General features: G+C 37.7%; 1 protein-coding gene across 1 annotated transcript; it reads right to left on the bottom strand.

Moving 5' to 3' along the window:
* Positions 1-24957: 24957 nt before the first annotated feature.
* On the bottom strand, positions 24958-96969 carry LOC122811967 (vitelline membrane outer layer protein 1-like). The gene is made up of 3 exons (XM_044084166.1): positions 96719-96969; positions 49527-49624; positions 24958-25720 (listed from the first exon to the last, which is right to left on the bottom strand). Exons 1-3 carry the CDS (start codon positions 96881-96883, stop codon positions 25423-25425), a joined length of 561 nt encoding a protein of 186 aa, XP_043940101.1. The 5' UTR covers positions 96884-96969; the 3' UTR covers positions 24958-25422.
* Positions 96970-144179: the final 47210 nt, after the last annotated feature.

Genomic DNA, 144179 nt, shown 5'->3' with positions numbered 1-144179 from the left:
GTTGGGTTGTTCTCTAACAAACTTTTCAACCTATGGGAATTCTTAAAAAACACTGTTAATTTGTCCTTAGATATTTTTTCCATTCTGTATCCAATATTTTCCTAATCAAATTAGAACTTGCATTGTATTCAATAACCAAAACATTGCCAAATAAATTCTGATTTGTCAGTTGTCCCTCACTTTCATTCTGAAGGCTATTTAACAACATTGGTTTGAATTTATCTACCCTCCTTTCACATACTTCCTTCTCCACCTGGTCAATAAGCCAATCTAGGTAGTCTCTGGCTTTAAAAAATTGCCTTACTAAAACCATTTCTTCCAAGAACTTGTCATTGTTAGATGGCATCCTACTTAATCTGATATATTGCCCCATAACTATATTTCTTTTGTAATACATGTGGTATGCACTATTAAAGTGCAAGTAGGAATTTGAAAAGGTACTTTTTCTAAAAATCTTTGAATTAAATTAATTGTTTTCCTTGTACATTTCAACATCTAAATACTGAAACAATGAGTGAGAAGGTCATGGAAAAAACAATCAGTATAAACAAAATGAAAACTCCAGCAAAGCTAGAACTTTCACTGAGTGACCTCCCAAACCTCTTGTATCAGATGCACATGGGATATATGCAAATGATCCTTATGAACATCAGGTGTTTCAGCTAATTGGCGATTCTGAATGCCCATGACTTTTTTCAGCGTTTTACTGGACAATTTCAGGCCAATACAGCCAAACCCAACTAGCTGTGGATATGCATATTTTGGCCTTGTTATGACCTCATCAGCACAGCACAAGCAAAGCGTTTGACTAAGCATTAGAAACACATGGCTGTTCTACCCAGCTGATGTCCATTATCATTAGGGTCACTGCATAAATATCCCAAATGACAAACTAAAACAATAAGTAAGGAGGTCACTGAAAAAACAGTCAGTAAAAACAAAATGAAAACTCCGTCAAAGCTAGAACTTCCACTGAGTCACCTCCCAAACCTCTTGTATCAGAGACACATGGGATATATGCAAATGATCCTTATGAACATCAGGTGTTTCAGCTAATTGGCAATTCTTAATGCCCATGACTTGTTTTGTTGTTTTACTGGAGAATTTCAGGCCAATACAGCCAAACCCCACTAGCTGTGGATATGCATATTTCTGCCTTGTTATGACCTTGTAGAGGAGGATGTGATCAAAGTTTTGCTGATCTTAATTTAAACACAGGGGCTATTGAAATGTAGTCATTTAACCCAGGAAATCTATTGACCTGAAGGATGATGTGCCACCATAGCTCCCTGTATTCTATTCTCTCCTCCCATAAACCACTCCTTCCGTCCATCTTAACACTTTCAACAACAAAAAACTTATAATGGGCTTGACTATATTTCTGTTTATGCTTGTATAGAGCATTAGTGTCCTTTTTAATCTGAACCTCATAAAGATGTTCATATATCCTTCTTCTGAGTTTATGCTCAGTCTTACCGACATAAAATGCCTGGCCTTCCTGACCCATAGCTAAATACACTAGCCCACTGGACTCACAGTTATTGTATTCCTTGCCCATTATCTTCATGTTCCTACTTTCCAAATAAATACTCTCATTCTTTACAATACAAGGTCTTTCCACTGGTTGGTTTTTCCTCTTTTAAATAGTTTAATGTCAAGATCTTTTCTGTTGAGTTCTGGGGAAGGGGGTAAATGTATTGTTTCATTACATGCATATCTCACTCTGCCTTACTGCTAACTGGTGCACTGTTGAAATAATTTGTTTATTGTGTGCAATTGCCCTTTAAAACTAAAGTGTCACCTAGAATATAATCTGTTATCCCTTGCCACCTCGGGGTGTTGGGCCTAAAGAAGGGGTGTCACCAGAGTCAGGTAGGAAGGAACCCGTATCTACTTCAGCTATACCTGTGGGTACACTACATAAGTAGGTATTCTGTTGTGTCAAGAAATGAAATCAACATTGTCTATAGAAGGATAGATATGGCATTGGAGGACCTCCTAGTAGAAGGTTTAATTGACCAAAAAACTTTAAACTATTTAAAAGTGGAAAAAACAAAGATTCCCACAATGTTTGGGATCCCTAAAATACACAAAACTGGGATGACCCACCACATAGGCCTATAGTTTTGGCAGAAGTTTCGAAAACTCTGCCTTTAGCAAAATATGTGGATAACAAATTGAAAGGTCTGTGGAGAAAAAGAAATAACATTTTGAGGGACTCATGGGATTTCCTAAAATGTTTAAACAATGGTTTGTTTAGTGAAGACATCTCCTTTCTCACTATAGATGCAGTGGACCTTTTTTCTAGTATACCCCATCAAGAGGGACTTGCTTTGCTAGAGGAAATAATTTACAAGGATACCTCCCTTTCACATGATGAATGTACAGTGGTCATGCAGTTAACAGACCTTGTATTGAAATAGAATTTCATCTATTTAAAGGGTGAAATGGTTCACCAGATGAAAGGGGTGGCAATGGGGGCAGCATGTGCTCGCACTTATGCCAACCTTGTTTTGGCAAGATGGGAGGAGAAATTAGTTTTAAATTCTTTATGCTGTGAAAATTGAACCTTATATAAAAGGTTTTTAGATGACATATGTATTTTATGGGTTGGGCCTGGTGAAAAAATTAAGGATTTTATAGTTTTTTTAAACAGTACAATGGACTTTTTAGAATTCACATATAGGGTTAGTCAAGAAAAATTGCAGTATTTATATGTCGAAATTTACAACAAAAAGAATGAATTTCATTCAAGGATTTTTAGAAAATGTACCTTTTCAAATTCCTACTTGCACTTTAATAGTGCGCACCCCATGTATTACAAAAGGAATATTGTTAAGGGGCAATACATCAGATTAAGTAGGATGACATCTAACAATGACAAGTTCTTGGAAGAAATGGTTTTATTAAGGCAATTTTTTAAAGCCAGAGACTACCTAGATTGGCTTATTGACCAGGTGGAGAAGGAAGTATGTGAAGTGAGGGTAGATAAATTCAAACCAATTTTAGGAATTAGCCTTCAGAATGCCTATAGTTTTGGCAGAAGACAACGGACAAATCAGAATTTATTTGGCAATGTTTTGGTTATTGAATACAATGCAAGTTCTAATCTGATTAGGAAAATATTGGATACAGAATGGAAAAAATATCTAAGGACAAATTAACAGTGTTTTTTAAGAATTCCCATAGCTTGAAAAGTTTGTTAGAGAACAACCCAACTCAGAGCAAGGCAACAAAGAGATTGGGTACATTCTAATGTGAGCACTGTGCTCAGTGTAGTTACGTTGTAAACAATGAGAGTATTTATTTGGAAAGTAGGAACATGAAGATAATGGGCAAGGAATACAATAACTGTCAGTCCAGTGGGCTAGTGTATTTAGCTATGGGTCAGGAAGGCCAGGCATTTTATGTCGGTAAGACTGAGCATAAACACAGAAGAAAGATTTATGGACATCTTTATGAGATTCAGATTAAAAAGGACACTAATGCTCTATACAAGCATAAACAGAAATGTAGTCAAGCCCATTATAAGTTTTTTGTTGTTGAAAGTGTTAAGATGGATGGAAGGGGTGGTTTATGGGAGGAGAGAATAGAATTCAGGGAGCTATAGTGGCACATCACCCTTCAGACCAATACATTTCCTGGGTTAAATGACCACATTTCAATAGTCCCTGTGTTTAAACTAAGATCAGCAAAACTTTGTTCACATCCTCTACATGTTAAAAAACACAATCAGAACACCCTCCAAACAACTGATATAGTTGTGTATGTATTTTTCAATTTTTACATAATATTAAAATGTTCACAGTTATAAGTTTTTATAGTTCATTTTCTATTATAAGAAGCAGTTTGTACATTAATTTACTTGAAAAGACTTTTAGTAAAGTTGGTTTTAGGGATGCATTTTTATGAAAGGTCACTGGATGGAGCTCTTTGCTCAGTTCTTTCTTTTGAAGGTTTTATCCCAAGGTTTTAATAACATTCTCTAATACTTTTTAACAATAGTTTTTGAGGAAGTATATTTGTGTTTTTAATACAAAGTTTTCTTTGGTGATATTGTTTAAGCATTTATGAATGTTTTTACTTATTTATGTGTCATATTAATGTAACATGGGATTTTCAAAATTTCATAGGATAATTAATTAAGTGGATTAACTGGGAAAGGATATTAATGCATAGCTTTTTTTCAGTCTGCATCTGAGCAAGTGAGTTGAAACAAAAACGTACTTTGCAGTGTAATATGAAGGCATTAATGAATGGTTTTATTTTCGTGGAATAAAATTTGTTGAAGACAACATCTGTGTGGTCTCCATTCCATTCCGTGGGTACCTTTTATGTTTATTTGTTAATTCATGCTATACTTACATATGGTAGTGTAGAAAATATGTAGCATGAAGTAAAATGCACTCTGGTAAAACAACAGCTTTTGGAAACAAGTTTTTTTTTTTTATAGGTTCATAGGTAGGTACTAGGCTATTGGCCCTAGGGCCTATATAAGCCTAGCCAAAGGTACTCTGGCTTTTGCCACCCAAGAAAATTATTTTCCTGTGCCACTGTCGAGCAGAGCCACAGAAATGATCCCCAGGGTGAATTTCCTATCTCCCATCCAATAATCAAGATTTTTCTTGAACAGTGCTAATGAGGAGCTTTGTTTGATATAGATAGGTAGTTTGTTCCAGAGTATGGGAAGTCTCTGGGACAGGAATCTATCCCTCCAGCATGTTCTGTTTATTCTGGTGATGAGGTTTAGGTCCCTAGAGCATGTAGCTCGTAGGGATTGGGATTTCTTTAAGTGGAGCATGTCTAAAAGCTCTGGGTTTCACATAGATTTGTGTGTTAGGCAGAGATCGCCTCTGAGTAGGCAATATGCAACGGAATAAAGCTGCAGTTTTTTGAGACGATCTGCATAGGGCATCTCTTTGAGGCCGGTAATCCTCTTTGTGAGGTATTTCTGTGGCATTTCCAGTTGTTGTAGATGTCTTGTGAGGTACATACCAAAAGGGGCATTGTACTCTATAATGGGTCTAATGAGTGATGAGTAGAGGGGAACAATGACCTCTTTTTTCCTGGATGAGAAACCTTTTGTGATGAGGTGTGCCACATAGAAGGATTTCCTGACTACTGTGGTGATGTGATTATCAAAGGAGAGACTACTGTCCACCTGTGTCCCAAGGTCTCTTATCACACTTTTGGTGTTAAGTAGACTACCACCTATGTGGTAGCTCATGGGTACTGAGTTTTTACCAAAAGGAATGACAATGCACTTTTTGGCATTGAGCTTGAGGCCATGGCTTTGACACCAGGTATCTGTCTCAGCAAGGCCCTTTTGTAGGATGTCCACATCTTTTGGAGTTTTAATTATGACTCCTAGTTTGCAGTCATCTGTGAACTTCGTTAGCCAAAGACCTTGTGTGTTGGCCTGTACTTCAGAGAAGTAGACACCAAACAGGAGAGGACCCAGGACTGAACCCTGTGGTACTCCACTTGTCACTGGTCTGAAGCTGGATTTGGAGTCTGCTATTTTCACAGTATGGGTTCTGTCAGTGAGCCAGTTGGCATCCCATCTTGTGACATGGGGATTTATACCTAGTTTAGTGAGTTTATCTATAATTCCAGAGAGGGGGATGGTGTCAAAAGCCTTGGCGAGATCTAGATAGGCTGTGTGAACCACCTTACCCTCATCTATGGCTTTAGTGACTGCTTCAAAGAAGTCTATCAGGTTTAGGAGACATGATCTACCTTTTACAAACCCGAAATGGGTGGGGTCCTGAGTTTGGAGATTACCAATGTCATTTTTTATAAGTTCCATGATGATATGCTCCATAGCCTTGCAGACCAGGCTCGTTAGGCTAATGGGGCAGTAGTTTCTGGGGTCTGTGGTGGCTCCCCCTTTGTGGAGTGGGATATCTGTCACTGTGCGCCATTCAGTGGGCACATAGCCTGAGGTAAGGCTATGACTGAACATGTTACTTAGGTGGGGTGCCAGTTCGTTCTGTAGTTCATGTAGAACACAGCCTGGGATGTCGTCAGGTCCCATGGATGCTGTGTTCTTGGCTTTGGATAGTGTGTTTTTTACCTGTGCAGCCATGATTACAGGAACTTTGCATTCTTCTGGTATAGAGATGGGCCCTTTAGGGGATGACAGAGGGGTAAAGTTAGCACTGAACCTATCTGCCAGGATGTTGGCAATATCCGTTGGTTCTGTATATTTAGTGCCATTGTACTGTAACTCAGAGCAGATCTGAGTGTTGCCATTGAGATTCTTGACATAGCTATAGAATGCTTTGTGGTTGTCTTTAGAGTCAGTGGCAATTTTGTTTTCATAACTAGCTTTGGAGGATTTTATGAGGGATCTAAGCTTCTTACTGAAGATGACCAGGGAGTTTCTCCAATCATGGGATTTTACTCTTTCTTTGCAACAGTTTCTTTCTTCTGTTGTAGAGTTTGTTTATGGCAGGGGACCACCAGATTGGCTTCCTTTTTTTGGAGGATAGCATCTTGGTTCTGTTAGGGATTGCACGATCCATGCAGTCATGTAAGTGCTTATAATGTGCATTTGTGTAGGATTCAGCAGTCATACCTCTATTGTCCGTCAGCATGGGTATCGTGAAGTTTGCCACTTCTGTCTTAAGAAGCATGAAGTTGGCTTTGGAGACATTTTTTACTGTGGTTTCCCTAATGGGGTGTGGGGGAGGGATGTGGATGTCTAGGGTGATTAGCTTATGGTTGGATCTGACCAACGAGGAATTGTGTGGAGCACCGGTTGCCCATGTTGGTAATAATCAGGTCTAGGATATTGCTGCCCTGGTGGGGGGTGTGGATAAGTTGATCCATGGCATTGGAATTTATGAATTCCAGAAAATGTTGAGCTGAATATTAAGATAATCTGTCTGGTCAGGCTCATCAGATTGTAGTACGTTTCATCCAAATTTGCTGCCATTGTGCATGATGATTACCTGATGTGGAGTTACACAGACTGGAATATTCATTCCTGTAGCCATTTTCTGTTTACCCACTTATTCCAACTGCATGGCTGTGAGGAAGCTGGATCCTAATCCAGTACTCAGTTGTCAAAGGCATTGCAGAATATACACACAACAGAATTAATCAGGAAGCGCACACACATACGCACACACACACACACATACACACACACACACACACACACACACACACACACACACACACACACACACACACACATGGACAAGTTAGGAAGTGGGAGGAATCCAGAGCACCACGCAAAGTCTTACATGGACACAGGAAGGATGTGCATACTCCAGAAACAAGGCAACCTTCCTAAGAATCAAAATGGAAAACAAATGCTGTGGAGAAGAAATACTATATTGAGATAATGAGCTTGGCCAAGACAAGCTGCAGAGTTTGAAATGAGAAGCCACAAATGGCAGCACTCCCTAAATAAAGTCACCCAGTCATTGAACTAGCTTATTTTAGTGTGTGTACCCATTTCCTAACACACTGCAACCATAACTTTCAACCTCCATGTGCAAGACATGGGGATAAAGACTCAAAATCAGGGACAAATTTTAAATATTGCTCTTATAAACTTAGAGATTTGTTAGATTAACAGGTTTTGCATTAGCACACATTTTCTGAAGGATATGAAGTCTGAAAGTTAAATATATGTAATTATTTAGTGACTTCAATCCTCAAATATTTGCCAGAAAACCACAAATCCTTTGAGGAATAGACCAAAATATAATGCAAGAATCTGAATAGTCTGTGAAAATCTGAACAATTAAGAGGTATATTTATGATGTAGTTAATTCTTTTCCATGTACATGTTTTATTTTACTTCATTATATGATCATAGGATCATAGGAAGTTACAAGGCTAATGGCCCTAGGGCCCTTACAAGCCTAACCAAGTTTTACCCTTATTTCCACAATCAGTACCTATTGCCTATGTCCAAGAGGGACACATGGAACCCCTGGGAGGAATTTACGGTTACTCATCCAATCGTCCAGATTGTTTCTGAAGAGGGGCAATGAGGTGCTCTGTCTGACATGAAGTAGAAGTCTGTTCTGAAAGTGTGGTAACCCCTGGGCACATATCTGTCCCTCCAGCAGGTTCTATTAATGTCACATACCATGTTAAGGTCTTCAGAATGAGTAACCCATGTACCATTTGACTTCTGGATATGTAGCATTTCCAATAAAGCATGGTCAGAGATTGCATTGTATGCAAGGCAGAGATCACCTCTGAGTAGTCTGCATGAAGCAGAATAAACTGACATTGATTTCAGATGATCTGCATAGGACAGACACTGAAGATCTTGAATTTTCCTTGTGAGAAACCTTTGTGGTCTCTCCAATTGCTGCAGGTGCTTGGAAAGGTACATACTAAAAGGGGTGTTTATTCAATTATTGGACTGATGAGGGAAGAGTACAGGAAGGTTATAACTTCTTTTTTTCTGGAAGCAAAGCCCTTATTTATGAGATGAGCAATATAGAATGCCCTTTTTACCACTGTGAAGACGTGGTGGTCAAAGGTAAGGTTGCTCTCACCCTGTGTGCCCAGGTCTCTCACCACTGAGTGCATACTTAAAGTGTTGATTTTGATGTGGTAGTTAGCAGAAACATTGCTGTTACCAAAAGAGATGATAATTCATTTTCTTGCCTTAAGTTTAAGGCCATAACTTTAGCACCAATCATTTGTTTATGTAAGACCCGCTTGTAGGATGTTACTATTACTTAGAGATCCTATGACTGCTCCCATTTTACAGTCATCAGCAAACTTTGTCAGCCACAGACCTTTAGTTTTTGCTTGTACTTTGGAGAAATAGACTCCAAACAGTAGCGGTCCCAGGACTGATCCCTGTGGAGCACAACTGTTTAACAAGTCTGCTGGTGGAGGTGGATTCCCCTAATTTGACTATATGGGTTCTATCAGTAAGCAATTTAGTGACCCATCTAACAATATAAGGGTTGATACCTAGCTGGGTGTGTTTGTCAATAATGCCTGTGTAGGGGATAGTGTCAGATGCCATCTTGGTGGACAACTACCATTAGCAGACTTTACAAAAGAAGAAAAAATTGCTGTCTAAGAGTAAGACGTGTGAACCCTAAACTGGAAATACTCCCTCCTCAGCTTAAACAAGTGAATAAGACTTCTTGTGAAGTCCTCCAAAGCAAGCTATGAATCCAAATTAGCTTCCTCAAATAAGGACAACTATAAGTCGTTCGTTAGTTACATCTGTAACCTAAAAGGAAAGGCTCAGATTTGTGCCGACCCGGTAGTTAATGATACCACATATACTGAGCCTGTGAGCGTAGCTAACCTGTTGGCAGACAGGGTCTGTAAAAACTTCACTTCCCTGTCCCCACCACACATACTCCATAACATCCCTACCACTTGTTTGCTACCTTGTATCTCTAAAGAGGAGATCATAAACACCCTCTCTAAGGCCAAAAACACAGCATCTATGGGACTTGATAACATCCCAGGGTCTGCTCTACATGGGCTCCAACAAGAATTAGCAACATAATTGGGTACTCTTTTCAATCAATCTTAGACTATGATTGAAAAGAGTACCCAATGGTGTTGCTAATTCTTGTTGGATGGGCCTTTCCTTTTAGGTTACGGATGTAACTAAATAACGCCTTAGAGGTTATAATCTGTTTTGGAGAAGTTTTTAGTTTAGTTGTTGCTGGGTCAGGTGTGATAGTTACTTTGAATGAGGTATATTTGTGGTCAGATCTCACCAGGAGATACCTCACAATGGGGGTACTACAATGGTCCCCTATATTGGTAAGCACCAGATCCAGCATGTTGGCACCCCTTGTGGGGGTGTCAACCAGCTGGTCTAGGGCACTGGAGTTAAGAAAGTCAAGGAACCTTTGGGCAAGTGAGTTTGAACACAAATAATTTACCCATTTAATGGATGGGTAGTTAAAGTCACCCAAACCATGGTGTTCGCAAGAGCATCCTTAGGTCAACTGGTGCTCTAGGCAAAAGGGCTTCACGGTGCCCCCACCACACCACCTGGTAACCCCATTCTGGTCGACCTATACCAAATAAATACTGAAAAAGCACCCATGCTAGAGTAGCGCCCTAGTTAGCCTATGCCTAAGGCCGGCTATGGGTGTTCGAATGCATCTTGATAGACTCAAGTAGATACAAATAGGCAGAGTGTGTGCCCTGATTCATGGAGAGGGTCCTGTAGCTGGCAATGACTTCAATAGGTGTCTTACCAACAGTTAATTGCAAATGAAGTATCTCCATTGAATCATACTGTTTAATCAATCTGGAGGTGTATTTATCTCTAATAGATATTGATACACTACCTGCTTTAGTTTTCATGCCTTCAGTTTGTGGTCTGAACGCGTGGAAGGAGGTGTAATCCAGTATGGCAGGGGTGCTCTCCACAGCCTTGAACCAGGTCTCTGTGCCTGCATAAATGTCTGCATCTTCCAAGGTGATTGCTGCTTCCAGTGAGTCCAGTTTCATGTTAAGACTTTTAGCATTTAGCAGCATAATCTTGAAGTTGTTTTTAGATGGAGTTTTTATGTCAGGAAATTTGTCCTTGAGACACTGCCTAAAAAGGCACTATGGGGGTGGCAAGAGCCTTAGCCAGTAGCCAAAATCACAGGGGGTGACAGATGAAGACCATCTCTAGCAAAGCATCCAAGTCTGTCGATCATGTCATCCCAGGCTGACAGATACTGTATATCCTTGGAATGACACCAGAAACTAAGCCAATTATTGAAGTAAATCATTTTCTGTTTGTATTGAGGCATCATCCTAGGTGAAGGTAAAATGCTGCTTAAGGCTAGGGATATACTTGCCTGAGGCACATAGTCCTAGAGCTCAATCATGTCTCTCTTCATATAGTCCAGAGAGGTACCTCTCAAGTAGTTCGCACCAACATGGGCTATGACAGAGTCATAACAGTGCCTGTTGTTGAGAGACTTGAGTGCATGTGTGATATGGCATATCCTGGCACCTGACAGACAACTGATAGTGACCTTTCCCTTATCCAGCCTGGTGAGACAGACATCTGTGTGTCCCACGATGGAATCACCTATGACTAATATGCTTGGTTTTGTGTTTTGCCTTAAGGGTGAGACACTGGTGTGTGAGGTATTATGTGTACTGTGTTCTGCAGTGGAAGTATTATGTGTATCATGCTTGCGTTAGTGTTTGGGAAGTCTCTGGTGTTTAGGTATGTTTCTGGTGAGGACCTCTACATATGTAGGTATGTGTGATGTGGGTTTGGGTGGAGTAGGAGGTGAGGTGTGCATGCTGACAACCCACTAATTGCCATATATACTGACTGTTGTGTGAGAGGGCATGGATTCAAGCTTCTTAATATAGTTGCATGTCTCACATGTTGAGTCTGTGTGGACTAGGAGTAGAGGGTTGTTGGTGAACATGAGGTAGTTGCTACACTGCCTCAGGATGTCCATGTTGATCAAGCTGGCTGGAGAAACTGTGGGAAATTGTCTGTCCATAGTGTTAGGTAAATTTATATTGTCAGTAAAAGAGTCTGAACTTAGGAATGGCTAGTGGGTGAGAAGTGTTTTGGTACCTCTGAGGCTAGGCTTAGTGTTCCACCTGACAGTAGAGCAAGGCTGAAAAAAACCTCTAGAGGACCACAAGCAAAGTGCTAAGGTAAAATTCAACAAGCAAAACGTTTGCATCTATAGCCACCAATAGTAACCGTAGCTATGCAGCAGTGCACTATGGTGCACTACATGCAAACAAGTGCAAATGTGGAGCTTAAATAAAACAATAAATAACCCTTTTAACTCAAGCTAACCAATAAGGATGCTCTCTCTGAGCTCTAGTCCAATCACCCTCTATTAGATGGGACCCAGACAGCACTCTCCTACTACAAGGGTGCAGAAGGGCATTTACCAACAAAGATGGCTTGAATTTGATGCTCAGAAGTTACAAAATAGACCCAAAAACAGCAAACCTGAAACTGGGCTATGCCACAGGTGAACTGGTACAGTATACAGTAAAATATGGCAAAAAAACAGTTCAGACAACTCAGCCAGACAGTAGAATATAAATACAAATTAAAGTACAATATAAGAGCAAAAACAGGCACTTACAGTTAGTTAGAATCAATAGGTGCCTCAGATCCTTCAGTATCTCAGTGAAGAGCTGGTTTTAGTGCTCAAGTTATACCAAACAGTCTAGATTCAGCAAGTCTGAATCTAGCCTATGCTATAATATGCAGAAGTACTAAAAATTCAAAGTGCATAAAATCATAGTTACAACAGAAAAAAACAGTTTAAATAAAGCAGTAATTCACCAGCAATTCCCAGCTTAGAAGGGTGTAGGCCACACTCTCCTTCCACAAGAGTCTAGACCACAAACCTTCCTAATGTAAAACAACTAGTTTTGGAACCCAATTGCTTAAGCCAGAGCTAAGACACTTCAGAATAACAAGCACAATAGGCCTTCAACCAGAAATTTTCAGCTTAGAGGGGTGTAGGCTATCTAATCCTGCCAGAAGAGTTTAGACCATGAATCCTCCTAATGTAAAGTAACTGGTTTGGAACACAAGTGCTTAAACCAGAATAAAGGCACTTAGATTACCAGGCACAATAAGCCTTCACCCAGCAGTTCCCAGCTCAGAAGAGCAGAGTTTACCCCCTCCTCCCACAAGAGTGCAGAGCACAAACCTTTTTAATGTAAAATAACTGGCCTGAAGCCCAAGTCCTTAAACCAAAACTGAGAGACTTAGAGTAACAATTACAATTTAGTCAGGCTAATAACAAGCAGTAATAAATACAGCAGAATAAAGCAGAATAAATGCAATTGAACACTTTTAAGAACAAGCAGCAAAAGCAAAATAAAGTAATAAAGTAGGAAGAGACACAAATACAGTGAAGGCAGCTGAATAAAGTGTATTTTTTTAGTTAAGTAGAAAGTGAGGAAACAGAAGATAATTCATTGTTAAGAAACTAAGGGGGTGGGCCTACGCAAATGATATCACAGTACTCAATAGAATGAACTGATTCAATGGGACTTGTAGGAGTGTCTAATATCAAATTTATAGTAAAGGCAGGCAATGCAAAAGTCACCAAGTTTTAAGAATACAACAACAGTTGAGCAGGTGGGTGGGAAAAATAAAATGGAGACAGAATCAGAACAGAAAAGGATTTCTGCAGTATCAAGAATACTTGGAAATAAGTTCAATAACCCTGACATATGTTCACAAAACACAACTTTTGCAAAATACTGTTAAGACAACAACAACCTAAGAGCAGTACAGTAGCAAGCAGATGGAATTTATTTAACAAGTGCACTGATAAATTCAACCAAATAAATAAATACAGCACAGGATTGTTAAATATCACTGAAACAGAGCAAGTGCAAACATATATATTTATATCAGCTTTGTATTTCTAGATAGTCTTAGAAGCAGTCCAAATCTTTTAGCCTGCCACAGGTGAACAGCCAGGCACAAAAGAGACTTTATTAGCTAATACATCTACTACCAAGCTCTTTTCAGGCATACCTGTTGCTTGCAGCTTTGGTCACCTACCTTTTCCCTACTCTAATGTTAGAATGTCTATAGAGTTAAATGACAAAAGAGTGTACTGTATTAGTGCTTTTTACAATACACACAGAGAACATTTTTAACTATCTATCAAAAGGTGATTTGTCAAGAGTACTATGCAGTCAAATTTATTGCCTTGACAATTTGTCATTATCCTAAAAGCATGAACAGGTAATGTCCTCTACAAGATGTTCCTTAGTAAAACCCTTAAGCATTTTTGCAGTTCTGATTTCAGTAGGAAGCAGACTAATATTGTTGCTCGCAGGACCAAATTTCATAAATGCCCGCTTCCCTATTTCTATGTTGAAGCATGGTCTAACCAAAGTGATATCATCTTCCTGATTACGTCTGAGACCATACTGAGAGATCTGTCATGGATTTTTCTACTATTACATCATGAGTTAAACCAGGGATTACAGACACAGGATATAGCAGTTTTCTAAAAACTATCTACATTTCCACACGTTTATGACAGTACTCTTTTCTTCCCGCATACTGGCCCTACTTTCAGGTTGTTACTCATCTTATGCTTACACACCAGAGGATGTTTGATGAGGGGAATTCATACATCCAGAATCCAGCACAAGGAGAAATCATATTTCCAGAATCCAGCATGCTTTGAACCTTCCAATCTTCTAAAAATGCAGTGCACTTCACTAGCTTAGATGTAGCACAGTTACACTAAGATGAATTAATTATAGTGGATGTAGTTTTAGCACACAGCATAGAAACTACTTAACCTAAAAGAAGAGTTTCAGTGTCCACATTTCTGCCAGTGTTATGTTCAGTGCTAGTAGCACAGAACCTAGCAATGTAACCCCTACTCCCATATTTGTAACAAATAAAGACATTATATGCTACTTTTTGCTTACATGAATGATATTATATTTCTTGTTGCATTTTAGCCTTAGAAACATATAGTTCAGTTTTAAACATTGTATCATTAACTAATATGTCTAAAAGTATAGGCTTAACAGAGTTTTGGGGATCATTTTATAGAACTCATTGTCTTATATTACTAGAGAAAGCTTTTTTAAATCTCTCTACTGCTAAAATTTCTTGCACTTTTACTTTACTATTGATGCCAGGTTCAAGCCAAAAATTGAAACTATTTTTTTAAATTATGGATGTGTAAGTTTATTGGTTTGTTCACATTACAAGTTTAGTTATATAATTTTATTGCTTGTACTTCACGAGTTATACCAGTTCTGCTGAAATATTCTTTCTTAGGTTTCTTAAGTTTATCATAGTTCATGCAATTAGTTTCTTCCATATATTTTTTCAGTCTTTTCCCTGTCAGAGAATTCCCTTCTTTGAAACAGGTTTCCAATCATGTGAAGCAGAGCCATTCCATAACCTATTCAAGTGTAATTTGGACCTGTAGATGGGAAATTGGAATTTCACCCTAGTCTGACATTTATGTCTCTGATGGATAGAGGCAACCATTAAATCATGCCCTAATTAACATACACCCCTTAAAACAATCTCTAGGGCAAAATAGCCTCTGAGATACATTTGGGTTGCATTGCTAGGCTTATAAAGGCCCCACTAGTTTTAGCCTAGTATATACCTATGAACCTATAAGATTTTTTCCCTCTCCATTTGAGTCCAGTTCTCCATAATAGCATAGTGGTTGAGCACCACCAAATATGACTCCAGGTCATCAGGCCTGGTTATTTTCATAGGCAGGACAATCCTGTGATTGGCAGCTACACAAATAAACACAAATGGTTGTTGCTGCTACAATTACACCAGCCTTTGGTTAGTTCCCACTTGTGATTTCATAGTTCTGTTAAATAATTCCTCCATGGTTCTGCTCACAAGGTAACCATGCCAAGAATACAACTGCTGCAGTGCTATAAGTTTAGTATCTCCAATGTGGTTTGCACTTAGAGGCAGGAGTACTGTGAGGATATGAAAAGTAATAAGTATTTGGCCACATGTGCACATACCACCAGTGTAAGTCCAAACAGACACTGGAAGAAGGGCATACATAAATATACAAGTCAAAAACTAAAGTCACAATGATAGCTTGCTGTGCTTTGCAAACCCAAATAAAAATAAACTACAAATTAGGTCACTTTCACCCAATATTCACAATTCACACAAACCATCCAGAATATAAGTTGTTTAAAACAAAAGTCCAATGTTGTAGACCTCTTCCAGCTCTGCTTTCAGGTTTGTAAGCAAATATTTACAAATTCCACAAGTTATCACCAGCCATGCTGTCTCACTCCATGCTTACAAGGGTCTTCAGTCACAATGATCCACCAACAACTAATTTAGGCAACTTTCTTATTTTATACCCTCAATTGTCAGTTAGAATGTTGTTAGCTAGCTCTCTATTGTGAGAATATTCCCATGCTGTATACTATAGCACACTGAATGTACCTTACACCTTATAAAGGAACATTACACATTTTCCTACACATTTGCAGCCAACGTTTAGCAATGTATATATACACTCACACACACACACACACACACACACACACACACACACACACACACACACACACACACACACACACACACACACACACACACACATGTTCAATCACATATGTATTTATATATCTATCTTTATCTATCTATAGACAGATAGATATAGAGATATATAGGGTTTACTGTCAAAAGCTTGAAAGGCACCTCACTGTTTGGTCATTACACTGACCCACAATGTCAGAAACAACATTTTCAGATTGACATGTCGAAAATCCTTTCTCCAACATCCGCAGCTGACATTATTCAACAGAACGGAAGGTGAAGTCAGACACGCAAGATATGCAGCTCAACGTGCCATGAATATTTCACCTCACAACCTTATGTTTTTACTATTTTGCAGGGGAAGGCCCCCACGCATCCCCACACCCCCTGCAAATTATATATACGAACTCCGAGATCACACTACAGTGAGAAAATGGGTAAATCCCCTGGTCCTCACTGTACCGTGATCACCAGTCACAATGCCAAACCCATAATAATGAATCACACTTTGCATTCATTATTATGGGTTTGCAGTATTCAGGTTCAGCATTGCGCATCTTTGAAACTGTACTTTCTATCAACCAACATTCAATGAAGTGCCTTTCAAGCTTTTGATAGTAAACCAATATATATATATATATATATATATATATATATATATATATATATATATATATACTGGCTATTTGCTGTATCAGAAATGCTATTTTGAAGCACTTTATATACACCACATATTATGCTAAGCATTTGATGGTGTATATAGACATTATATTAAAAAGAGAAAAAATTAGAATACCATTGTTTAATGTGAATAACCTGCATATGCTTGTTGAAAAAGGGTTGGAATCCCACAATGTCAAAGACATTTGCCACTCACAGAGAGGGGTTTTGAGGCTAAAAGTGGACTCTGACCAGAAGAAGTTATTGAAAATGCCATTGTAAACTGTGTGGATCTACTCAATGAGTACCAGAAGCTTGTCTGTGAATTTAGTAAAGGAATACCAGGAGTCTTATTTTAGTTGTACTTGGGCATTGCAACACACCTTAACCAGATTTGCAATACTATGTCTGTAAATTGTAATGAGTATTTTGTGTTATTGAGAGGCTGGAAAAGTCAATAACATGTTAAGCAAAAATGTGCTGTTTTCCCTTTATGTTCAAATGAACGTTGTGTTGACTTTTTCATTGTAACTTAACTATACTTAAACTGAAAAAACTGTGTCCAAAAGATATGTGTGTGTGTGTGTGTGTGTGTGTGTGTGTGTGTGTGTGTGTGTGTGTGTGTGTGTGTGTGTGTGTGTGTGTGTGTGTTTGAGCATATATATATATATATATATATATATATATATATATATATATATATATGTATATGGTTCCCCTGCATATAATCGAATTACAAGAAGCTCGAAATGCACTAGCCCGAAATAACAATCTTGAAACAAAAAAATCATGAAATTGCAAAAGCCTGACAGATAAAACCACGAAAATGACCATAACCACATAAAAAGTTCAAAAAAACTGAAAACACACTTTATTATATTAAACTTAAATGTCACACGAAATCTATAGAACGTAACTCAACAGATCCACACGGAGTGCCAATAAGATCCACTTGAAATCAAAGAAGTGCCAATAAAATCTGCTGCAGATGAAACATAAATTATCATTCCCCAAAGTCCACCATACTGTAAAGGAACAGTGTTTTGACTGACTTTAATCCTCCTTGCCGTATATGCATGAATCTCAAACACAAATAGCGTATCTCACAACTTCAGTAATCTTGCAATTGCCATCAGGAAATCCAAATCAGAGTACGTAGACCTATTTTGCAAAACATTCTCAAACTTCACATATCTACTAATTACCTTTCGTTTTTTTTAGTGAAGGAGGTGCACCACAGCTCATTCATCTTCTGAGCTCGTCTACCCTGTCTTGCTCTCTAGATAATACACTCATGAGTACTGACAGGTCTGTTGGTCTATGCCCTATCAAAGACTTCAGTCTATGGTGCCACTCCTTAATGCTATCTTGCGTGCGAGGTAAAAATAACGTATTCAGTTCATCCACGTTCCAAAAATGAATGGGAAACAGCGGTGGAAATGTTGAAAATCTAGATGTCCTAGTGCAGAACTTTCTAACCTTCCCTAATATATACCAGTCGCAAAAATATTTCAACAAGTCTTTACCATCAGTTGGAAAAATGGCTTTTAGTTGTTCAAAAGCACTACTAACATTACATTCACTCTGCACGTTGCATTTCACAACAGTTCTCATACACCATACACTTTCTATCTTTCAGATTTCGTGCTTATGGGCTTTCGGGTTTCCGGTGTTTCAACTTTATAGTCTCGAGTAGTTGCATTTCGAGGTTTTACGTCTTTGATCATATGAAGGGGAACATATATAAATATATATATATATATATATATATATATATATATATATATATATATATATATATATATATATATATATATATATATATATATATATATATAAAATATATATATATATATATATATATATATATATGTACACACACACACACACACACACACACACACACACACAAGTTAAAGTTGTGATTGTGTGATACCTTAAATCTCCTGTGGTGAAGGCTCATTGGATATATGCAAATGAACATTAAGGACATCAAATTGTTCAGCTAGACAGCTTCTGAATGTCCATGATTGTTTTTCTTTTTAAGTCTTTATGATTACATTCAGGCAATAAAGCCATCTGTATGTACTTTTTACCCTTTGTTTTATATATATGGAGTCTGTATGTTCTCCCATATCTGTGAGAGCTGTTTTCAGTATCACTGGGCTACTTCTCAGTTTTAAAAAATTGACTGTGTAGGGATATTGTCCAAATTTTTATTATTTACCCTTTTGGACTCAGTTGTGACAAAAATGCCTATTTAACATATAAATGCATGAATACATAGAAATATAGCAGTATTGGCATTTTTAATACCCAGTCCATATATCAAGTTACCTTAAAATATGTACTATATTTAGTGTTAGAGGTACTAAATAGATTTATAGACTATGGACTCAAAGATATTTGCAAGGCCACCAAATATTATGACCGTTTTTGTCTTGCTGGTACCCTTCTTCAGGCAGCACCTCCTTTCTCCAGGATTTCTGCCAGTCAATCTTAGAGTAAATGTGTGGATACCAGTCTAATCATCTAGTTTATGTCTAAAGGAAGATAATGAGCTGCAGTGCTTAACAACATGCGTGGAATGTTTATTCCAGAGGTTTGGGAGTTGAAATTAACTAAAGTAAAATGTTTTTCTTCAATCATTTGTTTTAACTTTGATGGTAAAGGGCCACTGGATGGCATGAATTGTTTTATATTAAATATGTAACAGTGATTTCAAAAGCTTATATAATGGGAATGAAAATATAAAATGAACTCAACACAAAAACACTCCAACCAAAAAAAAAAACACAAAGCCAGCAAAAGTAAAGGAACCAGACAGCCAAAATAATTCCAAACAACTTTAATGAAATTGAATGCTTTTACCTAGTCAATACAAGGTTTCTTCAGTTAAAATAACAATGGTGCAACTCCATTTAAATAACCCTCCCTGTCAATGGCATAACAGCAGCTACCAATCAAGTAGAACACATCACATCATGAATATTTAAATAAACATGAAGCTAAAATTAAATACCTGCAAAAATACTAAAAGTCTGGATGAAGAAAAGACAGAGTAAACTATTTAAAATACACTTGCACAAAATTTTAAACTGCATAAAAAGAGATTTGCTCACTTAATCCAGGTTTTAAAGTGGCATTTAATCTTAACTGCCAAAGAACTTCTTTTAAGATCACCTCCCCTCTTATTATATGATATCCTGTCCACCACAAAAAAATGATTTTTTTTAAATTGAATGCATGACAAGGGCATTAGTTGACCTTTTGTTTTTAGGTGTTTACCAATTCATTCTTTGAAGCATCTATTAGTTTTACCTATGTAGAATGCCAGACATGTCATATGGGATGCTAAATATATACCCATTCTACTATTACAATCAATCCGTCCCAGACAAGCAATCCCCCTATCATACTGTGTTACTGTAATGTATGGCCCATCACTGATAAACTTGCAGAACTTGCAAGCCCCACATTTACTTATTCGAGTTCTACACTAAGCTGGCAGAAACTTTTGACTTGATTCCAACAACCCTTTAATATTTTGCCCCTTCCATATACCACCTGAGGGGGGTCCCCTTAAATGAGCTTTAACTTCAGAGGTGAAAATAATATTCCAAGTAGTCTTAAGAATTTTTATTAAGGTCAGTGTGTCTTGGTTATAAGGAATAACCATTGCACCCATTTTCTCATTGGTTACTGCAGGTCTAGTTTGTGGAGAAACTGTGTTCACATTTTCTACTATTTTTATCATAATGGGCTGAAATCTGGTCTTTCTAGCCTCAACATTTTTGTTTGTAATTTTGTTTAAAAAATTCAAGGGATAGTGTCTTTCATTAAACATTTTTATTAAAATATCTATCTGCTTCATAAATAATAAATCATTGCTAATGATCCTGGACAACCAGACCATTTGTCCTTTTACTCTCCCTCTCTTTTGAAATATAGCGTGATTATTTTCAAAATGTAGAAAATAATTAGAATATGTCTTCATTTGTAAATAGTAGAACCCAAACAAAAATTAATTAAATCCTTGTATAAACAAATTTCTAAGTATTCAGTCTGATGCCAGTCTATTTTATAGGCAAATTTCAAAACTGTGGTGGAATTGTTCAAATAGGTGATAAAATCAGTTACCAAATTCTTATCACCTTTCCGTAAAACAAGGATATCATTGAGGAATTTATAATATGCCACCATGTGTCCAGCAAAATGGGAACTCAACACACAGTTCTTCCTAACATTGGGCTAACACTAAATTGGCAAATATAGGTGCACATTTAGCACCCATTGCCACACCAGGTCTGCCAAAAAAAGCTCAACATCAAAGAACAACAAATTGTTGACCAATACTATTGCCATTAAATTAACAAGCAAATTGATTCTATTATAGAAGAAATAACAATATAGAAGAAATAAACCTCTCCACTGAATAAAGGAACCAACGTGAAGAAAAAGTATATAATGAAACAAACAATGAAACACGGTAGTTCCACACAGCAACACAATTTAATAAAAATCAAATAAAAATCAAATAAAACAACTGGTAAGCACTTTCACAGATTAACACTGCTTCATCAGACCATGAACTACCATCAGAACTATCATGTTTCATCGTTTGTTTCATTAAATTGATTCTATTGTTTACTATAAAACAGCTTAAAAATGGCTCAAATACTATAAAACACCTTAAAATGGCTCAGATTATTATAAAACAGCTTATTATTTTCTTTATTTGAATCTATTGTTTGTTAAATTCTTATCGCTATATACTCTCTGAACAATTCTAATCCTGAATAATGTGATATAACTGAAAAAAAATTCTCAGTGTCAATGGTTATAAACCATAAGTTCTCGTCATAATCTAACTGTCGTATATGATCCAAAAGGTGGCATGAATCACAAATGATATGGCCTTTGATTTGTAAAATGTGTTTACAATGATTATCTATAAATGCAGCATTAGCTTTTGTCTTTGATCCACGAGCCACCACTATGGGTCTCATAGGTGGGTCTAAAACATTTTTGTGAATCTTGGGAATTCCGAACATCATGGAAATGAGGGGCTTTTCCACATATAAATATTCATATTCTGATTGTGAAATAATATTGTCACACAACCCTTCAAATAAGAAACAATCAAGCTTTCTCATAACCAATATTCCTTTTATTTTTAGATGTCTTGTCGGAAGTGTTATAATCATTAAGAATGTCAAACATTTTAGAAACATAATCTATTTGGTTCATAATAACAACCCCCACCCCACCCTTATTTGGTTTCATAGTTCTAGGGGGTTTATTTTTTTATCAAATCTTGGAAAACCACTCTCTCCCATTTGTTTAAATTGTCCAAATAATAGCTTTTCTTGATACAGTTCTGAAAACTGTGTTCACAAATTTGCTGGAACACAGAAACCTTAGGGTGGGAAGGGAGAATAAAAGCACTATTTTTCTTAATTGCACTTTTATGTTGTAATCATTCCTTATCACCAAAAAACAGTCTAATATTTAACTGCCTCAAACACAACTGTAAGTTAACCAGCACTTAGCAATGTCCAACTGTCCAATTTAAAAGAGGGGACAAATGTAAACCCCTTCCTTAACAAAGAATAATGTTCAGCAACCAGTGAAATGTCACTAAAATTATACATGTTAAAGCCAAAATGTCCAGATTTCAAATCAAACACTCCGACTAAATTTGTCAATTGTCCCAGTTCCTCCTTTCGTGTCTGCCTTTCCTCCCAGGTCTCCCCATGTGTTGCACCTGATGTTGAAGCCCTTGGTTCTGCTCCCTGCATTCAGCTAACTCTCCAAATGCCTCAACGGTGGGTACTCTAAAAAAAATCATCATTAATAACATGTAGTTCATCTCCATTATTTTCAGTATCAACCCCTACGGCTTCATATCCACTCTAGCATAAAGTCACAGTTAACAGTTCCTGCCCTAAAACCATTAGGCAGGGGATAAACATGTTTCTAAAAGTACTCTTTTGTATCTCTAGCCAATTTACATGACTTCCTCTCTTGATTGTGTTTTACTACAATTTTTAAATCATGAAACACTTTGTTATACGTAAACTGGTGAGAACTAAAAGTTAAATCATTAACAATACTGTCATTTAAAACTTTAATTTGAGTATCTAGTTTAAAAAAACGTACTGGCATTCTCATGAATAATAATTCTTAAAAGATCCAGACCAGCTTTATCAAACAGTTCCAATAATTCCCGATGCATCGGTGAACCCAGTTCAGTTTCCATACACTGTGATAATGAATGTGAAGTTTTGATGTGTATATCTGATAATTTACTAGATTTACACGTTTGGAAACCCCTGCTAACTTGTTAGCATAGTGTCACGTTTTATTGTTAAGAAAGCCTTGAGCATATTTCACTTCAGAGACAGAAAACAAGGATACAAACCTGGTTGAAATGTTGGAATTATGAGGCCACAGATTGAGAACCTTAGTTTTCTAGAGGGTAAAACTGCAGTATGTCCAGCGGTCAGTGTTTGGAAAACTCCTTCTTAACAGCCACAGAAGTTATATGGCAGAAAAACTTAGTGGAAGATTTGCATGTGTAAATATCCACAACAGTGTAGTCATTCCAGAGGAAGTAGAAGGTATAAGAAGAGACAAGCTCATTCTGTGGATTTTTTATATTGTATGCAAAGTCTTTGTTTCTATAGGAAATCATGCAGAAATACTGCAGGTAATCCACCAAAATCCACAGATAGGGTAACCCAGGAGACAGGGAAATTGCTGGTGCTGTCTGTCTTGGACACATATTTCAGAATGATAGTCACTTATTGCCACTTTAGATACACATTGCAAGAAGGCAGAAACCATAGGGAAGGCACCTTCAGGCTTAAAAGGAAGAAGAATTTCCAACAGAATAAAAACTGTACTGTTATTACTATACAGATAATACTCTTCTATTGAATGCTATATAAAGCCCTTGATCCATGGGGAGAGAGTTTCATAATATTTGTACAGGATAATGGTGATTGTCACTGTATATTCACTGACATATATATGCCCTCTTTATGTAAGCACAGGACTGTGGGGTTTGGTATATACCAGGAACTGTGGCATACATACACATTAAAGAGTCAAGAATCTCTGTATATACAGTAAGACTAAGAATTTCAGTATGTGTATAGACACGGGTGCGCACACACACACACACACACACACACACACACACACACACACACACACACACACACACACACACACACACACACACACACACACACACACACACATATGTATCTACTTCAGTAGATCAAATTAACATAAAATCAAAATGCATAACATCAAGATGAGAACATCAAAAAGGCAAAACAGCAAATGGTCACAAATTTGAAATGTACATCATCAAAACACACACATATGATACATCATGTTCTCACATCTACAAGTAATCAACACAAATAGAAATCTGTCCCTTTAAACTGCACTGCCATGTACATGAATATCTGTGCCATACATGAACCACGTCTCAACTTACAAAACGTTCAACAGAACAAAATAAGTGATATTCCACTTACCTTCACAGCCTTATTTTATGTTTTTGTGGGGGGGGCAAGCCCCCCTGCACCCCCCACACCCCCTGCAAATTATATATACCAACTCCGAGATCGCAGAACAGTAGGGAAAAGGGTGAGTTTCTCAATCCTCACTGTACCATGAGCTCCATTTAAAAGATATGAAGTTTAAAAAAAAATTATCTGCAACATCTGCAGCTGTTTTTTTAATGTTGCACGTTTCATGTGACTGTTCACTGTTTTGCCTTTTCAATGTTCTTGTCTCACTGTTATGCATTTCAGTCTTATGCTAATTCAATATATATATATATATATATATATATATATATATATATATATATATATATATATAAGGAAAACAACAACACTAAAATGGTACTGTAGTGCAAGAAAGTATTTTCAGAGAACATGTACATGAACCAAAAAAGATACAGTGATGCATGATGAAGGAAATATATGTGGAATATGTGGGGCATTCCCCTGCTAAATGTTTTACAGATATCTGGATTATATATTTTTTCCAAATGTAATTAGTTTAGAGTGTAGTACATTGGTACAAGATGAAAGCCATTAAGGGGGGCATACTTCTGATAGAGAAGGAAAACAGTCAGTAGGCAGGATGAATTATGTAGGATTTACACAGAATACCAGCACACTCTCCTTTCTTTGTTACTGTAATTCTAAAAGACAGGCTGTGATACCACAAGCAAACACAGAAGAAAATGTGTTCCATGGACTTTATTATCTGATACAGTTTTATTCATTCATTCTCTGTTTTTTAATATGAATGTTGATAATATGAGGCTATTGTGTTCTAGTCCTCAGAAGGCTGTTCTCCCCTTTACAGATCGTTACCTCTTTCATGACATCACTTGTTTTCTACAGCAATGTTTTCAGTGCCACTAAGAAAATTCTGGCACATGTAGGCAGGGGAAAGTCAGCTCTTCTAAGGTATATATTATACAATTCTCTGATTAATTATGAAACAGACCACCAAACAAAATGTACAATCTAGACCACATCATTATTAATTAATATGGCTTTTCAAAGATGTCTTACAAATATGAAATATTGTGCAAATGACTTAGTACTACATTTACTGTATAATTTATTAGCAGATGAAACAGAATATTGCTACAGAGCAAAAGAAGAATCATTTTTGAGTCCTGGCCAACCCAGAGTTATGGACTAACGTTTACAGCAGAGAAATTGTACATCATTCAAGGCAGTGTCATCCAAAATTCCTTGTTGATCTTCTACTCTTGTTTGCAGACCACAGATTCCATGACTACACTCTTTACTCCATTCTCCATAAGTACCCCAGATTGCTCCCTTTCCTTCAATCACTTCACCTGTAGAGCAACGAAACTTGATATTATTGGCTGCTGTGTCATCACCACCATGCTGAGGAGGTTCTACACGTAAACTGAAGGATGTCAGTACACCATTACTGGAGCAGGTTCTCATAGCTGTCCAATCACCCCACCTAGAATAAGAGAAAAAATAAAAGTTTAGGAAAATTTGCTTAAATATGTTCTACGTGTGCTGCTGTTACTATTTTGTTCTGAATATTTGTTACTTAAATAAATGAGTATAGAAGTAAAGAAGGACCATAGGAGCATATGTATGTAAAGAGAAGAGAAGAGAGACACCAAGAAAGTGACCTCAAGGAGCATCTGTAGTCCTGCTAGAAACAAAACTGACAAGCTTTATTGTCCTAAGCTTGGGGTAAAGGAGTGTTTCTTAAAAGTTGGAATACAGGATACCACTAACACAATGGACATGAGGTCTATCCCAAGAGACAGCAGGTAGGTTCACAGCTGGACTTGTCTTAGAAAATGAGCCAGAATAAAAGGAAATGTTGACATGAAGGAATACATTGGATATAGAAAGATCAAATAAGAGAATAACTAACAAATTAATAGCCTTAAATGTCAATTCATATGTCATTTGACAGGCACAACAATGGTTAAGGAATATTATACAAGTCAAAGTTTAGGGGGTTATCTGTCTATTTTAACATGGCTTACTAGTGTTATTCCACAGGGCTTTATGTTATGGCCACTTGTTTCTGGACTGTTATTCTGACATGTAAAAGTGAAAAGTCTCAGTAGTACACTTGCCTTTGGTACCAGTGGCTGTGGATTTTATTCTTGTACCAGCAGTTTGCTTCATTTCCCAATACTGAGACTGTAGTGCAGCATAAAGGGGTGCACCACTCTTGAGTGTGCCATACCTCAGACAAGATGTCAAACAGAGGCCTCCTCTGCATGAGTTGGTGGCAGCTCAGGTAGATGTGACCCTATTTAAGTGTAACCTGGACCATTGTATGGAAAACTGTAAATTTACACCGGGGATTTCACCTATGTCCCTCTTAGACAGGGGCAGCCAGTGCTGATCTTAGATTCACATGCAAACATAGACTATACATATTGGTCCATAAGGGAACAAGGGTATAACATGGCTAGGCTTATAGAGGCCTTATGACCAATAGCCCCTCCTATGATCCTATGATTTCATACATACATTTCTGCTCTATTACATTCATTTCTAATACAAATAAGCACATGCTTATTGGATATCCCTGTTATACCCCTCTTTTAATAATTATTTTTTTCTATCCAGAAGTTTGTCATAACATATTCCCATAATTTTTCATAACATTTCTTTATTAGATAAATATTTATTTCTCTTTGCCACATGCCTCTAAAATCTGCAACATTGATTCACTTTATCAAAAGGTTTAATATGTCGCATGCCACTGCCTTACTTCTTTATTTTCTTTCAGTAACATATCTACTATATTATTCGCTATAATTAACATTTATTTCACTTCTCTTCCTTTTATACCATAGACCTCTTCTCTTACTAACTCTTCCAATACTTTCTCCACCCTTTCTTCTAGTATTTTCATAAATATTTTATAGTAGAATTCCCTAGTATTATAGGTCTTAATTTTTTTATATATTTTCATATATCCTTTTTTCTGTTAAATGTTATCATTTCGCCACATATGTCTACTTCCATTATACTTTCTTTCATCCATTCATTTAATATTTATAAATGTATCTTCTCGGTCTTTATTTATTTCCTGATAATACACATAACTTATATCATCCAGTCCTGATACTGATTTAGTATTGTCTTCTTTATCACCTCTCTATTTTTTCTATTGCTATATCATTTTCTGAAAAAAATCTTTACTTTTTCGAATTTTTTCACATTCCATTCTTCAAAATTCTCCACCACCTCCTTTATATCTATTTGCTTGTGTTTTATTTTCCTCTGTCATCTAAGATAGCATCCATCCTTCCTTCTATCATCCATGCTTCTTTTCCAAAATAAGGGAAAAGCTTCCTCTTTATTTCCTTTCAGCATCTTTTTTTTACTTTTTCTCTATTTATTTCATATATTTTGTAAGAATTGATAAGACTGTACTGTATTGTAATTAGCTGGAAGCACTGTAATGAGACTGAGAACAAAAATCTTTATGTGTTAAGTACCCAAACTCATGCTGGAAAGGTGACAGTCTCTCCTTTATGGACGAAGTCTTGTGCACTTTCCAGAATGAATTCTTCAAGCACTAGTTCATTCAATAAGGCTTTATTAGACGTTCAACTATCCGAATACTATCTTTATTAACAGTGCTGATAAACAATTAGTGTTCAAAGTTACTGCACGTCATATTCTGATTGTCCTGAGCAACATAAACTAATATGGTCATTATTTGATATGTCTTCTGTACTCAGGCTCAAGTGTCTGTAAATCTTCTCTGAAGTAACAGGTCGAACAAGCCTACTAACCTTAACTGAACTGCTATTCTGAACATAACATATTATATTGCTTCAGTCCAGTAATTTCCCTTATTTACTCTTTATAACTTTGGTCTCAGGCTTTGTCTCGTATGTGCTTTTTTTAACATTCCATTAAGGAACATTCTGTAGCTGACAAGATTGTATCTTTTTCTTGAGAAAATAACATTCTGTATTTCTGTATTTTTTACATGCTTTATGCTTATCTTTCCTGTCTAATAAACTGTCTCTCATGCTTGAGCAGCAAGGTTATTTTTTTCTGCTTAACCGTCTTTTATACATAACTGAAACACAATTTATTTTACCCTTGAGTCTGTCTAATGTCTAATAACTACTTTAAAATAAAAGACCCTAATTTAACATATTTGTTGTTCTATTTTTATTATTTTGCCGCATTCTTGTTTTTTTTCTCATAATTCCATAAAATATCTTTTTATGTCTTCTTATTTATTTTTTATTCTTCTTTCCACTTCTAAATATTTTTATATGTTTGCTTATACATTATCCACGACTGAGTCAATTTTTACAAAATTGTCTCACTGGCATATGATCTTTCCTTAATATTTCTTTCTCTCTCATCATTTCTTCTTCCTTTTCAACTCTGCAAGTAATGTGTTTCTCCATTTTCCCTCCTTTATTATTTCACTGCCTTCCCTATTCTAGCTCATACTGCTCTATGATTGAAAGCTCAGACAGACAGAAAGTTATTTCTTTCATGTCCTTAGAGTAAATTATATAATCATTTCCAGTCTTAAAAATTCCATGTTTACGTGTCCTCTATTCTTTCCTATTTTTAAATTTCCACATTTTATTAATTCTCTTAATATCCTCATATTTTGTGTTATTTTTTCCATTTTCTTTACTTGTATTACAGTTAAAATCTCCTACCATCACTAGTGACATATTTATTAACATTTTTTTTAATTTCTTCAGTCAATTGTTTACTCTCTGTAATATTAGTTTATGTATAAATCCCCATTAAGCTCATACATTTTTGTCTTATTCTCATATCACTACCCTTCCTGGTACTACTATTGTTGCATTTGCCATTCTTATTTCATCACATTTTTATAAGAATTCCTATTCCAGAACACACCTCATCTCCTACTGACCAAACAATTTGACCCACCATACTGCCTACATTGTTTTCCTCTTTTCTTACATCTGGTATCCAGAAACAAAACAAAGTCCATGTTATTTACTTACACCATTCTGCTGCCACCAAACTTCTTAAATAATTTCTAATGCTATTAACATTTAATGGTACTAGTCCTACATCATCCTTTTTTGTAAGCAGTTTAGTTCCACATCTTATTTTTCTTCTCCTTCTTCTAAGATTCCCACCAACTGTTTTTTTTTTTTTTTCACTATATTGGTCTTTTTCTTCTCCTGTCATAATTTTTCCCCTCTTCTTCCTTTTCACTTTCTAAAATTGCAAAATCTGTTCTCTTCCTGTATATTAGTAACCTTGCTTCTAACTGTTATTTCTTCTCTAACTACCTCTTCTTTGTTTACCCTTTCTTCAGTATCTTATTCCCCATACCATCTTATCCTTCAACACCCTCTGTAGTAATATTTTCCACTGTTTGTCTTCCTTCGTAGCTTTCCCCTTCATCTACTCTTTCCTTTTCTAATATGGGACAGTCAAACAAGAAGTGTCCAAATTATTTACATTTTCTACAAAAAAAGCGAAGTCTTTTGCTCTATGTCACCGCTCCTCACATTAGCCACTACTTTGTTTATTACAGTCCTGTACTAAATTATTTTCATCCCCACATAAATAATATCCTTTGAGCTGGCTTCAGTACCTATCAAATCCAGTCTTACTATTTACAATAATTGCATTTGAAATATGTTGAATTTTCCTATCCTTAACATCTGCTTTTACCCACACTTCCCAATCCCCAGCACATACCTTTCTTTCAACAACTATTTTTTATTATTTTATATACTTTACTACATAGTGAAAGAAAAGGGTTTTAACTCATGCTCACTCATATCTAAAATCCTAAATAGCACATTTATTTACTTTTTAGTTGTAGCCTCAAGCTCTAAAATAAATAGTCTTTATATGGTGTTATGTATTTCTTTGTTCATTCTCACTCAAAAATTTTTAGCAAGTAAAAGCCGTCAAATATCACTTAACAAAAATGTTTAGTTTCCAAATGCAGTAATGCTGTTATGTCTTTAATGTTAAAGCCTAGTGGCAAAATAATATTATCCATAATGTCTTACCTATTCACACTGTCATTGTTTTTACTTTTTATCCATACCAGTGTTGGTTTTCTCTAGGGCTGTTCTGAAGCTGCACCTATTTGTCCCCTCTCATTCCCTTCTTCCATTCTTCCTTCTCTTGCTACATCTACATAACTTTTTCTTTCTTGTCACAAAAAACCCTGTTACAAAGGTAAACCTTTAAAACTAGCTGCTCTACCATCCAAGAATTCCTCCAATGTTTCCTTTCTACCAGCTGTTGCTTCTCTTTCTAATTTCTTATTTTTTCCTCATGCAATACTCTCCCTACCACATCACTCCATTGTGTGTTCTCTCCTTTATTAGTCTCTGCTTGGTTCATCAAATCTATCAGCATTTGTATCTTCAGTCCTCCAATTTCTATCTCTTTACCAATTATTTCATTACTTCTCCTTCCTTCAGTAAGTTTTCTCCTGCTCCACTGTACATCTGTACTGCACTCTCCTCCATCTTGAATTCCCAAAATAAAGTAGCAGACCTCCTATACCATCTAGCAGCTCTAGACAGTACTTTATTTCCTCTCCACCACTCCACCAATGAGTATGGAAAGTTCCACAGTACTCTGGCCAAAATTCCCATAGTCGGTATAACATACCACCTCAGATCTCCCCTGAAATGAGGCCATTGGCCTGGTGAGTCTAACCCAGACAACAAAGTATAAATACAAATAAAAAAATTGGATATGAATAATCAAATATGCTATTGATTGTAAACTGAGTAATATAATTACTTCAGTAAAAGATGCTGAAGATTTCCAAGATGGTCCACAAAAATACATACCTGGTATACAATAACAACTTCACCTTTAGTAGATTCATAGATTAGTACTAGGCTAACTGCCCTTGCAAGCCATTTTAAGCCTAGCCAATTATCCCTTGGGAGACTCAAACCTTGCAACTTGTATTTGTAAGGCAAACACCTTAACCATTAGGGCACCCTCCCAACCCTGTAATGTAAGTTAATGTTAATGTAAGTAAATGAAATATCATGAGACTTGGCATAAAGGACATTGATTATGAATAGGAAAGAAATTGTCAGACCATAAAAAATGACACAGGCTCAATGATATAGGGACAATGGTGGCCAATAATTAAAACTTTGGCTAGTGTATATGTACCAGATAGAAAAAAGCAATTTCTGTAGTCAGTCTATTCTAAAGAGCATATGTAGCTTCTCCAGGGAGATCATTGTTACATTTTATACCAGATTGATCCAACCCGTTATTAAATATGGTGCTGTATTTTGCAAATATTGAACAGTCCTCTAGTTTCATTACTATAAAAATCATATGATTGGAACCCAAGATATATTCAGACAGGCCTTAGAAGCTATCATTATATTTTGTTTCTTATCTTACTTTCAGATGACCTCTGCCTGATGTATAAGGCGATGTCTTACCTGGTACCATTTGAAAGTCTGTTTCTTAAATGCATTGCTAGGGGACCTATCACTAAATAAGATTACCTAATTTTAAAATAAATATCAGTAATATAACAAATGACAGTCAAACTGCACAATGCCATCCAAGATTATGGTTACTAAGCTTCCTTTACTGTTAGGAGAATTAATTTACTAACTTTCTTCAGAAATACTCTTGTTATATACACTTATGGTATGTAGGATATATCAACATGGGGTTATGGTAAAGGCCAGTAGGCCATAAGCTTGATAAATGACCCTATGAACCTATAAACTACATCTTACTTAGTAACAGGATCAGTCATGATAAACATTAGATGCTTCTTCACCGGGACATGCTAAAGTGGAATTCATTGCACAGTTCACTGCAGTAAATGAGCATTTTGTTAGAATTTTTTTTTTTTAACTTTCAGTATTCAGGAAAGTCGTTTTTATTCACAACCCCCAGTCAGCGCAAAAAAATTGAGCTTCCACACTGAAACTGCCAGTACAGCAAACATCTTAAACACAATGCATATTTTGCATATCTTAAAGACTTCAAAGGGACTGTTAAGGTAATAATAAGTACTGTTGCAAAATACTTTTTTTGCTCAGTTCAGCTGCTTATCAGTGTTTGAAATATTGCTGGATCATACCGTTACCTAGCAGGAAGGGAAACAAATTGTTTGATACACAGTTAAGGCAGTTTCGGAGTAATAATTGTCAGACAACATAGTATATAAAGAACAATAGTTAAAAATAACAGTACTAGAATGCATGCATATATATGCACACACACACACACACACACATATATATATATATATATATATATATATATATATATATATATATATATATATATATATATATATAAGGCACATAATTTAATAAAATTATATTTGAAACAAAAAATCAGTTGAGAGAAACTTGTTTTAGAGAGCACATTTTGCATAATGCTTTGATATAATTATGCCTATATTACTAAAGAAAAAAGAAAACTGACATTTCCATGTGCTTTATTAATTTGATATCCTGATGAAATTAATCCCATCTAAAGTAGTATACACAATTATCCAATATAATCCTAGTGATGTACACATCTGAAGAAAGGAAAACATACTCACTTGCACTTGATATATACTATTGTCATAATTGATTTAAGCCTGTACTTCACACAGACTCTACCACCTAAAACAAATTTCTTACATCTGAAAAATATATACAGCCTACTCTTGTATAATACAAGATGCTTTCTCTCCTTCCTGTCCTGCAAGGCTTCTTTTATGCACTGATTATACAATTTTACTGCTGCTAGCTTTTTCACCAAAAGCTCGGCATTTAGTTTTAAAATATGTATGCTATGGTTTGTTTATTATTTCATTTAGTATAATGATTTTTTTCCAGATTGAATCTTGCAGATACTTATTAAAGTTGACAGCATTTAGAATTTTACAAGACATAAAAGTGTATAAACATTGTTCTCCTGTTAATTACATGATGACTGGCAATAGTTTTTTTCCATATTTAAAAAAATCATTGAAGACTGTTGGAGAACCTATGTGCAATACTATCTAGTATAAATAAAACAGAAGTACCTAGCAAGGTATTTTAGATTCATTGTTATTGAATAATTAATTAAATTTAATCCATACTACATGTAATATGTCTACAGCTGATTCACCACATATGCTCTTGTATAAATATCATTTACGTTTTCCTAGTCATTGGATGTACATTATCTTATGTACGACATTGCCAGTATAGCAAACCAAAGCACTAAAGATAAAGAATGTTTATGTGACTTTTTCCACAGTTTATTTTATTTTTCAGTAGTATGAGGGAAAGCAAAAGGAAGTGATTTCATCTGCAATGAAAATAGTAATGGAGAGTTTACTGTACCCTAGTAGCTTTAATGGCTTTAATGATACTGTCTACAGTTTTTATATAGGGTATCTATCCTGCTACAGAAAAATACTATTCTAGGGAGACAGTCACTCAGTTATCTATTGTCTGATAGTTTGTCATAGCTTACAATACTGTTGTGATATCATATTTTTATGTTGTCTGCATGATGTAATGTAACAATTAATGCAGCATGGCTCAGAAAAGAGGGGAAGGTATGTTTTGTTTATGTTCTTAAAAATATTCACTTTTTTTCTTTTTGTTTGTAGAACCATGGACATCATAGATGTAGAGACTGGGGGGATGACTACAGTTTACATGTATCAAGGAGCACTGGGGTACAAGGGTTAGTGTGCTCCGTCTCACTACAAACATCATGCCCTTACCAGCAGCCACCTGCAAAAATTAATGTTTTTTACTGTTTTGTTTTTTGAGTTGTGCAGTATTTTGGTGGTTTTTTTTTTTTTTTTGGTCACTTAGAGTTTTCATTTGTAATGTTTGTGTTTCATCCTATTCATATGTGGTATTCCAGTAGTAAGATGCAAATTAATCTCATGTGAAATTTATATTGCAGTATAGTTCATTAGTTTTCTAAGTTTAGGTCCAGTTTTAGCTCACTCACATTGTTTGATCTGCCAGTAATTATTAACCCACTAGTTGAGATACTGACAGTCTCTGTTTTTTCCTTATTATTAAGCATGATCTTATCTACCTAGGGCGATTTAGAACTCTGAGGGCACCTTTGTCTAAGCTAGATTTATTGTTAGTCCTCATCTTCCCCAAAACTTTGATAGAACTTTCTAAAGGGTTCTTTTTGATACTACCAGATCAACAAATAAGTGAGATTTACATGACTGGATACCACTTTTATGCAAAGCAAGAAGCTTGGGCAGGAAGATGGCAGATCTGCAGATAGTGATGCAAAAAGGTGGGGTGCATATTACTTGTAAAAGGGAAACATGGGCCACTGACAAGAGGATGTACAGCACACACATGCCAGGGTGCAAGTTGTTAAGGGATGGTAGAAAAGGAAGGGGTGAAAGTATAATAATACTCTTAAAAGAAAGAGGGCTGACATTTGTAGTCAGACAGAGCACACTATCCCATTGAAGTAAGCAAGTAGTAATCAGATCAGAAGATAAGATAGGTGCCCTGACAATTAAGGTGGAAGAGAGGGAGTGCTACTGGATCAAGCCAATATATTAGCAGCCTTGACTCCAGCTCAGGTAACTAAGTTTCTATTAGCAGTATTGGCAACTGATGGAGTGGTAGAGAGGGATGGGCATTGCCATCCTGGATGGGAGAGGACTCATCAATGATGCTCCCTAAAGAGAGGTGTGGTCTAAAGGGGGGAGTTGCACTCTGACATAGTTGATGAGCATGGGGGCAAGGAATTGGAGTAGGACGGGTATATAAGAGACCCACCTGGACAGAAGTACAGATGGCAGGGCCCCCAGGACACCCTTATGATCTATCATAGGCCTCAGCAATACCAGATCAGTCTGGTGTGTAGGAGGATGGGTGGCATGTACTTGGGACACTGGGTGCCAGGCAAGAGGAGACCAAGAAATAAAGACAGTATATTGGCACCCAGCCATGTTAACTGAGGAGAATGAGAAGCTAGAGTAGATGATATATGAGTGGAGTAACAAAAAGAGTGCAATGCTTATGGGGATGTGAATTTACAGGAGTGTTCTAGAAAATCCCATGCTCCAGAGCTGCAAAAGAATTAACTAATGTATTAGACCATCAAAAGATCGGTTGACTGGTTTGAGACAGTATGAGACAAGATATAATTCTGTTTTATTCTTATCCTGAAGGATAAGAATAAGAAGAAAGACCTGTGTTTAGTAAAACCCTCCTGAGATATTTAATGTCAAAGATCAAGTAAGGAGACTAAACTGAGGTACCATGCAATAAGTGTGGCCATATGCAACTTTTGAAAATCCAGATTAGAATATTGCTGTGCTGAGAAATGAAGGACTAAAGAACTGACCCAACTAACCTATTTGCATTGAGAAGGATATTGGTAATATGCTTAATAAATTTTAATGTGTTATCAACAAATGGTCCTTGTTCTATAAATGCCAGTATAAACTGGATTATACAAAGAGTATAAAAAACAGGACTTGGGCCTAGATGCATTATTTTACTTTTAGAGACATTAAACTGCATGTTATTAACCTTGACTTATGCATAAAATAGCATCTAAATTAGTTTGCATGAGACCACTTAATTGTTGTGAGCTTATGTTGCAGTCTAGTTTATATCATCAATATATACAGTATATCAAGTTTCAGGAGAACTGGTAAATTGAATCATTATTAATTAGTCAAAACTGGGCCTGATACAAAACCCTGATCAACTCTTGAGGAAATGTGGAAAGTGCCACCTACCATATAATTTTTCAAACAGACAGCTTTGCATCCAGTACATAAAATATCCATTAACAGGATCCACTATGATTGATCAAGGCTACATGACTCAGAAAACAAATCCTTGGAACAATTGCTTGAATCTAACAGCTCTATTACACAAATGCTCAAAACACATGTACTCATTCATCTACAGGCACTGAACAATTGTACAAAAAGCAAAATAGAAAAAATGCATTTTTGTTTACATAGAGGGAGGTCTACCTGTATTGCTTATTTTATTACTCTAACTCTGAGATTGCTATACATCAGAGAAAGAACAAATCTTAATACTCACACTTTCTATGTGGCTGTGGGCTGAGAGACAATACAAAAACTCCATACATTTCAAGAATTAAGAAGTTGCTCCTGTATTAACCCAGTCACAGCACAAGGGTAGCTGATACCTCAAGCAATTATCCTTCAGCACCAGTGATACTAAATATCTCATATCATGCAAACAACTGTAAGCACAAATAATGCCAAGGTGTAAGAGTTTCAGAATCAGAATTTTATGGTCAAAGAAACCGTAGGATTCCAGTAATAATATCAAACATGAAATGGTTGTTGGTCATGATTGTTTTATTTCATAAAAGCACACAGTTTGTAAGCTATGATGTTTAAATGTGAAAAATTAATAAATGACAGATATAAAATGTAGTGCTCACTGAACATTGGTAGAACAATATAAGGCTTCAACACTGTCTTTACAAATATAAACAGAAGTTAATATAACCATAACCTTACGAATACAATACCTTTTACTCTTATTTTGTTGGAGCTCTTTACTATAATTTCTCCACTCCCACCATATTCTTTTTTTGAACTATGTATACAATTTCCTCACAACTGCATTTTGTTTTCTACATACTGTTGTTTATTGACCATTGTCAGTCTTTTATATGTGAATGCATATTTTCTTGTTTGTTTGCTCCTAAGCCTGAATCTGTAAATGGTGTAGAGAAACCATCTTTGTACCCCATTTACTAAAATTAAAGAAATAAAAACAATCACAGATTTCCAAATGCACGGAATCTCTCCACTGACTACATAACTTTTAGAGATATAAAAAAGGGAAACAATCAGGTGCAATGTTTCATAGCGTCACTTAATATTCCATATGGACTTGCAGTTTCACCAAGTTTTAAAATTGTATATATATATATATTCTGTTATGTCATCATCCACAAGTTGCTGTTAGATTTTTAAAAATAGAAAAAATGATAAGGATATTAGTTATGTCCTTATAACTAAAAAAAAACTCATCGAAAACCCTGAAGGTATTTTCTAAGGTAGCTTAGGGTAGTTGTCACCTTTTATAAATCACTTCTGGACTTATATCGCCATTTATAATAAGTCTTATCTATTTTAACAGGACAGCTTTATAATTTTTAACAGTAAGAGTGACAACATATTGCTTCTTTCTGTATAGTTAATGCTTTCTTAAGTTTCAGTGTGATTGAATAAATAAGAAACAAAATGTTTCAAGGAGTCTGCATGTCCTCCCTGCGTTCGTGTGGGCTTCCTCCGGGTGCTCCGGTTTCCTCCCACGCTACAAAGACATGCGTCTGGAGCATTTCCCCCTGGGCGTCCTCTGAAAATTGGCTTTGTTCCAAGTCGGACTTTCCCGGTTAACAAATGTTAAATAAATAAAAATAAATAGGGCATATTGCAATACATTCTTTTAAAGTATATTAAAATTGGATAGTTCCATCTGGGTATGATATAACATTGCTAGGTTGATGAGCAGCAAGTTATGTAACATATTTTCAATACATTCTTTTAAAGTATATTAAAATTGGATAGTTCCATCTGGGTATGATATAACATCGCTAGGTTGATGAGCAGCAAGTTATGTAACATATTTTCATTAATACAGCTGAACAATACATACATACAAATATTTCAAGCACAGATAATAATGCCTTCTAGGCTGACAATATACCAAAAACAGTTAACAATAATAAGTGTCCATATTGTTCCTAAAGTATCTAATTATTCTATCTAACTAGTTTGTGCTTGCTTTGATGTAATTTGGTAGTCTGTTCCATGCATCAGCTGAGAAATAATTAGAGCACCTTTCATTCCTATATAATTTTCTGCATAGGTTGTCTGATGATTTTCTAATACGTTTTGATAACCCCAAACATTCCCAGAGGTAGTTCTCTCTAAATGCCCTATATACCTGAATAACATCTCCCCTTAAATGCCTATATAAGACACTGCATGATCAGATATTATAGCCTTTCATAATAATTATATTTTCACATCCATTGATACCCCTGATAGATTTCCACTGTACTGTTTCCAATTTACTCAGCTTATCTTCTTATAAGATTTTCATATTATTATGCTATATTCAAGTTATTTCTGATTTGATAGACTTTATACATCTTCTTATATAACCATTAGTTCTATAAGTATCATTAAACATCATTAACCAATTGGTTGATATGATTAGAAAAATTGAAAGCTGGATCTACCTATATAACTAGGTTCTTATATGAATCTACAGTTTTAATCACTATGTGTTGTATGAAATATTTACCTTTCAAGCTATTTCTCCCAAATCTCATATTCTTAGTTTTTCATGTATTTATCAGCATATTATTCTCCTGTGCCCAAATGCTCAATATACTCAATTTCTTTTGCAGACATGCCCTATCTGTAACACATTATCACTTTACTCATTTTCAGGTTATCTGCTTACAGACTATAGAACACCTCAGATGAAAAAGATAGATCTGAAAGCTAGAACCTTAAACAGTTATAAGCATAGGACAGAGCACTGTGGGACACGCGGACTGCAATCTCGACTTTCACCTGTCCAATTACTATATGATACTTGCCATGTCCTATTTGTAAGCTATGCAGCTATCCATCTTATCAATATAACATCAATTACATTGATACCTAGTTGTTCTAATTTATTGGTCAGTGTTTTGCATATAACCATATCAAAGGTTAAAGTTAACTCTAGATAAATTACACCTCAGCACAATTTTTTATTTATAGCAGTTATTATATTGCTACAGATCATCATATTACAAGTATTTATCGATGTATTTTCAGCATATGAATGCTAATTAATGATTTCAAGAGCCAATCTTTCCATTTCTGACAACAATTTATCCAGAATAATCTTCTCAATTATTTTTCACAACATGAAAGTAAACTCATGGGTCTGTATGCCTCTGTGTTTGTCCTATTTCCATTTCCCTTAAAATAGGTTTAACAAGTGCATGGCTCCAATCTTGAGGAATCTCCCCAAACTTAAATGACCTAGTGGATAACAAATATAATTGAGCTGTAAGTTCATGCTGAAGTGTTCTCAGATCATTATTATTAATCCCATCTCCTCTCTCTGCTTTGTTTGGGTTTTTTTTCAATATAATCTAATTTAATTTCAGTATCTGAAGTTGCCTAGATGTATCCACGGTGGTGCAGCGGTAGCGTTGTTGCCTCACAGCAAGAGGTTCTCCCATTCGATTTTCAGCTGGAGTGTGGGGAGTGCCTTCTGTGTGGAGTCTGCATGTCCTCCCCGCGATTTGGTGCGAGTTCAAAAGACATACGTAAATGAGCATGCCTTTGTTGAAGGTTGAACGTCGAGTTGGCACCTCGGCGTTCGTGAAAATCTACTGCCAATCATTAGCGGACCGGAGTTCTGCTGTGGTGACCCCTAACCAGGAAAAGCAGAAAGACAACAACAACATCTGAAGTTGCCTTGATATTACTAGGACAATTTATCACCACCCCCCTTTGTAGAACCAAACTGCTTTGCATAAGATTTTGTAAATATATCTATAATCTGTTGTGTCTTGAAATAAATTTTAGAACCTACAAACAGTTTATCAATTTCTGTTTCTTTACTCTTACCATATTATATGTATCTATAAAATAGCTTCCTATTACTCTCAATATCTTTATACAATTTTTCTTTACATTTTTCTTGAGCTTTGTCTCTCAGTATGTTTAACTTGTCTGTCCAGCTATTTTATTTCAGTTTTCAAAGTTATACTTCAAACTCTTTTCCATTTCTTATATTTTTTGTCTCTCACCTTAATTAAGCAACTTGTTTGTATGGAAATATGTCCTCCTAACCTTGTACAGCTAGATCCTGCTGTTCATAGGTTCATAGGTTCATAGGTAAGTACTAGGCTATCTGCCTGAGGGCATCTATAAGCCTAGCCAGAATGTGTTGGCTTTCGCTGCCCCTTAGATTAGTTCCCTGTGCCTCCGTCCAGCAGAGCCATTAGTACCCTGTGCCTCTGTCCAGCAGAGCCACTGCAGTGATCCCCGGGGTAAATTTTCAGTTTCCCATCCACTCGTCAAAGTTTCTCTTGAAGAGTGTTAGAAAGGGGCTCTGCCTAATGTAGACTGGAATCCTGTTCCAAAGCATGGGGAGTCACTGGGACAGGAATCTATCCCTCCAGCACATCCTATTTATCATTGTGGTGAGGTTTAGATCCCTAGAGCGTTTGGCTCTTGGGGATTTGTTTTTTTTTTTAGGTGGAGCATGTCCATCAATTCTGGGTTGGACATGGCCTTTTTATGTCAGGCAGAGATCACCTCTGAGTAAGTGGTATGCAACCGAGTACAGCTGGAGTTTCTTCAGTCGGGCTGCATAGGGCATATGTTTGAGGCCAGTAATTCTCTTGGTGAGATATTTCTGTGGTCTTTCCAGCTGTTGCAGGTGTCTTGTAAGGTACATCCCAAATGGGGCATTGTACTCTATGATGGGTCTGATGAGTGGTGAGTAGAGGGGCACAATAACCTCTTTTGTTCTAGATGTGAACCCTTTTGTGATTAGTTGGGCCACATAGAAGGATTTTCTAACCACCTTGGCAATATGATTATCAAAGGAGAGATTGCTATCTACTTGGGTCCCCAGATCCCTTATTACAATTTTTGTATTTAGGGGACTACCACATATGTGGTAGTTCACGGGTACTTTGTTTTTTTCCAAAGGGGATGACTATGCACTTTTGGCATTTAACTTGAGGCCATGATTTTGACACCAGGTATCCGTCTCAGTGAGACCCTTCTGGAGGATGTCTGTATCAGCTGGAGAGTCAATTATGGCCCCCAGTTTGCAGTTGTCTGCGAACTTGTTCAGTCATAGACCTCCTGTGCTTGCCTGTACCTCTTAGAAGTATATACCGAACAGGAGGTGGTCCCAGGACTGAGCCCTGGGGGACGCCACTTGTAACAGGTTTAGAGTTGGACCTAGGGGTTTATGTTCAGGCTGGTGAGCTTTAAATATTTTTTTTTTACTTTTTGCTTTCAGTTTCTCTTTCATAACTTGTTACATTCCTTCTGCAGTTTTTCCACCAAACGCATCACTCCAACTAGTTTTACATAGTGAGTGTTTTGCTTCCATACAGTTTGTTATTTTTCTTCTGTGGACTGGTTTAGATTTCAGTTTGGCAGAATTATCTACCAACAATGTAGCTTTAATAACCCCATGATTAGTGCACAACAACAGGGATACAACTTGACATGAAGTAACACTCATTTCCTTAAGAATGCAATGTCTAATATGCTTCATTCTTAGGTAGGCTTTTTAACAATATGAAGCAATTGTTGTTCCTGAACATACATTCTAAATAATTTCCTTACTAATGCTGTTGAATCAATATTATTCCAGTCTGCTTCTGGTAAATGTAAGTCCCCAGCCACTATTTTCCGTTCTGTATTTCATGCAAGAAATCTAGGTCATCAGTACTTGACGTTGGTGGTCTATACACTCCAATTGTTATATGTTCCAGGGTTGTATTTATTGTCACAGTTACACAATCTACAGTATTGGTGTTATCACTAAATATGGAATAATCATAGGTCTCATAACAATCATATCTAATCCTTATCATAACACCACCCACCACCTGTTTTTGTTAGAATGTCCATTACAGTAAAAACATTTATACCCTAACAGAAGAGGTTTCCAGTCATTGTTCTTTTACCATTTTTCACAAACAATAACATCATTCTTTTGGGAATGTAGCATATTTTCCTATAAAATAAATGTTATTACAAAAGCTTCTAGCATTAACAACCTTCAGAAATAAATCATATATTGCTATGTGTAAACTGTTAAATTCCTGGCCTGGAGAAAATCCTGTCTTGTGTTAGTCAAATATTGCAATACATGTGCTGCAAAAATTCTCTTATTTTGTATTAACAATTGCACAGCATTTGATCTGAATACATGTGTGCCCAAAATTTGGCTTGGATGCACTGCACATTGCCATTTTTTTCAATGCGGGTATTTACCCAAAAAAACTTTCATTCACACTGACCTGACTCTCCTTTCTATATGTGATTTGTGAAAAAATATGTCCTAACACCCGTAAAACTATGCTGTCTAACAGGGATGCAAGTTCCAGTCTAGAGAGTCCTTGAAGGTAAGATCATTTGTACCAACATGAATAAAAACAGCTCCATATTTTCTTACATTAAGGTATTCTAAGGCCTTTCTCGAATCTTGCATTTTTGCTACTGGCAAGCAATATTTTTCGATGTTCATTATCTTCTCTGAAAGTGTAAGTATCATTTCCTTTAATAATTGACTTATTACAAGTATATAACTTCTGACAAGAACTTAAGAATCTCCAAATTCTAATTCCGTAATATCTGCTCCATCAATTGTTAAAAAGGAATGATCTTCCTCACCATTAGTCCTATTAATCCCACTATTTTCATTGTGAATTACATTTGCAATCATATAATTCTCATTCAGCTGTCTTTGAACTTCCACAGCTTGAGCCATGTTTTCAACTTTGACCTTTCTCCACTTTTTTTCCTACAGTAATGTTCTTCGGGCCTTCCAATTCAGTCTTGATTTCTTCTTTTTCACCTGCCCTTTGCCCGTTTTTTTTGTACCTTCTCTGTTGGAAAAATGATGCCTTTTTCTCTAGACCGAATGATTTCTGATTGAACAATGTTAACATTCCCTATGATCTGTGCTAAATAGCAAAGCAGTGTCCTGTTAGTATATATTCTCTTTAGGTAATAGACATCAATCAGTTTCTTTTTCTTTCTTTGTTGTTGCGAACTTCTTGCCTTATTTCTTTCTGTTTTTTTTTATTTACTTTTATTGAATGATCAGATTGCCGAAAATCTGTATCCGGAATTCCAAAGTTGCCATCAGTAGTATCGTGTTCAATTGGGATTGAGTCAGCTTTACTAACATTAGATACTTCTTTTCCTAAATGTATTCTATTTTTACAGTCATTCTTCTTCTTCTTCTTTCAGCTTTTCCTGGTTAGGGGTCGCCACAGCGGATCACCTGTCCGCTCATGAATGGCAGTGGAGTTTTACGGTGTCGAATTGCCAGCCCGGCGCCCAACCTTCCAGAGAAGGCACACACATGCGCACACTCACACCTAGGGCCAATTTAGAGTGTCCAAACCACCTACAGCATGTCTTTGGGATGTGGGAGGAAATCAAAGCACCTGGAGGAAACCATTAATTTATGTAATAACAGTTTTCCAAGCTGTACCAGTTGCACAAGTGCAATCACCATCTGTAAGTCTGGATTTACTATTAATAGTAGTAAGCAAATCATCCAACTTTTAAGATGAGGTACACAGGTCACCAGTGTTATCAGGTGTTACCTTTAAGTATGCATAGCATTCAGTACTCCTCATCAGACACATGTGCTTTAGCAAATCATTAGTGGCATACTCATTTAAGGAATCCAATTTCAGCTGCAAGTAAATAATGAAGTATAAAAGAAAAGAATAATCAAATGTTATCACATAACTCTAAACCATTTTAAGTAAACTTCTGTGAGAAAACACAAATAATATGCAACAAAATATTAAGTACACTGAAGTCATCACTCTGACCTACCATACCAGGTATACCAAATACTGGATTTTATTTATGTCACATGAAGTATCTTCTGCTCATTACTGCTTGCAACTCCTTATAACAAGTAAATCACCAACCAACACATCGTTGTTTTAGATAAGCTCTGGACTGTCCTCTCTACAACCTGTGTGTATTTATAGCTGACTTGGGATGGCTAGAGTTTGCCATCTGAAATCTATCCCTTTCAAACAACAAACAGTGAAAAACAGTGGTAAAACAACAAAGCATAAATCAAAATAAATCTTCTGGTATACAAGTTATCCCTTTCTTCTTACAAGCAATGAAAAACAGAATTAAAAATTAAAATATAAATTAAAATAAATCTTCTTTTACCATGCAGTTGCACAGGCAATCACAAACCAGTTTTGGATACTTTCAACTAAGCTGTGGATATGTCAACAGAAGTTTCCACCGTGCAAGATTTGGTGAGACAACTTTGATTAATTTCTTAATAATGACCCAGTGACATCATAAATGGGGTTTCGTAACAAGCCAATTTGTCCAGGGACATCTTCAGGTGAGGGTTAGACAGAAGCAGTAGCGGGAATTAAGAGAGTAAGGGAAAATGGGGTGATAGGGTGAAAGGGTTAAATGGGAATGATGATTGAAAGGAAATGATGTAAGGGTAGGGAGGGGCTTAGTGGGTTTTATGCAAGGGTAACTGGGTAAAGAATCACATTTTGGCATGAACTTGCCAAGGATGGGGTTCACAGGTTGGGAGGTACTTGTGACTAACGGTCATTGTGAGCATGTGTAGTATGGTGCTGACCATTATGAGGTGGGGGATGTTTTGGAAGCATGGGCGAGCAGTTTACAGTACTCGAGGGGGGGATCAAAGCACATACCAAGTGATAAATAATTAATGACAGAGGGTATGGCGAAAGAGATTTATATGGCTGGGAGGCCAATTTTGCAGGAAGGTGATACACGTGGGCACATCCTGTGTCTTGCCCCCAAACTCTGTGCCCACATGTGTGTTGCAGTACCTGGAATATTAATAATAATGAACCACTGTTTAAGGGTCAATCATAACATTAACATTGGGAACGAGTCTGTGCACTAATGACAGTATCACCTGTTAGCAGGACAGAAGACTTTGCAGTGATCGGAATTCAGGTGGGAAGTTTAGTGTCTTTTTTTTTTTTTTTTTTTTTTTTAAGTAGTACAAACACAAGGCAGGTGGTTTGCCCAAACAGAGTGCATCATGCTTTGTCATGGTAGTATTTGTGCAGACATGGACAGTCCACTGATGCTGTGCCTCCATGGTACAGTGGTAGAGCACTGGACTCCAGAGAGCAGGTATGTGAGTTTGAGGACTGATGGCTCAAACTATGAAGCATTGGTGAAATGTTTCATTAGGTGCCAGTGAAGGAAAGGGGCAAAGATGGGCAGGCTACTGAACAAACGGTTGAGGAATATGTTTTATCAAGAATGCAGACTGACTGACATGGTGCCTGCCTGGTATTTTAGTTGCATTAATGACTTCATAGAGGCCAGGGACAGGGCTGCCATCATATGGTATGGCCATAAAAGATCTTAGAGCTACTTCCTCAAAATTAAGTACTTTGGAACATATGGGCATGTAGTGGAGGTACTTTACGTTACTTTGTGTGTGTGTTTTAAGATTTTTGGGTTTCACTGCTTTTCACATGTGCTGTTGTAGCTGCTAGTGGAACAGGACAGCACATGGGAGGTACTGCCAAGGTCACACTGTTTAACGGGTTAATAGGTATTTTGTTTAACTTTTAATTTAGGTAGGAATGATTATAGAGTGGTATATATAAGTCTGGTAATGTTATGGGGTGTTATGTCAGGTAAAGCCTCTCCTTTATCATGAATGCTGTCAAAGGCTCCATAATTTCCTGTACTGCAGAGCTATGGAATGGATTACATTTTTCAGTGCACTGACTGTTTCTCCTTCCATAACCAAGATGAGGAAAGCTGTCACTATAATGTGAAACAAATGGGTAAAAGGAGGAACCCCATACTAATGCATTTCAGATAATTTAAATCTGTCTTTCTCTTTGCAGATGGTGGTGCATTGATGAGCATTTCAGTTGCTACAGCACTACGCAGTGAGTTTGCAGATGGTGGAAACAGGTTGTCGCAGTGGAAGCATTGCCTTATATCAGTATAATATAAATGACACTATTTTATAAAAAGTATTCTCTGTAAGTATTCAGGAAAAGTTGCTTAAGAATAGAACCATGACATCCAAGTCTGATTATTGACTCAGGTCTCTGATTGCAGTAAGTAGCAATAAAAATCTGTGGTGAGAGATAGATTGCTCTAATAGTGGAAGGTGATGACACTTTACAAGACCTGCAAGATGGCCCCCTCTTTCCCAATCAGTTTTCACCACTGGGGAACATTTGGCCCAATTGGGCTATCTGGGTAGGAATGAATGGGCCATAGGCCTCTAATTAAGCCTGTGGATGTCCAGCTCTCACCCTACAGAATGAGTGGGCAAATGGATTCAGGTAGAGGATCCAGATGGCTGGTCCAGCAGAGGATAAAAAATAAAACCATGACACTGATATCTTACCCAAAAGCATGTTCTATTTTAAAAGTGCTCCCTTTTAGATTTGTTTATGTATTCAGAGAATATCGTATTGCTTCCACCATCTGCGAACTCACTGCGTAGTGCTGCAGCAACTGAAATGCTCATCAATGCACCACCATCTGCAAAGAGAAAGACAAATTTAAATCCTCTGAAATGCATTAGTAAGGGTTCCTCCTTTTACCCATTTGTTTCACATTATAGTGGCAGCTTTCCTCATCTTGGTTATGGAAGGAGAAACAGTCAGTGCACTGAAAAATGTAATCCATTCCATAGCTCTGCCAGTACAGGAAATTATGGAGCCTTTGACAGCATTCATGATAAAGGAGAGGCTTTACCTGACATAACACCCCATAACATTACCAGACTTATATATACCACTCTATAATCATTCCTACCTAAATCAAAAGTTAAACAAAATACCTATTATCTTATTTATCTGTGGTGGTGGTGCTGCGGTAGCGTTGTCGCCTCACAGTAAGACGTCCTGTTCGATTCTCAGCTAAAACGTCTTCTGTGTGGAGACATGCGTGAATGGGCGTACCTTCGTTGAAGGTTGTGCATCAGGCCTGGCAAGTCGGTACGTAAAAATCTACTGCCAATCATTAGTGGACCGGAGTTCCACTGTGGTGACTCCTAACTGGGAAAAGCCAAAAGATACAACATCCAGAGAATATCTTATTTCTTTCTTCACTCCCCTATCAGTTTAGGTCAGAGTTTTGCTCTAACTGCCCTTTTTCTGTCGTCATCATAAGTCTTATTATCCTTTTCTCCTTCCCATCTCACATTTGTCTGCAAGCTAATTCTTTTATGTTAAATATGCAGGTTGTTCAGAAAAGGACAGGAACAGTCCTATGTTGGCTACAAGTGCTTAATTGTCAAGTGAGCTCCAGTAACTTATTTTTTTTTTAAATGGGAAGATCCCAGTAAGTTATAAGTCCCCTGGGCACTGAACTTGGGGTGAATGGTACCACATATACTGTACCTGTAGAAATAGCCAACCTACTAGCAGTCAGGTTCAGTGAAAACTTCTCCCCCTGTCTCTGCCACATATATCTCAGAACATTCCTACCATCTGTTTTCCACCTAGTATCTCTAAAGAGCAGGTCTTAACTGCTCTCTCCAAGGCCAAAAACACAGACTGTATGGGACCTGATAACATTCCAGGCTGTGTTCTAAATGGGTTAAAACAGCAGTTAGCAACCATTGAGTTCTCTCTTTAACCACAGCCTAAACACTGGTTTTGTCCCTGCAGAATAGAAAACAGCTACCATCATCCCATTGCACAAAGAGGGTACATCCACCGACCCTGGAAGCTAAAGACCTATAAGCCTAACCAGCCTTATCTGCAAGGTCATGGAGAGAATCATCATGGATCTTATCAACAAAGATATAGGTAGCCTTCAAATGCTTGACCCTACCCAATTTGGTTTTGTCAATGGCAGATCATGACTGCTGAACCTGGTGGACTCCTTTGAGAAAGTCACCAGAGCCCTGGATGAGGGCAAATCTGTCATACGGTCTACCTAGACTTAGACAAGGCCTTTGACACAATCCTCCACATAGGCATCATTGAAAAACTCACCCAGCTGAGGATCAACCCATATATTGTCAGTTGGGTTGCAAACTGGCTCATCGACAGAACATATACAGTCAAAATAGGGGATTCCATCTCCACTAGCAGACCCATTACCAGTGGTGTTCCACAGGAATTGGTGCTGAGGCCCCTATTGTTTGGAATCTATTTCTTGGAAGTACAGGCAAAAACAAAAGGTCTGCGGCTGACAAAGTTTGCTGGTGAACAAACTGGGTGCAGTCATTGAGTCCGCAAATTATGTCAACATTCTACAAGAAGGGCTTACTCCAACCAATGACTGGTGCCAAAATCATGGCTTAAACTCGGTTCAAACAAATGCATTATCATCCCCTTCTGCAAGGGTGATGCCCCTGAAGATTACCATATTAATAGCAACATCCTAAGCTCTGAATCAGTGGTGAGAAATTTGGGCACACAGGCTGAGAGCAACCTTACCTTTGATCACCATGTCTCCACAGTAGTTAGAAAGGCCTTCTATGTTGCTCACCTCATAAGTTAGGGCATAGCTTCCAAAACAAAAGAGGTTATAACCACCCACCCATACTCTTCCCTCATCAGGCCAATAATAGAGTACAATGCTCCCTTTGGTATGTACCTTACCAGTCACCTGCAGCAACTAGAGAGACCTAAAAGGTTCTCACAAAAAAAAAAAAAATTTCAAGGTCTTCAGCACAAGTCATATGAGGATAGACTAATATCACTGTCACTATACTCTGTATCATACAGACTACTCATAGGAGACCTGTGCCTTGCATACAGAGCAATCTCTGATCCTGCCTTAATGGTTATTCTGCATATTTTTGTAGTCAAATAGTACACGATTCACTCACTTTAGGGACCTTAACCTAGCCTGTGACATCAACAGGACTTACTGGAGAGACAGGTATGTCTCTCAGAGGTTACCTCTCCTCTGGAACAAATTTCCAATTCAAGTTAAACAGACCCCCTCGTTGACCCTATTTAAGTGTAACTTGGAAGATTTGATGGGAAACCACAAATTCACCCCAGGGGTTTCACCCTTGTCCCTCTTGGATAGGGGCAGTCAGTGCTGATTTAGACTGGCTTCTAATCCTTGATGATATCTCTAAGCCCTATAGGGAACAAAGGCTGAATGTGGCTAGGCTTCTAAGAGCCCTAGGGTCATTAGCCTATTAACCTCCTATGATCCTATGATTTCTTTTTAATGCTGATGAACTGGTTTTGTTTTACACAACTGACTTTTTTAGAGAAATGAAGCATGCGGGTGAATACTGAGGGAATCAAACCATAATCAGTAAGATATAGACATTTGTAGAACATAACCTGAAGCACTGCACCATATTGCTACAGTATGCAGGATAGGCTTGGGAGGACAGTATTGGTTATAGATGCAGATACTCGGATTGGATTAACTGGAGTTCCGAATGCTATGCATAGGGCATACAAGACATGAGGTATAGTTGTTGCACTACAGAAAGTATGAAAGCAGTCATACTTACTCTCCGGTACTTGAATCAATGCCATCTTCTTCACCTGTGCAGTGTAACTGGATCGCATTCAGTGCTGTGTCATCGCCTCCTCCCTGAGCCTCTTCAACCTTTATGCAAATGAGATGCATTCCTTGTTAAGACAGACTGATCCCTTTTTATATGTGTTTTACTGTAGTTTTCTATACTCAGCCTGTAATTTAACTATCTCTCAAAAGTTGTTTAATACAGTACTTCTCATCGCTAGATATAATGAATGTAGATATGTGTGTCTGTGCGCGTGTGGGCGTGTGTGTGTGTGTGTGTGTGTGTGTGTGTGTGTGTGTGTGTGTGTGTGTGTGTGTGTGTGTGTGTGTGTGTGTGTGTGTGTGTGTGTGTGTGTGTGTATATATATATATATATATATATATATATATATATATATATATATTTATTTTTTTAATTGGACTTAGGGTCAAGCTAAACAGCAAATGAAAGCATGAAAATCCCTGCCTTGAAGTCACACTGTGTCTGTTTCTTTTATGCTGCCAGTATTTCCTTTTTATATGACTTACATGACCTCTCCAGCCAATGCTGCCATCTTAATAATACTTGGTACTTAGCAGGGGTTAGCAAGTCCTTTGTCTAAGGTGGTAATATGAATGCAGTTCATAAATATACTGTTATGTCAATACTGGACCTGAGAAAGTGTGAAGTAACATCCTGCACTTAGGCAGCTAACTTGTCGAATTTACTATTTTTTAACGTATGCACTAGTGTATTTGGGTGTTCAAATTACTGGATTTTGCAAGACAAAAACATTACTGCTCAATAAACTTCTCATCTAAGAGTGATAGAGCATGCACAAATACCAGTCGTCACGTGCAACACTGTATCCTGGTGCTACTCGACCTTGCATGTTCTTGAACTATTGGTTACCAGAAGGCAGTGCAGCAGCAACGCCTACTCTCACCGCTGCACGTGTTGTCCATTTTTTGCAGAGTGCAGAAATAGCTCACAGCTAGTGGCCTCCTTATCTGCCAGGACATAACTGCATTCACTGTCACCTGTGGTCACCAGGTGCAGATGGATTTTCAAAGGTACAGCTCAACAACACCAAGAATATGTGCTTCAACACAAAGTACACCACATATACCAAAATAATTGTATTTCTCTAGCGCCTTGGCTACAAATAGCCTTCAAGGAGTAAAATACACAAATTCAGCAGTCCTTTATATAATACCAGCAGCTTCAATCAATAAACAATTAAAAAATAAAAACATCAATTAAAACATTTAAAGTGTCCCTATACAATTTCATATAACACTTTTCTAGCAACATTCAGTATTTAATCCATGTTCCATATTTTAAAATAAATATTGTTTCCTTTTTCAAAAGATTGTATCTATGCGCTTCCTTCTCATTATTTTTTTAAACAAACTTGTTCTAAAATAGTTGCCTTAAGTCCTTCAGGATCTCCATTATGGCAACTTCTAAAATGTTGGGCTAAGGGGCTTTCTATCTTACCTGTCCTAATGTCTCTCAAATGGTCTAACAGTCTAACTTTAAATATTCTTTTTGTTTGCCCAATATAGAACATACTACACTTACTTTTGATAGCATATACTACCCCTTCAGTTCTACAATTATATTCCCCATTTACACTAAAAGGGATGCCATTTATGTTCTGAAAAATATTTATTATATAGGGACATCCCCTACACTTTCGACAAGATCTGGTCCCCTTATTCCAAAGCTGCACAGACAAATTCATGTCTGTCCTTTGAAATTTAGTGTGTACCACCAAATCTCATATACTTCTGCCTCTCTTGTACTAGAATACTAAATTTTATTCACCAGCCCATCTAATTCATCAAAACTTCTCAAAAATTCCCAATAATGAAGCATGAACTGTTTAATATTTTCACTCAACACATTATACCCTAAGACTAAAAATAAAGTATCTGTGTCCATTTTATTCCTTCTATTAACACATTCCCTTCCATAATTTTTTATTCTTTTGTCTATTCCATATCTAATATTTAATACATGCTTCACATCTCTATCAATAATTTTCACATATTTTTTCTATTTCAGAACATTGCTGCAGTCTGTTCTAGTTCTTGAAAACATTCTCCTCATTGCACAATCTTGATATCCTTAAGAATTCCCCAAATGGTAATGATTCCAATGTATGCTTTGGATGACAGCTAGTACCAATTAGAAATGGATTCACCTCATTAAACTTCCTACGTATATTCATTTTTTATACACTCACCCTCTACTCCACACAAATTTATGTCTAAAAATGAAACTTCCTGCCCATATTGTAGACCATCAAATGCTATCTGAAACCTATTCCATTGTATTTCTTCCACAAAATGTGGTACTAAGTCTACACCATCCTCACATAAAAAAAACTAAATCATCAATAAACCTAAAATAAAATCTTACATATTTTTTAAAAAAAGAATTACTATATATATTCTTTTTCCATCATACTCATAAAAAGATTGGCATACATGGGGGGCAAAGGGAGAACCCATTGCCATTCCTTGTACTTGATGGTATATCTGATCTTCAAAGTAAAAAAAATTATTTTCCAAACTAAATTGAATTAACTCTAAAATATAATATGTTAAGGGACTACTACCCATTTGAAGTCTAAGGGCTTCAAGCCCAAAATTATGTCTGATGTTAGTGTAAAGGCTCTTAACATCTAGTGTTATCCAATACATGCCATCCTTCCATCTAACATTCTTAACTTTCTCTAAAACATCAAAAGAATCTTTAATGTAGGATGGAAGCTGAATTATTTCTTTTACTAACACTTTATGTATTATAACACCCACATTGTGTAGAAAATATTTAGTAGCAGAAACTATCGGTCTACCTGGTGGATTCCTTAAATCTTTGTGGATTTTGGGAAAACAATAAAAATAAGCTGGCCCTGTTCATTCACATGTAAGTTTATTGGTAATATCACTCTCGGTCCAGTAACCTAATCTCAAGCCTTTTTGAATTAGATGCTTATAACTTTTCTTTGCTTCTTCTATTCCGTCTTCACTTACTGTCTCATATATTGTTCTATCATTTAACAGCTCCAAACACACTTTCAGATATTGTTCGTAATGCATTATCATTATTTTATTACCTTTGTCTGAAGGTTTAATAATTCTTTCTCTCTTTAGAAAAATTCACCAAAGCTAACCATTCCTGTTTTGACAAATTATATTCAACATTCTTTTTGTTAAAATTTCTAAACAACATATCTAACTCAAAATCTACTATCGAATGAAATTTTTTAATGCCTTCATGAATACAAGGTGGCATAAACTTGATCTTACTACTAACAGATGAAGTATCTATGAGACAATATGCATTCATTTCACTATTACAAGAAATTAATGAATCAAAAAAATCTATTTCAAGCAAACTCTCATCACTGTCACATATACTATTTTAGTTATTATCACTATTTATTGACACCATGCATTGCGTATTAAAATAATACCATAAATGCAATTTTCTAACCAACTTATACAATTCAATTTTGCATTCATATTGTTTCGGTATTACTGTTGGCACAAACTTCAAACCATGTTTTAACACATTGCATAAATGTTCATTTAAAGAAAAAACAGACAAATTCACAATAAAATTTGGATTATTTGACAAACAGTTAATACCATTTGGTTCTCTTGTTATTCCGCCATTGCCACTGTTGGCCCCCTCTCTGGGGCTCGCATTCTGAGTAACTTCTTTTTTGTTGTCTATTATTCTCAGCATGCAACTGAAAATTATTCTGCATGTAATGTCCATTCGTTGGTGTAGGTAAGGGTGGGTAATCTCTCACATCTTCACCATCACTATGATACCTAATGTTTTCACTCGAAGATACTTCCATGCTGGTATCATTTCCATTTGTCTCTCTCATTATACCCACCCCTTCCTGGAAACGGATGTGAGATCGGGACTGATGATTGGTTTGTCTAAAAAAGGCAGTACCGTAAAGTGTTATACGAAATTGGATAGGGACACTTTAAAAGTTTTAATTGATGTTTTTATTGTTTAATTGTTTATTGATTGAAGCTGCTGGTATTATATAAAGGACTGCTGAATTTATATATTTTACTCCTTGAAGGCTATTTGTAGCCGAGGCGCTAGAGAAATAAAATTCTTTTGGATTTTCAAAGGTGCCCATTGTTACCTTCCTTGTAAGAAAGCATGTTTTTAGTAAGCACAAAATAACCCACTCTATTACTTTCTGAAAACTAACAATACAATGAGACAACTCAGCTGCAGAGCCTCAGGATGACACCCCAAACTCTCATAGAATCTACTGCCTTTGCAGACCTTCACATGAATGGACTCAAAAAAGTATTAAGCATTACCATGCATACCATGTGAGGACTAAGTGGTTATATCAGGTGTCATAAGGTTTGGTGAAATGACTGAAAATACATTCTATAATCTGTAACTTCTTTTAGGAGAAATTTTCAGCCAAAAGTGAGAGAAGAATATACATATCTAATTTTTAGACTGAGAATTTCTTCTGTGATTTATATTTATGTATACATGTAAGACAGTTTATATAATAGTGTTTTAGTTTTGTCTTAGTGAGATTCTGGAAAACCAAGGTCCACCTTGTGAAAGTAAGACCCAATAATGACTCCACTTTTCAATTCCTTCCATCAGTGCTTTTCTGCATTAGATGTATTTCTCCATCTGAATCCCTACTGCAGATTGCGGCTGCACACTATAGCATTGTGATAAACTGTCTCACTTTATCCTAGTTTGTTTGTGTGGCATTATGTTCTGGAGTGCCAGTATGCTGCCCTACTGTTTCTGAGCTTTAGATTCATTATATTTTCTCCAGGAGAGGACAGTAAGTTAATAATATATGGTTACACTGAGACTAGGTACCATTTCGCAATAGATGACATTTGGGTACAGGTAATGTAGCGGGTACTTCTATCTTACTGAACTTAGCAGAACAATTGAAGGACTCATTAGTTCTGCAAGTGATACATTGTTTAAGCATTCACAGGTATGCATACATTTTTAATAGATTTTTGTTTTTGTAAGTGACTCTTCTGAGTTATGTTTGAAGGAAGGGGATTGCAACACATTAACTGAATATAAGTGGCAAATTAAGTTAATGGAAGAAGAGCCACCAGGGCTTAATGACAACATTAACAGTAAAGATCTGTTGAGACTGAGGAGTATGAAAAACAAGAGATGTTCTTTGATTGATGTTAAACAGTCACCTGTATAACACTGTCATGTGATGTAAGTGTTTTCAGTATTTAAGCTGGATATGTAGATCAGATTGTCATTTGAAGAAGTTTGTTTGTAATGCAAGATGAAAGTGCTTAATCCCTTTGAAGTGTTTATTTTATTCCCTGTGTATTATGGATTTTGTTTTGTTCTGTTGTTTTTTTTTTTTTCACAAGGCCGTTTGAGAACTTCTGGTAAACAACAGACATATAACTATATACTTTAACATTAGCCACAGCGCCTGCATGTGTCAAATAGAGGGTTTAATATTAGCCACACAGCCTGCATGTATCAAATAGAGGGTTTAACATTAGCCAAAGTGCCTGACTGTATCAAAGAGAGGGGTTAACATTAGCCACAGTGCATGATTGTATCAAATAGAAGGGTTAACATTAGCCACATTGCCCGCACATATCAAATAGGGGGTTTAACATTAGCCACAGTGCCTGCATATATCAAATAGATAGCTTAACATTAGCCACAGTGCCTGCATATATCAAATAGAGGGTTTACCATTGGCCACAGTGCCTGCACATATCAAATAGAGGGTTTAACATTAGCCACAGTGCCTGCATGTGTCAAATAGATGGTCTTGTAGAATATCTGTATACAGGAAGAGGCAATATAGCTGAGATGTGTAACATATGTATGAATCATTCCAAATTTCAGGGTACTGTATGAACACATAGATTACAATTACATGTGTGCCACACATTGGTTGGCACTTCAAGGAATGGTAACCCTTCTTATTCACAAACCTTTGTGATTGTGGCAAGGTGGGACATTTATTTCTACGTATGTGCAAACTATGGTACCCAGTATCTCAGGGAAGTAGGTGATATCACAAATGGCATGCATGGCTTTGGTGCTCTCCTGTGGAATGCAAGAAAACTATATACAGTTCTCCACATGTAAAAGTATTATATATAAAAAAAAAGTTTTGAATATTCTAGTGGCAGAGGCTTGTGAAATATCATTTGTACCCACTTCTAGTCTCTCTGAAGCCAGTATGGAAAGAGCTGCACATATCTTGGTCTCCACAGGAATCAGGAGGTTATGCATTCCTATGGATTTTGTGTGTTAGTGCACGTCATCCAAGTCCCATACAATGTCCTGATCAAGTCTAAAGCTATAAATAATTTACTGTTCAGTGAAAGCATGGTAAGTCAAGCACTGTAGGCATCGATTGCACTGATATTTGGTGGTACTATAAGAATACTGACAGGAAATCGCATTGTTATGGACTATAGTATAATACAGTACAATCAATACTGCAACTCTAAAATGTTGAGATTTCTGGGTCGATTTGCCTTTTTATTGTCAGTAACATATACACAGCTACATAATTTCCTCTGCAAACTGCCATCAATTACACCTGTATTCACCTTGCATACATTTCAATATCATTAGAACCTTATTTTACTAACCTAAATTCATTTTCATATTATTATGCACTCATTTGCATATGTTTTATGTTATAGATTTAGACTCATTGCACTGGATCATAAAATGGGGCTGTGAATTAGTACTAATTTAACACCTGTCTGTACATTGCCAGTTCCTGTGCATGGGTGTACTATATACTACAAAAATTGTCTATAAATTCTGGCCTAGCTGTGCTCTTCTGGAAGATTACTCTAGCAGGAATTGTTACATTTGAGTAGATTATTGAGCATCAGTAAGCATTACCACATTTCTAATGGAAGTGACACAGTAGTATTAGTCAGAGTGCCCAGATGGGAAGTGATATTATGAGACGATCATCTGCTAAAATTCAGATAATATATACCCGCAGTCATAAATCTCCTGAATTATGCAATTGCTGAAATATAAGTGTAAAAAGGAGCATTGTAAGGAAATGTATAACTTAATAAGGTTTTGCAAGTAATAACAATAAAAAAATGTGGAAGAACAATTATAATGATTTCAAGGTAACCGACAAAACTTCCTGCCAAGGACTTATGCTTACTTAAAATTAAAACAATAAAAAGGACAAAACAGGCAAGGTTGTTGGACATGACTGTTGCATTACAATAAATGAAAACATACTAATCTTTGCATCAAAGCAATATCGTTATAGAATATAAAAAAGAAGATGTTTTGGAGCAGTTTTTAAAGATATATTTAAAATATTAGGTATCCTTCGTTCTAGTGTAACTGGATTGTGTGAGGTAATAAACACTAGAAAAAAATAAAGAGTTTCTAAAACTGGGCATCTCTTCAGTGAAAGAAATGGCGTAGTCAAAAATAATGACCAGAAAGGGCCACTGGAGTGTGTGTGTGTGTGTGTGTGTGTGTGTGTGTGTGTGTGTGTGTGTGTGTGTGTGTGTGTGTGTGTGCACGTGTGTGTGTGCATGTGTGTGTGTGTGTGTGTGTGTGTGTGTGTGTGTGTGTGTGTGTGTGTGTGTGTGTGTGTGTGTGTGTGTGTGTGTGTGTGTGTGTGTGTGTGTGTGTGTGTGTGTGTGTGTGTGTGTGTGTGTGTGTGTGTTATTATGAAAGTGAATGAGGGTGGCACCTGTGCCAACACAATGCATGGGCTGCCAGTGGTGATTACCCTGCAAAGTGCTGAATAACACCACATGATTCAGTGGCATGCAAATTAGTTGATAATAGCATCTTTTCTTGCTGTGACTAATCTGTCTCAGACTCACAGATTTTCATGATAATGAAATCTGTCCCTTTTTGTCACAACAGTTTACACTTTCTTTCTAAATCCCAGCCTTTGAGAATTGTTTATTACTTGTTATGCAAAGTTTCAAATCAGTTGTAGTTTTATAAATGAGTGAGAAATGTGTTATCAAAGGGCAAAGTGTAAAGTGTTATGGTGTCACACAAAAAAGTATAATTTCACTGCCCATGTATAATGCACAGCAGTAGATGCCTTGTTAGTCATGTATTAGTCATTAGGAAGTTATTCAATATTACCATATGGAGGATTATTATCAGGTCTCTGATCAAAACCACTTTATGATGTGTTCAATACATGGACATCAAGAAATTCACCACAGTGGAGGTTCAGATTGTGAGGTATCATCAGAAAGACTTGATCATAATTCTTTGTAGTGTATGGGGCTTTATCTGTTCCATGTGCTTACAGTTACAAAAGCAGAGGTGTAGGTGTGGAAAGTGTTTTACAGCTTTGAAATCTATGAAACATTTAGTGCTGCCATACAGACAGTGGGCAGAAGTGAAGTGTCCCTTTGATAATTGGGTGCTTTTAAAAGCTGCTAGACACTGCAGTCTGCCACAGTGTATAACAGGTTTTAAGCTGAGAAAAGGCTATGGATGCTATTCTGTGGTGTCTGCTGTTGTGCTGTATCACAAAATTAGAGCTTAGCAGTGAAAACAGAGCTGGGAAAGATGTGCAGCAAGGAAGGGAGATAAAGGATAGTGAGGGAAAGGTACTCACAAGAGAGGAGAGTGTGTTGAGTAGATGGAAAGAGTATTTTGAGAGGCTGATGAATGAAGAGAATGAGAGAGAGAGAAGGTTGGATGATGTGAGGATAGTGAATCAGGAAGTGAAACAGATTAGCAAGGAGGAAGTAAGGACAGCTATGAAGAGGATGACGAATGGAAAGGCTGTTGGCCAAGATGACATCCCAATGGAAGCATGGAGGTGCTTAGGAGAAATGGCAGTGAAATTTTTAACTAGATTGTTTAATGAAATTTTGGAAAGTCAGAGTATGCCTGAGGAGTGGAGAAAAAGTGTTTTGGTACCGATCTTTAAGAATAAGGGTGATGTGCAGAGCTGCAGTAACTACAGAGGGATAAAATTGATCAGTCACAGCTTGAAGTTATGGGAGAGAGTAGTAGAAGCTAGGTTAAGAAGGGAGGTGATGATTAGTGATCAGCAGTATGGTTTCATGCCAGGAAAGAGCACTATAGATGCGATGTTTGCTCTGAGAGTGTTATTGGAGAAATACAGAGAAGGTCAGAAGGAGTTGCATTGTGTCTTTGTAGACTTGGAGAAAGCATATGACAGGGTGCCTAGAGAAGAGTTGTGGTATTGTATGAGGAAGTCGGGAGTGGCAGAGAAGTATGTAAGAGTGGTACAGGATATGTACGAGGGTAGTGTGACAGTGGTGAGGACTGCAGTGGGAGTGACAGATCCATTTAAGGTGGAGGTGGGATTACATCAAGGATCAGCTCTGAGTCCTTTCTTATTTGCAGTGGTGATGGACAGGTTGACAGATGAGATCAGACAGGAGGCCCCGTGGACTATGATGTTTGCAGATGACATTGTGATCTGTAGTGAGAGTAGGAATCAGGTTGAGGAGACTCTGGAGAGGTGGAGATATGCTCTAGAGAGCAGAGGAATGAAGGTCAGCAGGGCTAAGACAGAATATATGTGTGTAAATTAGAGGGAGGGTAGAGGAATGGTGAGGATGCAGGGAGTAGAGTTGGTAAAGGTGGACGAGTTTAAGTACTTGGGATCAACAGTTCAGAGTAATGGTGAATGTGGAAGAGAGGTGAAGAAGAGAGTACAGGCAGGATGGAATGGGTGGAGAAGAGTGTCAGGAGTGATTTGTGACAGATGGGTACCAGTAAGAGTGAAAGGGAAGGTCTACAAGACAGTAGTGAGACCAGCTATGTTATATGGGTTGGAGACAGTGGCATTGACAAAAAGGCAGGAGTCACACCTGGATGTGGCAGAGTTAAAGATGGTAAGATTTGTACTCAGTGTGACTAGGATGGATAGGATTAGGAATCAGTATATTAGAGGGTCAGCTCATGTTGGACAGTTTGGAGACAAAGCAAGAGAGACGAGATTGCATTGGTTTGGACATGTGCTGAGGAGGGATGATGGGTATATTGGGAAAAAGATGCTAACGATGGAGCTGCCAGGTAAGAGGAAAAGAGGAAGGCCTAAGATAAGGTTTATGGACGTGGTGAGAGAGGACATGCAGGCGGTTGGTGTGACAGAGCAAGATGCAGAGGATATGAAGACATTTAAAGAGATGATCAGCTGTGGCGACCCCTAATGGGAAAAGCCAAAAGATGATGATGAGTGAAAACCAGTAGCAGAGCTAGGGTGGGATGAAAGGGGCAACAGCCGCAGGTGCAAAGTGTTGTGAGGGCACAATCAACTTATCCATACTTTTCTTTAATGCAATACTGGCTTTTTGAAAGACAGCATTGCATTTGTGGTCAGACCTGAGCACTGTAGTGCCCTGTTTAGAGTTTAAACTGTAACAAGTGCATGCTGCATTGTAGCTAGCAGTTTGCTACAGTTTAAAAGTAAAAACATGTCTTTTTTTAACTGAATCCCAAGCACTGTAAGCACTCCATGCAAGCAGAATATAAACTGTAGCAACTGTTTGCTACATTTGTAGCTAGTAGTCAGTTAAAGTTTAAAAAGAAGAATTTTTTTTAACTAAAACATGAGTGCCATAGTGCTCCATGCAGGCAGGGTATAAACTTGATACATTTGTAGCGAACAGTTTGCTACAGTTTAAAAGAAGAAATTATGTTGATGGAGGGTTGGGAGCAGGGCACAGAAATGGGACCTGAATGGCTGGGACAGGTGGTGGGAGGTCGTGCATATGTCTAGCTGGTTGATGTGCCAGTAGAAAGAATGTAATGGAAGATCTGGGAGTGGGGTGGTGTGTAAATCTAATTGTAATAAGCTGATAGCTTACAGTATATTGATTGGCTTATTACAGTAAAGTGCTTTTTTTGCTCTTGGCTTGAAGAGCTGATGCACTGAGGTGCTGACTCAGAGTACAGGTCCAGGGAGCTGGATGAACAAGCTACTCTTGTGGTGAAAAGTGCTTAACAAAATTATCTTTACTCTAAATTTGAAGTACAATTGTAACACTCCATATATTACATTAACAATTCTTCTTCTTTCGGCTTTTTCCCGGTTAGGGGTCACCACAGACGATCACCTGTCTGCTCATGATTGACAGTGGAGTTTTTATGGTGTTGAGTTGCCAGCCCGGCGCCCGACCTTCCACAGAAGGCACACACATGCACACACTCACACCTAGGGCCAATTTAGAGTGTCCAATCCACCTACAGCATGTCTTTGGGATGTGGGAGGAAACTGGAGCACCCAGAGGAAACCCACGCGACCACAGGGAGGACATGCAGACTCCGCACAGAAGATACTCCAGCTGAGGATCGAACTGGAGAATCTCTTGCTGTGAGGTGGCAATGCTAACCGCTGCATCACCACGGCTGGTAAAACTGAGTGACATACAAGCTGTTGCATGGTATCAGGTGAAACCTTAGACGATATTAAAGAAATATGTCACTGATACTTGCATACAAATATAATCAGTGCAGCCTGATTAGCACAGAAAGATACTTACTAGTACTTCCCTGGTGAACCCCAGTAGCACTGAGATCATAACAAGCAATTCAAAGATATGCAAGAGCCACTTGGAGTGAACGTTCATTGAATGCATAGCAAAATTAGAAGAACCACTCTAGTGTTTCCCAACCATTCAAATCAGTGTTGTCCAGGAACATAGACGTATAGACACACAACACAGATACACACACACACACACACACACACACACACACACACACACACACACACACACACACACACACACACACACACACACACACAGCTTTGCAGTACTGATCTGCTTGCAGTGTTAATAGCACCATTCCTGCCACAGTCAACAATGGGTGTACACCATAAAAGATGGTGGTACATGCCCATCATTTTACTCAAAAATGAGGTAAAACTTGTTCTTGAAATACTTGCTGTGCTGTTTCGATCCTGGTATAGGGCTTTAGGGAATTGCTTATAGGTAATTTGCATTATCAACATCCCTAGACTACTGCATTTGCATACAATACTGTCTGGTAGGCCACTGAAGTGCTGCCTACCTGTGGCTGTATACCGCTGTAGCAAAACAGCAGTCTCTCAATCAGAATCATGTACCACATTATGCAAACCTGCTGCAAACAGGCTGGGGTATACACTGTGTGTTTCCTGAATAACCCACTTGACTGTTGTTTATATTAAATATGCATATAGGTATAGTTTTTCATAGTTCTATAACAAGAAAGCAAGTACCCAAAAAGGAATTGCTTGCAGTATATAAAACCTGAATATGAGTGTTACGGGTGCTATGTGTCTAGGCTGAACTGATGTTATGATATCAGGCTATGAACATTTTTTGCAAAAATGTAGAGAAAATCTGTTATTTTTTTGCATTCTAATTTATGCAGTTTAGAGAGAGAACGTATCAACACACTTCTGTCACCCTTTGTGAAATGCAGCTTAACTTGTGCTGATTTTAACACATATTTATTTTGTTTGTTTGTTTGTTTTGAAAAAGGTACAACTTAATTTTAGGGCAGTGATTGAAAAAAAATGCATTGTTGTATAGGGAGCTTTTCTGGCAAATCAAGTTGAATGCTAGAAAGTTACCCAGATTAAATTTTGTGAAAATGAAATATAACCAAATTTTAAAAAAATCTTTAAAATAGCTTTTAGAGTTTCACAAATGGTTTGAATATTTCCAATAATTAATTAAAGTTCCTGGCATAAATTAGAAAGACCTTTTCAGCTTGACTTGTCAATTTGCAATTCAGAAGCATGCTAGCCACATCAAGGTAAAATGTCATTATCGTCTAATTTGCATGTTTCCGGAATTACAGTTACTACTGCAGATGAGGGTTGGTTTGCACATTATGGTAGTAACCTATTATCATGTAGACAGTGGCATCCCCCAGACACTCTCTCACACACTTAGAAGGGCACAAATGCACAAACATGCACAGACACAGACATGCACACACACGCACACACACATGCGCACACACGCACACACACACACACACACACACACACACACACACACACACACACACACACACACACACACTCACACACACACACACACACACACACACACACACACACACACACACACACACACACACACACACACACACACACACACACACACACACACACACTCACACACACACACACACACACACACACACACACACACACAGACACACACACACACACACACACACACACACACACACACACACACACACACCACAGTCCCTACCCTATCTAACCTCTTGTGGTTCATCCACACCTTCGTAATACTTTAGTTGTATTGCAGCATGTTAGGTATTAGGACCTGGTAGTCTAGTGTAACCGATACCCTCCAATCTCTGTTATGATATCAGTGCCAGTATGGCACTTTAGAGAATTATCCCCTGTGTCTAATTTATGCCCCACCTTCTGATCCCCTTTATGATGTAGGCGGCATTACAGCACTACCTCCCTGTTGACCATCGTTGCCCCCCACTCCCCGATCCCCATTATTCTGTTCTATGCCTTAGGGTACTTTATAGTGCTTTCCCTGGTGTCTAATGTATCCCGCCGTCCCAATCCCCTTAGTAACATTAGTGCTAATATTACACTGTAAACATTAATCCCTGGTGTTTGGTGCTTCCCCTCGATCTGTGCTTTGATGTCAGTGCCATTATAGCACTTTTAAATTAAGCACTGGTGTCTAGTGGTTCTCCCCATTATGTTTGTGGTCAGTGGTTGAACACTGCCTTTTGACTGATTTTGCTACATCGACGTGATGGGGGTGGCCATGTTGATTTACACAGCCAAGTGCTTTTTTGAATCACTTGACCATGTAGCTGCCTTCCTAGAGGCAGTACCATAGAGAGAGAGAAAGAGAGAGAGCACGTGGTTAATTAGCGTATACCTCACTGCCTGGAATGTCTCATTAGCATTCAGCAAGGGTGTGAGGCCAGCCCTTCATGGTGCTATGCATCTTCATGTTGGAGGACTATGCAGCACTGTTAACATGTCACAGTACCTTCATGAATGCAGCCCGTAATCTTATTCCATATCGTGTTGTTTTTCTAATTTTTTTTTCTTTTTGCATTTTACACTAGAAACATTTTCATTTAGTTGGACTGGTTCAATATCAGATAATTTATTGCATCTTTAGTATTTAAATACTGTGTGTGTGTGTGTGTGTGTGTGTGTGTGTGTGTGTGTGTGTGTGTGTGTGTGTGTGTGTGTGTGTGTGTGTGTGGTTATATAGCAAGCTATATCTGATTCTATTCTGATAAACAGTTCAAAAGAGCTGAATTTTTAATCAGCATTCTTGGGGAAGACTCCATACACTGTTTATTAGTTTAAGAATGTGCCATGCCATTTTTTGCTGACCCTTTTTTTTATACTGATGTAAATCATTATTAAGAATTTTCACCTGAAAATCAATATGTTTGTACTTTCTAAATAGCACTTCGTTGACACAAGATGTTTATATTTGTTTACCTTATGCTTTTTAGTTTTTTTTTTTCAGAAATATGATCTAAGGCCATATATAGAATGCCAGAGATATAACATTCCATAACTGCTAGGCACAAATTAGTTAAACACTCAGTCATTTGTTTATAGTTCTTAGTGAACAGATGTTTGTTTATGGGTTTTAGTAAACAGGTGTTTGATTTTCACTTCTCCTCTTCTTGGGGAGATAGAGCTGATGGACAACAGCATGATACTAAAGAAAGTTCTCTAATGTCAGATCACTCTTTTCCCTGGAACATGACTGGCTGGTTTACAAGGGAATTGCTTCCCTCACTGGTGATCAGGCAGGTTACAAGATACTAGGTGAGTAGAGTGGTACATTCTCTACACCTTGTAGTCACTCTCTGGATGCAGATCATTAAAAAGTCAGATGTTCACTTTCGTACCATCACTCATCAACAGCTTTAAAATATACTCCATGCTTCCCCCTTCTAGGATAAAGTGACTTCATCTCGCTCTGTCTAATGAAGTATGGCTTCCTATAACATCATTGCTACCTTCTTTACCCTTAGCAGATCTGAGATGGGTCCTCTATTGTTCATGAACACTCACAATATAGCTTTGCCACATTTGCCATAAACTGGAACATTTGGGAGTGGTTGCAGCATGCAAGAGGTTCCTAATTAGACTTCACACATATTGTTAGACTACTACAGGTGTTTCCCCCTAATGTATATTCACAAGCATCACTACTTTTAGGTGTTCTGACTGTGACTCACAAGTACATATAATTAGGTGACTCCCCAGGAGTAGCATATCCTACTGAAATAGTTACCACTTTGAGATATCCATTAATGTAGGGGCAGAGAACAGACCTGAAAATAAAACTTGGAGACTGTTTGGACAAAAATACAGCAGGAATGCTGTAATGGTTTGGCCTGTACCTCGTCAGTGTTGAGTTACTGTGCATCATTAGAGATGTGGGGTTTCAAGAGATTTAACAAGGGCTTAGTACCATTCACATAACTGTCATGTTAATGCCTTAATTTGATGCAGTTTATGTTACTTTTGCACAATCCGAGCTGAGACTGAAGTTTTTCAGTTCAGTCAGTATCCTATCCTGGAAAACCAACAAACAAATAAACAAACAAAAATAAATAAATATTTGCAAATGCAGACTGCGTCAGACTGGGCCTCCTTATTCCAGTTCCCTTTAGTCCCCTTCTGACTTATTTTGTGTTTGAATAAAGGATTTAAATTAATCTGCAATTTCTTTTAAAGCTTGTTCATTCACCAAAGAAAACTCTTCTTATGGGTATACTATAGGGAAAATATATTTGGACAAATGAAACAGATGCCTGAGAAGTCTGTAAACTTTCTGTAAAAGTGGATCATTCTCTGCCTATGCTGCTTCTCAGCACCATAAAACACACACTACTTCCTCTTGTTGTTCTTTGTTTGTCAGAACTTTAATAGCACATCATCAAGCCTATACTCCCAAAATGCTAACCAATCACTCCACCTTATGTTATTTATTTATTTGTTTGTTTATATTTTCGAGAGAAAGACAATCTCAAGTAAAGGATACAAATGTGTAATTCCTACAGCAATATAGAGAAACAATGTAGTACATATATGCAATGAGTGTGCAATGTGTCAATATGTATATATATATATATATATATATATATATGTATATATATATATATATATATATATATATATATATATATATATATATATATATACCCACATTCAAACACTCACCCATTCGACTTAACTACTGTTTGGAAAAGCCTCCATCTTTGTCACTCTTTAATGAAAAACACCTTTGGCAACACAGTACGAATAATATGCATACATACTGTTCCTCATATTGCTGCTCATAATGCCTGTGGTTTTCAGATCAATTATGGGGGATTGAAGTCATTGAATAGTGACATACACTTGGATTTCAGAGTTTTGTATCCTTCAGAGTAAATCCATGTCAACATACATCCTGTTATTTTATAACAGGAAGTCAGGGACACATTACCATTGGACAGCAGGCAGAAACAAATCTTTTATTCTGCCTCTGTCATTTTCTTGTCAGTGCTAGCAGATTTTACTGCCAAGTGCAAGACCCAATCTTAACAACTTAAGCAGAGGGTGCTTACCATTTGTTAAGGTCAGGTACTCGCACCCTAATAATATTTACTCTACATCCCTTCTTCTTCTTCTTTCGGCTTTTCCCAGTTAGGGGTCGCCACAGTGGATCATCTGTCCGCTCATGATTGGCAGTGGAGTTTTATGGTGTCGAGTTGCCAGCCCGGTGCCCAACCTTCCACAGAAGGCACACACATGCACACACTCACACCTAGGGCCAATTTAGAGTGTCCAATCCACCTACTGCATGTCTTTGGGATGTGGGAGGAAACCGGAGCACCCGGAGGAAACCCACGTGACCACAGGGAGGACATGCTGACTCCACACAGAAGGCAACCCAGCCGAGAATCAAACCGGAGAACCTCTTGCTATGAGGCAGCAATGCTAACCACTGCACCTCTACATCCCTAGTAGTGCTTATACTACATCCTTAGTAGTATTTATTCCACGTTCCTAGTAATATTTACTCTACATCCCTAATAGTGATCATGCCACCTCCCTTGTAGTATTCACTCCATATCCCTAGTAGCATTTATTCTACATACCTGGTAGTATTTAGGCTATATCCCCAGCAGTGATAATATGATATCTCCAGTAGTGTTTATGCTACATCCCTATTAGCATTACTTTACATCCTTAGTAGCATTACTCTACATTCCTAGTAGTAATTACTCTGCATCCATAGTAGTATTTATATTGCATCTCCAGTAGTATTTACTCTACATTCCTAGAAGGCTTTGTGCTACATCCTTAGTAGTATTTATTCCACTTTCCTAGTAATATTTACTCTACATCCCTACTAGTGATCATGCTACCTCCCTTGTAGTATTCACTCCACATCCCTAGTAGCATTAATTCTGCATACATGGTAGTATTTACGCTATATCCCCAGCAGTGATAATACTGTATCCTTAGTAGTATTTACTATACATCTCTAGTAGTGTTTATGCTACATCCCTAGTAGCATTATTCTACATCCCTAGTAGTAATTACTCTGTATCCATAGTAGTATTTACATTGCATCCCTAGTAGTATTTACTTTATATTCCTAGATGTGTTTGTGCTACATCTTTAGTAGCATTTATTCCACTTCCCTAGTAATTTTTACTCTACATCCCTACTAGTGATCATGCCACCTCCCTGTAGTATTCACTCTACATCCCTAGTAGCATTAATTCTGCATAACTGGTAGTATTTATGCTATATCCCCAGCAGTGATAATACTGTATCCTTAGTAGTATTTACTCTACATCTCTAATAGTGTTTATTCTACATCCCTAGTAACATTACTCTACATCCCTAGTAGTAATTACTCTGTATCCATAGTATATTTACATTGCATCCCCAGTAGTATTTACTCTACATTCCTAGAAGTGTTTGTGCTACATCCTTAGTAGTATTTATACTATATCCCTTGTAGTATTCACTCCACATCCCTATTAACATTTATTCTATATACCTTGCAGTATTTACTCTTCATCCCCAGCAGTGTTTATTCTACATACTTTGTAGTATTTGCTCTACATACCTAGCAGTGTTTATTCTACATACCTTGTAGTATTTAGTCTACATCCTCAGGATAAGAGCTTAACTTTTGTAGGTATTGGGTGAGGAATGAATTTGTAGGGAGATTTTGTTGAATAGCTTATGAAGGCGCATTTAGAGATAGCAGAAGGTGCAGTTAGAGATAGCAGATTGGCTAAGATGATATTTCATTGCTGGTCTAAATTCAGTGTAAGTATTTAGATTTCTGATGTTATAAGGAATGGACTCCCAATGCTTCAGAACACTTAGGTGAACTTTAGTAAATATAGTCTGATAGGAGGGGGAAGAGAACATAAATACTGGCTAAAAAGATAACAGATTCTGTAATGAAGGATTTGTAGTACAGACAGCCTATTAGTAAATGATGTTTGTGCTAGATTGTAAGCCACCTGGCCTTGGAGAGAACCTTGCAGTGGTGTTCCCCTTGAAATGTCATGTAATAAAATGGCAGAGAGAGCTGGTTGTGGTTTGTAGGGTAATTTTTTTTTTAAGCAGAGGCTATGAAAGCTAATCTATATCCAAACTAGGGGAGTAGCACCCCCTTCCTAAAGGTATTTCTGGCTTCAGGAGCCAAGAATTGACATACTTTGCTGGGTGCAAATAGGAATGTAGTTATTTTGGTTTGGGTTTGTTGAATGTGAAATGCAAAGTTGAAATGTTGACTGATCCACACTCCTAAGTAAGGAATCCTTTGATTGTCATCTGAGGGAATCAGATTTGAGCAGTTTTAAACTAGAAATGTGGAGCTGGAAGTAGTGGTTCTATGAAAAAAAAATACCATGCTCAGGTTTAAAGGCACACCTACATTTGAGGGCAAAACACATATACAAAAGTCTGTTTGCATTTTGTTTGATTCAAGCCTACTATGCTCATGGAATAAACATACTGTCTAGTAATCAGATGTTTGCAGTAAGAAAAGGAACAGGTTTGGAACCACTGCCTACTTAACCGCAAAAAATATAAACCTTTATATGTACCACAAAGTGCATATCTAAATGATCTTTAAAAAACCTGGACATTTACATTGCAGAAATACAAACTTGGTCTGTCTTTTTCTAGATTATTCATGTTACAACCTAAGCTTGGTCTTTTACTATGAACCTGTGAACCTAAATAATGAAGGAACCACACAAACCTCATCACTTACAGTTGTATATTCACAGTTTTTATTTCTGAAAGGAAATAAATGTGGTTTGCTGAGAAAGTGAACAAATCTAGGTTACCTTACCACCAGTGATAGTATTGCATGCAAATAACAAGATATGCTGGGTGTCTGAGTTGTAGAGATGTGGAGTACCAAACCATTATACTTGGATGAGTGGTTAGATGATGATCTGTTCCACACTTACCCCAGCATGACTTATTGCAACTATGAAATACATACATTTTCTGTAACAATAAAAAATAAAAATGCTATTAGAGATATTTTTCAGTGGCTCCTTATCAAGTATACTCTGCCAGCAACTTTAACACCCATTTCGAAGAAGTAAGATATACAAAACAGCAAATAACTTCAAATGCATGTTTTGTACAGAAGCACAAATGCAAAACTCATAAAAGCAAAAATATGAATGACAGGGAACAGCTCCCATCTAGGAGTTATTTAATGGATAAGGAGGCAATAAACAGGTCAGTAAACAGGTCCAACCACTGCAGCTGAGTGCAACAAAAGTCAAAAGCAGCAGAATGCACAAATAACACACTCTAACATGATGGAACACTCCAGTTCAGTGGAAAGTTCCTCATCCGACTGCTTGGTGGACCCATCTGGGAAAAAGGGACAAATATACATATATATTCCATTACAGAAGGACATCAACTGCTTTACAATAAATAGATACATTTACTATAGTGAAATCTGTGCATGAAAAACAATATTGGTGCTGCTTGCACAATACCACACAGAAGTGCTGAGGGAGAGTCAACACTGTGACTTTGACTGGTGGACAGGAACTATGAAAGACCACTAGCCTTTTATATACCCCTCAAAGCACTGCAGTCCTAGACAATATTCAGAAAAGTGGGACACACAAGTGACATTTTGTGCAATGTGGTTCAAAACACAATGTTTCCTAGCAGCAAATCGTCTGCACAGCTAGTAACTAAAGCATAAAGAAAGAGCACTGTGTGACAATCTGACGGCCTAGCCATGTTCTGGCCTTTATACATTGACTGAATGAAGGTACTGAGAATATGACATTACAGTACTGCACCCCACCACAATGGTGAACATGGATGATCTTCCAACCTCAAAGGTGGATGTTATGAATGGAATGTTTCCTACACCTAGCATAATATAAAAATACCTATAATCCTTGCATGGCTAAGTGCAGTATGGGAACATTATCACATGCACCTGTCTGTGTACATTTGACAAGTGAGAAAGCCTATAAGACACTGTTCAAGTTGTTGCTTAAATTTACTGAGAAGGAAGTACTGACTAAAAAATTGGTATATTGTAACTGATTTTGAGTGACTTATTATCAATAACTAAAGTTGGACTTTACTTTGAATAGCCATCATGGCTGCTTGTTTCACCTTTCACAAAGCACAGCAGATGGAACAGACGTTATGGGTCAGCCCAAAATTTGCAGAAAAGATTAAACAACTTCTCACACTCATGGACTCAAGGAAACTGTGAAAATTGTAGACGGCAATAAAAAGCTGAGTGCACTTCCCCCAGTGACATATTTTGAATATAACTACATCATGGGCCAACAGTAGAATGACAGTATAGTGCACAGGGAAGAGAAGGAAACTCCCAACATACTGATCCACTTCTATAGTCTGCCCAAGCTGCTAGCCACAGGATGTCCACAAATGTGGCAGGACACAGAGAAGTTGTGGCACCATGCTTAGAGGGCAAGGAGAGTCTAAACATTACCAGCCAGAGGAAAACATTGTTTAAGTTTTATCTTTTTTATTTTGATTTTGGGGGAGTCTGCATGTCCTAACTGTGTTCACGTGGGTTTTCTGTGTGTGCTCTGGTTTCCTTCCACAATTAATAGACATGCATTAGGTGGACTGAATACACTAAATTGGCCATAGGTGTGAGTGTGTGCTGTGGAAGAACCCTGTGGCTGGGCTAGCCCCCAGGTGGTGCACACCTTGGCTCTAGATGATTGCCACTGTTAAAATAACACACTGACCCCATGTGCAAAAATGGGAAAAAGGAGTTCTAGATGGATGGATGGATGGATTTTCATTTTGGGCATTACAGTGGTACAGTCATTAAATGCTGCCTCACAGATCTTGGATCTCAGTTCCAGTCAGGGGTGCTTTGTGTGCAGAGACTGCAGGTCTGTCTTGTGTCAGTTTAGGTTTTAAGTGGCTACTTTAGTTTCATTCCACATCCTAAAGGCATGTCATTAGATGAACTGTCGATCCTATAAATTGCCCATAGGTATATGTATGAATGTGCACATGCATATCCTTAACAAGCTGACATTCCACTCAAGATTGGCTGACCGGTTAGTCAGCTAACTAAATCCTAACTCATACCTACTATACTGGCTATACCATTGATTGAAGGGGATTGGCTACATGTGCCAAGTAAACCTGAGTAAGAAAATGTGGGCATCAGAGTATGAATGAGCGCATCTATTTTTTTTCCTTTTGTCATATTATTCTGTGATTTTTCTCTTAACTGCTGCCTACCTCAACCACAGCAACTGTACTACATGTTCTCAATCAAATTCTTGTTGTCTTCCTATAGGGAAAATGCCAAAAGCAAAGCTAAATTAAGTTCTTGGACTTCTCATCTCAATGGAACTGTAGAGCATTGCAGTCCTTCTATCACAACTGAGGGACTGCAGCTCCTGGAGGTTAGATAGAAACAAACTTATTTCTAACACTTTCTGCCCTCTCTGTTGGAGGGTGAGTTAGGCAACAAATGAGGAAAACTTTACTATAGTGTATCTAGAAAGTGAAGGAGGGAAAATGTACAGCAGTGAGTTGGTTGCTATTATTTATATCTCTTATTATTACCTTACCATGGCGGATCATACATTTCAGGCAGAATTTAGCAAACTGATTGCTTAAATGTTAACAATTTCATTTTGGATTATTTATAGGTTTCTAGTTTGTCTTCTTGTGTTACTTTCCTGCATTTTACCACAGAAGATTATTATTAAATCCTAACTCATACCTACTATACTGGCTGGCCAGTTAGTCAGCTAACTAAATCCTAACTCATACCTACTATACTGGCTGACCGGTTAGTCAGCTAACTAATTCCTAACTCATACCTACTATACTGGCTGACCAGTTAGTCAGCTAAGTAAATCCTAACTCATACCTACTATACTGGCTGACCAGTTAGTCAGCTAACTAAATCCTAACTCATACCTACTATACTGGCTGACCGGTTAGTCAGCTAACTAAATCCTAACTCATACCTACTATACTGGCTGACCGCTTAGTCAGCTAACTAAATCCTAACTTATACCTACTATACTGGCTGACCGGTTAGTCAGCTAACTAAATCCTAACTCATACCTACTATACTGGCTGACCGCTTAGTCAGCTAACTAAATCCTAACTCATACCTACTATGCTGATTGTCCGCTTAGTCAGCTAACTAAATCCTAACTCATACCTACTATGCTGATTGTAAGGGGAGTATTGATTAAATACACTCCATATCATCAGTATCATCAGTTAAGTCTTTAAAATATATTTTATGCAACACAATGATTATACATTTTTCCCACACATTCATCTCACCAATGATCTTTTCTCAGTTCTCTTTCAGTGTATATATTACAGTGTACATTTTATTATTTGTAATTTTGCAGTCATTTTCTGTTTCCCCTGCATGTTAACAGGAGTATGGCAGGCCAGTTGTCTTTTATATACTTGTGTTTCAGCTGCTAGAGGCTCAGGTGTTCATAGCTTTATTCACGTGTGTGTTTAAGTACAAAAAACTTAAATATACAGATTCAAATATATTTTCTCAGATTTTTTGTAACCTTGGATTCAACATATTTACAGAACTGGATTGTGGTGGCAGAACCCCCACATCAGGAAGATCAGAGAGGTCTGTGCAAAAAAAAAAAAAACTTTTTTTAAACTTGCTACTAGCTGCATGTAGTCCTTGATTTAATTAATCAGCAACACATTAGCAGAGCTCAAACAGTTCTCATTTTTGCTAATTAAGCAGACCATTTCAGGATACTTAGTTGATGTTCGAGGATGACCTTAAAACTGCTGGATAATTTTAGTTCAGATTTCTTTTAAATATATAAGATTCCCAAGTGTAAGCTACGTAAAGGATGCTGTAGATGAGTCTGATGTACAGAGGGGTAAATCCCTAACTATGGCTTCAGTGACCAGGTTCTAGTAGTATATCTTGGAGCAGGAAAGACAACCAGGAAGGGATCAGCACAAGTGGTCAGCAACATTTCATGCATACCTTGAGAAGAGTGATGCTCATGTCCTACATGTTAAGTTGTGCCTAGCAGATTGTATGAGACAGACTGAAGTACAGAACCAAAAAGAAAGCACTATACCTACCAAAGAGTGCAGGGTCAGGTACTTGGAAACATGCAAATGTGTAAAACTTGGTGAAGCAGACATTCTACTGTGCAAGCCATCTACCAAAGAAAAGGGAAGTAAGACAAACTGTTACCTTGCAAAGAGGACATCATTCATCTCCAACACCAAAGCTTCAGCTGGACAGATGGAGGGAATGGAAGGGCTGTGGAAGACGCAAGCTTGATAGCCAAGCAGTAAGCCAATCCAAAGAGAGTTGTAAAATAAAATTAAAAACTAAAGAAACGCCCAATTAGACAAAGCTGTAGAGTTGTAAGACTGTGGAGAAGGCATATCCTGCCTGCTGTACCTGAGGTTGTTTTCTATAAAATGGTGGATCCAGGCATTCTCAGTGAACATGAAAGTATAAGTCTGAATGACTGAATTTATAACACAGCTAGACAGTTAAATGGGGGAAGTACAAACCAGGTCTAATGGAGTTTCCATCTTCTTGATAATGTTAGATCTTCACATCTATCATTTACTATGAACCTGTGAACCTGAATAATGAAGACATGTGTAGCATGCATTTGGTTTCTGAAAAGAAATGCATGTGGTTTTCTCAGAAAGTGTAAAAAAAATCTAGGTTAGTTTACCACCAGAGATAATACATTTGAACAAGATACATTTTGTTTGTATGTACAGATGTATGGCAAAAACCTAAAATCTTTCTTCAGAGATTAAGTAATGCCTAGGAACTTCTCTTAAATTGCAGAAATGGTTGACAGTTTATTTTGAGATGCTCTGACCCACACTTGTATTTGGTGTTTTGTGCAGAATTATTATAATCCTTGTAACTAATCTGATTCTTTATTTTATCTTATTAAAATTGCAGTTAATAGGCTTAGAGCAAACATAAGTATTTCATCAGAGTGTTCTCAAGACTGAAGAGAATTATGTTTCATAGAGTCTCTATATTCTTGTGTTCTATGTTCCAAATTCAGCCTTAATAAATAATAATAACAATAGGATAAGATCATGCTGTCTTTTAAGAATTATGAGTGAAAATATTTTATTGTTTTTCTATGCATGTGTAAGAAAATGTTTAAAGTACTATGGATGGACAGAACACGAGAGAATATTTAAAATTTTGTGAATTGTGATAAAATAACAAAGAAGAGTAAATTATTTTTGTAAGCAATAGTTACTACATAGTATTAATTAAAACCTTTTACATGTGTGAAATAAATAAATACAGGAAGTGGAAAAGTAAAAAAAAAAAATGACATTAGTTTTGACCATATATTCTTCCAGTAATCAAGTAGCTTTTCATACTTTGAACTAAATCTCCGTAAATTATCAGACTTTCGAAGTGTTTAAAGTGATTAACTGTGATCTCCTTTAAACTTGGCTACACTGAAGTAGAACATTAATTACAGACAAAATGCTAATAAAGCCTTGCCTTTATCTTTCACTAAGCTGAGAATATTATCTAAAATCATTGCATAATACCTAGCAGCTCTTGAGAAACTGGGAGTTCAGACTATCATGACATATTCCATACTTATGTTTCTACAATGTACGTTTGTTCCCAGGGTTGGTGTTTATTTTATATTATTTGTTATTCATGTTGTTACTGCTGTTGTTTTAATATGTATGTTATTTTTCATATATTCAGATAGCAAACGTTTTACTAAAAATGAAAGATGGGAAAGATTTAATACCCCAGGACAGGGAGAGGGGGGACCTACTGGTGGATGAAGTTTGAACTCTCAAGCTTCAACTTTCCCCCCAAGCTTCAACCCACCAATGATTGGAGTTCCACCACAGGAAATCATTGCTGGCAAACTGTGCCAGCAGAGACTCTCTTTTTGGAGGAACTGACTCCTTCTTCCAGTTGGTGTGACCATGGAGTTAGTGTGTGTGTGTGTGTGTGTGTGTGTGTGTGTGTGTGTGTGTGTGTGTGTGTGTGTGTGTGTGTGTGTGTGTGTGTGTATAAATATATATATATATATATATATATATATATATATATATATATATATATATATATATATATATATATATATATATACACACACACACATATATATATATATATATATATTTAAAACAAAAGTCCCTGCTCTAATATTACAACATATCTTTGTACACAACAATCTGTAATACTCCTATAAAAATATAATTTATATGGTCTTAGGGAAAACAGTCGAAAAAGTTGAAAATGTGTTGTACGGGGGTTACAACTACATAAATATATATGCTTTATATTATATGTATGGGAAGTAGTTATAAACATTGCTGGGTACAAAACATTTCTTATACATGTAGTTTATGTGTATGCGGCATAATTTATATACTGTCACAGTTTTTAAATGCAGTGAATGTGAAAGAAGTGAAACTAAGGAAGAAATTGTAGAAGTGTTATACGTTATCTGTATTAACACACAATATATTTGTTTAAGTAAAAGCTGCATAAGGGCTAATGGGATGGGAATCCCAAGGGAATAGAAGAGCACTGGATAACTATATGGTGTAATTTATTTATTTATACAATTTGTTAACTGGGTAAAGCACTGATGCTGTTGGACCAAGTATCAGCCCGGACTAAAATGGATATTCAGCAATATAAAAGTAAGCATGCCACACACTACTGAAGTTTGTGTCTATTAATATAGAAGTTGTAAGTATACCCACTAAATGGTTTCAAGTGATAAGCACCCCACTAAATGTGAATGCTGACATAATCCAATTTGTTAAGTACATCAAAAAATATTTTGCCATATGATGTTTTAAAAACCTGGCTGCCTACTATTAATAACATAGAGAAAAGGTCTCAAGGTACAGAGAGACTTCTGTGACCACAATTGGAAGAATCGGTTACAAATAAAGTAGCACACCACATGTTTAAATATTCAGGAAGTACAGTGATTATAATTGATGCATATTTGCAACTTTATAATTTGCAGTAATCATAAATTATGACATCTTAAATGATAGTTTGATCTATGCTCTGCTTATTTCCAATAATATGTTTTAGAAAGAATATATTGTTGAAGTGAAATTTCTTATGGTATAGTGTGAGCACTCGGAGTGAAACAGAAAAGTGAAACGGAAGTATGGAAGAGGGCGGATTTTTACTTCCATACTCTACTTTAGCTCTTCATAAACAGACTTACATAGTACACACACACACACACACACACACACACACACACACACACACACACACACACACACACACACACACACACACACAGAGTTTCAGAACCCAGGAGAGCTGACCCAAGGTGACTGTGGAAGAATAGGCCAGAGTCAACTATTAGTGGTGTTGTCCCAGCCCCCCAAATTAAATCACTCTTCTTGATCTCTCTCTGTCTCCCTTATATACAAACAGCCAGTCTCTCACTCTCGCTTTCTACTCCCCCCCCACACACACACACAGAAACCACCACCACCGCACATACAGATGTGAAAGGACATGGTGTAAGAGAAGAAAAATCCCTTCATGACTAGAATCCTCATTCTTTCAGTTCTCTCAGGTCCATGGCAATGAATCTATAACTCCCCCCCCAAAAATCCCCAGTAAAGGCTTCACTTTTACGATCTCTCAATGACAGGGCAGTGAGGTCCTCCTTCATTTCTTCCTGAAGTTTAAATCTCTGGGGGCCTAGGTAAAAGTCTGTGCTGGCACAATGTTCAATGTGACCTGTAGTGTTTTACAAATATGGACTCGTTGGATTCTGGCACCTCTCTTATAGTACTTGCTGCTTTGTCTTTGCAAAACAAGGAAATGTGCATGGGGTTTTCTGAACGTTAATTACTCCTCTTTCAGCTGCTTCTCCGTCAACACTGCAGATTGCTGCTATGTCTGCTGAAACAATTTTTGAAGTGAAATAATGCTGTTTAATGTATCCATCGCTTACTCTGGTCACTGTAAGAACTAACAACAGCTTTGTTTTAGTATCACACTCACTTGAGATGCCAGTCCAATATAACCTCACACAAACATATACTCTCCCTTGAAATACAACCTCACAGTAACCTCACACACACATATACCATACTTCTCCATTTCTTAGATCAGAAAATCTGAAGAAAACCATAAATACTTGGGATCAAGCCCCAAAAATATGGATAAGTTTTAAATGTTGCTTTACAAATTTATAAAGTTGATAGGTTTTGCATTAGCATGAATTTTCTGAAAGGTATGAAATCTGAAACTCAAACATCTGTCATTATTTTCTGTCTTCAATCTTTAATGACTTGCTAATAATTTGGTAGAAAATACAGAATTTTATGAAAAATGGGCTAAAAATATAGGGCAAAAATCAGAACATTCTGCAAAAATCTGAACAGTTGAGAGGTATGATTTACTCTCCCATGTGATTTTTATCAGCTAATTTTTCAGGCTAATCTCCAAATTTTATGAGTTTTGCTAACTATAAATACTTCTATAATATGGTTCCTTAAAGAAAACATAGATAACTGAGGAAAACTGGTAATGCTAAACAGGAAGCATCTCGATATTGTTCTGTTATCTTGTCAGGTGCCTCCTGTGGCACAGGAGAGATGACTCCCACTGATAACATCATCTCAAGCAACCTCTAAGGAACAGACACAATGAAATATGAAGCTCAGAAGTGATCCTAAGGGGACATGAGCACAAAAGTAAACAGTTCCCACCTGTATGCATCACTGGAGTCTGGACTGCTAAACGTTGCAAACTCTTGAGTTGTTCTCTTCTTGAAGTAATTCTTTACAAACTCACAACATACTCCTGCATAAAGCAAGTGTGTGTGTGTGTGTTGGGTATATTTTTGCAATTCCTTATGGAAGTTTTACTTCTACCGCACGTGGCGACCATGCACGTCTTTTTCTTGTATGAAGTATCAGAAACGTGATATTATTAAGAGATTATTAATATATCTATTTCACATGTCATGGGCTAGTAAATGAACAGTTTTAAGAATATATATATATATATATATATATATATATATATATATATATGGGTCCCATTTTAATCATCGAATTTCGTTTTGCCAAATCTGAAATAACCGACTCCACTTTCACAAATTGACACTATTCCATAACCTCACTATAATATAGCAATAACCCATGCCTGGGTGGGGGTAATGCGGGATTTAACCACAGTTGGCGTGGTTTGGTCCCGAGGGCGAAGCCCGAGGGACCAAACAAAGACAACCGTGGTTAAATCCCGCATTACCCACACCCAGAAGTGGTTATTATTATATAATGACATTATTTAAGAAAAGAAATAATTACTTTTCTTAAATAATGGCATTGTATAATGCCTCTTTGCTGCCCTTCCGCAGCTGTCTGGTATTCCGCGGCAGTTCTGATGTACTGCGCATGCCTACGCAGTACATCAGAGCTGTGGGCAAAGGCAACGGAGAACGCAAGATCTCCATTGCTTTTTACTGTTTTGCTATGTTAAATGGGTTTAACATAGAGACAGCTTTAAAATAAGCAACGGAGATCTCCGTTACTTATTTTAAAGCTGTCTCGCTATGTTAAACCCATTTAATATAGTGAGACAGGTCAAGATCTCCGTTGCTTTTTACACACTGTGTCGCTATGTTAAAGGAGTTTAACATAGCGAGACCACTTTAAAAAAAGCAACGGAGATCTGCGTTGCTTTTTTTAAACCTGTGTCGCTATGTTAAACTCTTTTAACATAGCGAGACAGTGTTTTATACTAACGGAAAAAGTCCGGGTGACTGGACCTTTTTCCGTTAGTATATTGAGGGATTTACAACAGGCACGCTGGTTGGGCTGGCCAGTCAGCATGCACGTTTCAGAGGAAGAATTGTATAATGACAAATAAACCACCGAAACACCTGCAACATAATAAATAAAAGCACATACAAACATTCTCTAGTATTTTGTCAGGGGAGGCAAGCCCCCTACACCTCCCACACCCCCTGCATATTATATATACCAACTCCAAGATCACACTATGTGAAAACAAATTTAAATCTCCAATTATAGCTACGAGCACTGCATAAATAATTCTCCACATCCTGACTACTTCCAGACCTGTCATTAAATCTAACATCCTACACAACTACTACGGAATACAATAAGTTACATAAAAACACAGTACATTTGTACCACTAGTATCTCGTAAACAGTTTCGCTAAAACGGAACTCAACATTGTGAGTTTTTGGAATAGTGTAGTTTCATGAAAGTGGAGTCGGCTATTTCAGATTCGCCAAAATGAAAATTTGATGATTAAAATGGGACCCACACACACACACACAACACACACATAAATAGTGATACATGGGGTATTGCTGAGAAAATTGCAAGTGAAAGCAGCTATTGTTACACAGATATGGTGAATTTGATTATGACTTTATAATGAAGTATTTACAAAATAAAAAAAAATTACTTTACCATAAACCCCAAAAGAATGACAATATCATCCAATCCATTTTTACTGGCAAACCATAAAGGAGTTGTTTTGGGAACTTATGTAGTGAATATGCAAATGATACAAAAATATTTAACAGGGACTGTATAAAAATAGCAACTGCATAGATGTTAATGAAGATTATACACCTATCACTGGGAAGCAGACAAGAAGCAGCTTGTGTTTTTTACTGATAACATGGAAATCATTCAAAGTTGATATGCATACACTGTCAGTGAAGTGGCAGATTAATAAATGTCAACTTAATACATGAGGACCAACAGCTAGAAATTAATTTAAACACTACTATTAAGTTACTCTGAATAAATTATGGATGCTATCAAGTAAGAGATAAAGAACCAAGAACTAAGAAAAATAAACAGAAAACTCTAATAGCAAAAAATAAGGATTATACTTTTGTAGAGAAAGGGGAAAAACAAACACAGGCTAGTTAAGAGACTATATATCCTATAAAGTAATAAAGGGTGATTAGAATTTGAATGCAAGATATCCATTAAAATCTTGTAGACTATTACTTGGTAGGTAGATAAATGGAGGAGTATAAGATAAAAGCATTGAGCTGCAGCAAGGTTAAATTACACAATAAATAAGTTAGAAACCACTCCTCCCATGATAAAAATGGGTAGAGGAAAACAATATTACAGATGAAGAAAAAATACAAGACTGAATGAGCTGCCTGGCAATACTGCTTAATATTTTTGATCATTTACCTTGTTCAAATACTTCCAGTCCTGAAAGTTCAGTCTGTATTTTAAATGTATACCATAATATTACAGAAATTCTAAATTTAGATCCTAACATTATAATTAAATCAATAAACAAAAATTAATTCAAACACTCCTCAAAATGTTCCACTCAGCTCAGTATGGGCTCTGTTCCAGGAGACAGATAGCCCAAACTATTCAGGTAAGACAAGCTGCTATAATACATTTAAATGTCAACAGTGACAACAAGCAAAATCAGCCAGCTTATTTTCATTAATGTCCACAAGTTCTTCTATGGTTTAAGAAGAAACTATAATTTGCACAGAAAGTAATAGAAGACTTATAGCATCATTTCTTATTAAGTTAGAGATAAGGCAAATATACCTCCCAACAACTCTCTTCACGTTGGCTGTACATCAAAACTTGTACAGAACAAGTTTTGTAGACTATAGTTAAAAGGCACTCAGATTGAAGTCATTACATATGGAGATGATTTCCTGCTTTTATCATATAACAGAGGAGAGATGCCATAGGCGGATGATCCTTCCTTTCCTTGTCCAGCCCAGCAGTAATCACAGTTCATTGACAAACCACTTTTCCAGGATTTTTCTAACAGAAATACTGTCAGGACTGAATTTAGGATGCTGTGACCCATCCAAGATTATTGGAGTCAAGGTTTAACTGGACTTTAAAATGTGGTATATTTCCATAAATTTAACTAGACTGTAAAATGTGTTAGATTTGTTTTATGTTATGACTACTGTTCTGTATGACATTGTAATGACTGTATATGTATACCTTGGGAGCTCTTCTCCCCGGGCCTCAGCTAAAATGGACATGTATCCAGTTGGACTATCCCGGTCAACAAATGTAAGTTAAATAAATAAAATAAATGTAATAGAACCCAGCAGCCACCAGCAGAGTTAAGAGAATCATGTGACCTACAGTGCCATTAATAATGTCAGATGACAAACAGCAGCAGTAATGAAGTTACAGGATCCCCAGTTCTTGAATAATGTTCACTTCAAATGATTGTGCCCTCAAGCTAAATTTATATTTTACAACAACTATTTGAATTTGATGTGGTGAGAGAAGTGTTAGTTCTTAATATCCTTTACCTTTCTCTCTTCTTTTGACTGTATTTTATGCTACTGACTGCAAAAAAGATTTGAGACAGAAAAACACATATGCTAATGTACTTTAAAGGAATGCACTCAACCATTTAAGAGGACACCCATTTTCTGGAGCATTTTCTAATGCTAAAATGAGCTGTCGATATATTGTTGTAATTTTCAGACAAAGCCCAATTCAACAATGATTCTTTCTATTTTGGCTTCATGTTATGGAGTCTGTAAGACACAGGTTGTATAACAATATTAACTGCAAAGCCTCCACCTGGGCAAATGTCTGTCATATTAATGGCACATGCTTCATAAGTTAGATAACATAGCCTATCCAAAATAAACACACTAACCAACTAGGCAAAACCATTCCTCTTTCATATTTTATTTTGCATAAACGATATCATATGTACAGGTACAGAAAAAATACTATTTTTGGACTACTATATTATAAACACATAATTAGACAACATTATTTAATAATGACTTGATTTCTAAATTCTAGTGCTGAATAGATATATGATGTTTAAAATAACCAAGCATATTCAAGAGTTACACCTTTTTAAACAGAAAAATGGTGCCCCATCTCCTCCTATTTCTTTAAATAATCATATTTAAAAACAAAGCAACAGTGGTGAATGGAAGACAATGGGAATATCGTTTCTACATAAAGGGTAGTAGTGGATGTAAAAACCTTCTTGAATGGGGTATAGAATCTTAATCAGTGACATAAGTCCAAAATGATTTGCGCAGACATAAGGCGGTTCTTAAAAGATCCAGCCAAAATTAAATAAATAAATAAAAATGTAGTCATGAAGTAGAGTTTGATAAAAGATGGGGTCCAAATGGAAAGATAATAAATCAGGAAACAAGGATAGTAGTGTTGTTAGAATTGAATTCATCTTCAAGTCTTGGTGAGTACCTGCACGGGGTGGACCCTGTTTTTCACAAAATATTTTACCAAGATGAAACTGATATATAGACTATATTTTATATAGCATATATCATGGACAGAAGTAAGTTAAACATAAAAAAAAGATAGCTGAGTTCACAAGACCCATAATAAAAAGTGCCCAATCCTGGTAGGCACACTGGTGCCAGAACCTGAAAAAAAATGACAGTGTAGAATCTTAAAGACACAGAAACATTCCTCTAATGGGGTTAGGCCAGGCCCAGAGAGAGGATGGCCCCTGTGTTGTAGAATGAAGTAGTAGTACTTAAAAATCTCAAAAGAACCATTAAGATGATAGACTGGACTATTGAGGATAAGAAAGAAATTATGTATTATTACTATTATGAAAGAAGCCTAAAATTTCCAGGGAGAAGATATACAAAAAGATTAAGAGAGAAATTAGAGTAAAGAAAAATATTTACACAAGAAAAAGTGTCAGAAGCTTCAAATAAAACATTGTGCTCATTAATGCAATAAATTTATGACAAATATTATATAGACCAAGAAACTTTGGGCCATTTGGAAAAAGAAGTGACTCAGGAAGTGTAAAAATATAAAGAATAAAATCTAGAGATTTTTAAAAGGTATAAAAAAAACAAATATGGACATGGGGGAAGGAAGAGAATCTGATATGGCACAATATTTATGCAAAGAAAGCCAAATTAATCAATAAAAAAAAACAGCCCCAAAGATATTCGAAGAGAAATACAGGCAAAGGCATACAGATATCGGAAATTTCACAATTAAAAAAATAAGATCACAAAGAGAGAATACAGAACAAAAGATTAATACAATAGAAGTTAAAAAAATAGAAGTTGAAGTTATAGAATACTTTGAAGTGAAGGATTTAGTATATAAAGTCTAACACAGGTTATGTCACAGCATGATAGAAAAATGACCCCCCCCCCAAGTAAGGAGAAACAGGAGGAGCAGGGGACATCTGAACAACAAATATGGACATGAGAAAGAAAAAGAGGTTTAATAAAGTTCAAAATTTATGCAAAGGAGAATGCAAAATTAATCAATACAAAAGTGCAGCACCAAAGCTATTTGAAGAAAAATACAGGCAAAGGCATCCAGGTATGGGAAACTTTACAATATAAAAATATAAGAAAACAAAGAGGAAAAGTTGAGAAGAGGATTAGTAATGGAGAAGTTAAAGAAATAGAAACTGACATTATGGATTACCTGTGAAGTGGAGGATTTAGTGTAGAAAATTTACCTCTGATAACATCACAGCAGGACAGACCAATGGATCCCCAACTTAAGGAGAAACCAGTGGAGCAGGAAACATCTGATTAGTTGCCATGTGAAGATACTTTGGAGCCTTCTGTAGGAAACCAATACAAAAGTTCAATTGGAGTTGCACAGCAAGTGAAGGAACAAGAAATTGTGGCAACTCTGACACAGAGAATGTTGTGGAGTGATAGGTCAGTGAGTTCACATATGAAAGAGCAATGGATGACACAGGATGAAACTGAAGAGAATGTGGCACAAGAAGATATTCTGGAACTTTCTATAGAATGCCCTCAGGAAATGGAGAACAATGAATGTGCCCTCAGTTTAGAAGAAAATGATCTAAGAGAAGAGTTGCTTGATTTAATAGAGATGGAAAGACATATTACGATCAATGAAAGAAATAGACTACAGAAAGTCAATAAAACCAAAAAAAGTTAAGACGTTTGATAAAACAAATGAACACAGTAATTAAGACTGTTCACAGATATTCATGTGATATAACAGAAGTAAATAGGATATATTATAGTGCAGCTAAATTAATAACAGATAAAGTCTCACTACAAAAACAAGGGGCAGTAAGAAAAAGTAAGGGGAGAAATCAAATGCCATCATGAATTATCGAACAGAGAAAACTATAAAGCAATTAAGACAAAAAGTGTCACTATTAGAAGAGCATAGAAGAGGGAAAAGATCAACAAAAATGTTCAGAAAGATAGACAAGACAAGAACAATGTATTAGAACAAATCAGGATCTGTCATGCACTATCGCAAATAATAAACTGAAAATATTAGCACAGACAGGAAAAGGTAGAAAATATGCAGATAAATATAAAGAAAAGGTACAAAATAAGCAATTTATTGATGATGCAAAAAAGTTTTATTGAGAAATGGAAAACAAGGCAGAAGGAATTGAAACACCACCAAAAAAATAAGATATAGATACATTCTGGAGAAATTTCTATGAAGATCCTGTGTAACATAAAAATCGATAGAATAAATAAAAAAGACTAAGAAGTTCAAATGTATAGGATATGAAATGGAATGAAGTAATGACAAGAGAGATTGAAACAAAGTTAAGAAAAGCTCCTAAATGGAAAACCCCAGGCCCAGGTGGATTACTTAACTTCTGGGTTAAAGTATTAAAATCTTTACATGAAGATTTAGCTATGAATAAGAATTATTTATATGCACACCCTGAACAGACACCAACCTGGTTAACAACAGGAAAAATAATACTCCTGCTTAAGAGCCAACCTGCAAGCTATCCTAAAAACTATAGACCAATAACTTGCTTCATGACAACATATAAACTATACACTGGAATTAATGCCGACAGAATTTATAGTCATTTAGAAGAAAATTCAGTCACTGCAATAGAACAAAAGGATAACAAAATAAAGTAATATGGAACAGAGGAACATTTATTGTTAAATGAAGTCATAATAAAAAACTTGAAAAAGGGTAAGAATTCAAGTATGGCAAGGGTAGACCACAAAAAAGCATTTAACAGTATCCCACATACATGGATAAAAGAGTGCTTAAAAATGTATACACCTTACACTGATTGATTAAGTTAAACCATGAAACAGTGGTAAATCACTTTGCAGTTAAACCTATAATAAAGGACAAATTATTATTCCCATGATAGAAATTCAAAGGAGGATATTCCAGGGTGACTTTTTGTCACTGCTGCTCTTTTGTCTTGCCCATAACCCATTAAGCTGTCGGGTTCCTATTAGAAGACCGAAGACGCACTCTTTTGAATGCATCTTGGTCAAACTTAAAAGACTAAAAAGGCAAAATATCGAAGTGGCTTTTAAGCGAATTCTTTCCCTGGGAAAGAATTCACTTGGCCGCTTCGTTACTTTGTCATTTTCGGCACTGTAGTGCGGTCTCGGAGTTGGTATATTTAAGTAGGGAGGGTGTGGGGGCACAGCCCCCCACATCGGTGGTGTGAGGGGTGAAGCCCCCCACTTAATGTAATGTTTAAAATGTTTTCTTTTTTTTTTTTTTTTTTGTTGGATTTTTTTTCCTTTGGAAAAATAAAATGCTGTCCTGACAGTTCGACATTGTAAGCTTTCGCTTACATAGGGTCGATTAATCACCGTTCGCTTTTTTTAAGCATTCGGTGATATAATATAGACCCAAGCTGTCTACTTATCAGATTAGGTCATAGCTACAATTTGGCTCCTAGAAAACAAAAAAAGTGTAAAGACTTCTCATCTTCTTTCTGTGGATGATTTAAAACTGTATAATTCATCAGATGAGGAACAGAATGCTCAGCTGTAAATGATCAAAACTTTTTCAGATTATATAAGCATGTCATTTGGACTTGATAAATGCACAAAAGCAACCTTTAAAGTAGGAAAGCTGCAGCACCAAGAAAACATCAGTTTGGGATAGGAATGTGGTATAAAACAACTTGAGCAAGAGGGAGTGCATAAATATTTGGAAGTGATGAAGGAGCAACAATAAAACATGAACAAATGTGAATAAAACTTAGCAAGGAATATTTTAGAAGACTAAAATTAATACCGAAAACAGCTTTGACATCTAGGAACAAAGTCCAAGCTACAAACCAATTTGCTATTCTTGCCCTAACTTCCAGTTTTGGAATGATTGACTGGCCCTGAAATATGCTGGATTTGTTATGTGGTGAAAAGAACTTGATGGATTCTAGGCAGCCCACCATTAAGATGGGCAGCTTCCCTTGCGGTAACTGTAAAGCTTGCTCACATATTCATAAAAGCAATAACATTTTTATACACCCTGTTAGTGGCAAGATATTTGAATTTAAAAGTAGAGCCACTTGTAAAACTCCTAATATAGTGTATATAGCGGAGTGTACTCAATGCACTTGTTTTTATGTGGGCATGACAAATAAAATGTTTAAGGTTAGGATACTACAACATTTATGTTCAATTAGGAACAAGGACGTCCACAATGCCCTGTATAAACATATTGAGGTTTATCCTTCACATTCGTTTTGTTTAGAGCAGTGGCTAATGTAGTATTGAGTAACCGAGGAGGGGACATAAAAACCCTTACTGAATCCCTTGAGTCACGCTGGATTATAGAATTGCAGGCACACAGGGAACCAGGTCTTAATGATCTGGTCCCTTTAAAACCGGCTTTACAGAGGAGGCGTGTTTTTTATTAATGTTTGATTGGCTGTTTTAATGTTGTGTCATTAATTGTGGTATATTTAAACAAGTGATTTGAACTTTTTAAAATGTCTGAAGAAGGGTGTTATCCCGAAAGCGCTCACCTCTGGATTTTACTGTGTTTTATTAAACGAAGACTACACAGCAGTGTCCTGCCTTTTTTTTGTTTGCTGATTCATGTGTTTGCTAGGAGGACTCTGGTATTGGTACGGTGATTGTGTTTTGGACTTAATTTCTGTGTTTTTCCGTACCATGCATGCTGTGGAGAAGAAAGTGGCTGAACAGCCAGGAACAAGTGAACTGAATAGTGCTGATAATGCTGTAACATATTCTCTTGTTTCACTTATGCAAGAGAATCCATTGCTTGGATTAGGCTTTGCTGTAAACAAATTGGATCAAGTTAATAATAAGGTACCTGTGGCTACAGATAAGAATTTTGAAGATATCTGTAGAGATTTAAGCTATAAAATGGGAAGACTACAAAGGTTAACATGGCAGGCTTACCATTTCAATGCATGCCAACAATATGGGATTGTTCCACGCGGCATGCGTATTTTATGCATGCCGACTCAGGGGGATCGTTACCCTGAGTTGTTGGCACAATGGCAGTCCCTTAACATCGAAACAAGTTTTAAATATATGGACTTAATTAAAAATTTCTTTGCACCTGAGGTCAACAAGCTACGCTTGGAGATGGAGGAAATTCAACGGGTGATTGAAAATGACTACACAGATAGTGTCCATCGAAGACGCCTGTCAGAGTTACATCAGACCTTTGCTGAAGGAAATGAGAAGTTACGCGTGCAGAAAATTAGTAAGTTAAAGAGAGATCACTCGGATTTCTCTTCTGGACATATTTTTGTTTGGCCGCGTTTTAAAAACCCGGCCACTATGCAAGAAACAGCGCATGACGTAAGCAGAGGTCGACGCCAGCAAGAAGGACAGATATCGCAAGAGTGGAGGAAATTTCCAATGAAGGTCTTGCGAGGAAAAAGCCGATAATAACAACACAAGCACCAGTGAGTACTGTTCAGAGACTTCCTGAACATATTAAACCAGCGGTTTTATGTTCAGTAGAACCAGCAGCTACATGTTCACGGGTTACAACAGATGAACATTCTCTATCTCTACCACGACCCGTGACAGGGGATGTATTTAGTTTTACAAATGGAGAACTTAACAATGTGCAGCTATGCACTCCGGACACTCTTGGCAGGGAAGGCTTACCTTTGGGAGCACGTCCCAAGCAACAGCCAGGTAGGCAAAGTTTTTTACAAAATCTTCCGGCTCCTGTAAAGAAGAGGGGAGCTTGGAAGAGATCCCTAAGCGAGGGAAGGGATCCAGAAAAAAGAAGGAAGATTGCGATTTGACTAGTGACTCTTCTAGTAATATTGTATACAATTTATCGAGTCATGTTTTGACACAAGACGAATGTCAGGTGCTTAACAAAGGTTTGTCCTTTGTGCCAGGGAGAAGTAGTGTTTTTAATGAGATTGTTCTGGACATTATGCTTTTCTGTCGAAATATAGCTATAAAAAGTGTTTATGAAAATGTTCATGACAGTAGTATAGATGTGTCTAAGGTTCAGCTAAGGCAACCTAGCTGTTTTGTTCCCCCTTTTTCACCAGCTATGTGTCTTTTTATTGACAGTTGTGAAAGGGATTTGGAAGACTATTTTAGGGTCAGCAATCACTGCAAATATTTTAATTTAACACAATTACAACAAAAAGCCCTTCAAGGTCTGATGAATAATAGAGACTTGGTTATTAAGAAAGCAGACAAAGGAGGAGCAGTGGTAGTGCTAGATACTACTTATTATAATAATAAGATTCAATGTATGTTATCTGATGTGAGTATATATGTACAAATCAGTCCATTAACTGTCAAAATGATTATTGACAAAGTACATAGTTGTCTAAATAGTTTATGTTCAAAATTTAAAATCAGTGAAGAACTGTTTAAGTTTTTACTGATCAGTAAACCTGTGACTCCCTTGTTCAAGGCTCTGCCCAAGATACACAAGTCCTTGGAAGACCCCCCCTTTCGACCTATAGTTTCTGGGAGGGGGTGGGTTACCGAAAATGCATCCATATGGTTGGAATGCACACTTAAGCCATTATTAGATAAGTTACCAAAAGTATTAAAAGATACTAAAGGCTTTTTACAGCTGGTAAAGGAGGTAAATTTGATGGATTCCAAGGATGGGTTGTTAATGGTTACCCTGGATGTGGAAAGCCTGTTTACTGTAATTAACAACATGTACAGTATACAGGCAGTAGGAAGTGTTATGCAAGAATTGGGAGAGCCTACTTCTAAGATTGATTTGGTAAAAATATTATTATCTATAGTTTTGGAAAACAATGTATTTATAGGTGGACAGCAGGTATATAGGCAGGCACAGGGGATAGCCATGGGCACCCCCTGTGCCAATACAAACTTGGTTCTTTCCTACTGGGAAAGGAATTTTATATTGAGAAATGAGGATTGGAAGAATCATGTTGTAGTCTATACTAGTTTTGTAGATGATATATTTATGTTTTGGAAGGGAGATCACATATCACTAAAAAATTTTATAGACTACTTGCACTCGACCACCTCTTTCTTAAGATTTACTCTGATCTATTCAGAACATAGTATTAATTTTTTAGATGTTAATTTAGTGCGAACCAGTGAAGGATTTTCTTCAGGCTTGCATAGGAAAGAATGTTGGAGAAATAGCCTGCTGAATTTTGATAGTATGCACCCGCGGTTTATGTTTTCCAATATTGTACAGGGACAAGTCTGTAGATCATCCAGACTAAGTATGGATGAGTCCAACTTTCAAAAAGAAATCATAGGGTTAAAAGAGTGTTTTCAGATTAGGGGGTACAATGAACACTTAGTGGATAAAGTAGTGGCCAAAGGAATGAAGAGTAGAAATAATAGATATAAACCATGTCTGAGGTGTGAGGATAGTGAGATGTTAGGTGAAGGCAGCTCCAGAGTAGGGTTAGGGTTTCCCAGACTATATTTTACATATAGTAGTAATATAAATGATATAAGAGGAATAGTGAATAAAAATTGGAACATTCTTAGAAGTGATAAAAAATTGAGGGAAATAGTAGGGCCTGTTCCTAATTATGGCTATAGACGTAATAAAAACCTCAAGGATTTGTTATGTGGTGAAAAGAACTTGATGGATTCTAGGCAGCCCACCATTAAGATGGGCAGCTTCCCTTGTGGTAACTGTAAAGCTTGCTCACATATTCATAAAAGCAATAACATTTTATACACCCTGTTAGTGGCAAGATATTTGAATTTAAAAGTAGAGCCACTTGTAAAACTCCTAATATAGTGTATATAGCGGAGTGTACTCAATGCACTTGTTTTTATGTGGGCATGACAAATAAAATGTTTAAGGTTAGGATACTACAACATTTATGTTCAATTAGGAACAAGGACGTCCACAATGCCCTGTATAAACATATTGAGGTTTATCCTTCACATTCTTTTTTGTTTAGAGCAGTGGCTAATGTAGTATTGAGTAACCGAGGAGGGGACATAAAAACCCTTACTGAATCCCTTGAGTCACGCTGGATTATAGAATTGCAGGCACACAGGGAACCAGGTCTTAATGATCTAGTCCCTTTAAAACCGGCTTTACAGAGGAGGCGTGTTTTTTATTAATGTTTGATTGGCTGTTTTAATGTTGTGTCATTAATTGTGGTATATTTAAACAAGTGATTTGAACTTTTTAAAATGTCTGAAGAAGGGTGTTATCCTGAAAGCGCTCACCTCTGGATTTTACTGTGTTTTATTAAATGAAGACTACACAGCAGTGTCCTGCCTTTCTTTTGTTTGTTGGACAGAAAAACAAGAAGGATGCTTTGTGCTTATCAAATGATTTATAAAAGTCAGTGTATACCAAGATTATATATTCCCCATTCTGAAAGAGGTTTGAGCCTCCTAAAAACTGATTACATGTATAGATCTGCAATCATAGGACTGCATACAAGAACCAAACATAGTAAAAGTTTTAAAACATGAGAAGAATAAATCTAAGATGACTTCCTTGCTTAATTTAGCAGAAGCATATCCGTGTCAAACAGGAATGGAAATTAAACCAGAAGTAGATAAAAATCAGGCAACTGAATGTGTCAAAAAACAAAAGACAGAATATAAGATGATGGATCAGATGATAAGGCAAGAAATATGGAAAATGCATAAATATAGTTGCAAATATAAAAAATTCCTTGAACAAACTCATGTTGATCAGGCTCAAACTCAGGAATGGTTAAAGAGAGGTGAATTCAAATCAAAAGTTGAAAGGTTAATATTGGCATCTAAAGATAGTGGACTATGTACACGTTGGTTTACAAAGTCCATTGAACATGCCAGAGAAACAGACAAATGTAGGTTTTGTAAAACAGAATAGGAAACAGTCACACATCTTGTTGCTGGTTGTGATATACTAATGGCAGAAAGACTGTATACTGAAAGGAATAATAATGTGGTAAGACTGTTGCACTGGGGATTGTGCACGCATTATGGTACTGAAGTAGCTGAAAAACACTAGAAACATGAGCCGCAAAGCATCATAGAAAATTATGAAGTTTATAGGTTCATAGGAAGGTGCTAGGCTATCGGCCCAAGAGCCTATGTAAGCCTAGCCAACAAAGTTCCCTGGCTTACGCCACCCAAAAAAGTTATTTTCCTGTGCACTGTCGAGCAGAGACACAGAAGTGATCCCCGGAGTATATTTCCTATTTCCCATCCACTCATCAAGATTTTTCTTGAAGAGTGCTAATGAAGAACTTTGCTTGACATAGATGGGTAGCCTGTTCCAGAGTATATGAAGCCGCTGGGACAGGAATCTATCTCTCCAGCATGTCCTGTTTATTGTGGTGACAAGGTTTAGGTCTCTAGTGCATGTAGTTCAGAGGGATTGGTATTTCTTTAGGTGTATCATGTCCAACAGCTCTGGGTTTGACATAGCTTTATATGTTAGGCAGAGATCACCTCTGAGTAGGCGATATGCTACGGAGTAAAGCTGGAGTTTTTTGAGACGGTCAGTGTAGGGCATCTGTTTGAGGCCAGTAATCCTCTTTGTGAGGTACTTCTGTGGCCTTTCCAGCTACTGCAGACGTCTTGTGAGGTACATTCCAAAAGGGGCGTTGTACTCTATAATGGGTCTAATAAGTGTTGAGTAGAGGGGAACAATGGGAATATCACATGGGATCATCCATTACCAACAGTTTAAAAAATAAATGTGAGAAAATCAGATGTAGTAGTCCCTGAAAACGCAATGCCATAAAATACCAGGATTTGCAGACAGAAATGAGGGCAACGTGGAATGAAGATACCCAAACAGTTCCAATAGTAGAAGGATTACTGGGTCTTATAAATAAGAATTTACAATCATACTTAGATATGTTACTGATACATGTAACTCCATAAAAATTGCTGAAAAGTAATTACTGGGTACATTGTGAGTGCTGTGAAGAGCACTGGCAAACATTAAAGACTGAAACAATACTAATTTCATAAAGTTTAATCATACTTTGACTTAGGAATGGGTCCATTCCCGTCATGGCATTAGAAACCCAAAAGACATGGAGAAATAAAAAAAAGAGAAGAACCAGCCAAAATTTAAAAAATAAATAAAAATGAAGTGGTGAAGCAAAGTCTGATAAAAGACACCACAATTAAATTGGATCTCCAGGTTTTAATAAACAGATAATTTAAATGAATTTGTCCTTAGTTGTTATCAGGTTATGTGTGCCTGTTCTCAGTGTTTCTATTTTGTACGTGAATTTGGCTGTGTTTTCCAGGTACTCTCTGGATACATAAGGGGTTATAGGGGCTATGACACTACTGGGCTTTGAAGAAGGTCATACTGCTTACAGTGGAGTGGCATCCCTCATATTTTTTATTTTTTTGGTATGGATAAATATTTCACTGAAAACAGCGGCCTTCCTAAAAATCACACATTTGCCCTCCTGCATATGTTAATGTGCAGAAGGCATGCCTCAAGCAATGAAGTTATGTCAGGAGATCTTATGTCTGACATCTCAATCTCAGCTCCTAAGTTCATCAAAGCAAATGAGTGCATCAGATATAAAACATTAATCAGACCAATATTTAATATAGCAATAACCCACGGCTGGGTGTGGGTAATGCTGGATTTACCCATGGCTGGCGTGGTTTGGTCATGAGGGTGAAGCCCAAGTGACCAAACAAAGCCACAGTGGGTAAATCCAACATTACCCACACCCAGCCGTGGGTTATTGCTATTATACAATGATGTTAGTTTTGTGTTGTGTTATGCTTGTGTTGTTGTTATTTAGGTTTTTGTTTGCTTTACTTTGTATTCTTCCACTTTTTGTGAGATAGAATAGTCTACACTTTGACTTAGTCAGCCACAGCCCCTCTGTTTTGTTTTGAACTTCTGAGAATTATATTCCGAATAATAGCAGGGGGCATTGTATAAAAACGAATAATGCTGGTTTTTTTTCAGATGTTCATTTTTCTCTCTCCATAGGCATAGCTCTTAACCTTCCATCTGCAAAATGAGAAACACTAGCCCACATAATGTGGAACAAATGGGCAAAATGTGGAACACATACTAACAGCACACTAACAACTTTAAGTAGAAGGTCATAGAATGGTTAAAATATGCTGGTTTTACTTATAAAAAAGATCTTTTAATGAATTAAAAAAATATTTTCTATGTACCATGAATATCAGTTAAGAAATTATGGTACTTTTCCGTTAATGGGGCAGCAGGCAAAATGTGCAGTTAAAGTTAACTCCCCACAGTCGTTTGTTATATCTCTCCAGTTATTATTTATTCATTACTAATTATTTTCACCACATTCCTGTTGCTATCTCTTTTTAGGAAATAGCTTGCCTACTGCACTCATCTGCTGATCCACAGTGACGTTCGCAACTAATTATCTGAACGTTTACAAGATCTACTGCATATACAGAAACGCAGACATCAGAATCAAGAAACTTGAGTGTATGCTTCGCATTTGAGTCATACTCATGTCTTTTCTTTGTAATAAAATGCCTTAGATCCTTGCCTAATTTGAAGCAGAAAGCCAACTAAAGAAACATTACCGTAGCTTCTCATCTGTATAGGATGGCATAGTGTGCTTCCAGTGACAAGTGGTTCATTCTTAATTTCCTCTCCTTCACTGGCAACCCTCTTTTGCCGGTCAGAAAACCTAGCAATAGTGGAAGAATAAGAACTGCTCATTTTGCCTGCTGCCCCGTTAACGTCCAAGGCCAAGGTTTAATTTACTTGAAGTCGCAGGACTTCTTACTTAGATTACTTTGGATTTACAATGTGCATGCTGGTTGGATTGGCCAATCAGCATGCACATTTTTCGTCTTTGCGGAAATGCCATTGTATCATATGCTATTTTATTGAAACTAGCCTTGATTGTGAGATTTTTGTTGTATTAAGGTCTAGAAGCTTTATTAGGAGGTGCAGAAATTGTATGTGTTTAAAAGAATGTCCGTAACGATGTGAGTCATGGTAGACGTTAGCAAAAATGGTGTAACTTATCCAGTTGGAGGTGTTTAAATTATAAAGTTGTGCAGTAAGTATGAGTTACAATACCCACTATATGCACAACTAACCTATTTAGTCATTATGCAGATCAAGTTCAAATTACATCAAATTCTCTTCTACTACAAAATATTGTTATGATCTCTGTATCTCAGAAAAAAGCACTTTCCACTGATCACATTTCATTTGCTTTTCAAAGCTGGACTGAAATCTGAGTCAGAGGAAACAGAAATTCTTCATTACTTCCAATGCAGTATAATGCATGTTGCATTAGTAAAGAATCATTTTAATGAGGATGTCTCATACAGAGTACAGAACAGTAAATTTCTATTCTGTTTTGTAAGTTAGATGTACCTACAAATCAGAGCAAAAGCTGTATGTTCTTTGAACAATAAGTCACATTCCAAGAAAGATAAGACAAACAGGAAGGACATGCCTTTTGAGTTGACATTCATTCTCAGAACTTGTTAAACCTTCAGCTTAATGTAATCTAAAAGGAGGCATATTATCTGTTATATACAAATGTTTGGGTGTTACTAGTTCAAGATGTAATTTTCCCGAAAAGAGTATTTGTTAATTTTTCTGTATTATTTAAAAACAGACTCCTTTCTGATCCAATTTGCGACCCCAAAGCAATACAAATTTACATTCCACTCATTTCTAGTCAGTTTTTTTATTCATTGTCTGTCTTGAATGCATTAGTTGTTTCTGTTTACATGCATATGTACAAAAGTAATAGTATTCTACATAAATATTGGAAACATTTTCAAATTTTCAGGTCATGAACAGCAAAGGAGCTCAATGTGATCTCTGGGTCACAGCTCCACAGTATTAAATAATAGTTTCAGCTATTAAAAAAGAATCTGGGCATCACAGGTTTCCCAGGCTACTCATGTCCCTTCAAAAGTTAAGAAATGGCACTTGTTACCCTTTTGTTTACTTTGGTTACCTTCTGACTTTCCATATTGTCTGCGTAATATGACCATATAATTATGTTTTCTTGATGGTAGATTAGAAATGACTATGCCAGCCAGGAATAACCAGCAATTTCTCAATTGAGAGAAATGGTGGGGGATAGTAAGGCTAGGCACCTTCGGCCTGTCTGAAAGTCAGACATTCTGCACTGAGGATTTTCATAGATATACAACTTCTGTCATGTGATTTACTATTAGTTAGGAAAAGTTCATTCATTTTTATTCACCTGAAGTACCTTCTCTTTGGCATGATTTGTTCAGCGACATATATAGACTACAAATTAGACAATAAAAAGTACCAAACACTAGTTTAGATATTTTCAAGAGCAACCTGGGCACTTATTATAGGAATGACTGTTTTGGTATATTGGCAAGGTAGAAGGGCATTATTACCTATGCCTGAAATATGTGTATGTCTGAATGTATGTAATTATGTATGATATGTATTTATCTATCTATATATTTATGTATAAATCTATGTATCTATCTTTGTATGTATGTATGCATGAATGTTTAAATGTTTCTATGTATGTATGTATGTATATATATATATATATATATATATATATATATATATATATATATATATAGATAGATAGATATCTATATATGAATGTATAAATGTAACTATGTATGTATATATGTAGCTATGTATCTATGTATGAATGTATAAATGTATCTATGTATGTATGTATCTATGTATGAATGTATAAATGTAGCTATTTATGTATATATGTATCTATATATCTATGTATAAATGTATAAATGTTTCTATGTATGTATATATGTGTGAATGTATAAACATATCTGTGTATGTATACATGTATGTATGTATATATCTATCTAGGTATGTATTTATGTATGAATGTATAAAAGTATCTATGTATGCACATATGTATGTATGTATTTATGTATGCACATATCTATGTATATAAGTGTGAATGTATGCATGTATAAATGTATCTATGTATATATGTATCTATGCCTGAATGTATAAGTGTATCTCTCTCTCTCTCTCTCTCTATATATATATATATATATATATATATATATATATATATATATATATATATATGCATATATGCATGTATCTATGTATGAATGTATAAATGTACTTATGTATGTATATATGTATGTATCTTTGTATGAATGTATAAAAGTATGTATGTATAGGTATGCACGTATACAAGTCAGTATTGCACATCCGCCATAGGAAACTGTTAACTACCACTAAGTACTTCACTTATGATTTTGATTGACTATGTTCACAGTAAAACAAGGTTTACATCTTAAAGACAAATGTTATATATTTGTGAGTATAACAATATGCAAGTTATTGAAATAAAACATTTACCTTCAGGCTGAATCCATATGCTTTGCTATCTGGAGGGCATAGTTCTACATCTCCCCATAATCCCCAGGTACCTCCATTCGTAACTGACAGTTGCATTGGATTTGTCTGACAACTTGTGCCTGACAAAAGAAAGAGGAAGGAAACTGTAAATGCAGCTTTCCCCATCACTGTTACCTTTGCAGCGAGACAAGGGATCTCTGAATCTCAGTGATCCAAACTAAGCTGTTTATAATGACCCTTTGAACAGTTAGCAAATGATGACCTTGTTAAAAGTAAAACAAAAGTCCAGCTTTCCAAATAGATTATTTACCTCTGTTATCACTGAAATTGAATTTTTGGGTAGATTAAACATTATCTAAGCATATGCAGTCCTGGAAAGGAAGACTAATTCCAACAAAGGCAAAATATTTGTGCTTCTAATAATCCCTCCCTTGATAAAAAATTGAGCCGTTCAGCCTTTATCAATATGATTTTTAAATAATTCAGAAATGAAGTAGTACGTAAGAAGGCACTGAGAATAGTCTGTTTCCCTAAATCTAGCTCAGATGTATACTGCAGGAAGTGTGCAGTCTAACATACAAATTCTGATCATGCAAAACAGTATGCTCAGCTCATATGTTTAATTTTCAGGCCTCATTTACTCACTTTATATTCAAAGTAAAGCATTAATTTCCTTGATGATGTAATTGCAAAGCAGGTATTTCTTTAACTGAAGGAGTTACTTTTCATATATCCACAATCCAGCAAGTTTGCTTAATTAAATAGGCTCAGACTGGCAACTTTCTTAACCCCCCACCAACGGTTTTGTAACATTACAGTTAGTTTTATAAGTTTAGGGGGATGTTTGCTGCCATGTATAAAAAAATGAACGATCCATGTCGATTCAACTGAACAGATATGTCACATCATAACTCAATGAAAACTGAGTAGATGGATCATATCTTAACTATAAAATGATATGTCTAGTAAAGAATATAATATCTGCAAGACATTGTGGAATGCAACATAGTTTCACTGATAAAATAACACAATGCAAAAAAAGGCATAGATCTCAGCACCACATTGATGCATTTAAGTTAAACTCCATTTATTTATTTATTTATTCATTCATTCATTTATTTATTCACCTTTTACTGCCAGGAAATTCAATCGGGCAAACCACCTGTTAAGCGAAGGCTTGGAGAGAAAAGCTTAGAATGAACTAACAGTAAAATGAGCTATATAACACAAAGCAGTGTAACAGGTGATCACCATCTTGCACAGTCTTTATAGTATTTACAGTATATTAAGTTGAGGCACATGTACTGAGCACAGCATATACAGCACAAAAAGTTCACACATCCATAAAACCTTTAGCATTTTTTATAGTGTATGTATACACTCCCAATGTAATTGTGTCACTCACACATTGCGTAATGCATTTGAACAGTTTATCCAAATGGTTATGTTCACTTGAGACCTATAACTAGGAGATTACTGCAGTAAAAGGGGAAGAATTTTGTAATATTTGTTTGATCTCACTGCATGAGGAGGAGGCTTAGCAATGAGGTTTCTTTGATAAGTATGATTGCACTGGGACTGTAAGTTATTTTTGGAAGGTTGGTGTAACAGAGATACTGTTTCTTTAATAAGTATGATTGCAAGTTATTGATGGAAGGTTGGTGTAACAGAGGCACTGTTTCTTTGATAAGTATGATTGCACTGGGACTGAAAGTTATTGATGGAAGGTTGGTGTAACAGAGGCACCATTTCTTTGATAAGTATTATTGCTCTGGGACTGTACGTAATTGATGGAAGTTTGGTGTAACAAAGGCACTGTTTCCTTGATAAGTATGATTGCACCGGGACTGTACATTATTGATAGAAGGTTAGTGTAACACAGGCACTGTTTCTTTGATAAGTATGATTGCACTGGCACTGTAAGTTATTGATGGAAGGTTGGTGTAACAGAGGCACTGTTTCGTTGATAAGTCTAATTGCACAGGGACTGTAAGTTATTGATGGAAGGTTGGTGTAACAGAGGCACTGTTTCTTTGATAAGTATGATTGCACTGGGACTGTCCATTATTGATGGAAGGTTAGTGTAACAGAGGCACTGTTTTTTTGATAAGTATGATTGCACTGGGATTATATGTTATTGATGAAAGTTTGGTGTAACAGAAGCACTGTATCTTTGATAAGTATGATTGCACTGGGACTGTAAGTTATTGATGGAAGGTTGGTGTAACAGAGGTACTGTTCCTACACTTCTTTAAATCATTTTTGTCTTGTTTAACTGTTGTAGGCTATACACTCAAGTGTTTTCTGTTAAAGTTACTGTTGTTCTGTTGAAAAAGAAAAAAAAAAATCCTTGTTTCCCGCCTTTTCTGAACTAGAGTAGTCCAGATTTCAGGTTTTGCTGAATTCTTGTCTGTGGTATAAGTTCCTGTGTTACCCATATCCTTACCTGGATAGGAGAAAGCTTCTCTGTTCACCACTTAGAGTGGGGAGCTTTGAGCAGCCTATCTGTCCCTGGAAGAGTTGTCTCAGCCCATCAACTAATAGCTTATTGGCTGTTTTGGGCTAATTCCTATCTCTTTCAAGTTCCCTACCTTAAAACCCGCATTTGCACGGTTTTGCACTTGTTTCAGACTCAGCACAGCTCCTCGTGGTCCTGCAGAGTGCTACAAGCAGCAGAGAGATGAAAAGAGAGACTTTAAACAGATTAAGTATTTTTTCTCTGCCTTTCTACTTGCAACTGCATATTCTCACCGAAAAGCGAGTTTCTAGCTATTCTAATATCTGAAAAAAGCTTGTTTTATGCATTTTTACTGTTCCTGCACTTCTTTAAATCATTTTTGTGTTGTTTAACTGTTGTAGGCTATACACTCAATGTGCTAGTCTGTTTAAAGCATTTACAGTGTTTTTCTGTTAAAGTTACTGTTGTTCTGTTGAAAAAGAAAAAAAACAAAAAAATCCTTGTTTCCTGCATTTTCTGAACTAGAGTAGTCCAGATTTCAGGTTCTGCTGAATTCTGGGCTCTGGTATAAGTTTCTGTGTTGCCCATATCCTTACTTGGATAGGAGGAAGCTTCTCTGTTCACCAGTGAGAGTGTGGATCTTTGAGCAGCATATCTGTCCCTGGAGGAGTGGTCTCAGCCCAGCATCTAGTAGCTGTTTTGGGCTAATTCCTATCTCTTTCAGGTTACCTGCCTGAAAACTCGCATTTGCATGGTTTTGCGCTTGTTTCAGACTCAGCACAGCTCCTCGTGGTCCTGCAGGGTGTTACAAGCAGCAGAAAGACGAAAAGAGAGACTTTAAACAGATTAAGTATTTTTTCTCTGCCTTTCTACTTGTGACTGCATATTCTTGCCGAAAAGGAAGTTTCTAGCTATTCTAATATCTGAAAAAGCTTGTTTTTGCATTTTTACTGTTCCTGCACTTCTTTAAATCATTTTTGTGTTGTTTAACTGTTGTAGGCTACACACTCAAGTTTGCTAGCCTGTTTAAAGTATTTGCAATGTTTTTCTGTTAAAGTTACTGTTGTTCTGTTGAAAAAGAAAAAATAATATCCTTGTTTCCCGCCTTTTCTGAACTAGAGTAGTCCAGATTTCAGGTTTTGCTGAATTCTGGGCTGTGGTATAAGTTCCTGTGTTGCCCATATCCTTACTTGGATAGGAGGAAGCTTCTCTGTTCACCAGTGAGAGCAGGGAGCTTTGAGCAACCTATCTGTCCCTGGAGGAGTGGTCTCAGCCCAGCAACTAGTAGCTTATTGGTCGTTTTGGGCTAATTCCTATCTCTTTCAAGTTCCCTGCCTTAAAACCTGCATTTGTGTGGTTTTGTGCTTGTTTCAGACACAGCACAGCTCCTCATGGTCCTGCAGAGTGGGGAGCTTTGAGCAGCCTATCTGTCCCTGGAGGAGTGGGCTCAGCCCAGCAACTAGTAGCTTATTGGCTGTTTTGGGCTAATTCCTATCTCTTTCAAGTTCCCTGCCTTAAAACCCGCATTTGTGTGGTTTTGCATGACTTTGTGCACCACGCAGCATCATGCAATGTCATGCAGTGCCGTTTAAGCTGTTTTAAACTATTCCCAGCTCCACAAAGTCTGTTCTTCAGTCTTTCCCTTAGAACTAGTCTAACTCTCAAAGTAAGCACTCTACCTCCCTTTTACAGCCCAGCACTTGCTCAAATACCTCAGTAAGCACAAACAAACTATAGCACTACACCCACTTTTACTACCCTGAAGTACAAGGCTCCCTATTTGTCCATTCCGGATAATCAATAAATCAGTTTTTAAACTATCAAGGCATGTCCAAAGTGCAATTTCAGGTATACTCTTCAGTCCAGCTGGTGAATCTGGGAATCTTGAGGCAATGTTACAATTGCCTTATGTACACAGCCAACCCTCTCCTCCTTCCAACAAACTCAAATGTATGTGAGAGATGCAACTATACAGCCAAACTGGAGGCCGAGCTCTCTCAAACCAAGACTGGCACAGTCAGTCAGGAGGAGAAGGAAACCACTCGCACCACACAACCAGTCTCACATAGACAAATCGCATCAGCAAACATGACACATAAACTCACAAAAACATACTGAGAGGCTCTAAATAAAAATCTGCCAAAGCAGCAGAGACCTCCAAAGCAGACATCCAAGCAACCAGTACCCCACAACAACTTTCACGTATCACATACTTCACAAAGTCAGTGTGCCACACAGAAGCAGCCCTTAAGGCTAAATAATGCACCTAATACACTAGTAATAGGAGACTCTATTGTCAGGCACACTGACGCCCCGCTCACCAGACTGAACAAAGAGAAGGTCACTGTAAGCTGCCTGTCAGGTGCCAGGATCTGCCACATAACACAAGCACTCAGGTCACTCCACAGCAGGTACAAATATGACTCTGTCATTGTCCATGTTGGTGTGAATGACCTGAGACGTACCTCCCTGGACTACATGAAAAGAGACATAGAGGAGCTCTCTAATCATGTAGACCAGGCCGGTATGACCCTGACCCTGAGTAGCATCTTGCCCTCACCAAGAATGATGCCACAGTATAAAGACAGAATGATCAATTTTAACAATTGGCTAATTTATTGGTGTCATTCAAAGGGGATCCAGTGTCTGTCAGCCTAGGATGACATGCTCGACAAGCCACATTGCTTCACCAGGGATGGCTTGCACCTGTCACCCTTAGGTTTTTGAATACTGGCTAAGGCTCTTGCCACCTCCATAGTGCCTTTTTTTATGCAAGGCTCAAAAGACAAAACCACCTCCATAGACAATACCAGAAACAAAAATCTAAGGGTAATGCTACTCAACTCCAGAAGTCTAAACCTCAAGATGCATGCACTTGAGGCACTCCTCAATATGGAGAAAATCGATATCTGTGCAGTAACAGAAACCTGGTTCAAAGCTCCAGAGAGCACCCCAGCACTACCAGGATTCAACTCATACCATACTTTTTGGCTCCAGAACTCAGACAGAAATACTAAAGGCGGAGGAGTATCCATCTTCATCAAAGATACCCACATCTCCAGGTTAGTGGCACTGCACAAGGCATCGGAAACCATCCATGTGCAACTAACAGTGGGCAAAACTGTTTTTCAGTTTGTAGCCTGCTACAGATCACCCACCTTGTCTCAAGACCCCCACTCGGCATTCCTGAGAACACTGGAGAATATGAAGGTCTCACCAAACACCATGATTTTGGGGGATTTCAACTACCCAAACATTGACTAGGAAAACTACTCAAGTCCCATCTCCTTTGCCCAACGGTTCCTGGAGTTTATAAACTCAAACGCCATGGAACAACTGGTCACCACTCCCACAAGAGGGGACAACATATTGGACCTGGGCATCACCAACATGGGGAATCATTGTTCCACACCAAAGGTAAACCCCTCGTTGGTAAGATCAGACCACAAACTAATCGCAATGGGCTTCCACATTCTGTCCCCAGCCCTGGCCAAGGAAACCACTGTGAAAAATCTCTCAAAAGCAAACTACACACTTCTCAAGAGGTGGAAAGTTTCAAAGCCCCCGGGCAAATGGAAAATGCTATCCAAACTGCAGAATTCTTTACAAATGCACTCTATGAGCACCTACAGGAATGCATGGATCATGCCATCCCAAGTAAAACCAAGACTCACTCCTCCAAACACAGGAGACCAGTCTGGTGGACCCCGGCCATAAATAAGCTATACAACAGAAGGAAGAAACTATTACATGATAGGGCAAAGTCCCAAAAAGGGAAGGCATCCCTAATCAGTATTAGCAAGAAACTTCGCTCAATCATAAAATCATTGAAGGCTAACTTCAAAAGAAAAATCACCAAAGACTCTAAAGATAATCACAAGGTGTTCTTTAGCTACGTCAAGAATCTGGGGGGCAACTCTCAGATCTGCTCTGAGCTAGTGCAAAATGGCACAAAATACACTGAACCCACTGACATTGCCAACATCCTGGCAGACAGGTTCAGTGCAAAGTTTAAACCCCTTACCCCCCAAAAGGGCCTGTGTTTATCCCAGAAGAATGCAGTCCCCCAGTCATCACAGACACACAGGTGAAAGCAGCACTTTCCAAAGAAAAAACACAGCATCAATGGGACCTGATGGTATCCCGGGCTGTGTCTTACACGAGCTCCAAAAAGAACTAAACCCTCACATAAAGTCACTGTTCCAACTCAGCCTTACCACAGGTTATGTACCCAAAGAATGGCGTACAGCAACAGTAATCCCACTCCACAAAGGTGGTGCCACAATGGATCCCAGGAACTATCGCCCCATAAGCCTGACTAGCTTGGTCTGCAAGGCTATGGAGCGCATTATCATGGATCTCATAAACAAAGACATTGGGAACCTCCAGACACTGGACCCTACCCAATTTGACTTTGTTAAAGGCAAATCTTGCCTCCTAAACCTAGTTGACTTTTTTCAAATAGCTACCAAAGCCATAGATGAGGGAAATGTAGTCCACACAGCCTACCTGGACCTTGCAAAGGCCATCGACACAATACCCCACTCTGGCATCATAAATAAGCTTACCAGCTTAAATATCCACCCATATGTCACAGGATGGTTTGCAAACTGGCTCAGTGATAGAACTCACATGGTCAGAGTTGTGGGTGCCATGTCCGACTCTAAACTGGTTACAAGTGGCGTCCCACAGGGCTCAGTCCTGGGACCCCTCTTGTTTGGTATATACTTCTCTGAGGTACAGGTAAGCACAGGAGGACTGTGGCTGACCAAATTTGCAGATAATTGCAACTGGGAGCCACAATCTACTCTCCAGCTGACACAAACATCCTCCAGAAGGGTTTTACAGAGACAGATACCTGGTGTCAAAACCATGGTCTTAAGCTAAATGCCAAAAAGTGCATAGTCATCCCTTTTGGGAAAAACAAAGTGCCCACAAACTACCACATAGGAGGTAATCCACTAAGTACGGAGAAAGTAATTAGGGATCTGGGGACCCAAGTAGATAGTAACCTCTCCTTTGACAATCACATTGCCAAAGTGGTTAGAAAAACCTTCTATATAGCTCACCTAATCACAAAATGGTTCACATCTAGATCAAGAGAGGTCATTGTGCTCCTCTACTCATCGCTCATCAGGCCCTTAATTGAGTGCAATGCCCCATTTGGGATGTATCTTACCTGACACCTGCAACAGCTGGAGAGACCTCAGACGTACCTCACCAAGGGGATCGTGGGTCTCAAACAGATGCCCTATGCTATTCGACTAAAGAAACTCCAGCTCTACTCAGTTGTTTACCGCCTACTCAGAGGCGATCCCTGCCTGACATACAAGGCCATGTCTAACCCAGAATTGATGGACATGCTCCACCTCAAGAAAGCCAAATCCATTAGAGCTACAAGCTCCATGGATTTAAACCTCAGCACAACAATTAATAGGACATGCTGGAGGGACAGATTCATATCACAAAGGCTTCCCTTGCTCTGGAGTAGATTCCTGGTTCATGTTAGGCAGAGCCCCTCGCTGACCCTCTTCAAGAGAAATCTTGATGAGTGGATGGGAAATCATAAATTTACTCCTGGGATCACTTCTACGGCCCTGCTGGACAGAGGCTCGGGAATCTAGTCTAAAAGGGTGGGGAAAGCCAACACATTCTGGCTAGGCTTATAAATGCCCTAGGGCAGATAGCCTAGTACCTACCTATGAACCTAAGAACGTATGACTGTAAGTTATTGATGGAAGGTTAGTGTAACAGAGGCACTGTTCCTTTGATAAGTATAATTGCACTGGGACTGTATGTTATTGATGGAAGGTTGGTGTAACAGAAGCACTGTTTCTTTAATAAACCTGACTAACTCTGTGTCCTCCTCTCTATCTGCTTATGTTCCTTATACCTATGATATGATTGCCCTATTGTAGGATCCACTGAGAAATAGTTTATCTGTTACATACTAAAAAAAAAATTATGTTATTCTGCACATCTCTCTATGTTTACTTTTAGTTAATGCTCTGATTATGCTGTTCTCCTTTTGCTCTGTTTATAATGTTTTATTTCCTGTACTAACTACCTCTCCACTTAATATTGTATTGTATACCTCTATTTACTGGAGCTTTTCTCCCCGGGCCTCTACTGAAAATGGACATACATATATCCAGCTAGACTAGCCCGGTCAACAAATGTAAAATAAAATAAAATAAATAAATAAGTATGATTGCACTGGGACTGTACGTTATTGATGGAAGGTTTGGGTAACAGAGGCATTATTTCTTTGATAACTATGACTGCACAGGGAATGTCAGTTACTGATGAAGGGTGGTTTAACAAAGGCACTGTTTCTTTGGTAAGTATGATTGCACTGGGACTTTAAGTTATTGATGGAAGGTTGGTGTAACAGAGGCACTGTTTCTTTGATAAGTATGATTGCAATGGGACTGTAAGTAATTGATGGAAGGTTGGTGTAACAGAGGCACTGTTTCTTTGATAAGTATGATTGCACTGGGACTGTAAGTAATTGATGGAAGGTTGGTGTAACAGAGGCACTGTATCTTTGATAAGTATGTTTGCATTGGGACTGCAAATTATTGATGGAAGGTTAGTGTAGCAGAGGCACTGTTTCTTTGAAAAGTATGATTGCACTGGGACTGTAAGGTATTGTTGTAAGGTTTGTGTAAAAGAAGCACCATTTCTTTGAAAAGTATGATTGCACTGGGACTGCAATTTATTGATCGAAAGTTGGTGTAACAGAGGCACTGTTTCTTTGATAAGTCTGATTGCACTAGGACTGTAAGTTATTGATGGAAGGTTGTGTAGCAAAGGCACTATTTCTTTGATAAGTACAATTGCACTGGTACTGTACGTTATTAATGGAAAGTTGGTGTAACAGAGGCACTGTTTCTTTGATAAGTATGATTGCACTGGTACTGTACATTATTGATGAAAAGTTGGTGTAACAGAGGCAATGTTTCTTTGATAAGTCTGATTGCACTGGGACTGTAAGTTATTGATGGAAGGATGGTGTAACGCGGGCACTGTTTCTTTGATAAATATGATTGCACTGAAACTGTACGTTCATGATGGAAGGTTGGTGTAACAGAGGATCTGTTTCTTTGATGAGTATGATTGCACTGGGACTGTAAGTTATTGATGGAAGGTTGGTGTAACAGGCACTGTTTCTATGATAAATATGATTGCACTGGGACTGTACATTCTTGATGGAAGGTTGGTGTAACAGAGGCACTGTTTCTTTGATAAGTATGAATGCACTGGGACTGTAAGTTATTGATGGAAGGCTGGTGTAACAGAGGCACTGTTTCTTTGATAAGTATGATTGCACTGGGACTCTACATTATTAATGGAAGGTTGGTGTAACAGAAGAACTGTTTCTTTGATAAGTATGATTGCTCTGGGACTCTAAGTTATTGATAGAAGGTTGGTGTAACAGATACACTGTTTCTTTGATAAGTATGATTTCACTGGGACTGTAATTTATTGATGAAAGGTTGGTGTAACAGATACACTGTTTCTTTGATAAGTATGATTGCACTGGGACTGTAAATTATTGATGGAAGTTTGGTGTAACAGAGGCACTGTTTCTTTGATAAGTATGATTGCACTGGGACTGAAAATTATTGATGGAAGTTTGGTGTAACAGAGGCACTGTTTCTTTAATAAGTATGATTGCACTGGGACTGTAAGTTATTGATGGAAGGTTGGTGTAACAAAGGCACTGTTTCTTTGATAAGTCTAGTCTGTCTTCTCATAATTCTTTATAACACCACAAGTTATCACTCTAGCAATATCCCTAAACTTAGTAGCACAACACTACATTATGCACACTCATATACAGACACCGCACATTATAATAATATCTGTCCACAATTGTTCAAGAATTCAGAACTAAACACAAATGCTCTCATTCCTACTCCAAAAAACACAATACTTTCTCACACTCCTCATCAAACTCCAACATCTGTATCACCATTTTAACACCAGGCTCACCATAAGTGGGGATATCCACCCCATCCCAGGCCCAAATCCATCCTGTCCAACACAAACTGCTCCAACACAAATGTCAGAACATAACACCCCCACTATCTTCATCCCTGGGCAAATAACCAACAGCAGCAAAACCAACCATCTTTGAATGCTAAATATTAATATTAGAAGTATCAAAAATAAAATACCTGAACTCCAGGCCACAATAGCACACTACTCCCCAGACATAGTTGCTTTAACAGAAACCTGGCTAAATAAAAACATAGCTAACTCAGATGCTCTCCCTACCAGCTACAATATCATTAGACAAGACAGACCACTTCGTAAAGGGGGTGAAACTGCCTTACTGTATAAGTCCAACTTAACCGTATGTCAATTACCAAACTCCTACCCCTCCCCCAATAATTGGGACATACTTATCTCACAACGTCACCACCACAATTGTGATCTATATTCCACCTGCTAATACACCTGCTAGCCTTGAAGACTTCTTATCTTGGTTTTCTTCCACATACTCAAAAGAAACCCTTATTCTGGGGGATTTTAACCTAGATTGGTTCACCTGCATATCAGAACCACCAAGTAATATAATAAATCTCCATGGCTACCAGCAGCTAGTCCAAATTCCAACTAGATGTGATAAAACATCTAGAAAGGAATCCATCCTTGACTGGGTTCTAACTAATAACCCCACATTGTACCCCCACGCAGGCAGTCTCCCAGACACCTTAAGTGATCACAACATAATATACTTTATACATAGTAGAACAAGCATATATAAAACCACTAACTATATATCCACTAGAAATGCAAAAAAAATTATCTCCTGAGGTCCTCAATACTTTACTCTGTAACTGTGGCTGGACCCCCCCTAAAAAACCTCCCACTTGACCAGGCTGTAGCATATTTCAACAAAACATTTCTACAACACTTAGACACTGTCGCTCCATTGCACAAAATCAAGGTTAGAACATCTACAAACTCTGGCTCAGTAAAGAAACCAAACAAATCCTCAAGTCCAGAGACACTGCCTGGCTTTACTATCAAAAAAACAAAGAAACACAAAGCCTAACTAAGTACCAAGAACTGCACGACCGTGCAAAAAAATGCATTAGGCTGGACAAAAAATCCTACTGCACAACATTACAAACTAAATACCAACACAACCCCCAAAAATTTGGGAAAAATGTAAACCAGCTACTAAAATCCACCCAAAAGGTTACCCCCAATCCAACCACGCCTGACACTAAAATTCCCATCGAAACACAATTCAACTCCCACTTTGTGAACTCAGTTCTGTCCTTAGTATCACAGGACAGTTCCTTCCTCACTAGCCCCCCCAACACAAATAACACTAATACAAGCTTTACCCTTAAAACAGTTTCCACCACTTCAATCAAAAGCATGCTCTCCAAACTAAAAACCTCATCAACAGCAGCCGACCTACTCCCCAGCTATTTCTTGGAACTCACAGCAGATGCTATTGCTATCCCAGTCTCCACTCTCATAAACAGATCAATTGTTGAAAACTATGTGCCCAAACTCTGGAAAATATCCTATGTTACACCCATACATAAAGGAGGGACCTCCACTGAAATTAATAACTAAAGACTCATTGCTTTACTCTCCCCACTGGCCATATTCCTAGCAAAATGCATCCATACCCAGATGCTAAAATATCTCCAAGACAGTAACATCCTGTCACCTACTCAGTATGGTTTCAGACCTGCCCATAGTACCACTACAGCCCTCCTCTGCTTCACAGACACAATAAACCATCTCAAAAATGAAGGCCTGCAGGTGTCAACTCTTTTTTTGGATATGTCCAAAGCAATTGACACAGTCTCACACCAAATCCTGCTAAACAAACTAAACCAGTATCACCTATCAAATTCCGCTCTTACCTGGTCCAAAGCTACTTAAATGACAGGTATCAAGCTGTGAAATGGGAAAATTCTCTTTCTCCTCAGCTGCCCATAACTTTAGGAGTTCCACAGGGTTCTATCTTAGAACCACTACTATTCACAATCTTCACAAATGACCTCCATACATCCACACAGCATGCAGATGGCACTACCTTAATCAGTGCTTCACAAAACATTCCCACCTTCCTGCAAACAACTCAACTGGCATTCTCAGAAGTTGAAAACTACCTAACCAAAGCCCAACTTATCCTCAATCCAAAGAAAACTCAGCTTATGATTATAACCAGTTCTAACAAAAACACTGATAACAATCAATTCACTATCTACTTCACAAATGCTACTCCAATCGCTCCAGTGGCACAGGCTAAGATATTGGGAATAACCATAGACTCCAACCTAAAATTTGATAGTAATCTCAACTTAACTATTAAAAAAGTACATACCAAACTGGGATCACTCTACCGTATCAAACCATTTCTTACCAACAACACAAGATCAGTCATTGCTCGCTCCCAACATCTATCCACCCTACTTTATGCATCTCCCATTCTGACTAATCTCAACAAAACTTAACTAAGCAAAATGGAAGCCTGCTATAACAGAATTGCCCACTTTGCTGCAAATTGCTCATATAGAACTCATCACTGTATTGCTGTGAGACAGCACCACTGGCTTGAACTGCCCAACCTCCTAACCTACAATCAGCTCTGCCTCTGTCATTCTATCTATTACCTCCCCAATAAGTGTCCTGCCCTAAAAACCTAGTACATCACTCAGCCAAAAGGCCTCTTAGATCATCAAGCAAACTACTACTAGAAGTCACCAACACCTACAATAGCTTTGGAGATGCACAATATAGTAGTTCAGTGGCTAGAAAATGGAACTCTGTCCCCACTAGCATTCAAAACACATCGTCCAAAGCCTCCTTTAAAGACCTCATCAGGCAACATCTCAAGCAAAGTTGGCAGTGCCATGATTGCTCCCCAGACTAGCGAAAGCGGAAAAGGTACACATACTAAACCTAGAGTACTTGATTAAGATTAAAAACTATTCTCTCAAACACTGGATAACCTACAATGTATTTACTGTACCTGTGTAATATGTATGTATACTACCTATGTTCCAAATTTCAGCTGTACACCACAAATCTATTAAGTACCTTTATTTTTAAATATTTTTTTGTTTGTTTTCTCCACTGTAACTGTTGATGTGCTGCATACCACTGTAAAAACATGTCTTTTGTAATTTGTGTGTATACTGATCATGTCTAAATGTATCTGTAATTTTTCTATGTGGACTTTTCTCCCCAGGCCTCTGCTGAAAAAGGGCATTTTCAGCTCAGTCAGACACCCCCAGTTAACAAATGTAAAATAAATAAAAATAATAAAATATGATTGTACTGGGACAGTAAGCTATTGATGGAAGGCTGGTGTAACAGAGGCTCTGTTTCCTTGATAAGTATGGTTGAGCTCGGACTGTAAGTTATTGATTGAAGGTTGGTGTAACAGATGCACTGTTTCTTTGATAAGAATGACTGCATTGGGACTGTAAGTTTTTGATGCAAGGTTGATGTAACAGAGGCACTGTTTCTTTGATAAGTATGATTGCACTGGGACTGTAAGTTATTGATGGAGGGTTGGTGTAACAGAGGCACTGTTTCTTTGATAAGTGTGATTGCACTGGGACTGTACGTAAATGAGGAAGGTTAGTATAACAGAGGCACTGTTTCTTTGATAAGTATGATTGCACTGGGACTGTAAGTTATTGATGGAAGGTTGGTGTAACAGAGGCACTGTTTCTTTGATAAGTATGATTGCACTGGGATTGTAAGTTATTGATGGAAGGTTGGTGTAACAGACGCACTATTTCTTTAATAAGTATAACTGCACAGGGACTGTAAGTTATTGATGGGAGGTTGGTGTAACAGTGGCACTGTTTCTTTGATAAGTATGATTGCACTGGCACTGTAAGTTATTGATGGAAGGCTTGTGTAACAAAGGCAATGTTTCTTTGATAAGTATGATTGCACTGGCACTGTAAGTTATTGATGGAAGGCTTGTGCAACAAAGGCAATGTTTCTTTGATAAGTATGATTGCATTGGGAATGTAAGTTATTGATGGAAGGTTGGTGTAACAGAAGCACTGTTTCTTTGATAAGTAGGATTGCACTGGGACTGTAATTTATTGATGGAAGGCTGGTGTAACAGAGGCACTGTTTCATAAGTCTGATTGCACTGGGACTTTAAGTTATTGATTGAAGGTTGGTGTAACAGAGGCACTGTTTCTTTGATAGGTATGATTGCACTGGAACTGTAAGTTATTTATGGAGGGTTGGTGTAACAGAGGCACTGTTTCTCTGATAAGCTTGGATGCACTGGATCTGTACGTTATTGATGGATGGTTGGTGTAACAGAGGCACTGTTTCTTTGATAAGTTTGATTGCACTGGGACTACATTATTGATGGAAGGTTGGAGTAACAGAGGTACTGTTTTTTTGATAAGTGTGATTGTACTGGGACTGTACGTTATTGATGGAAGGTTGGTGTAACAGAGGCACGGTCTCTTTCATATGTATGATTGCACTGGGACTGTACATAATTGATGGAAGGGTGGTGTAACAGAGGCACTGTTCCTTTGATAAGTATGACTGCACTGGGGCTGTACATTATTGATGGAAGTTTGGTATAATAGAAGCACTGTTTCTTTCATATGTATGATTGCACTGGGACTGTACATTATTGATGGAAGGGTGGTGTAACAGAGGCACTGTTCCTTTGATAAGTATGATTGCACTGGGACTGTAAGTTATTGATGGAATGTTGGTGTAACAGAGGCACTGTTTCTTTGATAAGTATGATTGCACTGGGACTGTATGTTATTGACAGAAGGTTGGTTTAACAGAGGGACTGTTTCTTTGATAAGTAGGATTTCACTGGGAATGAAAGTTATTGATGGCTGGTTGATGTAACAGAGGCACTGTTTCTTTGATAAGTCTAATTGCACTGGGAGTGTAACTTATTGATGGAAGGTTGGTGTAACAGAGGAACTGTTTCTTTGATAAGTATGATTGCACTGGGACTGTACGTAATTGATGGAAGGTTGGTATAACAGACGCACTGTTTCTTTGATAAGAATGATTGCACTGGGACTGTACGTAATTGATGGAAGGGTGGTGTAACAGAGGCACTGTTTCTTTGATAAGTATGATTGCACTGGGACTGTAAGTTATTGAAGGAAGGTTGGTGTAACAGATGCACTGTTTCTTTGATAAGTATGATTGCACTGGGAATGTATGTTATTGATGGAAGGCTGGTGTAACAGAGGCACTGTTTCTTTGATAAGTATGATTGCACTGGGACTGTACGTTGTTGATTGAGGGTTGCTGTAACAGAGGCACTGTTTCTTTGATAAGTATGATTGCACTGGGACTGTACATTATTGATGGAAGATTGGTGTAACAGAGGCACTGTTTCTTTGATAAGTATGATTGCACTGGGACTGTAAGTTATTGATGGAAGTTTGGTGTAACAGAGGCACTGTTTCTTTGATAAGTATGATTGCACTGGGACTGTACGTTGTTGATGGAAGTTTGGTGTAACAGACGCACTGTTTCTTTGATAAGTATAATTGCACTGGGACTATAAGTTATTGATGGAAGTTTGGTGTAACAGAGGCACTGTTTCTTGGATAAGTATGATTGCACTGGGACGGTAAGTTATTGAGAGAAGGTTGGATTAACAGAGGAACTGTTTCTTTTATAAGTATGATTGCACTGGGACTGTAAGTTATTGATGGAAGGTTGGTGTAACAGAGGCACTGTTTCCTTGATAAGTATGATGCACTGGGACTGTAAGTTATTGATGGAAGGTTGGTGTAACAGAGGCACTGTTTCTTTGATAAGTATGATTACACTGGGACTGTGTTATTGATGAAAGGTTGGTGTAACAGAGGCACTGTTTCTTTGATAAGTATGATTGCACTGGGACTGTAAGTTATTGATGGATGGTTGGTGTAACAGAGGCACTGTTTCTTTGATAAGTATGATTGCACTGGGAGTGTAACTTATTGATGGAGGGTTGGTGTAAAAGAGGCACTGTTTACTTGATAAGTATGATTGCACTGGGACTGTAGTTTATTGATGAAAGGTTAGTGTAACAGAGGCACTGTTTCTTTGATAAGTATAATTGCACTGGGACTGTAGTTTATTGATGAAAGGTTATTGATGGAAGGGTGGTGTAAAAGAGGCACTGTTTCTTTCATAAGTATGATTGCACTGGGACTGTAAGTTATGGATGGAAGGTTGGTGTAACAGAGGCACTGTTTCTTTGATAAGTATGACTGCACTGGGACTGTACGTAATAGATGGAAGTTTGGTGTAACAGAGGCACTGTTTTTTGATAAGTATGATTGCACTGGGACTGTAAGTTATTGATGGAAGGTTGGTGTAACAAAGACACTGTTTCTTTGATAAGTATGATTGCACTGGGACAGTACGTTATTGATGGAAGGGTGGTGTAAAAGAGGCACTGTTTCTTTCATAAGTATGATTGCACTGGGACTGTAAGTTACGGATGGAAGGTTGGTGTAACAGAGGCACTGTTTCTTTGATAGTTTGATTGCACTGGGAGTGTAACTTATTGATGGAGGGTTGGTGTAAAAGAGGCACTGTTTCTTTGATAAGTTGCACTGGGACTCTAAGTTGTTGATAGAAGGTTAGTGTAATAACAGAGGCACTGTTTCTTTAATAAGTATGACTGCACTGGGACTGTATGTAACTTGATGTAAGGTTGGTTTAACAGAGGCACTGTTTCTTTGATAAGTATGATTGCACTGGGACTGTAAGTTATTGATGAAAGGTTGGTGTAACAGAGGCACTGTTTCTTTGATAAGTATGATTGCACTGGGACTGTAAGTTATTGATGGATGGTTGGTGTAACAGAGGCACTGTTTCTTTGATAAGTATAATTGCACTGGGACTGTAGTTTATTGATGAAAGGTTAGTGTAACAGAGGCACTGTTTCTTTGATAAGTATAATTGCACTGGGACTGTAAGTTATTGATGAAAGGTTAGTGTAACAGAGGCACTGTTTCTTTGATAAGTATAATTGCACTGGGACTGTAGTTTATTGATGAAAGGTTAGTGTAACAGAGGCACTGTTTACTTGATAAGTATGATTGCACTGGGAATGTAAGTTACTGATGGAAGGTTGGTATAACAGAGGCACTGTTTCTTTGATAAGTTTGATTGGACTGGGACGGTAAGTTATTGATGGGAGGTTGGTGTAACAGAGGCACTGTTTCTTTGATAAGTGTAATTGCTCTGGCACTGTAAGTTATTGATGGAAGGTTGGTGTAGCAGAGGCACTGTTTCTTTGATAAGTATGATTGCACTGGGACTGTAAGTTATTGATGAAAGGTTGGTGTAACAGAGGCACTGTTTCTTTGATAAGTATGATTGCACTGGGACTGTAAGTTATTGATGGATGGTTGGTGTAACAGAGGCACTGTTTCTTTGATAAGTATAATTGCACTGGGACTGTAGTTTATTGATGAAAGGTTAGTGTAACAGAGGCACTGTTTACTTGATAAGTATGATTGCACTGGGAATGTAAGTTATTGATGGAAGTTTGGTGTAACAGAGGCACTGTTTCTTTGATAAGTATGATTGCACTGGGACTGTAAGTTATTGATGAAAGGTTGGTATAACAGAGGCACTGTTTCTTTGATAAGTTTGATTGGACTGGGACGGTAAGTTATTGATGGGAGGTTGGTGTAACAGAGGCACTGTTTCTTTGATAAGTGTAATTGCTCTGGCACTGTAAGTTATTGATGTAATGTTGGTGTAACAGAGGCACTGTTTCTTTGATAAGTGTAATTGCACTGGGGCTGTAAGTTTTTAATTGAAAGTTGGTGTAATAGAAGCACTGTTTCTTTCATAAGTATGATTGCCCTGGGACTCTACATTATTGATGGAAGGGTGGTGTAATAGAGGTACAGTTTCTTTGATAAGTATGATTGCACTGGCACTGTAAGTTATTGATGGAAGGTTGGTGTAAAAGAGGCACTGTTTCTTTGATAAGTTTGGATGCACTGGGACTGTAAGTTATTGAAGGAAGGTTGGTGTAACAGAGGCACTGTTTCTTTGATAAGTATGATTGCACTGGGACTGTACATTATTGATGGAAGGTTGGTGTAACAGAAGCACTGTCTCTTTGATAAGTATGATTGCACTGAGACTGTAAGTTATTGATGGAAGTTTGGTGTAACAGAGGCACTGTTTCTTTGATAAGTATGATTGCACTGGGACTGTACGTAATTGATGGAAGGTTAGTGTAACAGAGGCACTGTTTACTTGATAAGTATGATTGCACTGGGACTGTAAGTTATTGATGGAAGGTTGGTGTAACAGAGGCACTGTTTCTTTGATAAGTATGATTACACTGGGACTGTAAGTTATTGATGGAATGTTGGTGTAACAGAGGCACTGTAACAGAGGCACTGTTTCTTTGATAAGTATGATTGCACTGGGACTATAAGTTATTGATGGAAGTTTGGTGTAACAGAGGCACTGTTTCTTTGATAAGTATGATTACACTGGGACTGTTGTTTATTGATGGAAGGTTAGTGTAACAGAGGCACTGTTTACTTGATAAGTATGATTGCACTGGGACTGTAAGTTATTGATGGAAGGTTGGTGTAACAGAGGCACTGTTTCTTTGATAAGTATGATTGCACTGGGACTGTACGTAATTGATGGAAGGTTGGTGTAACAGAGGCACTGTTTCTTTGATAAGTATGATTGCACTGGGACAGTAAATTATTGATGGAAGGGTGGTGTAACAGAGGCACTGTTTCTTTCATAAGTATGATTGCACTGGAACTGTAAGTTATTTATGGAGGGTTGGATTAACAGAGGCACAGTTTACTTGATAAGTTTGATTGCACTGGGAGTGTAACTTATTGATGGAGGGTTGGTGTAAAAAAGGCACTGTTTCTTTGATAAGTATGATTGCACTGGGACTGTAAGTTATTGACAGAAGGTTGGTTTAACAGAGGGACTGTTTCTTTGATAAGTAGGATTTCACTGGGACTGAAAGTTATTGATGAAAGGTTAGTGTAACAGAGGCACTGTTTCTTTGATAAGTATAATTGCACTGGGACTGTAGTTTATTGATGAAAGGTTAGTGTAACAGAGGCACTGTTTCTTTGATAAGTATAATTGCACTGGGACTGTAGTTTATTGATGAAAGGTTGGTGTAACAGAGGAACTGTTTCTTTGATAAGTATGATTGCACTGGGACTGTAAGTTATTGATGGAAGGTTGGTGTAACAGAGGAACTGTTTCTTTGATAAGTATGATTGCACTGGGACTGTACGTAATTGATGGAAGGTTGGTATAACAGACGCACTGTTTCTTTGATAAGAATGATTGAACTGGGACTGTAAGTTATTGATGGAAGTTTGGTGTAACAGAGGCACTGTTTCTTTGATGATTGCACTTGGACTGTACATTACTGATGTAAGGTTGGTGTAACAGAGGCACTGTTTATTTGATAAGTATGATTGCACTAGGAATCTAAGTTACTGATGGAAGTTTTGTGTAAAAAAGACACTGTTTCTTTGATAAGTATGATTGCACTGGGACTGTAAGTTATTGATGGAAGGTTGGTGTAACAGAGGCACTGTTTCTTTGACAAGTATGATTGCACTGGGACTGAAAATTATTGATGGATGGTTGGTGTAACAGAGGCACTGTTTCTTTGACAAGTATGATTGCACTGGGACTGAAAATTATTGATGGATGGTTGGTGTAACAGAGGCACTGTTTCTTTTATAAGTATGATTGCACTGGGACTGTAAGTTATTGATGGAAGGTTGGTGTAACAGAGGCACTGTTTCTTTGATAAGTATGATTGCACTGGGACTGTAAGTTATTGATGGAAGGTTGGTGTAACAGAGGCACTGTTTCTTTGATAAGTATGATTGCACTGGGACTGTAAGTTATTGATGGAAGGTTGGTGTAACAGAGGCACTGTTTCTTTGATAAGTATGATTGCACTGGGACTGTAAGTTATTGATGGAAGGTTGGTGTAACAGAGGCACTGTTTCTTTGATAAGTATGATTGCACTAGGACTGTACATTACTGATGGAAGGTTGGTGTAACAGAGGCATTGTTTCTTTGATAAGTCTAATTGCACAGGGATTGTAAGTTATTGATAGAAGGTTAGTGTAAAAGATGCACTGTTTCTTTGATAAGTATGATTGCACTGGTACTGTACGTTATTGATGGAAGGGTAGTGTAACAGAGGCACTGTTTCTTGGATAAGTATGAATGCACTGGGATTGTAAGTTATTGATGGAAGGGTAGTGTAACAGAGGCACTGTTTCTTTGATAAGTATGATTGCACTGGGACTGTAAGTTATTGATGGAAGGTTGGTGTAACAGAAGCACTGTCTCTTTGATAAGTATGATTGCACTGGGACTGTACGTTGTTGATTGAGGGTTGGTGTAACAGAGGCACTGTTTCTTTGATAAGTATGATTGCACTGGGACTATAAGTTATTGATGGAAGTTTGGTGTAACAGAGGCACTGTTTCTTTGATAAGTATGATTGCACTGGGACTGTAAGTTATTGATGGAAGGTTGGTGTAACAAAGACACTGTTTCTTTGATAAGTATGATTGCACTGGGACTGTAAGTTATTGATGGAAGGTTGGTGTAACAGAGGCACTGTTTCTTTGATAAGTATGATTGCACTGGGACTCTAAGTTGTTGATAGAAGGTTAGTGTAAAAGAGGCACTGTTTCTTTCATAAGTATGATTGCACTGGGACTGTAAGTTATGGATGGAAGGTTGGTGTAACAGAGGCACTGTTTCTTTGATAAGTATGACTGCACTGGGACTGTATGTAACTGATGGAAGTTTGGTGTAACAGAAGCACTGTTTCTTTGATAAGTATGATTGCACTTGGACTGTACGTAATTGATGGAAGTTTGGTGTAACAGAGGCACTGTTTCTTTGATAAGTATGATTGCACTGGGACTGTACATAATTGATGGAAGTTTGGTGTAACAGAGGCACTGTTTCTTTGATAAGTATGATTGCACTAGGACTGTACATTACTGATGGAAGGTTGGTGTAACAGAGGCATTGTTTCTTTGATAAGTCTAATTGCACAGGGATTGTAAGTTATTGATGGAAGGTTGGTGTAACAGAGGCATTGTTTCTTTGATAAGTATGATTGCACTGGGACTGTACGTTATTGATGGAAGGATAGTGTAACAGAGGCACTGTTTCTTGGATAAGTATGAATGCACTGGGATTGTAAGTTATTGATGGAAGGGTAGTGTAACAGAGGCACTGTTTCTTTGATAAGTATGATTGCACTGGGACTGTAAGTTATTGATGGAAGGTTGGTGTAACAGAGGCACTATTTCCTTGATAAGTCTAATTGCACTGGGACTGTAAGTTATTGATGGAATGTTGGTGTAACAGAGGCACTGTTTCTTTGATAAGTATGATTGCACTGGGACTGTAAGTTATTGATGGAAGGTTGGTGTAACAGAGGCACTGTTTCTTTGATAAGTATGATTGCACTGGGACTGTAAGTTATTGATGGAAGGTTGGTGTAACAGATGCACTGTTTCTTGGATAAGTATGATTGCACTGGGACTGTAAGTTATTGATGGAAGGTTGGTGTAACAGAGGCACTGTTTCTTTGATAAGTCTAATTGCACTGGGACTGTAAGTTATTGATGGAATGTTGGTGTAACAGAGGCACTGTTTCTTTGATAAGTATGATTGCACTGGGACTGTAAGTTATTGAAGGAAGGTTGGTGTAAGAGATGCACTGTTTCTTTGATAAGTATGATTGCACTGGGACTATAAGTTATTGATGGAAGTTTGGTGTAACAGAGGCACTGTTTCTTTGATAAGTATGATTGCACTGGGACTGTATGTAATTGATGGAAGGTTAGTGTAACAGAGGCACTGTTTCTTTGATAAGTATGATTGCACTGGGACTGTAAGTTATTGATGGAAGGTTGGTGTAACAGAGGCACTGTTTCTTTGATAAGTATGATTGCACTGGGACTCTAAGTTGTTGATAGAAGGTTAGTGTAAAAGATGCACTGTTTCTTTCATATGTATGATTGCACTGGGACTGTAAGTTACGGATGGAAGGTTGGTTTAACAGAGGCACTGTTTCTTTAATAAGTATGACTGCACTGGGACTGAAAATTATTGATGGAAGGTTGGTGTAACAGATGCACTGTTTCTTTAATAAGTATGACTGCACTGGGACTGTATGTAACTGATGGAAGTTTGGTGTAACAGAAGCACTGTTTCTTTGATAAGTATGATTGCACTTGGACTGTACGTAATTGATGGAAGTTTGGTGTAACAAAGGCACTGTTTCTTTGATAAGTATGATTGCACTGGGACTGTACATAATTGATGGAAGTTTGGTGTAACAAAGACACTGTTTCTTTGATAAGTATGATTGCACTGGGACTGTAAGTTATTGATGGAAGGTTGGTGTAACAAAGACACTGTTTCTTTGATAAGTTGCACTGGGACTCTAAGTTGTTGATAGAAGGTTAGTGTAACAGAGGCACTGTTTCTTTGATAAGTATGATTGCACTAGGACTGTACATTACTGATGGAAGGTTGGTGTAACAGAGGCATTGTTTCTTTGATAAGTCTAATTGCACAGGGATTGTAAGTTATTGATGGAAGGTTGGTGTAACAGAGGCATTGTTTCTTTGATAAGTATGATTGCACTGGGACTGTAAGTTATTGATGGAAGGTTGGTGTAACAGAGGCACTGTTTCTTTGATAAGTCTAATTGCACTGGGACTGTAAGTTATTGATGGACGGTTGGTATAACAGACGCACTGTTTCTTTGATAAGTATGATTGCACTGGGACTGTAAGTTATTGATGGAAGGTTGGTGTAACAGAGGCACTGTTTCTTTGATAAGTATGATTGCACTGGGACTGTAAGTTATTGATGGAAGGTTGGTGTAACAGATGCACTGTTTCTTGGATAAGTATGATTGCACTGGGACTGTAAGTTATTGATGGAAGGTTGGTGTAACAGAGGCACTGTTTCTTTGATAAGTATGATTGCACTGGGACTGTAAGTTATTGATGGAAGGTTGGTGTAACAGATGCACTGTTTCTTGGATAAGTATGATTGCACTGGGACTGTAAGTTATTGATGGAAGGTTGGTGTAACAGAGGCACTATTTCCTTGATAAGTCTAATTGCACTGGGACTGTAAGTTATTGATGGAATGTTGGTGTAACAGAGGCACTGTTTCTTTTTTGATTACACTTGGACTGTAAATTACTGATGGAAGGTTGGTGTAATAAAGGCATTGTTTCTTTGATAAGTATGATTGCACTGGGACTGTAAGTTATTGATGGAAGGTTGGTGTAACAGAAGTGCTGTTTCTTTGATAAGTATGATTGCATTGGGAATGTAAGTTATTGATGGAAGGTTGGTGTAACAGAAGCACTGTTTCTTTGATAAGTAGGATTGCACTGGGACTGTAATTTATTGATGGAAGGCTGGTGTAACAGAGGCACTGTTTCATAAGTCTGATTGCACTGGGACTTTAAGTTATTGATTGAAGGTTGGCGTAACAGAGGCACTGTTTCTTTGATAGGTATGATTCTACTGGGACTGTAAGTTATTAATGGAGGGTTGGTGTAACAGAGGCACTGTTTCTCTGATAAGTATGAATGCACTGGTACTGTACGTTATTGATGGAAGGGTGGTGTAAAAGAGGCACTGTTTCTTTCATAAGTATGATTGCACTGGGACTGTAAGTTACGGATGGAAGGTTGGTGTAACAGAGGCACTGTTTCTTTGATAAGTATGATTGCACTAGGACTGTAAGTTATTGATGGGAGTTTGGTGTAACAGAGGCACTGTTTCTTTGATAGGTATGATTGCACTGGGACTGTAAGTTATTGATGGAAGGTTGGTGTAACAGAGGCACTGTTTCTTTAATAAGTAGGATTTCACTGGGACTGAAAGTTATTGATGGCTGGTTGATGTAACAGAGGCACTGTTTCTTTGATAAGTCTAATTGCACTGGGACTGTAAGTTATTGATACAAGGTTGGTGTAACAGAGGCACTGTTTCTTTGATAAGTATGATTGCACTGGGACTGTACGTAATTGATGGAAGGTTGGTATAACAGACGCACTGTTTCTTTGATAAGAATGATTGAACTGGGACTGTAAGTTATTGATGGAAGGTTGGTGTAACAGAGGCACTGTTTCTTTGATAAGTATGATTGCACTGGGACTGTACGTTATTGATGGAAGGGTGGTGTAACAGAGGCATTGTTTCCTTGATAAGTGTGATTGCACTGGGACTGTAAGTTATTTATGGAAGGTTAGTGTAACAGAGGCACTGTTTCTTTGATAAGTTTGCATGCACTGGGACTGTACATTATTGATGGAAGATTGGTGTAACAGAGGCACTGTTTCTTTGATATGTATGATTGCACTGGGATTGTAAGTTATTGATGGAAGGTTGGTGTAACAGAGGCACTGTTTCTTTGATAAGTATGATTGCACTGGGACTGTAAGTTATTGATGGAAGTTTGGTGTAACAGAGGCACTGTTTCTTTGATAAGTATGATTGCACTGGGACTGTAAGTTATTGATGGAAGGTTGGTGAAGCAGATGCACTGTTTCTTTGATAAGTCTAATTGCACTGGGACTGTAAGTTATAGATGGAAGGTTGGTGTAACAGAGGCATTGTTTATTTGATGTGTGATTGCACTGAGACTGTACGTTATTGATGGAAGGTTGGTGTAACAGAGGCACTGTTTCTTTTATGATTGCACTAGGACTGTACATTACTGATGGAAGGTTGGTGTAACAGAGGCATTGTTTCTTTGATAAGTCTAATTGCACAGGGATTGTAAGTTATTGATGGAAGGTTGGTGTAACAGAGGCATTGTTTCTTTGATAAGTATGATTGCACTGGGACTGTAAGTTATTGATGGAAGGTTGGTGTAACAGAGGCACTGTTTCTTTGATAAGTATGATTGCACTGGTACTGTACATTATTGATGGAAGGGTGGTGTAACAGATGCACTGTTTCTTTGATAAGTATGATTGCACTGGGACTGTACGTTATTGACGGAAGGTTGGTGTAACAGATGCACTGTTTCTTTGATAAGTATGATTGCACTGGGACTGTAAGTTATTGAAGGAAGGTTGGTGTAACAGATGCACTGTTTCTTTGATAAGTATGATTGCACTGGGAATGTATGTTATTGATGGAAGGTTGGTGTAACAGAGGCACTGTTTCTTTGATAAGTATGATTGCACTGGGACTGTAAGTTATTGAAGGAAGGTTGGTGTAACAGAGGCACTGTTTCTTTGATAAGTATGATTGCACTGGTACTGTACATTATTGATGGAAGGGTAGTGTAACAGAGGCACTGTTTCTTCGATAAGTATGAATGCACTGGGATTGTAAGTTATTGATGGAAGGTTGCTGTAACAGAGGCACTGTTTCTTTGATAAGTATGATTGCACTGGGACTGTAAGTTATTGATGGAAGGGTAGTGTAACAGAGGCACTGTTTCTTGGATAAGTATGAATGCACTGGGACTGTAAGTTATTGATGGAAGGTTGGTATAACAGAGGCACTGTTTCTTTGATAAGTATGATTGCACTGGGACTGTAAGTTATTGATGGAAGGTTGGTGTAACAGATGCACTGTTTCTTGGATAAGTATGATTGCACTGGGACTGTAAGTTATTGATGGAATGTTGGTGTAACAGAGGCACTATTTCTTTGATAAGTATGATTGCACTGGGACTGTAAGTTATTGATGAAGGGTTGGTGTAACAGAGGCACTGTTTCTTTGATAAGTATGATTGCACTGGGACTGTAAGTTATTGATGGAAGGTTGGTGTAACAGAGGCACTGTTTCTTTGATAAGTATGATTTCACTGGGACTGAAAATTATTGATGGCTGGTTGGTGTAACAGAGGCACTGTTTCTTTGATAAGTCTAATTGCACTGGGACTGTAAGTTATTGATGGAAGGTTGGTGTAACAGAGGCACTGTTTCTTTGATAAGTATGATTGCACTGGGACTGTACGTAATTGATGGAAGTTTGGTGTAACAGACGCACTGTTTCTTTGATAAGTATGATTGCACTGGGACTGTAAGTTATTGATGGAAGGTTGGTGTAACAGAGGCACTGTTTCTTTGATAAGTATGATTGCACTGGGACTGTAAGTTATTGATGGAAGGTTAGTGTAACAGAGGCACTGTTTCTTTGATAAGTATGATTGCACTGGGACTGTAATTTATTGATGGAAGGTTGGTGTAACAGAGGCACTGTTTCTTTGATAAGTATGACTGCACTGGGACTGTACGTAATTGATGGAAGTTTGGTGTAACAGAGGCACTGTTTCTTTGATAAGTATGATTGCACTTGGACTGTACATTACTGATGGAAGGTTGGTATAACATAGACACTGTTTCTTTGATAAGTATGATTGCACTGGGACTGTAATTTATTGATGAAAGGTTGGTGTAACAGAGGCACTGTTTCTTTGATAAGTATGATTGCTCAGGGACTGTACATTATGGATGGAAGGTTGGTGTAAAAGAAGCTCTGTTTCTTTCATAAGTGTGGTTGCACTGGGACTGTACATTATTGATGGAAGGTTGGTGTAACAGATGCACTGTTTGTTTGATAAGTATGATTGCACTGGGACTGTACGTAATTGATGGAAGTTTGGTGTAACAGAGGCATTGTTTCTTTGATAAGTATGATTGCACTGGGACTGTAAGTTATTGATGGAAGGGTAGTGTAACAGAGGCACTGTTTCTTGGATAAGTATGATTACACTGGGACTGTAAGTTATTGATGGAATGTTGGTGTAACAGAGGCACTGTTTCTTTGATAAGTATGATTGCACTGGGACTGTAAGTTATTGATGGAAGGTTGGTGTAACAGAGGCACTGTTTCTTTGATAAGTATGATTGCGCTGGGACTGCACGTAATTGATGGAAGGTTGGTGTAATAGAGGCATTGTTTCTTTGATAAGTATGATTGCACTGGGACTGTAAGTTATTGATGGAAGGTTGGTGTAACAGAGGCACTGTTTCTTTGATAAGTATGATTGCACTGGGATTGTAAGTTATTGATGAAGGGTTGGTGTAACAGAGGCACTGTTTCTTTGATAAGTATGATTGCACTGGGACTATAAGTTATTGATGGAAGTTTGGTGTAACAGAGGCACTGTTTCTTTGATAAGTATGATTGCACTGGTACTGTAAGTTATTGATGGAAGGGTGGTGTAACAGAGGCATTGTTTCCTTGATAAGTGTGATTGCACTGGGACTGTAAGTTATTTATGGAAGGTTAGTGTAACAGAGGCACTGTTTCTTTGATAAGTTTGCATGCACTGGGACTGTACATTACTGTTGGAAGGTTGGTGTAACAGAGGCACTGTTTCTTTGATAAGTATGATTGCGCTGGGACTGCACGTTATTGATGGAAGGTTGGTATAACAGAGGCACTGTTTCTTTGATAAGTTTGGATGCACTGGGACTGTAAGTTATTGATGAAGGGTTGGTGTAACAGAGGCACTGTTTCTTTGATGATTACACTTGGACTGTACATTACTGATGGAAGGTTGGTGTAACAGAGGCATTGTTTCTTTGATAAGTATGATTGCACTGGGACTGTAAGTTATTGATGGAAGGTTGGTGTAACAGATGCACTGTTTCTTGGATAAGTATGATTGCACTGGGACTGTAAGTTATTGATGGAAGGTTGGTGTAACAGAGGCACTATATCTTTGATAAGTATGATTGCACTGGGACTTTAAGTTATTGATGGAAGGTTGGTATAACAGACGCACTGTTTCTTTGATAAGTATGATTGCACTGGGACTGTAAGTTATTGATGGAAGGTTGGTGTAACAGAGGCACTGTTTCTTTGACAAGTATGATTGCACTGGGACTGTAAGTTATTGATGGAAGGTTGGTGTAACAGAGGCACTGTTTCTCTTTGATAAGTATGATTGCACTGAGACTGTAAGTTATTGATGGATGGTTTCTGTAACAGAGGCACTGTTTCTTTGATAAGTATGATTGCACTGGGACTGTAAGATTGATAGAAGGTTGGTTTAACAGAGGCACTGTTTCTTTGATAAGTATGATTGCACTGGGACTGTAAGTTATTGATGGGAGTTTGGTGTAACAGAGGCACTGTTTCTTTGATAAGTATGATTGCACTGGGACTGTAAGTTATTGATGGAAGGTTGGTGTAACAGAGGCACTGTTTCTTTGATAAGTATGATTGCACTGGGACTGTAAGTTATTGATGGAAGGTTGGTGTAACAGAGGCACTGTTTCTTTGATAAGTTTGATTGCAATGGGACTGTACATTATTGATGGAAGGTTGGTGTAACAGAAGCACTGTTTCTTTCATAAGTATGATTGCACTGGGACTGTAAGTTATGGATGGAAGGTTGATGCAACAGAGGCACTGTTTATTTGATAAGTATGATTGCACTGGTACTGTAAGTTATTGATGGAAGGTTGGTGTAACAGATGCACTGTTTCTTTGATAAGTATGATTGCACTGGGACTGTACGTTATTGATGGAAGGTTGGTGTAACAGATGCACTGTTTCTTTGATAAGTATGATTGCACTGGGACTGTACGTTATTGACAGAAGGTTGATGTAATAGAGGCACTGTTTCTTTGATAAATGTGATTGCACTGGGACTGTACGTTACTGATGGAAGGTTGGTGTAACAGAGGCACTGTTTGGATGCACTGGTACTATACGTTATTGATGGAAGGGTGGTGTAACAGAGGCACTGTTTCTTTGATAAGTATGATTGCACTGGGACTGTAAGTTATTGATGGAAGGTTGGTGTAACAGAGGCACTGTTTCTTTGATAAGTATGATTGCACTGGGACTGTAAGTTATTGATGGAAGGTTGGTGTAACAGAGGCACTGTTTCTTTGATAAGTATGATTGCACCTGGACTGTAAGTTATTGATGGGAGGTTGGTGTAACAGAGGCACTGTTTCTTTGATAAGTATGATTACACTGGGACTGTTGTTTATTGATGGAAGGTTAGTGTAACAGAGGCACTGTTTACTTGATAAGTATGATTGCACTGGGACTGTAAGTTATTGATGGAAGGTTGGTGTAACAGAGGCACTGTTTCTTTGATAAGTATGATTGCACTGGGACAGTAAATTATTGATGGAAGGGTGGTGTAACAGAGGCACTGTTTCTTTCATAAGTATGATTGCACTGGAACTGTAAGTTATTGAGGGAAGGTGGGTGTAACAGAGGCACTGTTTCTTTGATAAGTTGCACTGGGATTCTACGTTATTGATGGAAGGGTGGTGTAACAGAGGCACTGTTTCTTTGATAAGTATGATTGCACTGGGACTGTAAGTTATTGATGGAAGGTTGGTGTAACAGAGGCACTGTTTCTTTGATAAGTATAATTGCGCTGGGACTGTTAGTTATTGATGGAAGGTTGGTGTAACAGAAGCAATGTCTCTTTGATAAGTATGATTGCACTGGGAATGTACGTTGTTGATTGAGGGTTGGTGTAACAGAGGCACTGTTTCTTTGATAAGTATGATTGCACTGGGACTGTAAGTTATTGATGGAAGGTTGGTGTAACAGAGGCACTGTTTCTTTGATAAGTCTAATTGCACTGGGACTGTAAGTTATAGATGGAAGGTTGGTGTAACAGAGGCACTGTTTCTTTGATAAGTATGATTGCACTGGGACTGTAAGTTATTGATGGAAGGTTAGTGTAACAGAGGCACTGTTTCTTTGATAAGTATGATTTCACTGGGACTGTAATTTATTGATGGAAGGTTGGTGTAACAGAGGCACTATTTCTTTGATAAGTCTAATTGCACTGGGACTGTAAGTTATTGATGGAAGGTTGGTGTAACAGAGGCACTATATCTTTGATAAGTATGATTGCACTGGGACTGTAAGTTATTGATGGAAGGTTGGTGTAACAGAGGCACTGTTTCTTTGATAAGTATGATTGCACTGGGACTTTAATTTATTGATGGAAGGTTAGTGTAACAGAGGCACTGTTTCTTTGATAAGTATGATTGCACTGGGACTTAAATTATTGATGGAAGTTTGGTGTAACAGAGGCACTGTTTCTTTGATAAGTATGATTGCTCAGGGACTGTACATTATGGATGGAAGGTTGGTGTAATAGAAGCACTGTTTCTTTCATAAGTATTGTTGCACTGGGACTGTACATTATTGATGGAAGGTTGGTGTAACAGATGCACTGTTTCTTTAATAAGTCTAATTGCACTGGGACTGTAAGTTATTGATGGAAGGTTGGTGTAACAGAGGCACTATTTCCTTGATAAGTCTAATTGCACAGGGACTGTAAGTTATTGATGGAAGGTTAGTGTAACAGAGGCACTGTTTCTTTGATAAGTATGATTGCACTGGGACAGTAAATTATTGATGGAAGGCTGGTGTAACAGAGGCACTCTTTCTTTGATAAGTATGATTGCACTGGGACTGTAAGTTATTGATGGAATGTTGGTGTAACAGAGGCACTGTTTCTTTGATAAGTATGATTGCACTGGGACTCCACGTAATTGATGGAAGGTTGGTGTAACAGAGGCACTGTTTCTTTGATGATTACACTTGGACTGTACATTACTGATGGAAGGTTGGTGTAATAGAGGCATTGTTTCTTTGATAAGTATGATTGCACTGGGACTGTAAGTTATTGATGGAAGGTTGGTGTAACAGAGGCACTATTTCTTTGATAAGTATGATTGCACTGGGACTGTAAGTTATTGATGAAGGGTTGGTGTAACAGAGGCACTGTTTCTTTGATAAGTTTGATTGCAATGGGACTGTACATTATTGATGGAAGGTTGGTGTAACAGAGGAACTGTTTCTTTGATAAGTATGATTGCACTGGGACTATATGTTTTTGATGGAAGGTTAGTGTAACAAAGGCACTGTTTCTTTGATAAGTTGCACCGGGACTCTAAGTTGTTGATAGAAGGTTGGTGCAAATGATGCACTGTTTCTTTGATAAGTATTATTGCACTGGGACTGTACATTATTGATGGAAGGTTGGTGTAATAGAAGCACTGTTTCTTTCATAAGTCTGATTGCACTGGGACTGTACGTAATAGATGGAAGTTTGGTGTAACAGAGACACTGTTTCTTTGATAAGTATGATTGCACTGGGACTGTACATAATTGATGGAAGTTTGGTGTAACAGTGGCACTGTTTCTTTGATGATTGCACTTGGACTGTACATTACTGATGGAAGGTTGGTATAACAGAGACACTGTTTCTTTGATAAGTATGATTGCACTGGGACTGTAAGTTATTGATAAAAGGTTGGTTTAACAGAGGCACTGTTTCTTTAATAAGTATGATTGCACTGGGACTGTAAGTTATTGATGGAAGGTTTGTGTAAAAAAGGCACTGTTTCTTTGATAAGTATGATTGCACTAAGACTGTAAGTTATTGATGGAAGGTTGGTGTAACAGAGGCACTGTTTCTTTGATAAGTATGATTTCACTGGGACTGAAAATTATTGAAGGCTGGTTGGTGTAACAGAGGCACTGTTTCTTTGATAAGTATGATTGCACTGGGACTGTAAGTTATTGATAAAAGGCTGGTTTAACAGAGGCACTGTTTCTTTAATAAGTATGACTGCACTGGGACTGTATGTAATTGATGGAAGTTTGGTGTAACAGTGGCACTGTTTCTTTGTTGATTGCACTTGGACTGTACATTACTGATGTAAGGTTGGTGTAACAGAGGCACTATTTCTTTGATAAGTCTAATTGCACTGGGACTGTAAGTTATTGATAGAAGGTTGGTGTAACAGAGGCACTGTTTCTTTGATAAGTATGATTGCACTTGGACTGTACATAATTGATGGAAGTTTGGTGTAACAGTGGCACTGTTTCTTTGATAAGTATGATTGCACTGGGACTGTAAGTTATTGATGGAAGTTTTGTGTAAAAAAGACACTGTTTCTTTGATAAGTATGATTGCACTGGGACTGTAAGTTATTGATGGAAGGTTGGTGTGACAGAGGCACTGTTTCTTTGACAAGTATGATTGCACAGGGACTGAAAATTATTGACGGATGGTTGGTGTAACAGAGGCACTGTTTCTTTTATAAGTATGATTGCACTGGGACTGTAAGTTATTGATAGAAGGTTGATTTAACAGAGGGACTGTTTCTTTGATAAGTTTGGATGCACTGGGAATGTACGTTACTGTTGGAAGGTTGGTGTAACAGAGGCACTGTTTGGATGCACTGGTACTATATGTTATTGATGGAATGGTGGTGTAACAGAGGCACTGTTTCTTTGATAAGTATGATTGCACTGGGACTGTAAGTTATTGAGGGAAGGTTGGTGTAACAGAGGCACTATTTCTTTGATAAGTCTAATTGCGCTGGGACTGTACATTATTGATTGAAGGTTGGTGTAACAGAGGCACTATTTCTTTGATAAGTCTAATTGCACTGGGACTGTAAGTTATTAATGGAAGGTTAGTATAACAGAGGCACTGTATCTTTGATAAGTATGATTTCACTGGGACTGTAATTTATTGATGGAAGGTTGGTGTAACAGAGGCACTGTTTCTTTGATAAGTATGATTGCACTGGGACTTTAATTTATTGATGGAAGGTTAGTGTAACAGAGGCACTGTTTCTTTGATAAGTATGATTGCACTGGGACTGTAAATTATTGATGGAAGTTTGGTGTAACAGAGGCACTGTTTCTTTGATAAGTATGATTGCACTGGGACTGTAAGATTGATAGAAGGTTGGTTTAACAGAGGCACTGTTTCTTTGATAAGTATGATTGCACCTGGACGTTAAGTTATTGATGGGAGGTTGGTGTAACAGAGGCACTGTTTCTTTGATAAGTATGATTGCACTGGGACTGTAAGTTACTGATGGAAGGTTGGTGTAGCAGAGGCACTGTTCCTTTGATAAGTATGATTGCACTGGGTCTGTAAGTTATAGATGAAAGGTTGGTGTAACAGAGGCACTGTTTCTTTCATAAGTATGATTGCACTGCGACTGTACGTTATTGATGGAAGGTTGGTGTAAAAGAGGCACTGTTTCTTTGATAAGTATGATTGCACTGGGACTGTAAGTTATTGATGGAAGGTTTGTGTAATAAAGGCACTGTTTCTTTCATAAGTCTGATTGCACTGGGGCTGTAAGTTATTAACTGAAAGTTGGTATAAGAGAGGCACTGCTTCTTTGATAGGTATGATTGCACTGGAACTGTAAGTTATTTATGGAGGGTTGGTGTAACAGAGGCACTGTTTCTTTGATAGTTTGATTGCACTGGGACGACGTTATTGATGGAAGGTTGATCTAACAGAGGCACAGTTTCTTTGATAAGTATGATTGCTCTGGGAGTGTAAGTTATTGATGGAGGGTTGGTGTAACAGAGGCACTGTTTCTTTGATAAGTTTGGATGCACCGGGACTGTACGTTATTGATGGAAGATTGGTGTAACAGAGGCACTGTTTGAATGCACTGGTACTGTACATTATTGTTGGAAGGGTGGTGTAACAGAGGCACTGTTTCTTTGATAAGTATGATTGCACTGGGACTGTAAGTTACTGATGGACGGTTAGTGTAATAAAGTCACTGTTTCTTTGACAAGTTGCACTGGGACTCTAAGTTGTTGATAGAAGGTTGGTGTAAAAGATGTACTGTTTCTTTGAAAAGTATGATTGCACTGGGACTCTAACTTACTGATGGAGGGTTGGTATAACAGAGGCACTGTTTCTTTGATAAGTTTGGATGCACTGGGACTGTACGTTACTGATGGAAGGTTGGTGTAACAGAGGCACTGTTTGGATGCACTGGTACTGTACGTTATTGATGGAAGGGTGGTGTAACAGAGGCACTGTTTCTTTGATAAGTATGATTGCACTGGGACTGTACTTTATTGATGGAAGGTTAGTGAAATAAAGTCACTGTTTCTTTGACAAGTTGCACTGGGACTCTAAGTTGTTGATAGAAGGTTGGTGTAAAAGATGCACTGTTTCTTTGAAAAGTATGATTGCACTGGGACTCTAACTTACTGATGGAGGGTTGGTATAACAGAGGCACTGTTTCTTTGATAAGTTTGGATGCACTGGGACTGTACGTTACTGATGGAAGGTTGGTGTAACAGAGGCACTGTTTGGATGCACTGGTACTGTACGTTATTGATGGAAGGGTGGTGTAACAGAGGCACTGTTTCTTTGATAAGTATGATTGCACTGGGACTGTAAGTTATTGAAGGAAGGTTGGTGTAACAGATGCACTGTTTCTTGGATAAGTATGATTGCACTGGGACTGTACGTTATTGATGGAAGGTTAGTGTAATAAAGTCACTGTTTCTTTGACAAGTTGCACTGGGACTCTAAGTTGTTGATAGAAGGTTGGTGTAAAAGATGCACTGTTTCTTTGAAAAGTATGATTGCACTGGGACTCTAACTTACTGATGGAGGGTTGGTATACAGAGGCACTGTTTCTTTGATAAGTTTGGATGCACTGGGACTGTACGTTACTGATGGAAGGTTGGTGTAACAGAGGCACTGTTTGGATGCACTGGTACTGTACGTTATTGATGGAAGGGTGGTGTAACAGAGGCACTGTTTCTTTGATAAGTATGATTGCACTGGGACTGTAAGTTATTGAAGGAAGGTTGGTGTAACAGATGCACTGTTTCTTTGATAAGTATGATTGCACTGGGACTGTACGCTATTGATGGAAGGTTGATGTAATAGAGGCACTGTTTCTTTGATAAGTATGATTGCACTGGGACTGTACGCTATTGATGGAAGGTTGATGTAATAGAGACACTGTTTCTTTGATAAGTCTAATTGCACTGGGACTGTAAGTTATTGATGGAAGGTTAGTGTAACAGAGGCACTGTTTCTTTGATAAGTATGATTGCACTGGGACTGTAAGTTATTGATGGAAGGTTGGTGTAACAGAGGCACTATTTCCTTGATAAGTCTAATTGCACAGGGACTGTAAGTTATTGATGGAAGGTTAGTGTAACAGAGGCACTGTTTCTTTGATAAGTATGATTGCACTGGGACAGTAAATTATTGATGGAAGACTGGTGTAACAGAGGCACTGTTTCTTTGATAAGTATGATTGCACTGGGACTGTAAGTTATTGATGGAAGGTTTGTGTAAAAAAGGCACTGTTTCTTTGATAAGTATGATTGCACTAAGACTGTAAGTTATTGATGGAAGGTTGGTGTAACAGAGGCACTGTTTCTTTGATAAGTATGATTTCACTGGGACTGAAAATTATTGAAGGCTGGTTGGTGTAACAGAGGCACTGTTTCTTTGATAAGTATGATTGCACTGGGACTGTAAGTTATTGATGGAAGGTTGGTTTAACAGAGGCACTGTTTCTTTAATAAGTATGACTGCACTGGGACTGTACGTAATTGATGGAAGGTTGGTGTAACAGTGGCACTGTTTCTTTGTTGATTGCACTTGGACTGTACATTACTGATGTAAGGTTGGTATAACAGGGACACTGTTTCTTTGATAAGTATGATTGCACTGGGACTTTAAGTTATTGATGAAGGGTTGGTGTAACAGAGGCACTGTTTCTTTGATGATTGCACTTGGACTGTACATTACAGATGGAAGGTTGGTATAACAGACGCACTATTTCTTTGATAAGTATGATTGCACTGGGACTCTACGTTATTGATGGAAGTTTTGTGTAAAAATTACACTGTTTCTTTGATAAGTATGATTGCACTGGGACTGTAAGTTATTGATGGAAGGTTGGTGTAACAGAGGCACTGTTTCTTTGATGGAAGGGTGGTGTAACAGAGGCACTGTTTCTTTGATAAGTATGATTGCACTGGGACTGTAAGTTATTGATGGAAGGTTGGTGTAACAGAGGCACTGTTTCTTTGATAAGTATGTTTGCACTGGGACTGAAAATTATTGACGGATGGTTGGTGTAACAGAGGCACTGTTTCTTTTATAAGTATGATTGCACTGGGACTGTAAGTTATTGATAGAAGGTTGGTTTAACAGAGGGACTGTTTCTTTGATAAGTTTGGATGCACTGGGACTGTACATTACTGTTGGAAGGTTGGTGTAACAGAGGCACTGTTTGGATGCACTGGTACTATATGTTATTGATGGAAGGGTGGTGTAACAGAGGCACTGTTTCTTTGATAACTATGATTGCACTGGGACTGTAAGTTATTGAAGGAAGGTTGGTGTAACAGATGCACTGTTTCTTTGATAAGTATGATTGCACTGGGACTGTACGTTATTGATGGAAGGCTGGTGTAACAGAGGCACTGTTTCTTTGATAAGTATGATTGCACTGGGACTGTAAGTTATTGATGGAAAGTTGGTGTAACAGAGGCACTGTTTCTTTGATAAGTATGATTGCACTGGGACTGCACGTAATTGATGGAAGGTTGGTGTAACAGAGGCACTGTTTCTTTAATGATTGCACTTCGACTGTACATTACTGATGGAAGGTTGGTGTAACAGAGGCATTGTTGTTAGAAGGTTGGTGTAAAAGATGCACTGTTTCTTTGAAAAGTATGATTGCACTGGGACTCTAACTTACTGATGGAGGGTTGGTATAACAGAGGCACTGTTTCTTTGATAAGTTTGGATGCACTGGGACTGTACGTTATTGATGGAAGGTTGGTGTAACAGAGGCACTATATCTTTGATAAGTTTGATTGCACTGGGACAGTATGTTATAGATGGAAGGTTGGTGTAATAGAGGCACTGTTTCTTTGATAAGTATGATTGCACTGGGACTGTACATTATTGATTGAAGGCTGGTGTAATAGAAGCACTGTTTCTTTCATAAGCATGGTTGCACTGGGACTGTAAGTTATTGATGGAAGGCTAGTGTAGCAGAGGCAGTGTTTCTCTGATAAGTGTGATTGAACTGGAACTGTTAGTTATTGATGGAAGGTTGGTGTAACAGAAGCACTGTCTCTTTGATAAGTATGATTGCACTGGGACTGTAAGTTATTGATGGAAGGTTGGTGTAACAGAGGCACTATTTCTTTGATAAGTATGATTGCACTGGGACTGTAAGTTATTGATAAAGGGTTGGTGTAACAGTGGCACTGTTTCTTTGATAAGTTTGATTGCAATGGGACTGTACATTATTGATGGAAGGTTGGTGTAACAGAGGAACGGTTTATTTGATAAGTATGATTGCACTGGGACTATATGTTATTGATGGAAGGTTAGTGTAACAAAGGCACTGTTTCTTTGATAAGTTGCACCGGGACTCTAAGTTGTTGATAGAAGGTTGGTGTAAATGATGCACTGTTTCTTTGATAAGTATGATTGCACTGGGACTGTACATTATTGATGGAAGGTTGGCGTAATAGAAGCACTGTTTCTTTCATAAGTCTGATTGCACTGGGACTGTACGTAATAGATGGAAGTTTGGTGTAACAGAGGCACTGTTTCTTTGATAAGTATGATTGCACTGGGACTGTATGTAATTGATGGAAGGTTGGTGAAGCAGATGCACTGTTTCTTTGATAAGTCTAATTGCACTGGGACTGTAAGTTATAGATGGAAGGTTGGTGTAACAGAGGCACTGTTTGATAAGTTTGATTGCACTGGGACTACATTATTGATGGAAGGTTGGTGTAACAGAGGCACTGTTTATTTGATAAGTGTGATTGCACTGGGACTGTACGTTATTGATGGAAGGTTGATGTAACAGAGGCACTGTTTCTTTCATGAGTAAGATTGCACTGGGACTGTACGTTATTGATGGAAGGTTGGTGTAATAGAAGCACTGTTTCTTTCATAAGTATGATTGCACTGCGACTGTACGTTATTGATGGAAGGTTGGTGTAACAGCGGCACTGTTTCTTTTATGATTGCACTTGGACTGTACATTACTGATGAAAGGTTGGTGTAACAGAGGCATTGTTTCTTTGATAAGTCTAATTGCACTGGGACTGTAAGATATTGATGGAAGGTTGGTGTAACTGAGGCACTATTTCGTTGATAAGTCTAATTGCACAGGGATTGTAAGTTATTGATGGAAGGTTGGTGTAACAGAGGCACTGTTTCTTTGATAAGTATGATTGCACTGGGACTGTAAGTTATTGATGGAAGGTTGGTGTAACAGAGGCACTATTTCTTTGATAAGTCTAATTGCGCTGGGACTGTACGTTATTGATTGAAGGTTGGTGTAACAGAGGCACTATTTCTTTGATAAGTCTAATTGCACTGGGACTGTAAGTTATTAATGGAAGGTTAGTATAACAGAGGCACTGTATCTTTGATAAGTATGATTTCACTGGGACTGTAATTTATTGATGGAAGGTTGGTGTAACAGAGGCACTGTTTCTTTGATAAGTATGATTGCACTGGGACTTTAATTTATTGATGGAAGGTTAGTGTAACAGAGGCACTGTTTCTTTGACAAGTATGATTGCACTGGGACTGTAAATTATTGATGGAAGTTTGGTGTAACAGAGGCACTGTTTCTTTGATAAGTATGATTGCTCAGGGACTGTACATTATGGATGGAAGGTTGGTGTAATAGAAGCACTGTTTCTTTCATAAGTATTGTTGCACTGGGACTGTACATTATTGATGGAAGGTTGGTGTAACAGATGCACTGTTTCTTTAATAAGTCTAATTGCACTGGGACTGTAAGTTATTGATGGAAGGTTGGTGTAACAGAGGCACTATTTCCTTCATAAGTCTAATTCCACAGGGACTGTAAGTTATTGATGGAAGGTTAGTGTAAAAGAGGCACTGTTTCTTTGATAAGTATGATTGCACTGGGACAGTAAATTATTGATGGAAGGCTGGTGTAACAGAGGCACTATTTCTTTGATAAGTATGATTGCACTGGGACTGTAAGTTATTGATGGAATGTTGGTGTAACAGAGGCACTGTCTCTTTGATAAGTATGATTGCACTGGGACTCCACCTAATTGATGGAAGGTTGGTGTAATAGAGGCATTGTTTCTTTGATAAGTATGATTGCACTGGGACTGTAAGTTATTGATGAAGGGTTGGTGTAAAAGAGGCACTGTTTCTTTGATAAGTTTGATTGCAATGGGACTGTACATTATTGATGGAAGGTTGGTGTAACAGAGGAACTGTTTCTTTGATAAGTATGATTGCATTGGGACTATATGTTATTGATGGAAGGTTAGTGCAACAAAGGCACTCTTTCTTTGATAAGTTGCACCGGGACTCTAAGTTGTTGATAGAAGATTGGTGTAAATGATGCACTGTTTCTTTGATAATTATGATTGCACTGGGACTGTACATTATTGATGGAAGGTTGGTGTAATAGAAGCACTGTTTCTTTCATAAGTCTAATTGCACTGGGACTGTAAGTTATTGATGGAAAGTTGGTGTAACAGAGGCACTGTTTCTTTGATAAGTATGATTGCACTGGGACTGTACGTAATAGATGGAAGTTTGGTGTAACAGAGGCACTGTTTCTTTGATAAGTATGATTGCACTGGGACTGTACATAATTGATGGAAGTTTGGTGTAACAGTGGCACTGTTTCTTTGATGATTGCACTTGGACTGTACATTACTGATGGAAGGTTGGTATAACAGAGACACTGTTTCTTTGATAAGTATGATTGCACTGGGACTGTAAGTTATTGATGGAAGGTTTGTGTAAAAAAGGCACTGTTTCTTTGATAAGTATGATTGCACTAAGACTGTAAGTTATTGATGGAAGGTTGGTGTAACAGAGGCACTGTTTCTTTGATAAGTATGATTTCACTGGGACTGAAAATTATTGATGGCTGGTTGGTGTAACAGAGGCACTGTTTCTTTGATAAGTATGATTGCACTGGGACTGTAAGTTATTGATAAAAGGTTGGTTTAACAGAGGCACTGTTTCTTTAATAAGTATGACTGCACTGGGACTGTACGTAATTGATGGAAGTTTGGTGTAACAGAGGCACTGTTTCTTTGATGATTGCACTTGGACTGTACATTACTGATGGAAGGTTGGTGTAACAGAGGCACTGTTTCTTTGATAAGTCTAATTGCACTGGGACTGTAAGTTATTGATAGAAGGTTGGTGTAACAGAGGCACTGTTTCTTTGATAAGTATGATTGCACTTGGACTGTACGTAATTGATGGAAGTTTGGTGTAACAGTGGCACTGTTTCTTTGATGATTGCACTTGGACTGTACATTACTGATGGAAGGTTGGTATAACAGACGCACTGTTTCTTTGATAAGTATGATTGCACTGGGACTGTAAGTTATTGATGGAAGTTTTGTGTAAAAAAGACACTGTTTCTTTGATAAGTATGATTGCACTGGGACTGTAAGTTATTGATGGAAGGTTGGTGTAACAGAGGCACTGTTTCTTTGACAAGTATGATTGCACTGGGACTGAAAATTATTGACGGATGGTTGGTGTAACAGAGGCACTGTTTCTTTTATAAGTATGATTGCACTGGGACTGTAAGTTATTGATAGAAGGTTGATTTAACAGAGGGACTGTTTCTTTGATAAGTTTGGATGCACTGGGACTGTACGTTACTGTTGGAAGGTTGGTGTAACAGAGGCACTGTTTGGATGCACTGGTACTATATGTTATTGATGGAAGGGTGGTGTAACAGAGGCACTGTTTCTTTGATAAGTATGATTGCACTGGGACTGTAAGTTATTGAAGGAAGGTTGGTGTAACAGATGCACTGTTTCTTTGATAAGTATGATTGCACTGGGACTGTACGTTATTGATGGAAGGCTGGTGTAACAGAGGCACTGTTTCTTTGATAAGTATGATTGCACTGGGACTGTAAGTTATTGATGGAAGGTTGGTGTAACAGAGGCACTGTTTCTTTGATAAGTATGATTGCACTGGGACTGCACGTAATTGATGGAAGGTTGGTGTAACAGAGGCACTGTTTCTTTAATAATTGCACTTCGACTGTACACTACTGATGGAAGGTTGGTGTAACAGAGGCATTGTTGTTAGAAGGTTGGTGTAAAAGATGCACTGTTTCTTTGAAAAGTATGATTGCACTGGGACTCTAACTTACTGATGGAGGGTTGGTATAACAGAGGCACTGTTTCTTTGATAAGTTTGGATGCACTGGGACTGTACGTTATTGATGGAAGGTTGGTGTAACAGAGGCACTATATCTTTGATAAGTTTGATTGCACTGGGACAGTATGTTATAGATGGAAGGTTGGTGTAATAGAGGCACTGTTTCTTTGATAAGTATGATTGCACTGGGACTGTACATTATTGATTGAAGGCTGGTGTAATAGAAGCACTGTTTCTTTCATAAGCATGGTTGCACTGGGACTGTAAGTTATTGATGGAAGGCTAGTGTAACAGAGGCACTGTTTCTCTGATAAGTGTGATTGAACTGGAACTGTTAGTTATTGATGGAAGGTTGGTGTAACAGAAGCACTGTCTCTTTGATAAGTATGATTGCACTGGGACTGTACGTAATTGATAGAAGTTTGGTGTAACAGAGGCACCGTTTCTTCGATGATTGCACTTGGACTGTACATTACTGATGGAAGGTTGGTATAACAGAGACACTGTTTCTTTGATAAGTATGATTGCATTGGGACTGTAAGTTATTGATGGATGGTTTGTGTAAAAAAGGCACTGTTTCTTTGATAAGTATAATTGAACTGGGACTGTAAGTTATTGATGGAAGGTTGGTGTAACAGAGGCACTGTTTCTTTGATAAGTATGATTGCACTTGGACTCCATGTAATTGATGGAAGGTTGGTGTAACAGAGGCACTGTTTCTTTGATAAGTATGATTGCACTGGGACTGTAAGTTATTGATGGAGGGTTGGTGTAACAGAGGCACTGTTTCTTTGATAAGTATGATTACACTGGGACTGTAGTTTATTGATGCAAGGTTAGTGTAACAGAGGCACTGATTACTTGATAAGTATGATTGCACTGGGACTGTAAGTTATTGATGGAAGGTTGGTGTAACAGAGGCACTGTTTCTTTGATATGTATGATTGCACTGGGACTGCACGTAATTGATGGAAGTTTGGTGCAACAGAGGCACTGTTTCTTCGATGATTGCACTTGGACTGTACATTACTGATGGAAGGTTGGTATAACATAGACCCTGTTTCTTTGATAAGTATGATTGCACTGGGACTGTAAGCTATTAATGGAAGGTTTGTGTAAAAAAGGCACTGATTCTTTGATAAGTACAATTGCACTAGGACTGTAAGTTATTGATGGGAGGTTCGTGTAACAGAGGCACTGTTCCTTTGATAAGTATGTTTGCACTGGGACTGTAGTTTATTAATGGAAGGATAGTGTAAGAGAGGCACTGTTTCTTTGATAAGTATGATTGCACTGGGACTGTAAGTTATTGATGGAAGGTTGGTGTAACAGAGGCACTGTTCCTTTGATAAGTATGATTGCACTGGGACTGTACATTATTGATGGAAGGTTGGTCTAATAGAAGCACTGTTTCTTTCATAAGTCTGATTGCACTGGGACTGTAAGTTATTGATGAAAGGTTGGTGTAAAAGAAGCACTGTTTCTTTTATAAGTATGATTGCACTGGGTCTGTAAGTTATTGATTGAGGGTTGGTGTAACAGAGGCACTAATTTTTTGCTAAGTCTAATTGCACTGGGACTGTAAGTTATTGATGGAAAGTTGGTGTAACAGAGGCACTGTTTCTTTGATAAGTATGATTGCACTGGGACTGTACGTAATAGATGAAAGTTTGGTGTAACAGAGGCACTGTTTCTTTGATAAGTATGATTGCACTGGGACTGTATATAATTGATGGAAGGTTGGTGCAACAGAGGCACTATTTCTTTGATGATTGCTCTTGGACTGTACTTTACTGATGGAAGGTTGGTGTAACAGAGGCATTGTTGTTAGAAGGTTGGTGTAAAAGTTGCACTGTTTCTTTGAAAAGTATGATTGCACTGGGACTCTAACTTACTGATGGAGGGTTGGTATAACAGAGGCACTGTTTCTTTGATAAGTTTGGATGCACTGGGACTGTACATTATTGATGGAAGGTTGGTGTAACAGAGGCACTATATCTTTGATAAGTCTGATTGCACTGGAACAGTATGTTATAGATGGAAGGTTGTAGTAATAGAGGCACTGTTTCTTTGATAAGTATGATTGCACTGGGACTGTACATTATTGATTGAAGGCTGGTGTAATAGAAGCACTGTTTCTTTCATAAGCATGATTGCACTGGGACTGTAAGTTATTGATGGAAGGCTGGTGTAACAGAGGCACTGTTTCTTTGATAAGTATGATTGCACTGGCACTGTACGTTATTGATGGAAGGTTGGTGTAACAGAGGCACGGTCTCTTTCATGAGTATGACTGCACTGGGACTGTACATTATTGATGGAAGGTTGGTGTAATAGAAGCACTGTTTCTTTCATAAGTATGATTGCACTGGGACTGTACAGTATTGATGGAAGGGTGGTGTAACAGAGGCACTCTTTCTTTGATAAGTATGATTGCACTGGCACTGTAAGTTATTGATAGAAGGCTGGTGTAACAGAGGCACTGTTTCTTTGATAAGTTTGGATGCACTGGTACTGTACATTATTGATGGAAGGGTGGTGTAACAGAGGCACTGTTCCTTTGATAAGTATGATTGCACTGGGATTCTAAGTTATTGATGGAAGGTTGGTGTAACAGATGCACTGTTTCTTTGATAAGTATGATTGCACTGGGACTGTACATTATTGATGGAAGGGTGGTGTAACAGAGGCACTGTTTCTTTGATAAGTATGATTGCACTGGGACTGTACATTATTGATGGAAGGGTGGTGTAACAGAGGCACTGTTCCTTTGATAAGTATGATTGCACTGGGATTCTAAGTTATTGATGGAAGGTTGGTGTAACAGATGCACTGTTTCTTTGATAAGTATGATTGCACTGGGACTGTATGTTATTGATGGAAGGTTAGTGTAACAAAGGCACTGTTTCTTTGATAAGTTGCACTGGGACTCTAAGTTGTTGATAGAAGGTTAGTGTAAAAGATGCACTGTTTCTTTGAAAAGTATGATTGCACTGGGACTCTGAGTTACTGATGGAGTGTTGGTATAACAGAGGCACTGTTTCTTTGATAAGTATGATTGCACTGGGACTGTACGTAATAGATGGAAGTTTGGTGTAACAGAGGCACTGCTTCATTGATAAGTTGCACTGGGACTCTAAGTTGTTGATAGAAGGTTAGTGTAAAAGATGCACTGTTTCTTTGAAAAGTATGATTGCACTGGGACTCTAAGTTACTGATGGACGGTTGGTATAACAGAGGCACTATTTCTTTGTTAAGTCTAATTGCACTGGGACTGTAAGTTATTGATGGAAGGTTGGTGTAACAGAGGCACTATTTCTTTGATAAGTCTAATTGCACAGGGACTGTAAGTTATTGATGGAAGATTAGTGTAACAGAGGCACTGTTTCTTTGATAAGTATGATTGCACTGGGACAGTAAATTATTGATGGAAGGCTGGTGTAACAGAGGCACTGTTTCTTTGATAAGTATGATTACACTGGGACTGTAAGTTATTGATGGAAGTTTGGTGTAACAGAGGCACTGTTTCTTTGATAAGTATGACTGCACTTGGACTGTACATTACTGATGGAAGATTGGTGTAACAGTGGCACTGTTTCTTTGATAAGTATGATTGCACTGGGACTGTAAGTTATTGATGGAAGGTTGGTGTAACAGAGGCACTCTTTCTTTGATAAATATGATTGCCCTGGGACTGTAACTTATTGATGAAGGGTTGGTGTAACAGAGGCACTGTTTCTTTGATAAGTATGATTGCACTGGGACTGTACGTAATTGATGGAAGTTTGGTGTAACAGAGGCACTGTTTCTTTGATAAGTATGATTGCACTGGGACTGTACGATATTGATGAAAGGTTGGTGTAAAATAAGCACTGTTTCTTTGATAAGTATGATTGCACTGGGACTGTAAGTTATTTATTGAGGGTTGGTGTAATAGAGGCACTATTTCTTTGCTAAGTCTAATTGCACTGGGACTGTAAGTTATTGATGGAAGGTTGGTGTAACAGAGGCACTGTTTCTTTGATAAGTATGATTGCACTGGGACTGTACGTAACAGATGGAAGTTTGGTGTAACAGAGGCACTGTTTCTTTGATAAGTATGATTGCACTGGGACTCTAACTTACTGATGGAGGTTTGGTATAACAGAGGCTCTGTTTCTTTGATAAGTTTGGATGCACTGGGACTGTACATTATTGATGGAAGGTTGGTGTAACAGAGGCAGTATATCTTTGATAAAATTGATTCCACTGGGACAGTATGTTATAGATGGAAGGATGGTGTAATAGAGGCACTGTTTCTTTGATAACTATGATTGCACTGGGACTGTACATTATTGATTGAAGGCTCGTGTAAGAGAAGCACTGTTTCTTTCATAAGCATGGTTGCACTGGGACTGTAAGTTATTGATGGAAGGCTGGTGTAACAGAGGCACTGTTTCTCTGATAAGTGTGATGGCACTGGAACTGTAAGTTATTGATGGAAGGTTGATGTAACAGAAGCACTGTCTCATTGATAAGTATGATTGCACTGGGACTGTACATTATTGATGGAAGGTTGGTGTAACAGAGGCACTGTTTCTTTGATAAGTATGTTTGCATTGGGACTGCAAATTATTGATGGAAGGTTAGTGTAACAGAGGCACTGTTTGATAATATGCACTGGGACTGTACTTAATTGATGGAAGGTTGGTATAACAGAGGCACTGTTTCTTTGTAAGTATGATTGCACTGGGACTGTAAGTTATTGATGGAAGGTTAGTGTAAAAGAGGCACTGTTTCTTTGATAAGTATGATTGCACTGGGACTGTAAGTTATTGATGGAAGGTTGGTGTAACAGAGGCACTATTTCTTTGATAAGTCTAATTGCACAGGGACTGTAAGTTATTGATTGAATGTTGGTGTAACAGAGGCACTGTTTCTTTGATAAGTTTGATTGCACTGGGACTGTATGTTATTATCGGAAGATTGGTGTAACAGAGGCACTGTTTCTTTGATAAGTATGATTGCACTGGGACTGTACGTTATTGATGGAAAGTTGCTGTAACAGAGGCACTGTTTCTTTGATAAGTATGATTGCACTGGGACTGTACTTTATGGTTGGAAGGTTGGTTTAACAGAAGTACTGTTTCTTTGATAAGTATTAATACACTGGGACTGTAAGTTATTGATTGAAGGTTGGTGCAACAGAGGCACTGTTTCTTTGATCAGTATGATTATCCTGGGACTGTAAGTTATTGATGGAAGGTTGGTGTAACAGATGCACTGTTTCTTTGATATGTTTAGGTTTAGATATTTGTTTTATTTTTAGGTATTTTAGAATTAACAGGTCAATAGTGTCAGATCAGGATATCTAAGAATTTATTGTTGTACAGTTAGCTTTATTTAGATTAAGTGCTTCTGTAGAACTGTGATGGTAACAGTAGTGTAAGTTATTTAATGGAGTGGGGTAGTTGATGAATAATAGTTGGTAAGTAAAGTTTGGAGTAATAGAAAAGAAAATAAAACTTGATGTTGATTATTTTGTTAAGAAATGTTTGTAACTAGGTTGCGTTTGTTCATCTATTTTAGATGAGTGGATTTTGTTGTTTTTAATAATGTAATGCAGAGACATTGCTGGCTCAACTACAGCCCAGTGTTCTACCACCGAATGTGTGCCTCACTTCCACAGCTCTTAAAGTGAAGAGCAAAAAGAAAAACGTCTTTGGATTACTGTTCTGTGTGTCTTGATCATGGCCTTGTAAAGCTATGTCCTTAATTAAATTTACTCATATTGACTGTCCTAATAGGCTTATGGCACATTTTCAGGGGAAATTCAAGGGCTAGACACCTGACAGTGGGAGAACTGTCTCTAGATGATTGTCACTGTTGACTGGACATCCTGACTCCATATGCAAAAATGAGAAAAAGCAGTTGTGGATGGATTCATAACTGACTAGGGG

Source organism: Protopterus annectens, chromosome 9.part0 (genome assembly GCF_019279795.1).
Source record: "Protopterus annectens isolate FY-2018-M chromosome 9.part0, PAN1.0, whole genome shotgun sequence".
NCBI lineage: Eukaryota > Metazoa > Chordata > Ceratodontiformes > Protopteridae > Protopterus > Protopterus annectens.
Note: the sequence above shows the minus strand (reverse complement) of the source record. Positions and strands in the feature narration are given on the sequence as shown.

Coding starts and splice junctions, on each gene's coding strand:
- LOC122811967 (XM_044084166.1), bottom strand. CDS start 96,883: ATGGGGAAAGCTGCATTTACAGTTTCCTTCCTCTTTCTTTTGTCAGGC. Junction 49,625..96,718: donor CATATGGATTCAGCCTGAAG/GTAAATGTTTTA, acceptor ATTTGCATAAAG/GTTGAAGAGGCTCAGGGAGG. Junction 25,721..49,526: donor ATTGATTCAAGTACCGGAGA/GTAAGTATGACT, acceptor CTCTTATTCTAG/GTGGGGTGATTGGACAGCTA.